At 41.2% G+C, this 144,179-nt stretch overlaps 5 protein-coding genes, 2 long non-coding RNA genes and 1 pseudogene across 10 annotated transcripts; 3 read left to right on the forward strand and 5 right to left on the reverse strand.

Annotated features, from left to right (window-relative positions):
• The first annotated feature begins 2,634 nt into the window (after positions 1 to 2,634).
• Positions 2,635 to 4,085, forward strand: LOC148800718 (vicilin-like antimicrobial peptides 2-2 pseudogene; annotated as a pseudogene).
• A 943-nt stretch (positions 4,086 to 5,028) lies between these two features.
• On the reverse strand, positions 5,029 to 9,627 carry LOC104611247 (uncharacterized). 2 transcript variants are annotated; one of them, XM_010278226.3, is made up of 8 exons: positions 9,238 to 9,626; positions 8,004 to 8,037; positions 7,587 to 7,823; positions 7,343 to 7,432; positions 6,025 to 6,090; positions 5,731 to 5,822; positions 5,379 to 5,426; positions 5,029 to 5,277 (listed from the first exon to the last, which is right to left on the reverse strand). In XM_010278226.3, exons 1-8 carry the CDS (start codon positions 9,510 to 9,512, stop codon positions 5,160 to 5,162), a joined length of 960 nt encoding a protein of 319 aa, XP_010276528.1. In that variant the 5' UTR covers positions 9,513 to 9,626; the 3' UTR covers positions 5,029 to 5,159. The 2 variants fall into 2 exon arrangements, with proteins under 2 accessions (XP_010276528.1, XP_088742685.1); XM_088886559.1 differs by lacking the exon at positions 5,731 to 5,822 and having other exon boundaries at positions 5,058 to 5,277; positions 9,238 to 9,627.
• A 20,928-nt stretch (positions 9,628 to 30,555) lies between these two features.
• Positions 30,556 to 34,672, reverse strand: LOC104611246 (FACT complex subunit SPT16-like). 3 transcript variants are annotated; one of them, XM_088904241.1, is made up of 3 exons: positions 34,531 to 34,650; positions 34,309 to 34,454; positions 30,556 to 34,188 (listed from the first exon to the last, which is right to left on the reverse strand). In XM_088904241.1, exon 3 carries the CDS (start codon positions 33,981 to 33,983, stop codon positions 30,771 to 30,773), a length of 3,213 nt encoding a protein of 1,070 aa, XP_088760367.1. In that variant the 5' UTR covers positions 33,984 to 34,188; positions 34,309 to 34,454; positions 34,531 to 34,650; the 3' UTR covers positions 30,556 to 30,770. The 3 variants fall into 3 exon arrangements, with proteins under 3 accessions (XP_088760367.1, XP_088760368.1, XP_010276527.1); XM_088904242.1 differs by having other exon boundaries at positions 34,309 to 34,428; positions 34,531 to 34,611; XM_010278225.3 differs by lacking the exon at positions 34,309 to 34,454 and having other exon boundaries at positions 34,531 to 34,672.
• Positions 34,673 to 34,771: 99 nt separating this feature from the next.
• On the forward strand, positions 34,772 to 39,637 carry LOC104611245 (uncharacterized). Its single transcript, XR_737599.3, has 3 exons — positions 34,772 to 35,074; positions 36,909 to 37,066; positions 38,852 to 39,637. It is a non-coding gene; the product is annotated as an uncharacterized LOC104611245 (long non-coding RNA).
• A 7,115-nt stretch (positions 39,638 to 46,752) lies between these two features.
• On the reverse strand, positions 46,753 to 49,704 carry LOC104611243 (putative protein phosphatase 2C 47). Its single transcript, XM_010278224.3, has 4 exons — positions 49,188 to 49,704; positions 48,159 to 48,356; positions 47,829 to 48,064; positions 46,753 to 47,514 (listed from the first exon to the last, which is right to left on the reverse strand). The coding sequence occupies exons 1-4, from the start codon at positions 49,374 to 49,376 to the stop codon at positions 46,929 to 46,931; spliced, it is 1,209 nt and encodes a 402-aa protein (XP_010276526.1). The 5' UTR covers positions 49,377 to 49,704; the 3' UTR covers positions 46,753 to 46,928.
• Positions 49,705 to 50,685: 981 nt separating this feature from the next.
• On the forward strand, positions 50,686 to 51,561 carry LOC148800719 (uncharacterized). The gene is made up of 2 exons (XR_016068527.1): positions 50,686 to 50,808; positions 50,944 to 51,561. It is a non-coding gene; the product is annotated as an uncharacterized LOC148800719 (long non-coding RNA).
• A 12,127-nt stretch (positions 51,562 to 63,688) lies between these two features.
• LOC104611242 (uncharacterized) lies at positions 63,689 to 74,890 on the reverse strand. The gene is made up of 7 exons (XM_010278223.3): positions 74,766 to 74,890; positions 74,358 to 74,618; positions 74,035 to 74,247; positions 73,785 to 73,880; positions 65,956 to 66,101; positions 64,386 to 64,611; positions 63,689 to 64,228 (listed from the first exon to the last, which is right to left on the reverse strand). Exons 2-7 carry the CDS (start codon positions 74,502 to 74,504, stop codon positions 63,953 to 63,955), a joined length of 1,104 nt encoding a protein of 367 aa, XP_010276525.1. The 5' UTR covers positions 74,505 to 74,618; positions 74,766 to 74,890; the 3' UTR covers positions 63,689 to 63,952.
• A 36,758-nt stretch (positions 74,891 to 111,648) lies between these two features.
• Positions 111,649 to 125,081, reverse strand: LOC104611241 (Galactosyltransferase family protein). The gene is made up of 7 exons (XM_010278219.3): positions 123,902 to 125,081; positions 115,293 to 115,522; positions 114,890 to 115,168; positions 114,514 to 114,642; positions 113,301 to 113,477; positions 113,113 to 113,220; positions 111,649 to 112,490 (listed from the first exon to the last, which is right to left on the reverse strand). Exons 1-7 carry the CDS (start codon positions 124,677 to 124,679, stop codon positions 112,284 to 112,286), a joined length of 1,908 nt encoding a protein of 635 aa, XP_010276521.1. The 5' UTR covers positions 124,680 to 125,081; the 3' UTR covers positions 111,649 to 112,283.
• Positions 125,082 to 144,179: the final 19,098 nt, after the last annotated feature.

The following is a 144,179-nucleotide window of genomic DNA, read 5'->3' on the forward strand; positions in this document are numbered from 1 at the left end:
TAATTTTTTCTATAATTTTTTATTTTTTTTGCGTGTAAAAGTATTTCTGATATGTTACATTTACTTTTTCTTGAGTATGATAAATATATGATATTATACATGTGCCTGAATGTTTTTTTTTTTGCAAAATTTATGTATTTTTTTCATTTTGTATTTTCATATTTTATTAATTTTTATTATTTATTTATGACATTAAATGTTAACACATTTAACCCAAAAATTGAACTATTTATTATTAATTTTTACTCAGTTCTAAAATTATATTTTCATTTTCATTATCATAAAAATAATTATTGTTTATTACACTTATTTTTTTTTTTAATTTGATTATAAAGGGAGAAATTTGTTAGAAAAAGGAATTATATTGCAAAGAAGAAGATAGGAAGAAATATGAAGGAAAAACTAACGAAAACAAGAAGACATTAAAGTTGCAACAATGTCTATTTTTATATTGGGTTCTTGAATTAACATTCTTAGTTTCTTATACATGATGGTTCATCCAAAATTTCAAGATTAGATCTTGTTATTGGAGCTTCAGGTGTCAATTAATCGGGCATTGATGTCCCTGTAACTAGAGTTCTTCTAGGGGTTTCTTTGCTTGTGTGGATTTATCAGATTTCTCCAAAATGGCGTTGTTTCATAAATTCTTGGGAGAATGACTGATTAGCCCAGCTCAGAATTCTTTAGCCCCACCGTATAGGGGGATGAATCCTAACCATGGATTGATGCTAAATCCACGGGCAGGATGTGGTTTATAGGGGGGGTTGTAATTCAGAATTCTGCAGTGAGCTGCATAGTACATTTCCCTAAATTCTTATATCAAAAACCACCTTAATAGATTTCTTCACTGTAGGAAAACCTAAATTCAATAGAACAAGTAGGTGTTTGGCATCAATGTCATTTCTTCAAAAAATGGTGCCACATCAGTATCACATGAAATCCTTTTATTTTGAAAAATACCTGATGTTTGGTTAGCCGTTTTTTGAAAAACAATCTCAAACCACACCTTGAAAATTGGGAAAGGTGTGATATGAGAAAATGCCTTTTTACCATTTTCCCATTTTTTCTACTATTGCTACTACAGTGTACTGATATGGCATTGAAAAATGCTTATATGACAGCAATAGCATTGAAAAACGCCTATATGCCTCGACATTGGTTCCAAACACTACCAAGTCATCAAAGATCTTTTTGTGTGACAATAAGAATGGAAATTGTGAACTGAGCTCTATTGAAGCCAAAGCCAAACCAATCATTGGCCTCTTCTGTTTACGTTATCTTTAACAACTTGGTCTGCCCCATTTCCTGTTCACCTCCATATCAAAACTCAACTAACCATTAGGGTTGTCAATTGGACAGGATTTGGTCTAATCCAATATTAGTCCATTTACAAATGGACTGGACCAAATCCATACAAAACAAGTCCAATCTAGTTCAAATAAAATGTAAATGAAAATTGAATCAAACATCAAAATAACATTAGAAATCCAAAAAATATATAAAAAACTACAACACCTATTGCAATCCAATCTAATCCAATTAAAATGCAAACGGATCGGATTGGGTCCAATCCAATCCAAAGTGAATGAATAAAAGTATTTTTGCAAAAGTGCTTTTATAAGAGTACTTCTGTAAAAGTGCTTGTATAAATGTGTTTTTATAAAAGTGTTTTTGTAAAAGTACTCTTACAAAAGTACTTTTATAAAAGTGCTTCCGTGTAAAAGTATTTTTATAAAAGTGTTTTCATAAAAGTATTTTTGTAAAAGTTCTTTCATAAAAGTACTCATAAAAGTACTTTTCTAAAGTGTTTTCATTTAAAAGTACTTTATAAAAATTATTTTCCTAAAATTACTTTTATAAAAGTGCATTCATATAAAAGTACTTTTATAAAAATGATTTCGTAAGTATTTTATGTCAACTTCAGTTTTGATCGGTTTCATATTGGACAAGGGTTTGGCCTCATGATTGGATTATTGGGAATTTGGTTTAAGTCCAATTTAGACCGAATGATCGATAAGAATATGGACCAATTTATTTTAGATAGCTCAATCCAATAATTACAACAAACCATCCAAAAAGCTGTCCATTGACACCCAGAGAAAGGAAGGAGAGTGAGAATGGGGAGAAAGGAAAGGGTGGTCGGTGTTCCAATGGTGATTGATTTTGTTGCAGCGGCAGTGGAAGGGAGGTAAAAGAGAGTGGACCTAAGATTAAGATTAAATAAAAATGAAAATCGGTTTTAGAGTCTAGACTGCAATTAAGTTTGTACCCCCATTAATTTTGAAATTGGATGGTTGAACTGGCATGGTGCGTTGCTGTTGGAGGGTCGAGATATGTGCTAGGGTCCAACAGATGCGCTCTCGTTTATTTCCTAGAGCAACCGGCTGTTAGCTATTTGGGTCCGACTATCATATGGAAAACCATATCGTATGGAAAATTCCTTCTAATGCCACGTTTGTAGTACCGAATTTATTATATTAATTGATAATTAATTATTTTATATTATAATTAAAATTTAAAATATTAAAAAAAATATGAATTTTTTTCTGATTCCCCCCGTCAGCGAAACAGTTATACCCTCAGCGCAATTCGAAATAGGAGAATCCGTCCACCAAAGCTTTTTCTCTTTCAGTCATGGCGATCAAAGCCAAGCTTCCTTTGTGTTTCTTCCTCCTCTCTCTCTCTCTTCCTTTTGTTGGCAGCTTTGTCACTGGCTTACCCACTGAAACCACAAAGAGATAACAAGCAAAGAGAAGGCAGCCAAGAGGAGGAGCAGCAGCAGGAGCGACATAAGAGTAACCCCTACTTCTCCGATGAGCAGAGATTCAGCTCCCGATTCAAGCTTCTGAGTGGTCTAGATAACTACCGCTTGGCTAGCTTGGAAGCCGAACCTAGCACTTTCCTGATCCCCCACCACTAGGATGCAGATGTTGCTGTCATCGTTGTTAAGGGGAAGGCAACAATCAACATGGTGCACAATGATAACAGGGAATCCTACAATCTTGAGTGTGGAGATGTAGCTAGGATTCCTACTGGAATGATGATCTACTTGGTAAACAGAGACGACAATGAAAACCTCCAGAGAGTCACACTCTTCATGACCATCTCAACTCCCGGCCACGTCTCGAAATTCTTCAGCGCCAGTAACGAAGATGGGGAATCATTCTACACTGCATTTAGCAATGAAATCCTGGAAGCCGCTCTAAATACTCCAAAAGACAAACTAAAGAGGATGTTGGGAGAGAAAAGGAAGGGAGTGATGAGGGAGGCGTCAAAGGAACAGATTAAGGCCATGAGCGAGCAAGCTTCTTCATCATCAGAGGGCGAGCGTCGGTGGAGCATACACAAAAGTGAGACGAGGGGCCCGTTCAACCTGTCGAAGAAACGCCCCATCTATTCTAACAGCTATGGACAACTCTACGAAGCCCAACCTAACAACTACCAGTAGCTCAAAGACCTTGACGTCTCCGTCATATTTAGCAATATCAGCCAGGGAGCCGGAGCAATGCTATCTGCCTTGTACAACACGAGGTCAAATAGGATAGTTTTTGTCGTGAAAGGGAGTGGATGGTGGGAGATGGCGTGCCCACACATCTCTAGTCAGAACCAGAGAGGAAGAATAGGAGAAGGTGATGGGGTATAGTATGAGAAGGCCAGTTCCCGTGTGTCTTCAAATACAGGTTTCATAATTCCACTAGGGCATGTGTTCACCGTCGTTGCTTCCGAGAAAGAGAATCTACAGATAATTGTATTTGGGATAAACGCCTAGGATAAGAAGAGGAACTTCATTGCTGGGAAAGAACACTACATGAGGAAACAGATGGACAAGGAGGCGAAGGAGCTGTCTTTTGACATGGGAGTAGTCGTTCTTTGTTCCTTGTCCCCTGAAGCAGAAGCAGCGCCACAAACACGATAATAGCGGACGACTGTTCTCCATCTTGGATTCTGCCAGTTTTTAGATAAATTGTAATTTGTAGGATGTAGGAGATAGACCTACTAGTACTGCTGCTGCTACTTAGTACGTACTAGAGTCTGGCTAGAGTGAGTAAACATCAACTGTGATCCTTTTTGTAGAAAGAAAACAAATGAGCGAGAGCTTCTGCTTTCTAGTTTTGCTCACCACCTATGAAATAATAATGAAATGAAGGCTCTTTTTGGTAGTTCAAAAAAAATCAAAATAGCAGAACTCTATTCGAAAATCAATGACTTCTCAGTTCTTCCGTTTGAAAACAACGGCTGTCTTCTACCCCGTGCTTCTCCATTCGCCATCCCGTAGATTATTCCCCACTATCTTCTTCCCCATGCTCAAAAAAAGAACTCTGTTCGAAAATCGATGACTTCTCAGTTCTTCTATTCGAAAACAACGACCATCTTCTTCCCCGTTCTCCTCCATTCGTTGTCCAGTAGATTGTTCCCCACCGTCATAAAATTATTACCGCTATACCCCCTGAACGCAACAACAGGTTCAAAAATCGACACCTTCTCTATTCCTCCATTTAAAAACGACGTTAGTCTTCTTCCCTGTGCTCCTCCATTAGCCATCTGGTAGATTGCTCCCTGCCATCTTCTTCCTTGTGCTCAAAAAAAGGAGAAACGAACTCTGTTTGAAAACGATGACTTCTCTGTTGCTCCCGACTGTCTTCTTCCCCGTGCTCCTTCATTCCCCATCCAGTATATGATTTCTCTTACTCCCGACCGTCTTTGTTTGTCAGAGGCCCCCTGTACTAGCCGTCCGAGGCAGCCGTTTTTCACCTTCAGAATTGAGCTTTTCTGGTCATCATGCACCCCCATCCGCCAGAGTGGCTTCCGGGTGACGTTTAACAGTGAAGACATTAACGTCTTTCTTATACTGAAATGAATTTCTTTTTTAAAATACAATTTAAATGGTTGTTTTTAAAGCCAGTTACGTATGATAACCCGTATTCATCGAATGTTGATTGGTCCATCTCATCCGATACAATATAGAAAAAATGCTTTTTCCATATGATAGATTTTCCCTAGCTACTTGGCTCTGTATAAAGAGATATAGCCGTATAACCACGCCATTGCTTTGATGGTTCACATCCAACAAGAGTAACCGTTACTAGAAAATACTTAAAATTTCAAATACAATTACTCGGTAACACTTGTAATTTCAAAGAGCAATAGTATGTTAGGGGCTAATACAACCTTGTGTATGAATTGGGGAAAAATCTTGAGAACATTGAATTTTTTGCTTTTACGATCAGCGCATATAAACCATAACAAGGGATATGAACCGCAGCCAAGCTCAAATACCTAATAAGACAAATATCCCCTCCCCACCATCAGACATCATTCTGAACATAAAGCTGAAAGAGTTAAAAACTAAGGTGAAGGATGAAGATCTGGTAAATTACCATATAGGTGCCCATGGAGTCGAAAGTTCAAGGAAAGGATAAGGCCACCTGAGAGAAGAAATTTTAAGGAGTCATGATACTTCAAATATTGAACATGAATGAAGGAATCGGGCAACTCCTTATTGTTGATGATGTGGAATTGAAGGGAAAATCTATGATGCGAAAAAGATATAGTATGGGAAGAGTTTTGATCAATCAAAACCCACCCATGAATTTTGATAAATAACACCTGATTGGCTATCATATTTATGATTCTAGTTGACTGGTCAAAATTTTTTCATATCATTTGAACCCGGAATTGAAATATGAAAAATATAATCCTTTTCATGAGAATAGAAGCTTAGTTGCTTACCATGTAAAACCACATGCATGAAGAATCCATTGGAAAATCACATAGGCACAACTCCATAGCACAAAATATGCAAGGTGGAACCAATAGAACGGCTGAAAGCAAGAAGAAAACTTACAATGTGTTTTTTGAGGAAACAGAAGGAAAAAAAAAAAGAAAAGAAAAAAGCGAAAAAATGAAAGAAGGGTTAAGGAAACCTTTGATTACTTTGTCCAATATATTTTTGACTCACAAAAAACAAGGGTAAGAGTAACAAATCAGAAGAAACCATCTAGAATACATTCTTGACATACTTACAAGGCTGTTCAGAACTGTGTCAAGAAGAAGAAACACAAGATTGAGAGAATGCATACACCCCATTAACTGTAAAACAGAAAGAAAGATGAGAACTCTATTAATTGTCATATTCAGGATTAAAAAGGTGATTTGAAGAAAAGAATGCAGAAATTATCCTCCAATTAGAGAAGTTATTTATAAGATGAAAATTGTTTCCTTATCCATAAAAGAAACAAAAACAATTAGGCTTGGAGCTCAAGATGCGAGGACACACACACACACAGCACAGAAATGAATTATCCAGAAGTGTTGCCAGACTCAGACTAGACCAGATAGTTAAAATGATGATCTGGTGGGCTTTCTAGGCCCAGGTTATTTAACAGTTTTCACTTATTAGTCTGAATTTCCTCACCTAACTGGCTAGTTAACTGGTAAAACTGTGACCCAATGAGCTTTCCAAATTTCTGTTTGGTCCAAGTCTGACAACAGTGATCCTAACCATTTCAGGAAAACCCACCCATAAATAGGTGAAACATGGAACCAATAGAAATATTTCCTTTTTTCATATTAGAAGGAAATTATCTACTAGTAATCTTTTATAGAGAATTCTGGACCATATATATGGGCCATGTGGTACTAAGTGGTTGAGTTAAAGGTGGTCATGGTGAAAGATGGAGGTAATTGTATGGAGAAGTGAAATAATGTCAGGGATAGAAACTTAGGTATCTGCAGCAAACTTCCAGTAGTTAGAAGAGAAACTAGAAATTGAAAAAGCATAGGCTTAATCCATTGAGGATGTCAACATCTATTGAGATTCAGAACATTGTCATGTGCATACCCACAAAGATATTAATCAATATGAGATCTTGTGGGAACAGGTATTTGTTGAACCAAACTACTTTACCTCTCTGATTAAAAGCTTTAACCTTTTATGAGATGAAAATTGACTTTGCTAAAAAATAATCTGAAAGCTATAAAAAGTATGGACATTGTGGTTAAATAGTTAAGACTTCTACTCTCTCCCAGATGACATAAATGCCATATGATTTTCAGAATTCTATTTCATGTTTGGAGAAATAATATTTACGGATTACACAGTTGATATTGGTTAACAATGAAAACTAGGATGCTCAAGTTGAATTTTAACAGCATCAAGTTGGGCTTCAGGGTGGGCCCTTAGAACCTTGAGAAATGCTCAACCCAGGCCCATCCAAATTGCACTCCTAATATTGGTTCAGATATGCAAATAAATACCAAGAAAAGAGACACAAAAGAAACTAATTTTTGTTTTGAATAGTAATTGTGTTTCTTAAAATAGTTGAAAGGAGTATAGTCTAACCAGGTTAAGGCGAAAATGTTCATTTGACAAGAATGGTACTAGGATTAGCCAAAACACAATGTCGGTGAGAACAACAGCACCTGCACAAGTCTGTTCAAAAGAAATATCATTTCCAAATGGCAAACTGGGATGACAAACCAGAAGACAACTGAACTAAAATAGTTCTGAATAAGAAAAAGGGAAAAAACAGAAATAAGAAATATCACAGAATACAAACACACAACAGCAAGCTTGAATAAACTACCTGATATACAATATGCATCAGATATACCCAAAATCCAGCTCTCTGCTCAGTCTCCTCTTGCTCATGATTGCTCTGCAACTTGATTGTTTCTCTAATTGTGTTGGTTCTGAAAGCCCTAGTGGTTCTAGATTTACCATCTGCCAAATCCCTCTTCAAAAACTCATCCCTTTCCTCATTTTCAGTTAAAGAATAATTTAAATACATCCAGCATCCATGAGCAGATACAATAGTGCCAAGCTACATATAAAAAAAATGCATGTTATGATGAGAATCTTAAGATTGAGTAATAGTTCCACTTGTTTCCCGTAGAGAATATTGTTATATCTGTGTATATATGTGCAAGCACCACGCAATTCCATTTCTTATGGAGTGTAAGAAGTTATTTTAATCTCTATAGCAAGAATAGGGAGGACATACCGCAAAATATACAATGACCAGTGTAAACGTCCACCTGTAGATATGTTGGATCACAATAGTTACCGAAATGGAAAGTTCACAGGAATGGCTAAAGACAACAATTATTCATGTTGAATAATATTGTTCATATGGGGACTAATTTCTCTAAAAAAATTAGGCACATCCTGTTATTGATAAACCGGATACATCCCTAGTAAAAAGACTACAAACACCCTCTGTTACATAGGGCTACTTTTGCATTTTGGAAAACAGTCCTTGACTAATAATTAGGGTATGCCCTTTTCTCAAAAATGGGGTGCTTCGGTGGTGGTTTTAAAATCCATAAGTTTTGGTAACAAGTAGAGAAAAGGGGTGAATTGTGAAAGAAGTAGAGGAGAATAGAAAGAACGTACACGATATAGATAATAAATAGAAAACAGAGAAGTTGTTCTTTATTCCACTGAAATGTCTAAACTTCAACAGTATTTGGATAGAATTGAAATTTGAATTCAGAAGAGATTGAAACCTATTTGGTACTGAACAGAACAGAAAGGCAGAACAGGATTCATGCAGCTGACCCCATAAAGTTTGGCCTAGGCTCAGGGACCGTTTGATAACAGATGAAATTGCTGAAATTGAAGTTAGGTTAATTACCATATTCTCAAATAGTTTATTACTTCATTATTTTATCCATTCAGTTGAGTCACTTTAGCCATTATCAAACATCCATTTAGATGATGAACCGGTTGAAACCCACTTCAAATCCACAATATAAAACGCCAGAGTAAAGGTAAAAGAAGCAAAATGCACACTAAGAGAAGCTTGATAGAAGGCTCAAACTTCTGTTCGTACTCACATAACATGACTTATGTCTATTTTCAATTTCCCAAGATTGGCACATTAGTTAGAGATGAGTCAAAAGCTAAGTGTTGAGAAGGAAAAATATCAACATATGTGAGATCGGGAAGCTATTTTTTATAAGAATATGTAAATCATGGGTTTTCAGGAGAATGTTAAAAAAGTCAACATAAGCTAAAACAATCAAACCCTAACTTGGGTAAGATACAAACAGAAAATCTCAGAGATTACACATTTTTTCCCAGAAAAAAAATCAAAGCCAGAGAATACTTCCAAAATCCAACAATAAGAGACTTTGGCAAGAATTAAGATGCAAAAAAAAACAACAAAAAGATAGAATCAGGATATTTTTCCAAACAGGAAACTAAGCAAAAGTCTTGTCTAGAACTCATCTTACTGTGTGTAAAAATAGAAGGAAAAAGCACCGTGTAAGGCAACCATCTGATACAGTATAAAGGACATGAAAACAAACACAATAGCTCTATAGCTGAGAAGCCATAGCGGGTTGAGCTTTCTCCAGCAAGGAACCCACAGATCCTTTGGGCTCAAAGGAGATCTCTGTACTTTGTAAATCAGATAAAGAGCCACCACCACCGGAACGACGATGATCAGCGCGCACGCCGGCACTTGCCATCGAAGCCAGTAATCCAGTCTATTGTCTGCGTTCGCCATGTTCGATAAGGGATTGAAATCTCTAGATGAAGAAACTCATGGTGGGAGGAGTAAAGACCAGGAGACCACGGAAAAGGGAGGAAAACAGGAAAACTATCTTGCATTGACTGTAGGCTGAACTTGGTAGGAAACGTTAAGACGATAGGGACAGTTATAGGTATCGTACCTTAAATTTCATAACCAATCACAGTATCATACTTTTCAGGTATCATAGAATTGTCCACCCAAAGTGATAAAAATGGTACAACCCTTTCAGCCATGTGAATATGCTAGAGTAGACCTGGCAATTGGGTTGGGCGGGTCGGGTTCGGTTGGGTCAATCAATACACTTCGGGTTGATTCCAGATCGGGTTGAATTTTGGCTTTTTGGGTTGGGTTGTCAAGTGCTAGACCCTAATTCTAAATGTTCGGGTTAGGATTGGCCCATGGGTCAATTTGGGTCATCTCAAAAAATAATTAAAATCTTAAAAAATAAAGAAAAAATATATGAAAATGCCAAAATTAAAGGAATTAACTTTAAAATTCTAAAAATAAAATAAAAAAACTTGAACATTTAACAATTCATAGAGTAAACAATAAAGATTAAAAACTGAATAGTAAAAATTAAAGAGTAAAAACTTCTAATAATGCATAAATAATCCCAATTAGACCTGGCAATCGGATCAACAGGTTGTTGACCCATGACCCAAGCCAACTCAATTTTCTGGGTCGGGTTGGGTCAGGCCATTCTCAAATCTAGGTAGCTAAATATGATACCCTAATCCTATTTTTTTCAAGTTGGGTTGGGTCGGATTCGTGCGTTGGGTCAACTTTTTGACAGGTCTATGTTAGACTGTTCATTATAATTAGGGGTGAAAACAGATTGGGTTGGTTCGATTGTAAGCTATTTGGCCAATCGAAGTGATTTGGTCAGGTTGAGAAATTGGCCACCGAAAGCCAAACCAAATATGAAGAATCAATTTGGATCAGTTTCTCGGATTAGTTAAGTCGGATCAAAAAAATTTTTTTAAGCAAAACTGAAATATATGTATATATTATGGAAAACCGAAATATATTTATACTTATTGTTTTTTATGCAAAACAAAAACTTATCAGATGGTTGCCTTATGCAAATGAAACAGCTCTCATGGTTTTCAAAACCAGACTGGACAGGATGGACAGACCGGAAAAACCGGTAACCGTTCAGCCCCCATGTCTGGTTATACTATAAACCGTTAAATCCTAAAAATCCATTGAAAAAATCAAAAAAACGTTGACCTGGGTAGTCAAACCGCTAAACAGTTCGACCCGAGCAGCGGTTCGCCGGTTACGAATTTCATTTTCATTGATTTAAAAAAAAATAATAAAAACAAAAAAAGACCCCCATATCCCTGATTCCTAGCTCTTACGAATTAGGCCTTTCGTTCTAACCCTTCCCTCCTCTCAGCCCTAATACCCTGATCGACGACCTACAACAGCCATGACTTACGGCGACCAGTGACGGCGGTGAGCTTCATCTATGGCGGTTTGCATTTTGTAACCAGAAACAAGCTCTATTTATCAAGGACTTGAAGCTGTGGCCAGCGATTTTGTAGCGGCGGTGGGGGGTTTCTAACATACTGCGGTAGTATCAATTGGCACTTGGCACTTTGAACTTGGAAGTGGTAGTTCGCTCCTCAGTCAGAGTTGCAGCGGCAATCACCAGAGACCAAACTAGAATCCACCGGTGGTGATTTTTGTAAGCTTAACACCGTCACACACCATTAGTGGTAGTGAAACCATTAATGTATAAAATGCTTACAAGAGTTTAACACCTATAGTTTAATTGATTCTTTTAATTTTGCTTAATTATTTATTTTTGCTGAATTCTTTGCTTAATTAGTTACAGAGAGTCACATACTCACATTTGCTTAATTTTTTTTTTCAATTCCTTGCTTATTTAGTATGTCAAAGAATGATGATGGTGATGTGAAAGAATGATAAAATCCCTTTTTATTTTCAATTAATTAATGCAATAGATTATTTAACAATATTTATTAATTAATTATAATATTTATTTAATTAATAAAAAATGCTATTACAAAAATACCTCTAATAAATAATTAAATAAATACCATAATCATTAAAAATATTGTTAATTAATGAATTACTAATTAATTATATCAAAATACCATTAATTAATTAATAGTATTTTCATAAATATTGTTTAGTAATTAAATAAATTAAATAATTAAATAAATACCATAGTTAATAACAAAAATATCGTTAAAAATACCGTAATTAACTATGGCATTTATTTATTTATTTATTTTATGTATTTTGGTTAGAGGTGCTCACTGTTTGATTAACCAAATCGGGGTTACCGGTTTTTGGAAAACCAGTAGTTGAAACCGAACCGAAGCTAATTGGTTAATTAGTTGACCAGTTCAGTTAACCATTACTTCAGTTCATCAGTTTTTTTTTGTTTTTTATTATTTACAATATATTATAGAAAAATATATATAATACTATATTTTAAATAATAAATAATATATTATATATTATAAATATATATTTATGTATATAATGCATATTTATTAATTTATAGTTGATGGTGCGTGATCCAGTCACTCCTAGCTGGCACTTACATGGCTCCTGGATGGTACCTGAAATGGAGAAGAAGAAGAATCCCCGGGGGCTTGCCCAACGGGAACACTCCGATGCTTAAGTTAGTATTCTGTAGGAGAAGCAAGGAGAAGAAGAAAGCTAAGAGTGCAGATAGCACGAGGGTAGAAGATGATACCTCCATTCTGAAAGAATGGTAGGATCCATCTAATGGATGCCAAGAAAGTTGCGGAATGGGTGGGCGAATTTCAAAAAATTTTCCTACCTTCTTCCAACTGGGAATCATATTCCCTAAATTTAGAATACTATATTCAAGGATCCTACTTGAACCATAATCGAACCAGATCAAAACCAAAAAGCAAAAGGGAGGAATATACCTGATCCGGAGAAGCAGTATCTCCCAAAGTTGGTGTTCACGCCCAAAGAAGACACCAAGATCCGCTCTTGCTGAAGATGACATAGCTGTGGGTGGAACGGAACCAGTAGAGTGCGTCCTACACACTGAATCCTTCGCAAGAATCCTTTGGAAACTCTAAACACTGAATCTTTGTCAGTCCTTTCTGCAAGACTGATGTCAAGAATTGATTTCTTGACTTCTTTCTTCTTCAAAGATCGAATCTTGTAAGAAGCAATGGCGGCGGCGGCTGGAGGAGAACTCCAAGGACGAAGATAGCTAAATTGCTTCTCTTCTCTCCGGAGTATGAATGAGATCTAATCTCTTTTCGCAGGAACCTTTCTTGCTTTCTCAAAACCCCCTTGTTCAAAATCTAATGTTTTTCTCTTTTCAGGGTTTTTCCTCCTTTCTTCTTGATTAAGAAACCTCCTAATTAGGAGTTATCCCAATCCAAATCAATATTTGGATAGGGGATGATCTTAATCCTATCTGCAGATTAAGTTAGCTTACTCCTGTTCTTATCAGGAGGTTACCAGATTCAAATCTGATTTGAATTTGATCTCCCATAGTGGATAAGGTTAAAAGGCCCTATCCTTTTGCTAACATTAATCTCAGATCCGCCCCATGGGTGGGTGATCATATCAGCCCAGCTCGAAATGGGCTTTTGGCCCATTAAGTGTTCAGTGCTTAACTGGTTTCCAACCTGCTGCCCAGTTGGGCTTCTTTGTATGGTGTGGGACCCAAGCATTGATCTACACACCAGCCACATGGGTTCGGCCCAGCCTTTATTACAAGACCCAGCCGAATTCACTGAAAAGCTCAGTGAACCCCTGAGCCCATCACATGGACCCTATGGGCCTAACACTTACATTAAGTGGTCCCTGGGCCAAGCCATCTTATAAAAACCCAGGGACTGTGGGCAGGTGCAAGATTAGCCCATCAGGTACTATCCTAAATGGTCTTATACTTAACCTCTCAGCCCTTAATGATCAAGCACTGCCCGACAAGAGAGGACCTCTCCCTCGGCTGCAAGGAACAGTGTCGCACTCTCCACTCACATGGATCCCGGGAATTAAAGCCATTTGCAAACATTTCGAAACCGTACATATACATATATATATATATATATATTAATTTTGCAAAACAAAATTCCAACGATTGAAATCAACTGCCAGCTGTTTGGTTTCCATCAGAGAGAGTGCATTCCCGATCATTACCCTTTGTCCGACAAAGGGGTTGATCCTGTCACTATGATCACCCACTCAGATGAATTCTCAGACTGTCCCAACATACCCAGGTTTTGATCCCCATCTAAGGATCTCACTGATTGGCATATCAAAGACAGCCCGATCCGACACCTAGTGAAGTGTCACAATCGAGTCTAGGGATCAGGTGTAACTTTCCAGTTTTGCCCATCTGTCTCCAAGGTCCAGGGCAATACTGGAATACTGGTCCGGTTCAAGGGTTCGAGTAATCCCATACTGCATGTACCTCGGGTCTTACCCTGGTGGTCGAGACAGGCCATCCCAACACTTGATGGCACACCAGTATCAGCCTTGGTAGGATAAATCTCCCCAGACTTATCCAATGGCTGTGAACATTTAAAACTAACACGAGTCTCTATAAGTTTCCAGTTTTAAGGTCTTACACAGAATCATACCAAACAACATGAATAAAAAATGCACTTTATTTGTTTACACTAAATGTCAAAAGTACATCAAATCGGATTGAAGCTAAGGGCATACAAAATTGTCTAATACGTTCCTTGATACTAACTCCTTATAACATAAATTCGTTGTATCAGGCCCACTGGCCTCTAACAGGGCGGGTGTAACCGCCACTGTCAATCTGCCGCAGCCGTTACTGGCGGGGCTGAGGTGGCACGCGCGGGGCCGTCGCCGCAGTGTACGTGCCTGTCAGGTGTAAGGCATCCTCTGAAGGTTGCGGACACAATGCTGTCTTATGAGGGATATGGCTGATGTTCCCAGATTTGTCGGGTACGGTGGTCGGTAGGAGGTCTTCCTGTGATGTGTCGGACTACCCTTACCCGAGCTACCCTGTGTCGGGCTATCTCGTAAGTGGCGAGCTGCCTGTGGCAAGCTAAGCCGAGCTGTCTGGCCCGAGGTGTCTTTACCTCAAGGTATCTATGGGCGGATCGGTGTGTTCCTGTCTGGGAGTGGTCCGAGATCCACTGGGAGGAGCTCGGGTATTAGGAAAGGTCAGGGGGCCCCGAGCTCGGAAGTAGCTTGGGGTACCTTAGCCTCCGGGGTGGCGGTGCATGCCAGGCGGCTCCCGGCGAGTAGTCTATTCTGTCGAGTTACCGGGCTGAACTCGGTGGGATCTTCCCTCCGAGTTACGGTTGCGCCTGCTGTGCTATCGCGCTGAGTCATCATTTGAGCAAGGTCACGCACACGTGTACCCGCGCTGCGAGGTCGGGCCAAATCACCCTCCATCAATTGCCCCCCACTCCCTGTGCTGGCGGTGTTGACCCAGCGCAGGGAGTTCATGTCGTGCCGGGTGGATTTGGCTTCGGTACTCACGCCGCAATGTTGGGCGGTTTAGTGGCTGGACCGGTTGGGTATTCGGTTTGCGTGGAGGAAAAAACCCGTGTCTCGTGCAATTCACACACGGACGTCACGCGCTTTATGCTGTGCGGATGCCAAAAAACGCGCTGAATCAAATTCGCCTTGAGAGTCCCGCAGTTGGTTTCTTTGAGGTCTGTTGGATTGATCCAATCTTGACCGTTGGCTACCGGGCCCCACGGCTTCTAGCCATTTTCCTTCGTTGCTAAGTGTTTTTCGCTTTGAGCTCGCGTCTGAGGTCTCCAGCTCGGGTCTTCTAGCTCGATTTCGTCTCTTTCTCGTAAGTCCCCGAGTCTTCCCTCTTTTCTTTTTTCTCAGTTCGTTCTTCCTTATGTCTAGTGGGGGCAGTTTCTCGGACGAACCTGAGGCAGGCACCTCGGGTCATGGTAACCCTGCTGTTGCCCGGCCTTCCGACGAGGCACGGGCAACTTTAGGTAAACTAGCGTCCACCTCTCATCGAGGTCGGATGTCGGACCAGTTCGGTCCTTCTACTCTGACGCTGGAGAGGCTCCAAGACCTCATTCAGCAGTTTAACCTTCCTTCAGAGTACTCCTACAGCCTTCCCACCGGCAATTTCCCCTGGGAGCACGGTCCAGATGAGGTCGTGATTTTCAGGGAACAACTCATCGGTGGGCTTCGTCTCCCTCTTCACCCCCTTATCCCCGAGGTGTTGGGGCATTTCAACATCACGCTAGATCAGCTTCACCCCAATTCCATTCGGAATTTGGTGGGAACCATTTCCCTCTGTCGCGAACGACAGTTCTCTTTGGACGTGGACATACTCTGCTCCATACTGCTAATAAAAAAGAGCGCTTCTAGCGCTCCCCCCGAGCATGGGCAGGTCTACTACTTGTCTCCTCGTCCAGGCTTCAAGCTGCTGCATAAGTTCCCAAGAAAGGTCCCGGCCTGGAAGCATGACTATTTTGTGGTCCGGGCCAGCACGGGGTGGCCCTTCCTTACTAGCTGGACGGTGGCCACCCAAGCTACCAGCATCGCCCTCAACCAGTAGACGTGGGAGACCTTCCATTCGTGGGCTCAGGCTGAGCTTGATCATCGGGAGTACATCACCAAAGAGAAGCTCGTTCAGGCCGGTTTGAGCCTGGGTAGGTCTATTTCTATCTTTTGGTGCTTTGCTTTTATCTTGGTGTCTTCGGGTTCACTGACGCCAACTTTGTTGCAGGTCCCATGGACGAAGAAGAGAGGATTACGACTCTTAGGCTCCTCAACCAAATGAAAAAGAAAAAGAAGCGGGCTGCTAAGAAGGCTCGTGTGGAGTTGCCGAGGGCTCCCTCTCCCTCTCCCGATCATCCCCGGGCTCCCACTCCTGAGCCCGAGCTCAACAATGCCCCTCCAGTGATAGATCTGGAGGTTGATTTTCCACCCCAAAAGCCTGAGGCTGCGGATCCGGGGCTGCCGCTGAGGCTCTAAGTTCTGCTGGGGCAGCTACCGAGGCCACCGAAGAGTCGGCTCACCGTGATGCAGATGCGGCGACATCCAGTTCAGGGGCTGGAGAGGAGGAGTCCATCTTGGATCCCGAGGTCAGCCTCAACCGAAGTAAGAGGGGCGTCATCAATGCAGAGGTCGTGAGTTGGGCCGAACTCTCTCCAGGTCAGCTCGGGGGCCGCGTTGCAACCCACATCATGGTGGTAAGTTTGTATTCCGTGAGCCAACACTACCGTGCACGCCTTGACTCTCCAATATGTTTAGTACTGACCAGTTTCCTTCTGCTAGGCGAACATTGTCGTGCACGCCTTGACTCTTCAATCTGACAAACACCTGAGGCGCACTTTGGCTGCTGAGGAGTCGTCCCGCATGGCTCATGCCGAGCCGAAGGCAACACAGGACAAAGTCCATCAGTTGGAGAGTGCTGCCGCCGCTCAGAGGAGCCTGAATGACGCCTTGGCGTTAGAGAGGGAGGAGCTGGCCCGTGAACGAGATAGGCTGAAGGCCAAGGTGAACGGGCTCCGAGTTGGTCAGGAAGCCCTGAAGCTCGAGGTGGAAAGCCTCAAAATGGCCCAGAAGGCTTCGCAGCTCGAGATGCAGGCCCTCAAGGAAACTAAGGAGGCCTTGGAGCACGAGGTGGAGTCTCTTAAGGCCGATATCAAGGAGAAGACGAAGATCTTCGACGACGCTCTGGAGTAGACCAAGGTTCAGTCTGTCATCGACTACGTCAAGTCGTCGAGGTTCGATAACGTAATGTCAAAGGCCTACCGTAGAGGGTTCAAGCTCGGCCGGTGGTGGATAAGGCGTGCCTACCCCAACCTAGATATAAGTTCCTTCACTTCTTTCAACATCACAGATGACATGGCACACCAGGCCGTGGATGACCCAGACTCTGAAGACGATGGTGGCAACGGGGAGGTTGACGCTACCGATCTGATTGATTCTTCCGAGGAGACCCCTGAAGAAGCCCCGAGTAAGGCTGATGAGCCTCCCAAATAGTCAGGTGCTCCTTGTATTTTGGGCCTGCGAGCTCGACTTCCTTCTCCTTTGTACTGGGCTTGCGAGCTAAATTTCCTTCTCTTTTGTACTGAATATATTTAGGTAATGAAATTTATGTAGTGGAGCTTATGTAATGAAAAATTCACTTTGCCAAACACTTGTGCAATTTTCTTTTACTTGCCGAAGTAGTCGTCTTATTCTAAACTGTTAGGCTACTAGGCCAATTACCCGAAGTGAGGGTTCCTCAACTGTCGTGGTCCCGAATTGTATTCCAATACTTAGTAGGGGTAGCCTTGTGTACACCAAGGTGAGTGACATAGTAGGGTACATGCCCGACCTGTCTGCACCCGGGTTAAGTTGACATCAGTTGTCCTTTACGGGTTTAACTTGTTGCATGCCAGGGCGGGCTATCCGTCACAAGGTTCTTGCCCGAACTGCCTGTGCCTTAGGCATTGCAAGTACTTAGCCTATGCCGATGAGGCAACTAGGTCTTGTATGGTGTCGAGGTCTTTCGTTAGCTTGGCGTTTTAGCCCTTAGGCTAGAGGAGCGGCTTATAACCCATTCTCCTAGAGTTTTCCCATGCCGTAGAGGCGACTGGGTCTTATTGCGTCAATGTCATATTAGCTCAGTATTTTGGCCCTTAGGCCCGGGGAGTGGCTCGTGGCCTACTCAGTTGTTACAGATAGTATTGTCTTAAGTTGACAATATTCAATGCCCAAGGTACTTGTTTCCCTTCTAGGGTCTCGAGCTCGTACGTTCCTTCCCCGAGCACTCGTTTCACTCAGTAAGGTCCTTCCCAGTTGGACCCGAGCTTGCCAGTGCCGGGCTTAGGTACCATAACTTTACAGAGGACCAGGTCGCCAACGCGGAGGTTCCGCTTCTTGACCCTGGCGTTATAGTACCGAGCTACTCTCTGCTGGTAGGCTGCGGTCCTGATGTACGCGAGGTCCCTTACTTCGTCGAGTAGATCGAGGTCGGTACGCAGCTCATCTTCATTTGTCTGATCACTGTATGCTTCTAGTCGCAGTGTAGGTACTTCAATCTCTGCGGGGATAACTGCTTCGGTGCCGTAGGTGAGGTTGAAGGGGGTTTCCCCCGTGGCGGTCTTCTCCGTGGTCCGGTAGGCCCATAGGACACTAGGTAGCTCATCTGCCCACAACCCTTTAGCTCGATCTAACCGTGCCTTCAGTCCGCGGAGGATGACTCTGTTTGTGACTTTTGCCTGACCGTTTGCTTGAGGGTGTGTGACTGAAGTAAAGTTCTGTCGGATTCCCATGTCTTGGCACCAGTCTTGGAATTTGATGTCTTCGAACTGCTTACCGTTGTCAGAAATTAGTACCTGAGGTAACCCTAAGCGGCACACAATGTTTTTCTAGAAGAAGTTTTGGACGTTCCGGGCTGTGATCGTTACAAGGGGTTCAGCCTCTACCCACTTGGTGAAGTAATCCACTGCTACTACTAAGAACTTCCTCCCACCCGTTGCTAGCTGGAATGACTCGAGTAGATCGATGCCCCATTGTGCGAAGGGCCACGGGCTGGTGAGATACTTGAGATCGGCAGCAGGTTGGTGGTGAATATTGGCATGCTTCTAGCATTTGTCACATTTTCTAACGAGCTCAATAGCATCTGCCTTCATTGTTGGCCAATAATACCCTTGTCGAAATGCCTTTTGGGCGAGGGCCCTGCACCCCAAGTGTCCGCCGCATAGACCCTCATGAGTGTTGCAGAGTAGGAGCTCGGCTTCGATAGGTCGCAAGCAACGCAGGTAGGGGAGCATGTAGGCTCTCCAGTATAGCTGTTCGTCTATCATGACGTATTTGGCTGCTTGGCGCTGCACCCTTCTGGCTGCATTGCGATCTGTAGGGAGGGTCCCGTGTAGCAAAAAGCTCGCGAGCGGGTCAATCCAGCTCGGCTCTGCTTGAACGACGGGAGCGACCTCCTCAGCCCCCCCGAAAATGCTAGGCCGAGGCAGGTCCTCTATGTACACGATTCTCATGGTGATGTCGCTGGTGCTGGCTAACCTAGACAGGGCGTCGGCCTCAGTGTTCTCTGACCTAGGGAGTTGTCTGATGAAGTATGACCGGAAGTTGAGCAGAGATTCTCTGACTTTGGCTAAGTAGGCGACCATGGTTGGCTCGTGAGCTTCGTACTCACCAGTGACCTGGTTGACCACGAGCTGGGAGTCGCTGCAGATAACGATGTGCTTGGCTTTTACTTCTCTGGCTAAGGCTAGTCCAGCTATCAACACCTCGTACTCCGCTTCATTGTTAGATGCCGCGAACTCGAAGCATAGCGCGTACTCCAGTTTCGTGCCACTTGGGCCGTGCAGGACTATTCCGGCTCCGCTGCCCTGTTGGTTCGAGGAGCCATCTACGTGAAGGATCCAAGGCTCCTCATCCCAGCTCGTGTTTGGCCGAACTAGGAGAGATGCCACACTGGCTGCTACCTCACGGGGCTCAGACTCAACTAGCCTGGGAGCTTCGGGGCCACCCAAACTTGGGACCCCGTGCTCAACCGGCCTGTGAATTTCGGAGCTGAATGTGCATTCGGCGATGAAATCTGCTAAGGCTTGAGCCTTAATGGCAGTTCGCGGCTTGTACTGGAGGTCGTACTCGCTGAGCTCGACGGCCTACTTCGTCAACCGATCAGAGACCTCGGGCTTAAGTAAGACTTGCCTCAGAGGTTTGTCGGTGAGGACGATAACAGTGTGAGCCTGGAAGTACGGGCGGAGCTTCCGAGCTGTAATTACCAAGGCATATGCTAGCTTTTCTATCTCCGGATATCTCATCTCTGCTCCATGCAATACTTTACTAACATAATAGATGGGTCGCTGGACCTGATCTACTTCCTTTATTAGTACCGAACTGACCACTTCATCGCTCGCCGAGAGGTACAGTTCTAAAACATCGCCCTCCTCGAGTCGAGTAAAGATCGGCATGCTAGCGAGGTATCTCTTGAGCTCATGAAACGCGAGCTGGCAGTCTTAGGTCCAATCGAACCCTTTGCTCTTTATAGCCTTAAAGAATGGCAGACAGCGGTCCTCCAATTTGGACATGAAGCGGCTCAGGACGGCTATGCGGCCATTTAACCTCTCAACCTCCTTCAACTTCCGGGGTGGTCTCATATCTAAGATGACCTTAATCTTATCCGGGTTGGCCTCAATGTCACGCTGGTTAACGATGTACCCTAGGAATTTACCCGAGGTCACACCGAATATACACTTGTTTGGGTTCAATCTCATATTAAACTTACGCAAAATTTCAAAAACAGAATGCAAGTCTTGTATTAATTCATGTGAAAATTGAGTTTTGACGACCATGTCGTCTACATAGCATTCAACTTTCTACCAATTAATGGCGCAAACAACTTATTTACAAGCCTTTGAACGGTTGCCCCTGCGTTTTTCAACCCGAAGGGCATAACCTTGTAACAGTAGAGATCGAACTCCGTGATGAAGGCAGTATTTTCTTCGTCCTCCGGGTCCATCTTAATTTGTTTATAGCCCGAATAGGCGTCTAAGAAACTTAGCAACTCGTGTCCTGAGGTCGCATCCACCAAACGGTCAATTCTGGGGAGCGGGAAGCAGTCTTTTGGGCAGGCTCAGTTTAGGTCAGTGTAGTCGACGCAGATGCGCCACTTGCCGTTAACCTTCTTTACCAGAACGGGGTTGGCTACCCAGCTCGGGTAATGGACTTCTCTTATGAAGTCAGCTACGAGGAGCTTCTCGACCTCCTCATCGACCGCTTTCCACCGCTCCGGGGCTAGGTTGTGTTTCTTCTATCTAACGGGCCTAACTACAGGATCAATATTCAGCGTGTGAGTTATAAGGTCGGGGTCTATACCGGGCATCTCTACCGTGGACCATTCAAAAATATCTAAATTTTGAAGTAAGAAACTTACCAATTCGGATCGTAGAGGTTCCTGGACGGAAGCACCGATCTGAAGCGTCCGAGCTGGGTCTGCGATTGAGGTCGGAACAATGACTGTTTCTTCCGTGGGTGCAGCTCGTTCTTCGCCTTGCTCTGTAGGCCGCTCCAGTTCGAGGTTGTCGGCCACCTTGGTCTTTCCCTTTAGGGCGGCAACATAGCACTTGCGGGACTCGAGCTGGTCGCCCCGCGCTACCCCCACACCGAAGTCTGTAGGGAACTTCATTGCCAAATGATAAGTGGAGACCACCGCCCGTAGGACATGGGTGATCGGCCGACCTATTATGGCATTGTATGGGGAGGGGGTTGCGACCACCTGGAAGTCGTGGTTGAGTCTGACTACGCAGGGCCATGTGCCAACTTCCATAGGTACTGTCACTTTCCCAAGGGGCCTGACTTCTTCTCCGCTGAAGCCCACCAAAGGAATGTTCGCGGGCTTCAAGTCACTTCCCTACAACTGAAGCTGGTCGAACGTGGCTTTGAAGAGAATATCTGCCGAGCTGCCCGAGTCAATGAGTACGCGCCTGACCTCGAAATCGTTGATCCTCAGCTTTATCACAAGCACATCATCGTGAGGGTAGTGGACCCCTTGCGCATCATCCTCCGTGAAGAAAATTGGCTCTTCTGTCCTCGGCCGCTTTGGAGGATTCTGTTCTTCCCGGGCAGCTTCACGAACTGACGTCCGAGCTGCTGCTGAAGTACAACCCACGACGATCGAGCCTCCCACTATCATGTGGATGGTGCCCCGAACTGGCCTCTCTTCTGGAGGCTGCCTCTGTGACTATTCAGCCGGCCTGTTGTTGGACTCGGGAGCATCCTTACCGTACTCCCCTTGCCGACCTGTTTTATTATTATTATTATTATTATTATTATTATTATTATTATTATTATTATTATTATTTTGTACAAAGTTCTTTAAATATCCACGACGGATTAGCTCCTCAATCTCGTCGTGGAGGTTTTTACAATTCTCGGTACTGTGACCGTGATCTCTATGAAAACTGCAGTACAGATTCTTATTTCTTTAATTGGGATTCCCCCTCAAACGGGGTGGCCACTTCACATACGGGGCGTCCTTGATCGCCATCAGGATTTCGGCCCGCTTCGCGTTCAGTGGGGTGTAATCAGTTCAGTCCGCTACTGGAGCTCGAAACGACTGACTCAGCTTTGCCCCCCGAGCTGCATCTTTTTTCTTTCGGCTGTCCTCTTGGCTGGAAGGCTCTCCTTTCCTTTTCTTCTTCTCGGGCGTGCCCTCGCCCTTCTGGTTGATCTCTTCCTCCGTGAAACCTATCCGCGAGCTTAAGAAATTCGGTTATGGTCGCCGGTTGGTTGACGACCATGTGCCATTTGAACTCTTTATGCGTCACGCCTTTCTTGGCTGCTGCGAGGCGCACGGTGGGGTCCAGGTGCGGTATCTGCATGCACGCATCGTTGAACCGCTTGATATAGCCCCGGATGGACTCTCCCTCTCTCTGCACTACATTGAGGAGACTTTCTTCAGTTCGCAGGCACCGCTTGCTGGTGACGAAGTGGGACGTGAAGGCTTGCGCGAACTGCACCCAACTTCTTATCGATCCAGGTGCCAGGTTTCAGTACCACGTACGGGCTACTCCTCTAAAAGTGGTGGAGAAGGCCATACACATGCACGACTCACTGGCTCTTGCCAGGTGCATCTGCGACTGGAAGGCATCTACGTGATCATTTGGGTCAAACGACCCGTCATACTTGTCAAAAGGGGGGAGCTTGAAGTCTTTACGCATTGGGACTGCCAAAAGTTCGGAAGACAGGGGGGGCAGAACTAAAAGAAGGGGAGCCTTGACTTCGCTCGAGCTTACCTCTTCTTTGCCTTCGAGCTCGGGCAGGTTGTGGGTGGCAGATCCGCGAGCTCGGCGGCGGCGTCTCTGCTTCTTGGCGGGCTCGGCGTTTGTGCTGCTTACCTCCGTGCTGTCAGGAATGGTTTGTGCAGGAAGTAGCTCAGGCCGCTGGTGATGGCTGCAGATGGAGGGATCCTGCTTGGAGTCTGTAGCCAGGATCTCGAACCGGTTCTCAAGGATCAAGGCTTCAAACTTCGACTGCCGAGGTGATGTAGACCTGGCGGGCTGGGGTCCTCCCGACCTGACCGCCGCAGCGAGACCAGGGTGGCTAGTCTTTCTTGCCTGTCATGAGAGGAGGCCTAGCTCTTAGGAGGGTTTTGGGAGGCTTCTCCTTGGCGAGAGGGGCGTTCGTCTTGGCGGCGAGACCTAGCTCGCTGTGAGGCTGGGTGCTAAGGAGGGAGCTGCGACTGCTGAAGCTGGGGTTGAGGCAGCTGGGGGAATTGCTGCTGGTAGTGATACTGGGAGACGTGGTGCAGCACTTGCTACTGGTAAATCTGGTGTTGCTGGAGCTGTTGCACTTGGGCTTGCATGGCCCGCATGCACTGCATCAGATCGTCGAGCTGGCTCTGGCTGGTCGCCAGAGGAACGACAGTTGGTTCAACAAAGGTCATTTCGACCGAGGAAGGCAGGGGAACACCCACAGGCGTCGTTGCTCGCGGCATGTTCAGGCTGGGGACTCCGTCCACCGAGAGGGGAATGATGAACTGCCCAATGCAGACCGTGGGAACTTGGGGCTGCTCCCTGGAGTTACCCATCTCCATGCTTCGTCCAACATTGCTAGAAGAAGCCATGAGTGCCGAGTTTTCAGAGAAGGAAGAACTGTGAAGGTTTAGAGGAAGGCTTTTAGAAGTGTATCCCACAGACGGCGCCAAATGACAGTGCGCGATCCGGTCACTCCTAGCTGGCACTTACGTGGCTCCTGGAAGGTACCTGAGATGGAGAAGAAGAAGAATCCCTGGGGGCTTGCCCAGTGGGAACACTCTGATGCTTAAGTTAGTATTCTGTAGGAGAAGCAAGGAGAAGATGAAAGCTAAGAGTGCAAATAGCGCGAGGGTAGAAGATGATACCTCCGTTCCTTGATACTAGCTCCTTATAATAGAAATCCGTTGTATCAGGCCCACTGGCCTCTGACAGGGTGGGTATAACCGTCACTGTCAGCTTGCCGCAGCCGTTACTGGCGAGGCTGAGGTGGCACCCGCGGGGCCGTCGCCGCAGTACGTGCTTGTCAGGTGTAAGGCACCCTTTGAAGGTGGCAGACACGACGCTGTCTGACGAGGGATATGGCTGCTTTTCCCAGATTTGTCGGGTACGATGGTCGGCAGGAGGTCTTCCTGCGATGTGCCGGACTACCCTGTGTCGGGCTATCTCATAAGCGGCAAGCTGCCTGTGGCAAGCTAATCCGAGTTGTCTGGCCCGAGGTGTCTTTACCTCGGGGTATCTATGGGCGGATCGGTGTGTTCCTGTCTGGGAGTGGTCCGAGATCCACTGGGAGGAGCTCGGGTATTAGGAAAGGTCAGGGGGCCCCGAGCTCGGAAGTAGCTCGGGGTGCCTTAGGCCCCGGGGTGGCGGTGCAGGCCAGGCAGCTCCCGGCAAGTAGTCTATTCTGTCGAGTTGCCGGGCTGAACTCGGTGTGATCTTCCCTCCGAGTTGCGGTTGCGCTTGCTGTGCTGTCGCACTGAGTCATCGTTTGAGCAAGGTCACACACACGTGTACCCGCGCTGCGAGGTCGGGCCAAATCACCCTCCATCAATAGTATATAGAAAATATAGTATATATATATTTATAATACATGAATATACATAAAATATATACAATATATGTATACAAGTCAGTTCGATTTTTCTTATTCACCCCTAATGTTGGTAATTTTGGTAAGCTCGGGGGGTATTTTAGTCAAATCGGGCCTAAGGAGGCCAACACAAAATTCTAATCTAATGGTGAGTATTTTGGGTTAAAAAAATGAAGGGTGGAGATGGATTTGAGTGTATATAACGGTTTTGTGTGTACGAGCCAATGAGATTGGCCAAAATGGAATCTTTTTTATATGGAGGGCAAACAAAGGTGTTTTTGATTGAAATTTTATAGGTAGAGTTTTTAGGCATTTTGAATTGATTGATGAGGTCAGATTGAACTAAATAGGCTTGGATTAGGCAGAGATCTAGAGGGATAGTGATTTAGTTAATTTATTAACTTTATAACAAAATCTTGGTGTGATTGAGGGGAAAATGAAGGAATTTTTTGTTGAAATTTGGCAAGGTTTTGTGTATTATGGGTTGATTAGTAGGGTCATACTGGTTCAATTATGCCGAGATCAGGCAGATTCAAAAAGGACTTGATCCAATTAATGCGAATCTTTGAAACGAAATCTTGGTGTAATGGAGGGAAAAACAAAGGTATTTTGGGCTGAATTTTTGTGGGTAGGATTTTTAGGGTGTCTAGGATCTTATGGAAACATCTGATTGATTTTGGAGGGCCAAAATCACAAAAATTTGGGTCAACGAGAGAATCCAAAATTGAATATTTATTTGATGATGGGGAAAATAGGGGAATTTTAGGTTGAAAATTTATGGGTAGATGTTTGGGTAAATCTCTTAAACTATCCCTAGTGTTCTCGAAATTGACAAACTATATTGATGGTGTGCGATCTAGATGCTCCTAACTAGAGGACAACTCGAATGTTGGTTGCTTAGCTAGCTGGTCGAGCTGCGAGATAGATGGATTAGAGAACCCGGGGTGGCTAGCCCGACGAGGTCGCTCCGATGCTTAAGTCGATACTGTATGTGGGTAGCGAGCTGAATCTTGAGAATTAGAGATCTAGAATGCAGTAAATCACGCGTACCTGGGTCTCAAGGGCTACTGCCCTTATATAGTTGGACTGTCGTGGGTCTCATGAAACGCTCCTGAAATCTTTGAACCGAGTTGTAAGGGTCCATTACGCTTTGGAAGGCGAAAATTGTGCTTGTTGATAAGGCTTATCGTTTCCCTCCGATTCGGGCAGGATGAGGATAATGCCTAATGCAACGCGATCCCAAAAGGTTCGAAGGCAACTGGCAAGCTTATAGAGATCTACTACACATCACTTCGGCAAGTTTAGTCATCCTGAGATTCCCGGGCTTCGGTGCTATCCAAGGTAACCAAGGCATCCGAAGTGACCCGACCTCCTGAGGTGGCCGGGGATGCTGAGTCATACATCTGATCGCTAGGTTGTGTTCACGTGTCCTCTACTTACCAGGTCGAGGAGCCAAATTACCCCTCATCATGTACCCTTACTGTTTACATATTGCCTTAAAGTACTCTTAAGTTTTCTGACAATTGACACACCGGTAAACACTAACAGAAAAAAATGAAATATCAAATTTTCCCTAAATTGTTCATCAAATTTTCAAAATGAAACCCAACTAATGAAAAACCCCTGTTTTCCAATTTTTTCCAAATGCAACTTCCAAAACCCAAAACCAAATTTGAGACGTCTCCCTCATGTGTCTAATTTCAGATTGAAAATCTTGTGGTTTTCTATAACGAATCTCAGTCAAATCTAGAAGTACCCATCCTCTCCCACCGCCACCAGCTTTGATTGGAAATTTAAGGTTCAGGCCTCGGCTCTCAGGCACACTACCAGAATCAGACTACCACCGGTAGTGTTTCGTCGTCGGTGCTGAGGCCAAAGACAGTAAGAGTTTCCATTGTTCAATCATTGTTTGTTCAATCGTAGAACATGACCATGGAAATAGGGTTGCACTTCTGAAGGGATCCCACTTCCTCGCTTTCAGTCCCCAAGTCGAGACTTTTTTTGGAGCCCAGATGTTCATTAATGGTCTGAACTCCACTAAGTTCAATTGTTTTGAGCGAAAATGGTGTGGCAAAATTCAATCTCGGGTGCATAAAATTTTCTGCACCATGGATGCATAAATAAGGTTGCTTTTAACTTCCGTGATCAATTTAACTTAAAATAGTAACACTAGTAGGACTGGTTCCAATAAAAAAGCCAAAACTTCCATTCATGACCGTCAGCACGTTCCAAAGTTGAATGATGAGTTGTTCAATCGTAGAAATGCAACCGCATCAGTTAAGGATGAAAATGTATGTTGTAAAATTGCAAAATTGAGAGGAGGGCCGAGTCGTGCCACTTAGTCACTCTCCTTAAAACCCCATTTGCCCCTATGGTACAATCAGGTGATCACAATTCGGTCGCCAAGATAAAACAACCTACAAGCCACTGGTAGGCGTGCATATGCTTACCAGACCTCTACGAACCACAGAGAATTGATGCTCAGAAAAACCAGAGAAGATAAGACTATCAACTAGAAGGAGTATTCTCAGACCCACACCCACACCGCACCCCTTTCCCACCCCACCCCCACTCGGCTCGGCTCAACTCGGCTCGCGCTTGTAAAATGCACCCCCAACTCCCTTACATGCATGGAATATCTATAGTGCTCTCCTCCTATGGGTCCCTACACATAGAGAGAGCAAAACTATAGATATACTCTACTTCCACTTTTTTCCCAAGCAATGTGGGGTAAAGAGTTTTCCCATGCACTCAAGAGTGGGAAGAGGAAAAGACAAAAACAAGAGGAGGAGAAAGATTCTTGAAATTTTGAATCTCTCTTCAACAATCCCCCATAAGATTCAAAATTACAAAAAGATCAAACAATCTGAACATCGCAGTGAGAAAAGTATTCATGGTGATGTTTTTTGGACTTCAATCAACACTTAAGTATGACAAGCTATATTACAGAGTACGGGTGGAATCAGACTCCTTCAACCTTTCCTCTTTGTCATAACTAGCTAATTGGCCAACCAACTCAACTCACCAGTTCTTTAGTCATTCTTTTGTTTTGGAACATTTTGGCATTGTTCCCCTCTTGGAATCATGAGTGTTTTAGAGAGTCAGCCCTACATCTCTCTTAGAAGCGGCCACACTTCACACCCACTTAGGTTAATTATTAGCGTGCATTGCACACACTATTCTTATCTGGTTAAGAGCCTCATGCTTAAGCTCCTCAAACTGCAGTGAACACTATCTTACCTCAACATCTGAAATGGGACACAAACTAATAGTGCTTTCCTAAGTCACCTAAAAACTCGTTTTTACCCATTCAACCTAATTCCAAGGATCTCCTTTCACATAGGTTGAGTGTCCATCACTAATGACTTTGTAACAGGCTTTAGCCCCATTCCTACCGATGCCTCATACACCACTTTAAAAGTAGTAAGAAAGCATGACTACTAGAAAATTCCAATCAACAAAATTGTATGCATCATCATCATCATCATTTAAGCCTTGTCCCAACTCCAAGGGTCTGCTACATGAATAATGGGCAAATGTTCCACTAACAGATGTACCCCAAGCAAAGGGCTGTTTGGTTAAGAGATATTAGTTTCGGCTAACTTGTTTGCAATGGTTTTTGTGAATAGATCCCTAAATGAAATTATGCACAAAAAACATAATTGTCAATCACGTTTAGTGGCTCACCCTTAGAAATAAAGGTGATAGCTGTAAATTTACTTTCCTTTAGCTTCTAGTTCTAAAGAAATCAAGAACAGATATAGTAATCTCCACCCCAACCACTAGTAAACTGCGACTATCCTTTTATTTCCATCAGTAACCATAACTACCCTATACAACTTATTACTTGTAACAGAACAAACAAGATACCCTGTAACCATTAGTTGAGACTTGAGAGTTGATTACAAACTAGAACGGACTCATCACCTTGATTTCTTAATTACTAAATTACTTTCATGAGCTCTAATAATTTAAGCACTAATAATTTAACAGTGGATACTGGATATGACTTTAAATAGAACGGACTGATGAGACAAGATTCATGTAACCAACCCAATATAGTTGGGGATAAGGCATGGATGATGATGATGATGACTCATGAGCTCTAATGAAAAAAGGACGAATAATAAGGTATCAAAAAGATACATGGATTAGAAATTAAGCGTGAGATTAAATTCATAAGAAAAGCAGAAGGGCTTCAGATTCAAAATATAAAACATGAATCGTGTACTATCACCTTCCTTTATATAATATATAGGGTTCAACAATGATACCAGAAAGACATGATACTGGAAAAACTTATTAACAATCAACTGGTATCACAAAAGTAGTAACCAATCAGGTGGCAAACGACATCATGCCTTTCCAGCATCATAGATTCTCTAATATGTATCACTACTTAACATTGATAATGTAATAAAATAAAATTACCTGCAGAACCTGACCCAAATTCTCTTGTTCTTCTTCTTTGACTTCAAACATAAAACTGAATTTGGGAATTACAAGAGAAGGCCATGGTTCATCTATAATTTTATTAGAACCAAGTGTAATATCACAATTTGTATTTTGGAAAGTAAATCCAACTATAGAAGGTGGTGAAAAAAGGTTGATAGAAAGATCAAATAATAATGGACAGAGTAATTTGTTCAAGAATAGAAATAGATGGCAATAGATGTAAATTAGAGTCAAGGAAAAGATTGAAATTTAAAATGGAAAGGACATCATATGAAAGAAAAGCCTAAAACAGGTGCAGAAAGGTAAAGGAAACAATTACCAAATTTACACTTTTACATAGTATTATAGATATAGATGAAACCTTTTCCTTTCTTTTCTTTTAATGTTTTGGCTTAGCATCCATGGATTTACTTCTTGCAAGAATCTGCAAGAGATGTATTGGCAACAAGTTCTACCAGTAACTCTCGTTTCTGGTCTCAATGATATTAAATCTGTAATACAGCAGCGCATGGTTTTCCGTTCTTAGCTTATCAACATACTCCCAGAAAAAAGAAAATGGTTGATGGCGAACATTAACCGCAAAATTTTCAATCAGGGAAAACAGTTACTTCTCAATAATCAGACCACAATGTTATGAGATTGCTGAGAATATTCAAATTGCTTTCTGCTAACAAATGTAGAATTGAAGGAACTAATTCCAAACTCCTTTTCTAATGTTCCCCATTTCATATACAAGTAAACATGGATGAGAATTGGATTTATATGGTTTCAAATGTAGACAAACTACTCTTTTAGATGGGTCCATATTGATTAAAGAATTTAAATTTGGGATGGGTAAGAATGACACTCAAATTACCTGGCTTCTACATTGGGATCATGGCCAATCTCATCCAACCACCAATGCAAGATGCACCTAATCTAAATAGTACATCATAAAAGGTTAAAGGCATACACAGTTGTAATGTGGCAAAAATAAAAACAAGTTGATAATCATAACTAGGCATAAAAAAGACCAAATAGATCTATTAAAGGGGAAAAGTTAATCTGATTCCAGCAAAAGGAATTATCCCCTGATGCACAAAAGCTAAGAAGTGCATCCACTAATTTCATCCAAAAACCCAAAATAAACAAAGTACTATTACTGCTGCTTCAGGTGCTGCTGGTATAGCTACCACATGATACATAGATTTAAAAAAAAAAAACAATCATCCTTCACCTTATTTTTGCCCGCTTAGGAGGATTACCTCTAGGGTCCCTCTTGTCAGGAACCCGACCTTTCCCAAAGGCCTTTGTCTTCCTTCTCTTCCTCTCCTCCTCACTGTCTGACTCATCACCTTTCTCCCTGTCAGCATTGCTTGCCTCCCTTTCCAACTCTTCCCATGTCTTCCCCTCCTCTTCCTCCGAATCTTCCTCAGAATCATCCTCATCATCCTCTGACTCAACAAGTGACTCACTATCATCATTAGATGATGACTCAGAGTCAGACTGCACATCTGATGGCTCATATCCCTGATCCGACTCCTCTGAGTTCTCCGAGTCTGAGTCACTTACCTCCATATTCAGGAATTCCCATCCCCCATCTTCTATGAACTTCTCTGGATCATCTGTAATTGTCTTTAATATTTGTCGCCAGTTGAGATTCAGCCTGCTCTCATAGTATTTAAGGTCAGTTGTATCAAGCCACTCCTTGACTCCATCAAGTGATGTGGATGGAATGGAGTCAATTCGAAGGACATCGCGCTTGAAGTCCTTGAACACAATTGTCATGTCAAAGCTCTTCTGCCCAAGCCCAACCCTCTCTAGGTTCACAATCTCGATCTCGCTAAGGGTTACCACCAAAAAAGGCGTCTCTACCAACTCAACCAGACAGCTCGAAGTGGGGACAATGAAAGCAGAAGCCTTGTGGGGAACACCATGGAAGCCTAGCTCCCTTAGGGGCTGATCAAACTCAAGGTCAAGATCACGAAACTGGGGCTGTCCCCAGAGGTCATTCACCTTGTTAACAAAGTTCTGGAAGTCCATGTTTATTTTGTTCTTTCGGTCCCTTTCCCTCTGCTCCTCCTCAATCTCATCTGGGTCATAGGCAGATCGCTTTCCACCCCCTAGGGTCTGGACCACATCCATGACCTCAACATAGAATTGGACATCTTTAGTTTTTTTGTTCCCCACCATGATGTGATTGTGCAGGTGGAAGTGCAGAAGGGTGATCATCTCCTTCTCTGCAGGCTGAAAGAATGCATGCTTGATGTTTCCAAACATAATGTCTACACGCTCATCTGGCCTTGAAGTAGAGTAGCGGAACCCGTTTACATGGGCTTCAAGAGTACCAGGGATCTTCCTTCCCCTACCACCAAAGACAGGACGGATCCATAGGTCAGACAACCTTATCGGCTTAAATCTGTTACCTGCAAGCTGCAGCTTCTCCTGAGTAACCAACGTAGCCCTCTCTGCTCGCTCTGACTCCCTTGATGCAACCTGTCGTCTAAGGGTCTTAATCTGCTGTACCACTTCACTAATGTGCCTTGTGTCCTTGGAGCGGAATGAGACCTCCTTCAGATAGATAGACCCTTGGAACTTCAAGGAGCTTGCATCATGAGGACTGAAGGGGGTCCCTGGTACATTGAAGATTATCCGGATATAGCCAGTACGATTATTGTCCTGTTGGCTAACAACAGTCTTCACATTGTTTACATGAAAAGGGACCATGCTTCCATAGATTGGCAAGAGGATGGCCTCATTCTTCTGGTCAACCTGAATAACCAATTCTCTCGCTTGGGGAATATCATTTACGTTCTTATAAGCAATCAACTCACCTGAAGTCCTCACAGACCGACGACCATCCCCTGTACCCGACCCACCACCAGCCAGCCTCCTGGCAGTTTCTTCATTCTTCTGGCGGGCAAGTTCTGCCTGGTGCTGCCTCCTTAGTTCTTCCTTTGTCATCTCATGGTTGTCTGACCGGAGTGTCGCTTTTGACAAGAATGTCTCGGTGCCGTTAGACTCAGCTTTGACTTTTGGCTGTTCTTCCTCCTCCTCCTCATCCTCATTGAATGAGTAAGCCACATCCTTAACTGATTTAGAGCTGATTGAAGTTACAACTTCTGGGAGTTTTTCACCAATGATAACTGTATCTGCAAGCAACAGAGAGAACTTCTCAGTCTTCACATTGTTGGTCTGAGCTTGCAAGTTCTGAAACCCAAGTGACACATTAAAAACCATCCCTGACTTCAACACTCGATCATTTTTAGCATTCAGGCTCAACCCTGATTCACGAAATTCAAGACCAATTCCAGTTCCAGCAGACTTGGTAAGACTTGCAACTAATTCAGGAGCATCCTTCTCAACCACAGACAAGGCAGCTTGGTAAGCAGCACTGACTTTATTGCCAGGCTTCAACGCATTGATGGCTGCCTCATGGGCCTTGAGGAGAACTTCATAAGCTTTACTCTGCATGGCATTGGCATCAATAAGAAATGTCCTTGCAACATTGGAGCAGTAACTATTATAGCGGGAGCCAATTGCACATATGATCACACTTGTCGAGTCATAATACAGATTCTCATCATTGCTTGAAGCACTTGGCCTGAGATCAAAGTCTCCCCCACTCTGAAATATAGGAGGGTAACAGATATCAATATTCTCTGCCTTGAGCTTTACTTTAACCTTTGCAGGCTCAAGAATGACTTTCTCTGTGTCATCCATCAATGAAGAATGGGAGACCTTCTTCTCCTCGTCAATTATCTTCTCAAGCTTTGGGACCACAAAATGTTTCATCACAGATGAAGTCAAGAATGCCGCCTTTTTGACATTCATAAGCTCAGTATTGTCCTTAACAGCAAACAAGTCAGAGAACCCATTTGTTACATCACCAAGCTGGAGCCCTGAATTTCTTAGCTTTTCAGTCCAGATCTCTAAAAGATTCCCTTCGGGAGCTTCTTTCACTATATATCCAACAACAGGAGATTCATGACCATCAGATTTTGACTGAACATGTACAGCATGGAATATCTCATCCATCAATGCAGATCCATCATCACCCCTTGCCTTCACATGAATCACAACCTCAGCACCAACCGACTCCTTGGCTGATTTTTTCAGCGTTTCCAGCAGAGAGGCCTTTTTCTGACTACACAAGAAATGGATCTGTTTGTTCATGAAAACCATGATTGTCTCCGGAAATTCATAACCAAGCAACCAAATGTTTAGAGCCGAGGATTTCAGGTATCGAAGGTCCTCGGAAGCAGGAGGAGTTGCGATTGCAATAGCATCAGAAGAGCCCCATAGATCATCCTTGTGTTGATTCCAGTGTGAATAAAAACCTTTCAACCGTTTGTTGAAGTTCTCCAGATTAATGGTATATGTACTGGATTGTCCAGAAGCTTTGCCATCTGGAGCCTTGACATTCCCATTCCTATTATCTGCCATTGAAGGCAACTAAATCTAGAAAAGTTTAAATCTGCAACAATTCCTCCAAAGGAATTAACAGATAAATCAGATAACGAATAACTTGTAGTTCTCAGCTCCCCTTGTGCCAAATAACACCTCACAAATGACAAAAGCAATCAGAAACCCAAACAAACTGCAAACAAGAATTCACGATTTTCTTGTGCTAAGTATGTCACCCCATTTCCTGTAAAAGAAAAAGAATAAAAGGAGCAATTAGGGTTACTTCAAATCCCTCCGAATCTCCATACGAAAACATAAAATCACAACTTAGAAAAAAAAAATAAAAGAACTGATTAAAGACTACCAGTTATGGGAAAATCTACGATGCTAGGGTTCAACTATGTATCCCCAAACTCAGAAATACGAGACCACCAACAAAACTGAAACTTTATCCTGTTTCACAGTGACAGAAGGTTCCCGTCCTCTGTTCACAAAATTTCAAATCCGAAGCTACAGTTGGAGCTTCGGAAGTTACAGACTGAAAACAACGACGAAACAAAACAGAAAAGAAGAAGAGAAACCTTACCGGCTATGCTTCTTCTGAAGACTCGTTCCGCGATCCACCAATTACAAAAGCGAGTTAAACAACCCTGAATTTTTGTTCCAGGCATTCATATCTTCTTAAAACGATTCAATATTTCCTCGTTAATGCTACTAAAAATACATAAATACCCTTACATAATACTTTACTTAATAGAAAGGGCGCGTCTCAACCATTAAGGTTATCTTGGTCTTTTAAGATTGACTGCCCCAACTCCTCCTTTCCCACTCTCTCCACCATCTTTCTTAATTCTTCCTCTCCAGTCTCCACCCCTGTCCTTTCAAAAGTCGAAACGACGAAGATCACCTTCCTCTCTTTCAATCAATCAGCTGTTACAAAGTAAAACCCTACTTATGGCGATTATTGGTAGATTTATTTGCGAGCATCTAAAAAGGATGAGCATCTCGTCACCTGGACATTCTTTGGCACCGGAGGCAACGAGCGCTGGAACTGGAAGAGGGCAACAACTCTTCCTGCCATTTCCCTACCGATCTCATCTCTAATCTAGATTGGAATGAGACACTCATTGGTATTTCTTTTCTTTTGCTTCTTTTTTTCTATCTCAATCACCCTATTTAAATTAATTTTTCTAGAAGTTTATTAGCGTTTAACATTCCTCAACTGCAGATTTTGTGATTTTTAATAAAAGCAAATTTCTTGATTTTTTTTTTAATGTTGGCTTCTGTTTTTGTTGAACATTTTACTTGGGCATTCGAAATACTTAACGTCGTTAGTTTGGATTTTTTTTTTAGGTTTTGATGTATATAGTTTCTGTAGTTCCTCTTTAGCTTTATTAATTGGTTTCTAGTTTGCCAATTTTTGGTAATGACTGATATGCTGACGGTATTGGGGGTGAATTATACTGTTACTTTGTGCGCCATAACCATTGATAGTCATTTCTTATTACTTGAGTAGTCGGGTTCCAAGGTACTTCAAATTACCAAATTCACTGATTAAAGTGAAGCAGATCTTCTATTTTCCATGGCATAGGTTGGTTTATTTGCCGTCATCAACAAGTCTGTCAGTTCTAGCCTAGTAGCCTGCTTGGGCTGCTCATAGATGTAAAAACAGTCAATTTCGAAGAAGTTAAGACTAATGTCTCTTCATCTCTCAAATTTCACTTTGAGTTTATTGATTTAAGATAAACTAATTCACTATTTTGTACAATTTTCATCTGAGTCATTCTACCTTCATTATTACATTCGTGAATGCAGACCAGTATTTACCCAATCTATTTATCGATGACCATATGTTTCTATTCGATATATGCTAACAATTATATTTAGCGTTATCTTATCTTCCTACATGCATACAGAGACAGACATGTATTCCACTTGTAGAGGCTGGATTTCATTTGTGTCTGGCTGTTTGGCCGAAATAACTGAAAGATACATAGGAACATTCTTTGATAATATGTGGAACTCATTTAATGTACATTTTTTTTTTCACTTTTTTCTTTCTCTCTGTTCCCGAAGGTTGCTAAAACAAATTAAAATATTCACTTTTACCTTTAACTTAGCAGGTAAACAAGCGTATTCTCTGCTATCTCATAACTGCACCACTTACAGTCTCCCTCCCCCCCTGTTATATGTTCTTTATAAAACAAACTTGAAACTAATTGGTTTTTTTAGGAAGGGTAACTTATATTCATTACTTCTTCAAAAACTAGTTGGTCATTACTTGAGGGGAAATAAGACAAGCCAAACTTCATGACTTTTGGTGGTTAAGTAGAAGTGTAGGACATGACAATTGGAAGTAAGTTAGATTATACCATTTCAGAAATATGAAATAGATCTCTAACTTGAACCTCTCTTGCTTGAACTGATGTCAAGTCATATATTTAGGTCCTGTAATTGTAATCACTGATTTAAACAATAATTCTGAAATAAAGGAGTAAAGAACTAATTCTCAAAACCTTATCCTTTTTTTATTGATGTTTTGGTTTTCTCCATGTTTTTCAAACCCCGTTCTCATATACAGTTTTACTTTCCCCTTTTCTTTTTTGGGTATTCCATTAAATGTTTATATGTTAAAAAATTAGCTAATTTTTATTTTTACTCTAATAAATACCTATTTATTGAATTGGTATTTTATGATTCCCATGTTCTTAAGGCTGAGCCAATCTTGGGTTAATGATCATTGCAAGGTCTATTGAAGGGTATGTATTAATTCTAAGATTGTTCTTTTTTTAATTTTCCTCTGAAATTGTTAGATTATTTTCATCACCACTCAATCTATTCTCATTTTATGGCTATGTGTAAAACAAGTGTTGAAATTCCTTTGATTTTATAATTTGTTCCCCGCTAGTTTTCTATTATCATCACATAACATGTTCTTATTGATAGCCATTTCAACAACCTCAGGATATAATATTGATGCCAATACGTCCTTTTCAACCCCTTCTGGTTTGGTGTCCTGAACCATAGCTACAAAGAGCAAGGATTGGATAATCACAAACAGGGGCAATTTGCTTATACCATAAAATGGTTGTCTTGGGCAGTAGTAATTCTGCAGAAATCTGGTGAGAATGCTACCACTCTTCAGTTAAATGGACAGTTAAATAGTATCTTGCTTCTTTTTCTGTTTCAACTTTTTATTTCCCCAAATATTAATTTCTCATTCCTCCCACACTTCAAGGAGAATTGACTTGAGGAAGATTGTTAGTTTTATGGTGTATGTCTAAATATTATGATTTTTTAATTTTTAATTAAAAATTAAAAAATTGAGTGTTGAGCAGAGTGGTGGGCAGTTAAGAAACAAGATGTCCAAAAATGAGTGTGGCAGAAATGCTAATGCTTAGATGGATGAGTTGTAAAACTAGAAAGTATAGAGTTAAAGATGAAGTCATATGAAGGAACTTTTTACAGCACCTTTTAGAAAAGTGATCTATTACAAATTGAAGGGTCAAGAAGAGCTGGGGGCAGACCAAAAACAATTGGGTGGAAGTAATTAGAAATGATTTAATGGATATGGCACTGAACAGAATGGAATGGTGAACCAGGCTTCATGTAGCCGATGTAGCTGACACCCATATAGTTGGGACAAGGCATAGATGATGATGATGATCACAAAATGTTCATCAAGTCTTAAATATTTTGGGGAAGATTGACTTTTTTTAAGAGTTACCAACATTTGGTTTGGCTCGTAGAAGTAACCTTTTGCTTAAACACAAAGGGATGGGGTTCATGTCCAGTTATGCTTCTCCAACAGAACTTAGTTTAAGATATGAACATTTTTGAACTTTGGAAAATTCTTTCTTTTTTTGCATTTTTATTAAACTTGTTATTCATTTTTTATTTTGTACATGGGTCTATGTTAATGTGGCAAAATATGGAGACATCCTTGGTGTAGTTTTTAGAACAATGATGAGAGAAAAATAAGCACCATAGTTTCTTGATCTCAAAAATATATGAGCATAGTTTTCCTAGGGTAGTTCCCTAGGTTCCATAACCATATTTCCTTAATAATTATCCATAATTTTCATAAGAAAAGTATAGACTTCATGTTAAAGTCTAGAAAATCAACATATTCATGAGAAGAAAAAGAAGAACGAAAAGAAAGTTAAAAAATATGTATATAGGGGCTGATCCCTATTTTTGTTAGGAAAAGAAGAAAAGAAAAAGGTGGAAGAAGAAGAAAATTTGTTGATTGGACGGAATTTTAAGTTCTTTCTTACTTGTTGGTTCAGCTTTTAAAGTCTTTGAGGGTTCAATACAGCAGTTAGCAACAATGTCTATGTTTAAACCCTAACAAATAAGAAAATAATAAAAAGAAACTACTCGACGATTAGGCGAGGCGAGTCTCCAAGGGCACCTTATCGCCTAGGCATCACCTAGGCCTCGCCTTGACAACTAGGTATATGAGGTGTTCAATGAACTTGTTTGTAGGGAAAATGCCTTCATTCTTCCTCCAATTCTAACCAGATTTACTACTATTCTATTTCTATAAACAAAGACTGTTCATCTACAAGACTACAACTAAGATCTTCTACTTTAACTAAAACATATAGGATATTGTAGCTAAAAATTAACTTGGTTAAGTAGGATGGTAATTGCAGTGTAGGATAATATCTGTATAGTATACACCACATGGTTTGCTTAGTTATGTATCCATATTTCATCAGGTGCCTACTTTGATTGGATTTGCATCTTCTAAATTATGCCCCAAAAGCTAATCCTTGTGACAACCGTATATGTGGCCTACCAAGATATCATATTAGATCTTCTAACTACAATCACATGACCAATTATTACAATTCATCTCTTTCTTGTTCAATTCCTTACTTCTACTCTCTCTTTCACTCCAGAATGGAAGAAGGTCAGGGGGTCAGTCTTGAAGCCTGCCTACCCCCTGAAATAGGTAAAAGCCCCAAACACCCATAGACTCTGAAGCAACAATGATGAACAATGATAAAATATACAGAGCCTTGCACACCACGAGAGCAAGAGTCCACACTTGGAGATAAAACAAGATTTCATGTATCTTGGAGCACAAGTTCAACCCAGTCTGGTGGAAGTATGGAGCTCCATTTCACTCCTAATTGCAAACCAGGCCTCTGGCAGCTAAAAAAATGTGCTACTTAATTGGCGCTTCTTCTCGGATACGAGAAAGTAACTGCAAGTTTTCAGCTTTCAGAAGGATCTCTCTTAATCTCTACTGCAGCAATCGTCCTCTTGCACTTCAGGGCCCTTATTAGCTGACTATAGTCAGATTCTAAAATGAAGTTGTTTAAACTTAATTTTTGAGCAAGTTTCATTCCTTGGAGTGCTGTGCTTCCAACCTGCAAAGGCTTCGTCTTCCAAAAAGTGTTTCTGCAACTCTTCATCATCATTTGAAGATGACTTCAAGCTCAATGAAATCAAAACCACCTCATTCAGTTCTCTGCATATTCCACCAATGACAGATGAAGCAGATAAGTTATTATAATTAAAAAAATCTATCGTTCTACTATTTCAAATAGACCAAGCTGATCGAATACGGGTGCAACTTCTGCTTTTTTGTTTTTTGTTTTCTTTATACAGACTGTTTTGTTTCTTTTTTTTTTTTTTTCACTTATGGTAGGGTGGCATCTAACTTCTATTGGATTGGACCATATCAAGGCCTCATTCGTTTTCAATGCAGTCTCATTTGCACTGACGCAAAAGTATGAGACTGCAATTTTGGGGTTTATTTTATGCAGTACAAATAAAATTGCACTGCAATTAGAGCACAGTGAGACTACATAACCCAAACGAGGGTAGGTAGCCCATTCTGTAACTAAAGCCTGAAGGGACCGAGTTGTACCAAAGTTGAACAGCGTTTCTCTATCCAAATCCAACTGTTGAAGACGATACTGCCATACTGGTATACATTAATTCCCAATATTTTGGACCTAGTGCTTTCTCTATCCAAACTCAACTGGTCAAGATAATACTGCCATACTGGTATACATTAATTTTCAATTAGTATCTTGTATTTTGGACCTAGTGCTTGGTCCCCAAATTTTAAAATGCAATAATTCATTGCCTGAACTTTTTTTTTGAGTTAAAATATCAGTTTTTTTTTATTAATTTTTTTATTTCTTTTTTTTTATGAATGAATATAATTTATTAAAACAGAAATTCAGTGCCCGAACTTTCAAAACATGTCAACTTATTACCTACATTTAACCAGCTGCTAAGTGACATTTGAAAAGACACAAACGTGGGTGGAGTGTCATCTATCTTTTTTATCAACTATCCAAAGGTGGACAAAAAATATGAGATTTTGACATCAAGTCTGAGACTCCTTCGGCAATAAGCCTATTATTTCGGCATCAAGCCTGAGACTCCTGCAATAAGCCTGTGATTCGGCATCAAGCCTGAGATTCTCTTTTCGTTACATATGTCTTTCGGCAACAAGCCTGTAAGCTCTTTCCCATTGCAAGCTTCATATTTCAGCTTTCAAGCCAAAAGCGATAGGTTTTATGGTAATGGGTTTTCAGCTCTGGGGCCAGACTTTTAGACCTATTATTTGAGATCTCAGATCTGGTTAAAACTCTTTGAAAGAGCTTTCTATAAACCCTAGTCTCGATAAATACTCCTTCAAGAGCTAGGGTTTTGCGCCTTTGTACAATTTAAAGCTGGATGTACTTCCTAGTACCTTGGATTTTCCGGTAACTAGGAGTGAAATTTTATAATCTTGGTGGATTCCCAGCTGTTTTCTGGGAAAATCTTTCTAGTATGCACATCATACTCTGGAATGTTAGGGGTTGTAATAACCCAGATACGATGCGATATCTGAAGAGATTGTGTAATACCAACATTATGTGGAAGTTTGTGCACAAAGCAAATCGATGAGTTTATTCTGTTGTTGGAAGGTTGACTATTTACTTACTATGTTGCATAAGAATAAGAGGCTCATTTTCTGTGAAATCGCAAATGCAACCAGCCAACAGTGTTGGTATATTGCCCTTACTTATGGACACCCTAATAAATCCAAACGGAGCCAGCTGTGATCCTCCGTTCTATCCCTTAATTTTCTTTCTTCAGGAGGCAAGTTGGGTGTTGTGCGGTGACTTGAATGATACCCTTTATAATCAAGATTATGTGGGGCGTAGACCACAACATCACACTCCATCCCAATCTCTCACCCAAGTAGTAGAACATTTTAATCTTTCAGAAGTACATAGTAGACTTGGTCGAACAACCAACATGGCCAAAACAGGGTAAAGAAAAGGTAGGACAGAAGCTTAGCTTCTTCAAAATGGCTCCAGTGTTTCCTAGAGGCTAATGCTCTTACTAAATTTTCCTTGTATTTTGATCATTAAATGATCATTTTAGAGACGTACTCCAAAAAATTAAAGGGACCCACTCAGTTCCATTTCCAACCTATGTGGGCTGAGGAACAAGAATGTGAAAAATAATTTCAGAAGAATGGTTGAAGAGTATTGAAGCTCCCCCCCCCCCCTAGAAGGCTGTTGTGGAAGTTTAAAAATTGTAAAGCCAGGCTGAAGGAATGGAACAAAGCCTCATTTGGTTGCATCAATGATAGACTAAAGTTTTTCGAGGAGAGAATGATAGCTCTCGAAGCAACAAATTTTGATCCTACATCTTCGGAGGAATTCATTATTTTGCAAAGAGATTATGACAAGTGGCTTAGGAGGGAGGAATTATTATGGAAATTAAAATCAAGAGAAGTTTGGTTAAAAGAGGATGATCGCAATACTAAATATTTCCATCACATGACAAATTTCAGGAGAAGAATAAACTACTATGAGGGGATTAGGGATGTTGAAGGGAATATTCTCTCAATTGATGAGGTACCTGGAGCATTCAGAAGATTAGCAGTTAATAGCTGGACAAGAGTCACTGACTTCTTTTGCTGAGTTGGAACAGTTACAGCTCCCCGTCCTAACTCATGAACAGAAGGAAGATTTAAAAAGAGTGCCATCCAGATAAGAAGTTTGGGAAGTGGTTAAGAAAATGAAATCAAATGCAGCTCCTGGGCCTGATGGTTTTCCCCCTATTTTTACCAAAAATGCTGACATATAATAGGGGATGACATATATGACATTGTTGTCCATTTCTTCAATACAGCTAAATTCCCTCGGGAGATGAACTGTACTAATTTGGTGTACATTCCTAAGAAAAAGAAGGCTGAGAACATTTCCCTATTCAGGCCTATTAGTTGTTGTAATGTGGTTTACAAGATACAGGACAAATTACAAGATTTGGTAGTAGAAAATCAAGCTGCATTTATAAAGGGTAAACAAGGCCTAGATAATATTATCTTGGCTTGTGACTTGATTACCAAAATGAAAAGGCATAAGAAAGGAGTTGGATGGGTAGCAATTAAACTGGATATGTCAAATGCCTATGATAGGTTGAATAGACATTTCATATAAAAGTTCTTCAACTCATGGGATTCCCAGAACACTGGTTAAATTGATACAACAGTGCATCTTCTCTCCTTCTTTCTCACTTAAGGTGAATGGAGTTGTCTCAGATTTATTCCAACTCAAGGCAAGCATTAGACAGGGCGACCCTTTGTCTCTTTATCTTGGCTATGCAAGTCCTATCCTCTCTTCTATTTCAAGTAGAAAACCAAGGCACTTGAAAGGGAATTAAGCTTACAAGACATGCCCCCCAAATAACTCAACTACTCTTTGTAGATGACTAACTAATTTTTTGTAGGGCTGAAGTAAAAATGCTACAAAACCTGCAAGAGATTATAACCAAGTTTGAAGAATTCTCAGGAGAGAAAGTGAACTTACAAAACAGTTCAATCTTGTTTAGTAGCAACATACATAGAAGGAAGCGACGATTCATCACTCAAATGTTGGGTATGAAACAAATGTGCATGAGTGATAAATATTTGGGCACAAGACTGTGGATAGGAAGAAGCAAATTTGAGGCATACAAACACTTACTAGACAAAGTTCAACAAATAATGTCTTTATGGAAAGCATCTCTTCTTTCACAAGCAGGCAGGATTACAATGATCAAGTCAGTAACCCAATCTCTCCCAATATACTCGATGTCTTCTATTATCATTCCCAAAAAGATTATTTCTGAAATGGAAAAGCTTCAAAGATTCTTTTGGTGGAAAGGAAACTTTAATAACAAAACTTTATACACACTAAATTGGGAGAAAATGTGCAGACCAAAGAAGGAAGGAGGACTTGGATTTAGAAAGTTAAAGTGAGATGAATGAGGCTTTGTTTGCTAAACAAATTTGGAGGTTTCTAATAGAACCTAAGAGATTGTGGGTAAGGGTTATAAAGGAGAAATATTTGCAAAAATACTCTGTTTTCACCATGCAACCAAAGCAAAATGATTCCTTATGGTGGAAACAGATCTTGGCCACAGCCAAAAAGTTGAAATTTGATTTCATTTGGAAAATAAAGGATGGTAGTAATGTTAGTGTTTTTCATGATCCTTGGATTTCATTTGTTCATGGGGGATATGCAACACCATCCCCCCTTTCTATAAACATAGACAGGAATATCAAAGTCAAGGATCTAATTTTCTTAAGTGGCGAATGGAATAGACAAGCTTTAGACCAAGTGTTCGATGTTGAGGTGGTGAGGGAAGTGTTGAAAATACACATTGCTTCTCATATAACAATAGACCAAGTATCGTGGAAGCACTCTCGATCTCATAAATATTCTGTTAAGTCTGCATATCAGTGTTTCACAAGGAACTATCATTCATCTTCTTCTCATCCAGTCAATTGGAACAACATATGGGCCTTGAGAATCCCTTTCAGGTTCCAAATGTTCATTTGGAAAGTTTTCTGGGAGGCAATACCCACAAAAGACAAGTTGTTTTTTCTCAATGATGAAGATAGGCTTTGTGTGTTATGCCAAAAGGAGCTAGAAACAGAATTGCATCTCTTTTTTAAATGCTCTTTTGCAAGGGCAGTTTGGTGCGGTTTGTTGGAGAAAATGGGGTCACTGTAACTTTGGAGGAGAAGCTCTGAGGCGCGTCTGAAGACACTGTCTTTAGAACGTTATTTGCCCCCACTCAGTTTTACTGAGTTTGTTGTTGGGTTACAGGCAAATTCGTTCCCAGGATACAACAGAGCCTAGGGAGAGAATCTGCAACCAGCAAAGTTGAAGAGTCTCCAAAGAAACCTTCTGTGAGACTATAGCAGACCGGACTGAGAGAGAGAGAGAGTGAATTTCGAAAATTGTGTGTTTTGGAGTCTGATTCATGCTCCTTAGATAATTTGTGAAGAGGTATGAAGAAAAGGTAGGTGCTGGTTTAGAGAAGGCACCTTGAACAGTCACAATTTCAAACATTGTGACTGTTTAAAAAGTGGTTAACTTTTGGTGACTGTTAACTTTGAATTGTACTTCTTGATCACACCCGATCGAATCGTGACCGTTGATCTCATCAACGGTGATCAACGGTCATCAACGCACCAAAACCAGAGCCGCCCATCGCGAGCCACGCGGGTGCGAGCAAAGTATGAGCAAAGTGCGCCTCTAAAGCGCCTCATTGCGCCGCACACATGCACGCACATGCGTGCGCGCGCGCTGCATGGTATCGAATCCCCATACTCTCCTCTACTAATTCTAAGGAGTGTAAATCAACTCCTATTGAAATACTGAAAACAAACTTATAATTTTCCAATGTGGGACAAGTTCAAAACTGGGTTTCTTGTAAAAGAAAAACTGATTTTTAAATCAAATGTGTATGTGCAATTTCTCATGTAATTGATCAATCAAACCCATTGGATTTAATCTCTCATGAGATTAAAATCCAACACGATTTACAGTTAAATTTTTGTCTCCCTACTTATGAAAGCACCTCCATTCATGACCACATCATAAAGTGGTTAAACGGACTCCCATTGCGCTGAAATGTATATAGGATATCAGAAACAAGAAAATACATGAAAGTCTTTGTCCTGATCCAATCTAGGTAGTTAACACTACCCACAACTACATTGTTTCACTAGAGAATTCCCCACTTTCACAAATCCAGGAGGAATGACAACCTACATCCCCTTATACCTTGTATACAGATGGTGCTTTCTCTTATTATTCTCATCGAGCAGCGAGCACTTATGTTCTTCTCTACAATGATAAGAGGGTGATTGCAGCTACAGGTAGTATAGTGCAAGCACAAGATCTAGCTGAAGCTGAATGGAAGGCAGTCTTTCTGCGGCTTCAAGAAGCAAAAAGAAAAAAATATCAATATCATCACTATTTTTTGTGATGCCAAGGGAGTAGTCGACACCTTACATAGCAATACTTTAGATTGTAACTGGGTCAATAAGTTGTATTCACATGAGTTCTACTCTCTTGTACTCTCTTGCGAGGTCTTTTGATGTATGCATAGTTAAGCATGTAAATAGACAACATAATATACTAGCTCATGAAGTAGCTACTAAGGCATGTAGGAGAGGTTCGGAATTGGTCTTTCAATTACCCTCCCAAGGACTTGATGTACACACTTTCAAATCTATAATTGAAGGTTTCTCTTTTCAAAACAAAAAATAAAAAATGAACAGTCCCAAATCTTTGCCTTTTTTATTAAAGAAAGTTTGGGTCATCAGAATGTCCACTGAAATATGACCCCAACTTTCTTGAATACAAGAGAAAAGAATTTGAGAATGTTCTTTTTTGGTTAATTAGATGGTTAATAAAGAAAATTAAATGGCATTCAAAGAATATTTGTGTTTTTTCAAATGCCACTTAACAGATGATTAATGGTTGATTAACAATAGGTATTGGATTGACACATTTTGAAAGTTGAGATACTGAATTGTCATATTTTAAAATTCGAAAATCAAAGTGACACTAGGCCCATGTACTAATTAGGGCTGCAACTTGGGCCGGGTTGGGCTGGGTTGATGATTGGGTTAGGGTTAGGGTTGAAATTCTTGAACCCGACCTTAGTTCGGATTGGGTTAGGGTTGACCCCTCGGGCAACCCGAACCCGACCCCCTATATTACTAGACTATTAGTCTACTAGTCTACAACTCTACTACATGTCATATATATAATTATATATATAACATACATTGATTTGTAGTTGTATAGCCCCCTTTCTTTAAGTTATTCACAGGTACTTGACTACTTGTCTTTTCTTTTGTCTTGTAATTTTTATGTGTGATCTATCTAATATATTCAAATTATTTGCTTGATCCTATGAGTTGTTATTAGTGATTTTATTTCCATAATTTTGTGTTTCATTATTGTTGATTTCATGAATTTATATTTTTGAGAAAAAAACTTTCATAAGTCATAACTCACGATAAACAAATACTTATTTTTCTATTAGATTTTAAGGGATGGGAAGGTTGGGTTAGGCCCAAACCCGAGCCCAACCCAACCTGAAGTTGACATCGGGTTAGGTTAGGATTGAAGGAATTAATTAGGGTTAGGGTTAGGATTGGATAGGTTGGGTTGGGCTAGGGTTGGCCTCAACCCGACCTAACCCGGCCCGACTTGCAGCCCTAGTACTAATCGAGAATTTTTCCTTTTTTTATTTTTCTAGTCACAGTTGAGAGGTCTCCCAATAGCCCAGGCCCCGAACATGAGGACCAATTTTTTTTCTTTTTTCCATCCCTACACAGCCTTGGATTCTCAGAAACAGATATAGATGGCAAAATAACTACCTTACATACACAACAAATAATTATAAACATGAATGAGTAGGGGTTATGATCTGCCTATTCCCCTAACTTGTAATATATGTACATTTACCCCAAATAGGCAAATACAAGCATTGAAAGTTTATGTTTTTTTTTTTTTTGGCAAGCATAGAAAGTTAAACAATGTCTCTTCCCCACTCCTAGTCCTAGCTGGCTGCTTTTTCTAACGCATCTGAAGCAACCAAAAACAGAATGCATCGGCTCCCTCTCCCCAATGGAAGTGTCACGGCCTGTTGCTAAACTAAAAATAATTACACTCAATTTCCGCTGTCATTCCCATCCAGCAATCTCTTCAAACTACAGAGGGCCTCCGCGGAGAGGCTGCAATACCTCAATTTCTGCTGCTGCCGTGGTGGTGTCGACTCCCCCTGGATGTGGTTGTCTAACGAGGAAAAGGCGACAACAATAACAGTTAAGTTATCAAAGGTGTTGAGGCGGAGGGCCTCCATGACAAGATCCCTGGCACACTGCTCCGGGTCACCGTGCCGGCGTAGCCCACGGCGCACTATACTTACAGCATGCTGGCTTGACATCACATCCCATATTCCATCACAACCGATGATGAGGAATTCGTCATCTTCTGTAAGAATTATCTGTCGAAACTCTGGCTCTGCAATCAGCGGCGAGGGAGAGCCTCGGGGAAACTTCATGTCCCAGTCTCCAAGGGCCCTGGTAACTGCAAGTACACCATTAAGATACCCATCATCGATATAACCACCCAACTCCTCCACCCGCCTCCGCTCTGATGCATGTATGGGCCTATGGTCTTGGGACATCTCAATTGCTACGCCTCCACGGCAAAGAACTGCCCTGCAGTCTCCAGCATTGGCAACCAATAGAAGCCTGCAATAAGCAGCAATTAAAGAGTAAGAAAAGTAATTAAAGAATGCAGGGGAAACGTACAATCCTTCATCAAGAATCGGGTATTTCACCTAGAAGGGTAGAACAGAAATATATCAGGGGTTATATTATTGTTTACGAACTAAAGGAGATCATCATTCTTGCAGTGTTCATTCTCTAATTTATATAGACTACAGGGTTGTGAGTTGTTTCACCAATTTTCTTCTGGGGTTCCCAAATCGTTATTCCCCTTCTTAAGCAATTTCTAAACCTGATATGTTTACGGAAAAAGCTGTGGTTTCGGAGGCTCAACTAACCTTCCAAGTATAAGAGCAGTAAGTGCCGTTGTGCCAGAAGAACTGCTAACAGTACGATCGTCAGCCAAAGCAAGATCGGCCAGGAGAAATGCTTTTCGGACTGATTTTTCAACCTCTTCTAGGAAGACATCATCATCCTCAGAAGCCTGTGGGAAGCCGGCATCTTTAAAAAAGAATTTCATGGCATTCTTCTTGACATATGTTGCTGCATCCGAGCCTCCATGGCCATCAAACACCTGCATTGTGTACCCAACACCAATTAGCAATAGGAAATGTCAATAGAAAGAGCAAGTGCCCGCCATACGGCCACAGAGGATGCTAGATGCCTACCCCGTAGAAAGCACTATGCTTGGGACACTGGAAGAGCGAACCCAGGTGTGTGGGTAAATCATCAATCCGTATGTGTTCATCTTCCATGGATCTACGGGGCCCAATGTCGACAAAGCTACCAGAACGTAAGGTTGGGACAAACTGGAGGATGGCTGAGTCAATTTTAACATCTGGGATGGAATCGAGGGATCTCGCATCCTGCAAAGAACAGAAAAAGATAGAGGTCAGCTTCTCCGCATCCACTACAGGTATCCAAACAAGTAGAACTATGGAAGAAAAACAGCTTCGATGAAAACAATAAAAGGGTTTATTTGTTGCCGCTATCTAAAGACTTGGCAGAATTACAGGATATGTAAGAAAAGGAGCTTGGTAAAACAAGTATTTTTAGTTTCATCTTTCATGTTAAAACTCATGAAAAGACCCATAAATATTGTAAATATATGATAATCCTCAAATCAATTTTCCTTAAAAAATAAGCATGATTCGAAAAGACAGAAGAAGAAAGCTAAAGATCATAACTAAAGTTTCAAAATCTGAAGTCAGGAGATATTTGTGTTTATTCCAAAATACCAGCAAAATGTTTAATTAGTCACCCAAAAATAAGAAATCATCAGCTGAAATTTGTAATATTTCGTTAAGTTCTTTTTGCACAAAAGGTTAATGTAAGGAATCTTTCACAAACTTTATAAACAGAACGATTACCTCAAAAGGACAACAATAAATTAAAAATCCAGGCAAAAAGAATCAGAAATTCTGATTATTGGATACTTGCATGAAAAAAAATCCCTTTCAGGTCTAAGAAAAGAAGTGAAGAATTTGCTTCAACTTGCAACTAATTCTCGTTAAAGGAATGGAATATCGAATTTAAGAAACCGAAATAGAAGATGAGGTTAAAATTTTCTAGAAAGCATCGGGTAATCTTACATCATTTTAATTTTTAAGCAAAGAAGACTTAATTTTCTCGATCAAGCGTTAATTCATTAAAGGAAGAACACAAAATCTATTTATCGTTGAAGAAGAATTGCTTACTTCGGAGCGCGCTATATCGGTTGAAACCGAATCTGACGCGCGAATTTGGTGAAAAGCCGGTGAATATGGCGTCGAAACGTCGACAATGTCTTCAATCTTCTGAGGATTGTTTCCTTTCACGATGCATCGGTACTGAACATCCAAAACCGGGATGCTCTGATGACAAATAATTTTTGCCTCTGCTACCATCTCCTCCGATCGACGATCATCACAAAAAAAAAACAACAGATGAATGCTTGAATCTCTTCCGTAGAAGAAACTTTGACGAATTTGCAACCTTTCCTGCAGGAAATTAGGTTACTCTGAAGCAGGTCAAAGTAAAAAAGAAAAAATCCGAGATAAAATGGCGCTTCTTTCTTCTCTCTTTCCGCTGTCTCTCTCTCTCTCTCTCGTTTTGGTGTTGCGAAGCGAGGTGCATTGCATCTGAAACACCTTTGCTGGAGCTGATCTTTATAGGTTTCTTTTTAGAGTTATTTTTTTTTTAATTTATTTTAGGCTACTCCGTCTCCCAGGCCCCATCTCAGGTGCAGGCGAAATTCGATCCCAAGTCTCCGCTACCACCAGCTGGTTGGCACTTTTAAAAACTTTGAAGACCACCTATGACTTTGGGTTTAGATTGAAACGTGGATGTATAATAGACGTCTGATAAAAGGATTACTTCATTATGATAAAGCAATAGCACATTAGCACCAGATCACACCTTGTTGGTATTTTGCGATATCGAGGATCGAGGTCGGCCCTTTGAGTCTTGACCCTGTAAATGAAGGGGGGGACGATCATATATCATTCGTAGACGGAAATACCCTTCGGTCTAGTCACACTTAACATTTTCTTAGTTATATATAAAAAAAAAAGAAATAAAGAAAATATATGTATCATAGGATACGTTGTGATATCTTTGAACCTCGGTGGTCAGTTTTCATTTGGTTAAAAACTAAACAAATAAAATAACGGAAATACCCTTAAAGAAAAGATATGTGTCATAGGATACTTTGTGATATTTTTGAACCGAGTTATCAGTTTTATTTGACTTCTACCTTTCAGATAAATAGATTACAGGCTTACAGCTTCTAAAGTGTATAAGGGCTACCCCGCTCACTCCGTAGTCAACTCTTTCTTGGTTGGTCTGGCGAATGATTCATAAATATCTGTGGATTTGGTTTATTTTATGGTCCTTCCGTCAATAAGCCATGTTTAAAAGAAACCCCTTGTTTTTAACCAGGCAAGAAGAGTACATAGATCTTAAATAATTTGTTAACTAACCAAACGCCAAGTACAAGTGACATGCTTCATACCATGGGTCGTTACCTTGTGCCCCCATAGTTATTGCCTTGTTGGTTTTCCATCGGATCACATATAAACGACAATCAATACTCTGTAGTTTCTAGACAACACTTAACGAGGCGAATGGGATTTTACTTTTTACGCCGGTCAGTCCCAACTCTATTTTGATTTCATCAATGTCTAATCATATATATGATAAAAACCAAGAGGGACTATTCACTGGCCCTACCTCACAAATCAGCGAAACAGATAAAGAGAAAATATAAGATAGAGAAAAACTCGACAACTCTGAACCCGATGAGAGAGCCTCGTGCACTAATCAGTCCGCTGCTTGACGGTAAGTAATTCTTCCCTGCCAGGTGATCATCTGAAGACAGTTGTAAATGATGCTTTAAAGTTTCGATGGGGTTTCCATCTTCTTTTTTAAGACAACAAGTTACTAGCAATGATCGGGAATTCTTTGAAATTCAAGGCGAAATTGTGAAATTCCCAAGGAGCCAACGCTTCTGGTAGATTAATGGAGGAACTTCCTAATTTGTAAGTTTTGTAGTCCTATACTCTCTATTCTCTTGGTATAATCCCTAGCAATGGCGGCTAAGATTCAAAATATTAATACGTATCAGTGTGATGCCTTCTCGATATTAGGGGTTGTATCAAGTCAGCCACTGATTTAGAGGATATAAACTGGACCCTTTCAACTGATTTTAAAAAAATAAAAAAACCAAGTAAAACATAAAAAATAAAACACCGACACCCGCGTCTATATTTAAAACCTCGATAGCAGCGATCGAGCACATTTTATTTGAACTACAGGCATCAAAATTTAGGAGGTTTCCATATGATTTGTTTCCAGGTTTTTGAAGTAGGATCACTCTTTATCCCTTGGAGAGCGCTCTTTCTATTTTTCCAAATTATCCGGTCAAAGATATACAATTTTTTCGTTATGGAGTGGGTCATTTACCCTTCTAATTTTGCAAATTTTTGCCCACCAGTCTAATAACGATTGATCATTGTCGTTTGGGCATTCAATATTTGAATTTACCAAAAGCTATATTTTCTTTGTGAAAGGACAATCTCTGAATATATGAACTATATCTTCATCCTTCCCACAGAAATTACAAGCTCCATCTAGGTTACATCCAGAAGGGATTTTGTTCGAATTTTGTTGTTTAGCAGTAGAAAGAGAAAAGACTTTAAATTTTGGGGGCATTTCAAATTCCGTACTTGAGTTCCTGTTAGGATACACATTATTCCCCTGGTTCGCGGCACTTTTTAACATGTAAACCGATTTGACTAAGAGAGATTCGTCCCCTAAAGACTAAGGGTCCATTTTAATTCCTAGAATAGGTGTTTGGAATTAGAATGGGAATGGCGAATGGGATTTTATTTCCCATTCAAGAGATAAAAGCCCCCTAAACTCTAATATTAATAAAATATTATTAAATTAATAATAAGATGATAATAATAAAAATATATTAATTATTAAGTATAATAATAATAAATAAGTATAAATAAAATATCAAGACAATGTAATTGAAGTAATAATAGAATATCAATAGAAATAATGAAATAATAAAAATTAAATAGTAAAATATAATAATAACAATAACAACAATAATAATTGGAAGTATGTATAGCTCACTCAAACCCTCAAATACCAAGAGTAACACCACAGGAGCACTTATGAGCAGTTTACAATCAATCCCCACGCTGCGATGAACTTATGGTTCATTGCCACTTTCGCGATGAATCCACAACATGTTAAGCAAACCCGCAATAAACCCACAGTCCACCAAGTCCAGTCAACACCTAAACCTAAATAAGTCTTAGAAAGACTCGTCCAAAAGACTCAAGCACACTTGAGTGTGCAATGAAGTCACGCCCGCCATGACATGCGATAAACCTACAGCTTGCGAACCCACTCCGGATAATGGGTCGAGGAAGACTAACCATGTTGCACAAAAAGGTAGTAGCACACGTGAGTAATGAGGAACCTTAAGGATAAGGAAAGCCGACCCCTGAGAAGATCTTCATGAAACACGTGGCGATACCCCAATAGCGTATCCAATGATTGCCAGCGAACAAAGTATTCCCTTCCCCGATACGGAGTGAATATCCTCATATCCTACCTTTTAGAATCTCAGAACCTTCTTCATAAATAGGGGGTCCTCCTCATGTTAAACATCATTGGATCCCAAGCGTTTGTTATTGATATTCTCGAGCTCTCACGACCCTCTCACCTCTTAACCCCTTTTATCAAAAGACCTTTACTCCCCTTGGAGGCTTTTCTTCGTCTTTCAAAGAGACCACTTCTCAACCGAGCCTTATCCCCATCTTACAATAATAATAATAATAATAATAATAATAATAATAATAATAATAATAATAATAATAATAATAATAATAATAATAATAATAATAATAATAATAATAATAATAATAATAATAATAATAATAATAATAATAATAGTAATAATAATAATTAGAAGAAGAAGAAGAATATTAATAAAATAAATAATGCTATAATAAAATATTAATTAATATAATTAAAATAATAATAAAATGTTAATATATTAATTATTAAATACTAATAAATTAATAATAACAAAGTAGTATATTCATAAAATATTAATAGAATAATAAATAAACTAATAAAAAAATAAAAAATTGTTAGTTGATGTCGATTCCAATTCCAAAATAGGAATCCGATTCCAATTCTTACCAAACCAAAACAGACGTAAAAAATAGATGATTTGGATTCCAATTCGTCAGAGATTCAAATTCCGATTCCCATCCTGTCTGCTGAAAAGAGATGAAAGACGAGGAAAATGTTACATCGTTACTTAGCTCTCCATCTCATATCATATATCAAAAATATTCTGTTAGGTACATTTAAAATGAACAATGGAATCCAGATATATTGTATGCTGTAAGTGGTAGAGGAAAATTAAAGGTCATATTTGTATACTCAAGTAATGTTCAAACAGCAATAGTGGCCGGGTCGGGTGCAGTTACGGAATCAGAACCTAACTAGCAATGCAATGGATTAGATTAAGACCCTTGTGACTTAGCCGACACTCGACAGCCAAAAGTGAGTAGATCGGATAACTCATAGAGTCATAGCCTTTTGATCCATGCATCTTCTCTTTGGAGCTTTTCTTGCCACTTGCTATACATCACCATCCAAGGTTATATGCGAAAACATACAGATAATTGGTGCTGGATGTTGGGCCAATTAACTTCCTTAATGGGACCCATTTGATGCTGGGTGGGAATCCTAACAACAGCGGATGTTGCTAGATATATTACAAGTCTCATGACCCAGGCTCATGGTTTGTGGCCCACTGGTATATAATATATTAATTCATCTCCCCTTTCGACATAAAAGGAGAAAAGGGCGGCTCCAATTGTAATTTATCCATTAAGATTAGGGTTCGACTATGAAACCGAAAAGACATGATGGTATCTATTGAAAACATATGTGTTTGTGTAAAAATTATTGGAGAATTTTTAGTATTGATAATTTATATTTGGTAATCATTAATAATTTCTATATTTGTAGGTAATTTATATTGGTTTTTGATATTTTTTGGCAAATTTTAATTTAATGGTTTCGTAAATTAATTTTCATATTCTTGGTAATTTAATTTAGTGAAAGTTAATTTTAAAAAATCAGTAATTAGTTATTCATAAAGTCAGAATTTTTTGAAAATAATTTATTCATATCAATTCAAAAGTTTATTCGTACATTTTTGAAAAATAATTTATTCATGTCAATATTTATAATAAGGATTTTTAAGATGTTCAAGTTTTTTCCCGTTTTTTTTTTATTTTTATTTTTGTATTGTGCAAACAACAATAAATAGAGATTTTTTATTAATTTAGTTTTAAGTTAGGGTGTCAATGGACCAGTTTTGGATTGGATCCCAACCAAACCAAAACCAATTTGGATGGATTGAACAGGCCAACAAGACATTGGATTGGACCAATCCAAGACTTAATGGTCCAAAGTATTTAATGGATTAGATTGGACATGGTCCATCCATGATGAATTTATATTGGATTGGGTTTGATTGAATCAATATCTGGTTCATTGATATAAGATAAGAATATATGTGTCAATGGATCGGGTTCGGATTGAAACCAATATAAATTAAAACAAATTTGAACAGATTGCACAGTCCAAACATTGAATTGGACTGGTCCATAAAAAATTATTAGATTGGCTTGGACTTGGTCCATTTGTAATGAGTCCACATTGGACTGCATCAGATTGGACCAAATCAAGTCCAATTGGCACCTCTAGGTTTAAACATCCATGCCAAAGTGTCAATTGGTTGGTTGGTCAAGTCTCCTACTAGTTGTGGCAAAGACTTAAGATCAAATCTTGTTTACACTAGGGTTGAGGGCTTTATGGGTTTGGGGGGTGATCTACTGGTTGTATAGCCCCATGGAACAACAAAGCCCGTGCACCGCATAGGTCCCCACTAGTATAATAATAATTCATCTCCCCTTTTGACATAAAAGGAGAAAGGCAACTCCCATTGCTATTTTATCTATTAACATCGGGGTTCGACTATGATACCGAAAAGAGATGATGATATCTATTAGAATCATATGTTTTTGTGTAAAGATTCCTTCTACTCTTACTATGTGTTCTTTATAGAAGATATGTGAGGCCATGAGGGTATGGGAGGAGAATCCAATCGGTTCAATGATGTGAAACACCTTGAAAATAAATACATGGAGTAATTGGATAGGAAGAAACTTCCCAAAAATGAATGAAAGGAGGAAAACACATAGTCCCACGGAAACAGTCATAACTTTCTTATTTGTTTCATTTTTTAAGTTTCCTAATCTTAGTAGAGTTCTTATTTGTTTTTTTTACTTTTAGATTAGTTAGGAAAGGTGTGTAGGAGTTGTCTCCTTTCCTATTTGTTTCCTTTTTTCTATTAGAAATTGGTTTCCTAGTTTGAGTAAATTTGTAATTTAGGGCCCATAAGAGGGACCCTAAGCCTTTGTTTACATGTAGTGAATTTCAAATACAAATTCTTTAAAGAGTTTCTCTTATTTTTTGATGTGTTATCAGAGTTTCATCTTAATAGATTCTAGGTCTTTTCTTATCAACGTGTAGCTTGTAAGATATCAAGCTTAACCATGGTTTCCGCCATGACGTCAGTTGGTATAAAAGCAGGTTATCCTGCCTATTTAGAGGTGTGAATCGGGTTATGCCACTCACGGCTTGACACGACAATCTATGAGGCATGTTAGGCTTGGGGTTTTAGGTCCATAGGCCAAGCTGGCACGACATGACCGACTAGGCTGTGCCGCCTGTGGCACACATGCCGGCATGACCCAGCCTACAACACGGCCTAGCATGGCCCGACACAGCCCATATATATTATTTATATATATTTATATAATATTATATAAATTATAATTATATAATAATCTATATTATATAATACATTAACAAAACAAATATTTTTTAATTTTATTATACTAATTTATTTAATTATTGTATATATAAGCAATTGCATACATAAAAAATCATATAAAATTAAAACTTTAAGTTTTTGTCAATTTTTTAAATAAATAGCTTTGGCCCGATGCACAACCCGACCTGGCCCAAGGCTCAGCCCACAGCACGACACGAGCCCACATGAGCTTGGGTCATTGGTCGTGTTGGGCTGACCCCCCAAGTTATCCCAGGGGAGGGCGACACAGCCCGCACTTTGCACGGGTCGCCTAGGGGCAGGGCCCATTTTACACCTCTATGCTTATTTCATCAGAGCTCTTTAGTATCCTGATGGCTAGACACAGAGAAGACACTCACTCTAACGACAAACGTGGAGTAAAAGATCTATGGGATGCATTGGAGGCTCAAGAACATCGAATGAATGAAAAGTTGGATTGCACAACAGAATTGCTAGAGGAGATATGTACTACACTGGTAGGTCTCGGCCTCGGCAACAAAGGACGCGAAGATGGAGGTAATGCTCATGAGAGAAATGAACATGCAAGGAGACGTGCTCCTATTCATAGCAACAACGAATCCAAGAGGATGATTCTAACGATGAAGGAGAGTTTAAAGAGCCCTACGAAGTGATCAAGCCACAAAGAGTCGAGGAATACAAGATCAAAGCCAAGATTCCTACTTTCAATGGGAGTTTAGACATTGAAGGTTTTCTTGATTGGTTGTATGAGGTAGAGAAATTCTTCAATGTCATGGCCATAGAAGACGACTAGAAAGTTCCTCTTGTTGCTTACAAATTAAGAGGAGGGACATGAGCTTGGTGGCAACACCATCAAGAGAATAGGGCATTGCAAAGGAAGTGTCTCATACGAGAGTGGCATGTGATGAAACAGTTGTTGAGAGGAAGATTTCTACTTGCAAATCATGAACAAATTCTATTCCAACAATATCAGAACTGTGTATTGGGCAAGTGAATGGTGGTAGAATACACATAGGAGTTTTTGATGATGCAGACTCATTGCAATCTTAGAGAGACAAAAGATCAATAGATTGTTAGATACATCAATGGCCTGAGGTACGCCATACAAGATAAATTGGGGATGTAGACTATATGGTCTATTGATGAAGCCAACAATTTGGCACTTAGAGTAGAGAGGTTGCTAGCGTGTCAATCAACAAGTAGAACATAGAATTACAAGTGCATGCAAGCAGAGTTCCAAAAGTCTTCTACCCCCAAGGATAAGTAGCTCGAGATTGGTAATTGGACCCGGCCATCTGGAGCAGAACCTAGAAAGACTCAAGCAGGAGATGGCTCGAAACCTAAGCTAGAGCTTCTACTAGCCAAGAACAACCCTTATGCTAAACTAGTGCCTAGTGGTCCTTGCTACAAGTGTGGTGAGTATGGCCACAAATCTAGTGATTGCCCTTTACGGAAGGGTGTTGTTCACCTGATAGATAAGCAGGATCTAGAGGAAGACGACCATGATCATGACACAGACCCAAATGAAGGTTAATTCAATGATATGGTCGATGGAGAGGATGGTAAACCAATTACTTGTGTGATACAATGAATCCTCTACACACCAAAGGAGGAGATCTCACAACGGTAGAAGATCTTCCAGTCCAAGTGCTCGATCAACCAAAAGGTCTGTGACCTGATTATAGACAGTTGTAGTTGTGAGAATTATGTGTCCAAGGCACTAGTTAATCACTTGCAGTTGACAGCAGAACCACATCCGGCCCCTTATCAGATCGGGTGGATCAAGAAGGGCCTTTCCATTAAGGTGACAGAAATTTGTAAGGTTCCTCTTTCCCTGGGTAAATTTTATAAAGGCATCGTCATGTGTGATGTAGTAGATATGGATATATGCTATGTGTTGTTAGGGCGTCCATGGCAATATGATGTTGATTTTACACATAGGAGTAGAAAAAATATGTATATATTTAGATGGGAGAACAAGAGGATTGCTCTTGTACCAAAGGGAGGTTCACCCAAAGCTTCTAAAGTGGAGGGGCAGTCTTTCCTTTCAATATCTTCATCGGAATTTGAGTTTTTTGCAGATACCAAGGAGGCCAAGGAGGCTTTTGCTTTGGTGATCAAGGGTGAGGCAGTACCCGATTGTGAAGTTCCAGAGTAGGTGTTACTTCTGTCGGATGAGTTCAAAGCCTTATCTATGGAACCAGACCATCTACCCCCTATGCGTGACATCTAGCATTAAATTAATTTGATTCCTAGTACCACCTTGCCAAATCTATCACATTACTTGATGAGCCCTAAGGAAAGTGAGATCGTAAGAGGAAAGTAGGGGAGTTGCTACAAAAGGGGCATATTCAAGAGAGCATCAACCTATGTACAGTACCCGCATTGCTGACAACAAAGAAGGATGGAAACTAGGATGTGTTTTGATAATCGTGCCATCAACAAGATCACCATCCGATACAGATTTTCCATCCCTCGGTTGGATGATATGTTGGACCAATTAGGAGGATCCAATATGTTATCCAAAATTGACTTGAAAAACGGATATCATTAGATCTGTATCAAGTTTGGTGATGAATGGTAAATGGCATTCAAAACTAAGGAGGGCTTATACGAGTGGCTGATGATGCCTTCAGACTATCTAATGCTCCTAGTACGTTCATGCAGTTGATGAATCAGGTATTCAGACCCTTCATTGGAAAGTTTGTAATGGTCTATTTTGATGATATTCTGATCCATAGAAAATCTAAGGGAGAGCACATACAACATCTACAAGAAGTACTAACGGTACTACAGGAGAATGATATCTATGTCAATTTGAAAAAGTGCCACTTCATGACCAATAGATTGATGTTCCTTGGTTATATAGTTGGTGCTGATGGGATACATGTTCATGATCAAAAGATCCGGTCTATTCGGGATTAGCCATCTCCAAAGACTATGACAAAGGTGCGCAACTTTCATGGTTTGGCCACCTTTGATAAGAGATTCATCCAAAATTTTAGAAGCATTGTGGTCCCCATCACCAACTGTCTGAAGAAAAGGAAGTTTGAATGAACAAAAGAGGCTAAAAGAAGCTTTGCTAAAATCAAGGAGAGGTTATCTTTTGCACCTATACTAACTTTACTAGACTTTGACAAAGTCTTCGACCTAGAGTGTGATTCCAGTAGGGTTGGAATTGGTGGTGTTCTATCTCAGGAAGGTAAACCAATAGCCTACTTCAGTGAGAAATTAAACGATGCACGACAAAAGTGGTAAACATATGGACAGGAACTGTATGCAATTATTAGAGCTCTTAAAAATTGGGAGCACTATTTAATTTAGTGGGAGTTTGCGATCTATTCAGACCACCAATCACTAAAGTATCTTAGAAGTCAGCGACACCTCAACAAGATGCATGCTAGACAAACAAACGTTTTAAAACGATTTCACTATGTTATCAAGCATAAATCTAGAACTTCAAACTGAATAGCTGATGCGTTGAATAAATGCTCCACTCTACTCATCACTGTAAGTAATGAAGTTGTTGGGTTTGAGTGCTTAAAAGAGCTTTATGAAACTGATGAGGACTTTGGCAACATATGGGAGAAACATACCACCAGACAACCCATGGGTGATTTTCTTGTAGGTGATGGTTTTTTGTTCAAACAAGTTGTGTCTCCCTAAAACATCCTTATGTGACAAAGTGAATTACATGCTAGAGATTTGGGTGGCCATCTTGGAAGAAGCAAAACAATTAGTAGCGTTGAAGAAATGTATTATTGGCCTCAAATGAAGAAGGATGTAAGCAATTATGTGAGAAAATGTCCTGTTTGTCAATATGCAAAGGAGCAATCTCAAAACACAAGTCTTTATATGCCTCTGTCAGTGCCGTCAGAACCTTGGGAGGATTTATCTATGGACTTTGTGTTAGGACTCTCCATAACTTATAGAGGAGTAGACTTTGGATTCGTGGTAATCACTGATTTTCAATGATTGTGTATTTCATTCATTTCCGCAAGACTATTGATGCAATGCATGTGACAAAATTATTCTTCGAAGAGAATGCGTGCCTGCATAGAGTGCCTAAGCCCATCACATCAGATCGGGACAGTAAGTTTCTACCTCACTTTTGATTAACTTTATGGAAGCGGTTCAATACTGAACTTAATTTCAATAGCACGACACATCCTCAGATGGATGGACAGATTGAGGTAGTAAAAAGAACTCTAGGCAATTTGATTAGGAGCATCTGTGGTGACAATCCTAAACAATGGGACAATGCTTTGGCTCAAGCAGAATTTGCATTTAACAGCGTTGTTCATAGTTCAATAGGGAGATCTCCATTCTCCATTGTCTACACAAAGGAGCCCATGTTCTAGATCTAGCAAAATTGCCTAATGTTTTTGGCACAAGTGTTGCAGCTAAATCCATGGCTGAACATCACCAAGCTACTGTAGCAGAGGTGAAACAGAAGTTAGAAGAGTTCAACGCCAAGTATAAGGTAGTTGTTGACAGGCGACGACAAACAGAAGTATTTGATGTAGGAGACGAGGCAATGGTGTTCTTGCATAAGGAGCGGTTTCCTGTTGGTACTTACAACAAATTAAAGTTGAAGAAATATGGTCCCTACCAGATCTCAAGGAAAATCAATGACAATGCTTATGTTGTTGATCTTCCTAAGGACATGAATGTCCCAAAAACCTTCAATGTTGTTGATTTGTATGAATACTTTCCATCTAATGGTCCATCTTATCTGGAGATTAACTTAGGGACAAGTTTCTTTCAAGTGGAGGGGAATGATGTGGAACATCTTTCAAATAAATACATGGAGCAATTGGATAGGAAAAAAACTACCCAAAAAGGAATGAAAGGAGGAAAATACAATCCCACTGAAATGGTCATAACTTTGTTATTTGTTTCCTTTTTTAAGTTTCCTAGTCTTAGTAGAGTTCTTATTTGTTTGTTTCCTTTTAAATTAGTTAGTAATTGGTTTCCTAGTTTGAGTAAGTTTATAACTCAACGCTTATAAAAATTGAGACATTGTAGAATAGGCTAAACTTCTCTTAATGTCTTTTTGAGCAAGAGCCAAAGTAGCTCCTAATAGTACTGTTATTATACCTATCAAAGAAATAAGATTCATTATGTAAGGTATGACTGTGAAAAGAGGAAGAAGCCGGGCTACAAGAAAAATTCCCGCCGCTACCATAGTAGCAGCGTGTATAAGAAGGGACCCTAAGCCTTTGTTTATAGGCAATGAATTTCAACTACAATTTCTTCAAAGAGTTTATCTTATTTTCTGGTGTGTTACTAGAGTTTCAACCTAATAGATTCTAGGTCTTTTCTTATCAACATGTAGCTTGCACAATATCAAGCTCAACCACGATTTCCATCTTGTGTCACTGAATAACATTCATCACTATCAAAGATCTAAAGGTTGTATTGAATAAAATGTGTGGTGTTAGATCAATGTTGGAAGGGTGCTGGAACATTTTTGTTGGTAGGAGATCTGACCCAGGATACACTATATCTATTTAACGCACCTAAGTGAATTATGGATTTGGATTGGATTTGGGCTTGGATAACAAAGATAGTGAGCCAAAATAAAATGTTGCTTGGGGTACTTAATAATACGTACTTCTTTAATTGAGGTGGAAAAATGAATGAAAAAATTATACCAAAACAATTATTTGGGCAGGTAATTAATCATCTTGATTGTATTGATCATCTCCTAGAGGACCGTCTTTGTATCTTCTGAGACTTTTACGGTTGAATAAACTTTGGTTTAGGCCTCCAAAAAACGAAACATACCAAAATAAAAAAATTAAATTAAAATTGTTAGAGATGTGGTTGATACATCCAACTTGGCAACCATGCTTAACGAGAAAAAAAAATGAGGAAAGAACTTCCTTCATATCTTTGATCAAACCAACTGAGGAACTACATTCAAGCATCTACCTATCCTCAAAAGTCCATTGCTAGTTCTAGTTAATGGTTGTTTCTTCTTTTTGTATATTTATTGTACAAAGATTTCTTTTATTCTTGTTGATGTAACTTACACCACTAAACCCATTAGCCTTGGTTTAATTCTTCTCTCATTTTACTATTTTATGGTATTAGAGCCAATTTATCTCTATTTTCAACAAGGCAGTCCAATCCCTTGGCCATGATAGTCACTCTTTTTTCTGGGCAGGCTGTAGGCACCCTAAAACTTATAATAGTTGTCTTGCTTCAATTTGCAATTAGCAAATATTCACAATCTTATAAAAAATGGGTTAGATTATGATGCCATAAAACATTGATACTACAAAAACTTACAATAAATTTGTTGGATTTTAATCTTATTAGAGATTTAACCCCATGGGTATTTGATTGATTAATTACATCATAGATCATACCTATACATGCACTTTGGAAAATGGTTTTAAAGTTTTCATCAAAACTCTTTGTTTTGACTTGTTTTCTCTCATTTTAAGTCTTGCCCAAAATTATAAAAAAAAAAATAGGGCTTTTAAATAAAAGCTTGCTTAAAAGTCATGCCATCATTTTGTTTGTGCGTGTGTATGTACGGCATAATGCATGCGTGCACTCGCAAATAATGACTCGAAAAACTGCATCTGATTTAACCACATGGAAGGACACGTTAAAACTTTTAAGAGGCTAAACCATGACCGTTGATGTTCATCCAACGGTCACAATTTGATCAAGTGTGATCAAAAGACACCACTCAAATATTAACCATGATTGTTGATGTTCATCCAACGGCCACAACTTGACCAAGTGTGATCAAAAGACACCATTCAAATATTAACAATCAATTGTTAACAAACTATGAACAGTCATAGAGTTTGAATTTGTGACTGTACAAAAGCCTCTTCAAATGAACACACCCCGTGTACCAAAAATAAAAAAAACGGACAAGACCCTTCTTCACAATGACTCTAAAATCTATAAAAGGGTGTAAATCAAGCTCAAATTTGCTGCATAAATACTCATATCTCTCTCTATCTAATTTATTGTTGTCATTGCAATCTCTCACCCAAAATTCTATTGTATCTTGAGAATGAATTTACTAACAATTCATCAACAAACTTAGTGAAAATAAATAACATTCTAAAGACAATATCTTTAAATACACCTCAAAGCTTCTCTTCCCGTTTCTATAACTATTCTACCAACAAAATCAATCAACGTCATGAAAGTAGTAAGCAATCAAGTGAGTTTTCATCGAATTTCAGGGGGAGGGGTTGTGATTAGTGAAGGCCTTTTTTGTGTCATGTCTTTCGGGCATCATAGATTTTCACATAAAAAAAACCATGCCTTGTTTCGGCTACTACAAAGCAAATTTTAGTATATGGAAACCAGTTTAATAAAAGTTGCTTAGACTTAGTTTAGAAAGAGTACAAATACAAATTTGTAGAGTGCAAAACCTTATATTTTGCATTATTTTGTATGTATTTGTACCGTACATATTTGTATTACTCTTTCCAAACTAAGCCTTAATTTCTTTAAAATATAGTTGAACTCCTTCTCATTATTGTCCTACAAAAAAAATATTTTCCGCATCTTTTAAATTAACAACATAGAATGTTAATTAAGAGTTTTACCTCAAACTCATATGATATACTTCTCATTTCTCCATTCATGTATGAATGTTAATTAGGCCCCATTTGCTTTTTCGTAAGTTATTTACCTAGGTAAGTTTTTTTTGGAAAACACTTACCCAAGTAAGTGCATTTACCTATGTTCTTTTATTTACTCATGTAAATAAGACAATGACCATTTCAACCATAAAATTTCATTATTAAAAAGGGCAGTTTTGTCTCATTCAAGTGTTGGCAACTTTCCCATATTTACCCACTTAGGAGATGGGTATCACTTATTCAGCTGGTCTCCACATAAATTTGAAAAAAGAACATGGGATTCTTGGTCAATAGGAACCAAAATCCCATTGACCAACTTTCTCCCCTCTCAAAATCCTAAAAAAGAACACCCCCTTAAGTGTACTACCTCAAGCCCTACTATAATCTTATACAGGATCAATAATTAGAGGCACAACTTTCTTATCCATGTCCAGCCCTCTTCTTTTTCATCATCTTCTTCTTTTTCATCTTCTTTTTTCCTGGAATTTATAAGATATGTTTCACCCAGCTCCTTGATTATGGTTTTTGCACCTTCGACATATCTCTTAACGACTTCACCTGCAGGAATTATATCATTCACCAGTCCAACTCCTTGTCCAGCTAACATCACCATGTTCTCAAGCTCACCACATGTCGTCCGGTTCGCAACTTGTCCGGCAAATCGGCGTAAAACAACCTCCTGATTATCAACATTGAAGATAAACAAATAAGCTCAAACTTATCTACTAATTAATGCACAGTTCTCCTTCAAATTCTTGGTCCTGATTGATAAACCAGCCCACGATGAACAGACAACATTATGTTCTGTCTAAACTCATCTGCAGAAAGAAACTAACCTTTGAATATATGATGGAGTATCCGATGATGGGTTGATTCTCGTCATTCTGGACATCATCTGGCGCGTTCCTCCATTGCTGATGGAAGGGTGTGTTGAGGCAACGGACGTTAGCCCTCCATGTAAGCCGTCCGTATAAATCTGTAAGATCAGTTTCTTGTTCTGTGTAGTGGAGGAGCTGCTGCTTGTAGTACTTGTTTGCATAGGCTTCCTTTGTAGCTATGAACCTGCAGATCGATCGGTTCATTTTCAGTTTAAGATAGAAGACTATATGGTATCCCCGTGTATTGTATTGTAGCCTTGTAGGAGAAATGCAGCATTTTGCCTCAATTACAAATTTTTGGTCTACCAGAGTCCAGGCCCACTATACCCATCTGACGATTCTCCTCCAACTCCAACATATTTGCATGGTGGTATTTGCACGGGAGCGTTTCACAGGTGTTGTTTGACAAGTGGGCCTCCATTTGCAAGTGTTTCATTTCATTTGTTTTTATAAAAAACACAAAAAAAAAGAAAACCGGTGGGCATTTAATATTATGATATATTTACAATGATAATTATGTAGCATCTTAAAAAAGTTAGCTGCTTCAAATTTCAATGTCCCATGTCATCAAGGTGATTCAAGATCACGAGTTCGGTTTCAGTCACGGCAAATCCGGTTCGAGCACCCTTTACTGTCTTGCATTGAGAATATCTCCATACTTGTATGCTTTATTTTATGAGGAGATATTCCCAATGCAAGGGTGGAAATGGCTGTTAGAACGGTGTGGGCACAGCTTTGCCCTGATAGAAGCCGATCTCTAATCCAATGGCTTAAAATACTGTAAGCTAATTATAAGCCTTCTTTCATGTCTCAGTAAGTCATTTACCTGGATAAATACACTTATTCCGGCAAGTATTTCATAATGCTTAGCTTGAAAGTAATACAAATACAATATATAGAGTGCAAAACTTTACATTTTATATTATTTTATATGTATTTGTAATGTACATATTTGTATTTGTACTCTTTCCAAACTGAGTATAAGAAACATTTATCCGAATAAGTGCATTTACAGTATTTTTTTTATTCTACAAGTAAAATTGTACAATAATCATTTTATCTAAAAAGTGACATTATTGAAGAGATAATATTACCCATTATGTACTAGCAATTTTTTGTGTGATACCCCAGGAAAATATTATTTATCCAAATAAATAAGTCGCTTGGAAATTGTTTTTTTTCTTAGGATCCACTAATACTAGAATATGAATGCGGATTTATTTATTTTCCTTAAAACCTATCAACCCCTACTTTCCGAAAAACAAATAAAGCCTAAATAATATATATGGATGATCATGAGCTGACTGGGCTGGGCTGAATTTTCAGAGATATAAGAGAATTTTGATCTTCTCGGGTTCAGGCCCATCAGACTCAGGCTAGGAGTCTAGGACTTGAAGATGGAAGTATCCCGAGTCTGGGCTGCGCTGCCCTCGTAAGTCCATGAGCTGACTGTTGGACTACTCGTAAATCGTAACACCTTACCAAGGCAAAAAGCCCAAGGAATTTATGCTATAATGAAAAAGGATACCTTGTCCCAACACAGATGCCCTTGGCACCTAAAGCAAGGGCAGCAACATAACCACGAGCCTCACTGATGGATCCGGCTGCAACTACTGGAATACCTCGATCTCCAACAACATCCACAATCCTGGGTAGTAATGCCATCAAAGCAACCTGTACAGAAACATAGATAGTTTCAACTTGTTTGTTTGTGACTTTGTGGGAAACCTATCCTGACCGGTTTTCAGTCTGGTCCAGGTACGGGCTGGTCCTGGTCAAGGTACATCAAGGTCTCATTCGCTTTTTCATAAGTTATTTATTTGGGTAAATGTTTTTAAGGGTTTTTATTGGGGGGAGAGGGGGCTACTAGTAGATTAAGAGTGGGCTGCAATTTAGATTTCTGAGGGGGATTGCAGTCCAAAAATCCTATGCTTTTATTTGGATAAGGATATTTATTCATGTTATTATTTTTTAGATAAATAAAATAATGACTATTTTAGCCATAAAAATTTTATGATCAAAAGGGGCAATTTTGTTTCATCCAAGTATTGGTAACTTTTCCAAAATAAAAAAGTTAATTTACCCAGTGGGTAAGTAATATCCAAGAAAATAAACTTTCCCTGGTCCCCATATAAATCAGAAAAAAGAATATAGATTTCTTAGTCAATAGGATTCACATTGACCAACTTTCTCCCCATTCAAATCCCAAAAATGAATGCCCCAAATATAATATTCTAAGGGTATTTAGGTTTTATTGTGATGTAGAAAAAAAGTACATTCACAAAGTCCAGATTAATTGCACTTGATGGTCATGTTAGGACTTAGGAGGACAATGAGAAATGCCCCATGTCAACCCACATCACTCCAATTTCTCACTTTGCATTTATGACTGATGTATGGCATTATTATTGGCTGAACGGCCTCTAAATTGGGAACATCTCCCCATGAATAACAACACAAAAATAGGAGATTTTCCCAATGTGCCATTGGGACCTTTCGTGAGATTGGTGTGAGGGGGCACCCTATGAGGAACAGATCCAGACTCCCTTAACACATCTAAGTACAGATAATCTAGTTTCAAATCTATCCACCAAACACCTCCAATCAACACTAACACCATCTTTATAATTAACTGAACCAAGGCCAACTTGTGGTGGCCCCGATCTCCCCCAAGAAAATACTCTATATGCACAAAAGTTACATGTATGCTAAATTCATAAAGAAATGTTCCCAATATGCAGCTGGATGGCCATCCTTTCAGGAGTCTGGATTTGTTCCTCACAGAACACCACTCTTCACACCAATTCTCCTTTCAGAGTGTGTACAAAGCTTGATTAGTGTTTATTGGCAAGGTCGCAAATTAGTGACTTTCAGCTAAAGTTATTGTCTCATCCTCTTTTTAGATTATCCTGTTCAGCTAAGAAAACCCGGACCCAAAATGGGTAGTTTCTTGCCACCCACCTATTTTGGAGGGGAAGGCTCTATGTGGTATGACTGGTGGGTCTGATGTGCACTCTTCTGTGTCACGGGTTCATTCTTGCGGGTTCGGATGAGTTGAAGACAACATTTTACAACACGGGCCGGTAACAGGCACCCACCCATTTAGTGTTACAATCCGGTTTGTCAACACTAAACTCATTTTTTGGTCACAAATCTTTTTGAAGCGATCTGAAAAACGAAGAGTTGATGCCGGCATCGGCAGCCGATGATTGATTTCCACAAACTGACGACCAACATCTGACATCCAATATCAAACAAAAAGCAACACAGACGTATAAATCCAACTCGAGTTGTCAAATCTAACTGTTGTTTTAGAGAACAAAATCTGATTCAGCGAGCAAGCCATTACAGAGAACTAAAAATGAAAAATGATTGGAGAATAAAATGGGCAAGTCATTACAGAGAGACCTGAAAATTTAGGTCACTTGGCACCAGCTTCAATTCTTCATTTATTAGTGATGAGGGCGAATTTGACCCACCAATGATATTGTGATACTTGGTACATCCTGCCAAATAAATACAGCCTCTTGATAGCTAGACAGCTCGAGCTGATTCAGGCAGTTCGCCACTAGGTAGGTTGCCATCAGGCATCTCGCCACAGGCAGTTCACCACAGGCAACTCACCACAAGCAGCTCGCCACAGGTAATTTGCCACGGGCAGCTCACCACAGGCAGCTCACCCTCTTATAGCTTGGCAATTTAGACAACTCGACACTTCACAAGCAGCTCGCCATCATGCAGCACTCCACAGGCAGCTCGCCATCATGCAACCCTCACAGGCAGGTCACCACTAGGCAGCTCGCCATCTTGTAGCTTGGCACATCAGAACAACTAGGTGACACCTGGGACCACTTTGGCAACAACTTGCCTTTGCTAAGTTGGTGTCCCACAGACGCGACCGGGTGGCCTGGCCCTGGCGCGACCTAGCGGCCAGATCCAGGCACCAACCTGGCGACCTGACACAGGCGCCAACCTGACAACCTTGAGGAACACACCTCTGTAACCTACATTTTACAGGACTGTGACTTGTAACGACTATATTAGCTCACCCACTCCCCGGTTCTGACGAGAAGGTACAATTTTACTGTTTGATGGCATTTCATCCACCTAACACACAAGCCAGTCCCATCACAGCTGGGATCCAGGAACTACTCCACCTAACCCACGAGGACTCCAGTATATAAAAACCTCACCCCCCAGGGGCAAAGGTATGAAAGAAAAGAGGCGAAAAAAGGGATGGTAACCCGAACTCTCTAGCTCTCTCATTCTCTAAATATCATTCTCAACTCTCTACTGTGTGCTAACTTAGCCATCGGAGTGACCTCGCCGGGTAAATACCCCTGGGTTCTTTGACTCAACTCTCGCAGGTCCCTCAGCTCCCGCTACTTACAAAGACAAGCAGATCATCACTAGCCGGGAGTAGTCACTTCAGTTCCCGTCATTGCTGGTAGCCAGATCATCTCCTGCAGGGAGCGGCTGGGTTGCGCTATGCCAGGGAGCTCCACTTCAGCCCCTGAGTCATCGACCACATGGGAGCAGACGAGATGACGAGGTACTTAGCCAAAAAATGATGCGTGACCGGAATCCGTCACATCATTTGGCGCCGTCTATGGGAACACGCTACAAAAAGTTATAATCTCACAAAAAGCTAAGTCCGCACCATTTTACAAACTAAAGCTCCCGCTTTATAGTTTCCTTTTTTTTTATGAACTCAAAGACTGTGTAGGGAGCTAACAGACTAAGTAGCTCTAAGGCACCCCCTCGGCGGCCTAGTGCGGCCTGCACGCGACCAGGCACGGGCGCCGACATGGTGGCCTGACCCAGATGCAAACTTACAAACTGAAAATGCACCAGCCTCAGAAACAAGTAAGCAAGCTCTAGCTCTCAGACTGTGTAGGGAGCTAACAGACTAAGTAGCTCTAAGGCGCCCCCTCGGCGGCCTAGTGCGGCCTGGCGCGGCCTGCACGCGACCAGGCACGGGCGCCGACATGGTGGCCTGACCCAGATGCAAACTTACAAACTGAAAATGCACCAGCCTCAGAAACAAGTAAGCAAGCTCTAGCTCTCAGATTGTGATTTCTAGCTCGTAGTCTACTATGAGAGTACTAACTTAGCCATCGGAGTGACCACACTGGGTTAGCCACCCCGGGTCCTCTGACATTTAGTTCCTTGCAGGTCTCTAAGGAACAACGAAGTTCAAGAGCGGACTATGGGTCCCTTCCAAAGCCTAAGGGCCACAAGAAGACCCAGTTGCCACTTCGGTGTGGGCGAACTTCAAGAGCGGACTATGGATCCCTCCCAAAGCCTAAGGGCCAATACTGCTGAAAGACCCAGTTGCCACTTCGGCGTGGGCAAACTTCAGGAGCGGAATACGGGTCTCTCCCAAAGCCTAAGGGTCAATACTACTGAAAGACCCAGTTGCCACTTCTGCGTGGGCGAACTTCAGGAGCGGACTACAGGTCCCTCCCAAAGCCTAAGGGTAACACTACTGCTGAAAGACTCAGTCACCTTTACAGCATGGGCAACACTACTGCTGAAAGACCCAGTCACCTCTGCGGCATGGGCAACACTACTGCTGAAAGACCCAGTCCCCTCTATGGCATGAGCAACACTACTGCTGAAAGACCCAGTCGCATCTACGGCATGGGCAACACTATTGCTGAAAGACCCAGTCACCTATAAAAATGGGCAACACTACTGCTGAAAGACCCAATCGCCTCTTTGGCATGGACAAAAGTTCAAGAGTGGACTACAAGTCACTCCCAAAGCCTAAAGGCCACAATGCTACACAAGACCCAGCCGCCTCATCAGCATGGGCAAAGTCAAAGAGAGTGGAATACAAGTCGCTCCCAGAATCTAAGGGCTAAAGTACTGAACTGGCAGAAACCTCGGCGCCTCACGGGCAGCTCACTTCCAAACAACTCCCAAAGCCTAAGAAACTGAATCAGCACCTACGAGCTCGTCGAATTACGGGCCAAAAGGACAAATCTACTCCCTTCACTGAGTTACTTTCAGCTCGAGAGTGGGGGGCAAATAATGAGGGCGGATTTGGCCCTCCAATGACATTGTGATACCTAGAACATCCTGCCAACTAAGTGTAGCCTCTTGACAACTAGACAGCTCAAGCTCGCCTCAGGCAGTTTGCCACTAGGCAGCTCGCCATCAGGCAGTTCGAGACAGATAGCTCGCAACAAGTAGCTCGCCACAAGCAGCTCTTCACAAGCAGCTCACCACAAGCAACTCACCCTCTTATAGCCTCGCAACTTAGACAACTCGGCACTTCACAGGCAGCTCGCCATCATGCAGCACTCCATAGGCAGCTCGCCATCATGCTGCCATCACAGGCAGCTCGACACCATGAAGCACTCACATGCAGCTCGCCACCATGCAACACGGGCAGCTCGCCACTAGGCAACTCGCCATCTTGTAGCCTGGCACCTCAGAACAACTACGTGACACCTAGGACCACTTTGGAAACAACTTGCCTTTGCTAAGTTGGTGTCCCACAGGCGCGCCTTGGCACAGGCGCGACCTGGTGGCCTGGCCCAGGCGCGACCTGGCCCTGGCACGAGCTGGCGGCTTGCCCCAGGAGCGACCTAGCAGCCTGATCCGGGCACCAACCTAGCTGCTTGACACAAGCGCCAACCTGACAACCTCGAGGAACACACCTCCGTACACCACATTTTACAGGACTGTGACTTGTAACGGCTATATTACACCCACTCCTCGATTCTGACGAGAAGGTACAGTTTTACCGTTTCATGGCATTTCATCCACCAAACACACAAGCTAGTCCCATCACAGCTGGAATCCAGGAACTGCTCCACCTAATCCACAAGGACTCCAGTATATAAAGACCTCACCCCCTAGGGGCAAAGGTATGAAAGAAAAGAGGTGAAAAAGGGATGGTAACCCCAACTCTCTATCTCTCTCATTCTCTAAATATCATTCTCAGCTCTCTACTGTGTGCTAACTTAGCCATCGGAATGACCTCATCGAGTAAACACCCCCGGGTTCTCTGACTCAACTCTCGCAGGTCCCTCAGCTCCCGCTGCCTACAAAGACGAGCAGATCATCACTAGCCGGGAGTAGCCAGTTCAGTTCCTATCGTTGCTGGTAGTCAGATCATCACTAGCCGGGAGTAGCCAGTTCAGTTCCCGTCGTTGCTGGTAGTCAGATCATCTCATGCAAGGAGCGGCTGGGTTGCGCTACGCCAGGGAGCTCCACTTTAGCCCCTGAGTCACCGACCACATGGGAGTAGACGAGATGACGAGGTACTTAGCCAACAAATGATACGTGACCGGAATCCGTCACTAGGCAGCTTGCCATCTTGTAGCTTGGCACCACAGAACAACTAGGTGACACCCGAGACCACTTTGGCAACAACTTGCCTTTGCTAAGTTGGTGTCCCACAGGCGTGCCCTAGCACAGGCGCGACCTGGTGGCCTGGCCCTAGTGCAACTTGGCCCTGGCTCGAGTTGGCAACTTGGCCCTGGCACGAGCTGGCGGCCTGGCCCAGGCGCGACCTGGGGGCCTGATCCAGGCACCGACCTGGCGGCCTGACACAGGCGCCAACCTGAAAACCTCGAGGAACACACCTCCGTACCCCGCATTTTACGGGACTGTGACTTGTAACGGCTATATTAGCTCACCCACTCCCCGGTTCTGACAAGAAGGGACAATTTTATCGCTTGATGGCATTTCATCCACCTTACACACAAGCCAGTCCCATCACAGCTGCGATCCAGGAACTGCTCCACCTAACCCACGAGGACTCCAGTATATAAAGACCTCACCCCCCAGGGGCAAAGTTATGAAAAAAAAGAGGCGAAAAAAGGGATGGTAACCCCAGCTCTCTACCTCTCTCATTCTCTAAATATCATGTTCAGTTCTCTACTGTGTGCTAACTTAGCCATTAGAGTGACCTCGTCGGGTAAACACCCCCGGGTTCTCTAACTCAGCTCTCGCAGGTCCCTCAGCTCCCGCTGCCTACAAAGATGAACAGATCCTCACTACCAGCCGGGAGTAGCCAGTTCAGTTCCCATCGTTGCTAGTAGTCAGATCATCTTTTGCAGGGAGCGGCTGGGTTGCGCTACACTAGGGAGCTCCACTTCAGCCCCTAAGTCACCGACCACATGGGAGCAAACGAGATGACGAGGTACTTAGCCAAAAAATTATACGTGACCGGAACCTGTCACATCAATTACATTTGGCTTCGTCAGTTGTTGGAAATCGATTATCGGTCACCGGCACCAATTTCAACTCTTCATTTTTCAAACATTAGCTGGATGCATACATGTGACACCTTACAACGTAGTTGAGTGACCAGCGTGGTAAAATGTTGTCTTCAGCTCATCGGGACCCATTTTTTCTAGCATTGATCACAACCATTCGACTATATTGCATTTCGGCTCTTCAAGGGTTAAATACTTAAAAATATACTCATTGGCATGATTCACATATATGAGGATAAAAAATGATGGATTTTAATCTCATTACAGATTAAATTTAATGGGTTTGATTGATCAATTACATGAGAAATTTTATCTGCACATTTATTTTAGGAAACATTTTTTCTCTTACTAAAACCAGTTTTGAACTTGTCCCTATTGGATATTTACAAATTTTGTTTTGGGTTTTTAATAGGAGCGGATTTATACTCCTTAGAAATAGAAGATGAGAGTATGGAGACTTGATACCACACAACATGTGTGCACGCACACATGTGCGGCGCAATGAGGCGCACTTGCTTGCACCCACGTGGCTCTCAAAGGGCGGCTTTGGTTTTGATGTGATGCTGACCGTTGATGTGATCAACGATCACAATTCGATCGGGTGTGATCAATAGACACAATTCAAAGTTAATTGTTAACTACCTTTTAAACAGTCACAATGTTTGAAATTGTGGCTGTTCAAGGTGTCTTGTCTGAACCAACACCTACATTTTCTTCATAACTCTTCAGAAACTATTTAAGGGGCAAGAATCAAACATCTCACACACAACATTTTCGAAAATCACTTTCTCTCTCTCCCTCTCAATCCGGTCTCCTACAATCTCACAGAAGGTTTATTTGGAGACTCTTCAACTTTGCTGGTTACAGATTCTCGCCCAAGGCTCTGTTGTATCATGGGAACGGATTTACTTATAATCCAACAGCAAAATCAGTGAAAATTAAATAGGGACAAATAACGTTCTAAAGGTAGTATCTTCAGACGCGTTTCAAAACTTCTCCTCCAAAATTTCAGTGACCCCATTTCCCAACAAAAAATGGGATGAAGCCATCTTCTGCAAACTAGGGGCTAAAGTGAAGGAATGAAGAGATGGAGCAAAAATTTGAAGGCAGAAAGATGACTTACCGATCCAACGACGTGGCCTCCGGCCTCTACCCCTTGGGCAACGATGCAGTCCACCCCTGCTGCAATCGCCCTCTCTGCTGCTTTCACCGATCCAACCTGACAGGTAATTAGCCACACCCAGCACCCAAAACATTAAATTATATTAATATTTCAAAACTCTCCTTCTCCTTCTTCTCCGACATTTAATTAATTAAAACCAATATCACCTTAAATTTAAGAAATTGGGAAAGAAATCTAAAGAAACACTTGCCTGGTGTATGACCTTGATACCGTGTTTATGAGCTTCATCAACCATCTCCTTGGGGAAGTCGCCCCAGTAAACTTCCAAACACGCCAACTTCTCATCGATAATTGCTCTGATGCTCTTGGCGTTATCGAATTCCAACAGAACTCCCGCTCCGAAGGGCTTATCGGTAAGCTTCTTCGTTTCTTGAATTGCTTTTACCGTCATCTCGTAATCGTTCTGTTTCAACAAACCCACAACAATTAGACACGTTCAGTACTTTTTTTATGGGAGATTCGGATTCCAAACACACTTACAGAAGAAGGAAAGCCAGAGAGAGAAATACATACAACAGGGCTGGCAAGAAGTCCGATGCCACCGGCATTGGCAACAGCAGCGACGAGCTCTGGCCCGGAGATGTCAGCGCCCATTGGTGCCAACATGACGCCATTGTCGAATCCAAGGATCCCTCCAAATTTCATCTTCTTTTCAAGCATTCACCGCTGGTGACCAGCTAGCACACCCAAATTCCCTAACCAACCTTCTTGTTTCTTTAATTTCTTCTGGTATTATGTATAAATAAATCACCATTACCCGTGTTCTGACTTAACCTGCAAAATTTGTGAGCAAGTGGTGATGCAATTGGCTCGGCCTCTTTGTCTCTTTGAGCATGGGTTGGTGAGAATAGTAACCACAAAAAAAAGCTGATAAACAAGTCCAGGCAGTGAGGGTCCACTCACTGAGTAGTGAGTACATACGCGGGACGTGGTCGTTTGCAAGAATTTCGTTGTCCAAAAGAATCATGAGCAGCACTACTCCTCTCTGGTCTTCAGTATTCACTTCATCTGGGTCTGGGTGGTGGGAGTGGTACTATCATATCATATGGTCATGGTCATGGTCTATAGTCTAACTTGTAGGAGTGGAGCTCCAGCCTCCAGAGACCAGAGTTGGCCATTCACGTCACGTGGGATGCAGAGAGATAGACCACGTGAGAATGGTTACGCTTTTGTGGCTTTGCCCACACGAATTTCGCCTTCTGAAATCATCCTAACAAAATTCCACTCTCCGATGATGACCAACGACGCACGCAATGCCTACCTCAACGAAATGGATAACATGAAATCAAAACCTCTGCACATACATTGGATTTCTCCACCTCGTACGAGAGGGTAATATTTATTCATAGAAAAGCAATAAAAATTTATGAGAGGTCAAATCATAAATTTATCTTTAACCAGGAAGGATATTCTTAACGTGCGGCTAGATGCCATGTGGGTAAGGTTTTTGATTTAAGAAAATCCGGGTTAAATGGTACACCAAGTTTGACCCTATCCGGGTTAGGGTCAATATATTTGATTTTAGGGTTAGGTTAGAGTTTTGATTTTTTAATCTAAGTCGGTTTGGATTGGGTTTGGATTGTGGCTGACCCGCCCCACCAGGTCATAGTACCCTATATATATTTAGTATTTTTACAACTTTTTGACTTTTAACTCTATATTATTAAAGTTCAAGATTTATTTATATGTTGATTTTAATTTTTTTTTCTTTTTTTAAATGGTAGATTCTATAAAACAATTTTCTAATTTAAGTTAATGGATTTTAACTCTTCAAATGTATTAAAAAAATACAATTGAAATGCTAAGTGTTATGTCAGGTCGGTAGCGGCCTAGTAGGTTATGCCCTATAGGGTTGGATCGAATTCAAAAGTTGTGTTTTTTAAGGCGGATAGGGGTTGGGTTTGGGTTGGGGCACTGTAGGATAAGTTAGGGTTGAGGCAAACCCGACCCGTTGACATCTCTAATGGTGGTGGATAAGAAAACCTATGGTAAAAGAATTTATGGTTAGACTATGATAGTAGAAAGATATGAAACAGTAAAAATTAGTAAGTTGTAAGTTGTAACCAATCAATTGGTTTCATAAAAGTGGTAACTAATCCGGTAGTTGTTTATCAAATTCACAAAGGTGTGTTTTATTGGAAATAGGGTGTCAATTGGAGTGGATTTGGTTCAATCCGATCCAGTCCAATGTGAGTCCATTATAAATGGATCATGACCAATCCAATCCAATGAATGTTTTAGACCAATTTGGATCGGTCCATTTCAATGTCTGGTGTTCAAATTCATTTTGATTTAGATTGGTTTTAACCCAAACCCGGTCCTTTGGCACATAAATTCTTATCTTATATTAATGGACCATATATTGGCTTAATCCAACCCAATCCAATATAAATTTGTTATGGACGGACCAGGTCCAATCCAATATAATAAATATTTTGGACCAAATTGGTTCAATCCAATATGTTTTGTTGGTCCATCCAAATTGATTTTGGACTGGATAGGGTCCAATCCAAAACCGGTCCATTGACACCATTAATTGGACAAAGCTCTCATGATACACTTGGAAGAAATCGACTTCAGTACTCACAACCCAAAAGTCCAAAATCGTACTTCCTTTCAACCTCATCGCAATCCAGAAGTCCAAAATCGCACTTTCTTAGAGCCTCATCGCAACCCATAGGTTCATCGCAACCCAAAGGTTCACCGCAACTCAACCCAACCTCATCACAACCCAAAAGTTCAACGCAACTCAACCCGACCTCATCGCAACCCATAGGTTCATCGCAATTCAACCCAACCTCATCGCAACCCATAGGTTCGTCGCAACTCAACCAAACCTCATCGCAACTTAGAGATTCATCGTAGCTCAATCCAACCTCATCGTAACCCAGGAACCCAAAATCATAACTTAGAACTTGTTCACCGCACCTCCTTCCGGCTCATCGCACCTAAATCGCACCCATATTACCCTTTCCACACCCTATTATCGCATCGCACCCCTATCGTAACGCACTAAGTATCTACGCAACCAGCCTTCGGTAGAGCAAAAAAATTGTATAGTTCCCGTCTGCCAGGTCCTGCTTATTTTTTTCCTTTGTTTTATTTTGGGTTTTTTTCCTTCCCTTCTTTTCCTTTGGTAGTCTCTCAAAATTTGTAGTTTTTTTATTCCTCTATAATTGAATATGATTAGCTTAGTTTTGGGTAGCAATAAACTGCATTTGCTCATTGTTCTACTCTTTTCTCCTCCTTGCTTTAGTTAAAGAATCATCAAGAGAACTTAGCTTCTATTAGATCTCAAATGTGGCCACCTAGAAACTTGTAGGATTGTTTTCAAACTTAAACAGGTGGTAGGTGGTTGCATTCTCCCTTTGTTTCTTTTATTTGCTTTACTATTCATTTTTCTTGCATGCTTAAATATTCACAGTTCACAGACTCTCATGAAAATAGAATTACAATCCCATTTTACCTATTAGGGGAAGGATAATAGGTATGTGCCTCTACACTTTGGTCCTCAAAGGCTCCACCAAAACCTCCAAACTATCCACCAACCAAAGAAGCCCATTTATCCATGGGTGGATGTTTGAAGGCTAGCAACATTGTTGGAACCTCAGAGTCTAAAACCCACATAACAACTTCGTGCATTGCACCTAGACTCCCCATATATAGAAGCCTCAGATGAAAATAGGATAGAAGGACCTTAGCATAATTAGGACTATGACGCTAAGAGTGTTGCACTATGTGGTTGTCATCCTTTGAAGTATGATCAAAATAAACCTTAAATCCCTTAAAGAAGAAAAAAAACTTAAACTAGAAAAAAAATCAAAGTACCATTTAAGGTATCAATGTTACGTCCAAAAACTCAATCAAATCTGAAGTCAAAATGAAAATCCATTAAGTTCTCCAAATCTAAAGTTCGCCTTTGAAATACTTAAAGAAGCCTATCTTGCCACTCAAGGCTAAGTAGATGCATGATTCAATGAGTACAACTCTTGAGAAGTAGCATCAAAAGGCCATTTTTATCACTTCTGTTATTCTTCATCCTATGTCCATTTCTTGGCTGAGTAGATGCACGGCTCTCTGAACTAAGCTCTTAAAAAGTAGCATTAAAAGACAATTTTTAACCCCTTTTATTATTTCCATCTCTTGGCTAAGTAGATGCATGACTTCATGAGCTTAACTCTAGAGAAGTAGCATCAAAAGGCGATTATGACATCTTTCATCATTTGTCTAGTGTCCACCCCTTTGGTAAATAAGATGCATTGAATCCAACTTTTGGGAAGTACATCAAAACACCACATTGACCAACTCTAAGAGTTTCAACTAGATATACATAGAAAGGATCTAACCCTCCCTTGACCAGTATCAAAGGATACTCCATTCCCTCAACTGAACATTAGGCCAAGTAGATGCTTATCCCTATGAGTAGCTCTTAAGAAATAACATCAAAAAGCCACTTCAACCTTTATTCCTTTAAAACTCCAAGATGTCAAGTAGGTACACATATGGTATAGGAATGGATATTCCCTTAGCCAGTATCGAAAAAAATTCTCATGATCCTTCAAATATTTGTCTTGCTCTTCTCCAAACTAAGTAAATGTTTGACCCAATGAGTTTGCTCTTAAGAAGCAACATTAAAAATATTATTGTTTCATAGGCACAGTGTAGGGACTTAATACCCTCGATGTTTCCTTAACATTTTCCAAAACCTAAAAATCTTTTCTAAAACCAACTATATTTTCTAAATTAGAAATCGATCCTAATTACAGCACTACTTGTCCAAGTCCCAAAATTAATAATAAAACGAAGAAAAGAATAAATGTACCAAATAGCGTCAAATCCCAATCTATATATCGGGTCAACAAAATCACGGTAAAGGAAAGGCCCATAAATTGAGGTGAAATAAAATTATCAAACCACAAGATTTTATTGTAAGGATTATCAAATAAAGTCTCTTTATCAAATCCTAACTCACATAATTTCAACTCAATTGCAAAAAATGAATACTTCACAAACTTGAGCAAATACCAAAGTTCATCAATGCTCTTTCCTCAAGCCCGAAAAGTTTTTTCAAAGTTTCTTTAAAACATTGCATTTGTTTTCCAACTTCAAGCTTAGTCTTAGTCTTTTACTTTCTAAATGCTTTTTAATTTTCAACAAAGGTCCACTAATTTAAGACATTCCCCTTGCACGACCTAGTCTAGTTAACCATAGATTCTTTCATTCTTTCACATCCTTGCTAGGTTCCCTTGACCCACTCCAAGGAAGCCTTCCTATCTAACCACCTATACTTCTAACCTTCTTAGGACTCAATAGCCACACCCACTATTGAATCAACACCTCTGGAATCCCATCAACCCTAGCACTTCACACAAGTTTATTAACTCAACCTCACCCATAGCATCATACACCCTCACAAGTCCGGTTTAGCCTTGACCCAATCATGCGTAGGATCCAATATCTAGTTAGCTAAGTCATAGTAGCATCAATAGCTCTAGGTGCATACTAGGGGTAGGTCAGTTTTGTCATTATTTTTTGTTGTTTTTGCCCACACTTCAAAATTTGCATGAGCATACCACATGTTATTGCATGTTGCATCCCTAGAACTAGTCCTTAACCCACACCAGTTTATTCCCATTCATTAGATGCCTACAACCTAGATTGGTACCTTTATAGAACCAACAACATAGGCCCTTTAGACAACCAACTTTAATACATCAAGACAAATCAAATCAAAAGTCCAAATCCCTCATAAACTAAAAAGAACCCTTTTAGGATCATATGGAACAAGCCTCTCATCAACCTTCCACCGAGTAAAATTTGTCAATTGTTCTCTACCAAGAAGAATTGGCTAGGATGAAGGAGGACATCAAGGACATACAAGCATCCTAGCCAGAAAAAATAATCAAGTCCTAACCTGAACCTTCTTAGGTTAAAATCCCAAAATTCCACAAGAACGATGGATCTAGTTAGCCTAGCTAAGGAACTAAAAGGATCCACTTTGGATTGGTATACTTAGACACTCAGAGAACATTGAGCAAATTGGTGAACATTTTATCAAGAGTTTCGATGATCTAGAACACCTTAGGACGACATAGGACAAGCTTTCCTTAATTGCAAAAGGCTGGTGCACGCATTGAATGGAGAGCTAGAGAAGAGAAAATCCACTTAGAATCCACAAATCCCCTATTTGAGATCAAAGAACCTACTATAGTTGCCACTATACATCAACCTTCTTTTTCAACACAGAAATATCAAACTTTAACTAGAAAAGTCAAAAGACGATTCGCTCCCCTCCTTTTGTAGTCTCAATTGCCTCCTCGACTGATTGAGAGTGGATATCTAGCACCTTTGTCACCTAAACCAATTCCCAATCCCCTACCGAAGAGCTTCAAGTTGGGCAAGTACTACTCTTATCACCAAGTACTAGGGTACTCAACTAACAATTGCACAGTTATCAAGGTCAGCATCCAAGAACTAATCAACATCGAATAATATCCCTTAAAACATAACTAAAATATGTATCAAATTTGTAACCTTTTCAAGAACTATGACTGGTCTGATCCCTCACAAGGGGTACGTAGGCAGCCTAGGCATTGGTGCTTGGGTGCGATTCAAATACCAAATAAAAGTAATAAAAGCTTAGAACCCTCAAATACGCCTAAAACCCTAGGTTATCCACCCACACACCCTCTACGTACCAACCCAAATGGTTTAGGCATGTTTGCATTCATTTCATGCATATTTGCATGTTTGCATTCCATCTAAAGTCTAACGCTCTTAGCAAAAAAGATTACCACACCTACTAGATATCAATTCAAAATCCAACAAGAAATCGAGGAACTTCAAAAAACAATGAACCTTCAATGTTGATTGGCTAATCTCCCGCACAAGAGCAACACCGCCAGTTTTGTTTTGAATCCTACACCACCGCCTCAACCATACAAGAAAGAAGTGAAGAAGTTCAGCTCGTTACCTTGCAACATTTCCAACTTTTTCCCATCCTGGTCAAGAAAGGATACCTTCATTTATTGCCTTGGAAACCGCCTGCGAATCCAATAAATTTCAACCAAAAGGCTTACTATGCCTACCATCAAGGACCAAGACATGAGACCAATGAATGTTGGCAATTGAAGTATTCTATCCAGTGCCTCATCGATGATGGTCAATACAATCCTACGGCTCAAGCTTATGAACATATTGCCACCTAAAGAACATTCGCATTGAACTTTGTTTTTCTTTGTGCCTTAAAAGCTTAGTGTACTCAGTTTTTGCTTAATAAAATCTTGCTTTGTGTCTTTTATCAATCTATGTTTGTATCTCATTGCTTACTCCTAACAAAGCAACGAATTCAAATGGGCCCAATTTACCCTTCCACTGCATCTAGATTTGATGATGGAAAACTCATAACAAGTCTCATCGATGTGCCCTTGAGAAAAGTTAGTCGCTAAGTGAAAATTCAAAAAAGGAAATGTTTGGCGAAGGGGACAACATTGGGTAGCACAAGTGCTGAAGGCATAAGGGCAATGGAGTCAACACACAAAGTCAACATAAAGGCATCAAAACCACCGTCAACTACTCATTGATCAAAGAAAGGACTGGAGTCCATTTTCGGTTGATCATTTCCCTCGGTCCCTTATCATTCATTCAGATGATAGTCAGCCTAATTGAGCCTTTCTAAACCTTTCTTTGACAAAACCCACAACTTTCCAAAGATGATTGAATCAAAAGAACAATCAAGGGGCAAAAAAAAAAGAAGAGGAAAAAGCATGGAAAGAGCATGAAGAAAAAGCAAAAAAAAAACTAGGGGCAAGTTCACTAAAGGGCCCCACATTGTCAAAGAGTAATACTTCTCCCTTGAAGGATCAATTGGGGACAAGCTTAACATGTATTTCATTTCATAAGTCATACATCAATCAAGAGATGAAGGGAGGCCATCTATCAATCATTTCACCATGTCTTTGATCCACTAACCAATCCGTTGAACCTCTTCTTCGACTAAACCCCATGTTTCAAGAGACAGATGTCAAATGTTTGAATGCCCTTACAACAAGTCAAAAAAATGGGGAATAAAGTCTAAAGGAAAAACTAAGTCAGGAAAGTGCAATTTTGAAAAAAAAAGGAAAAAAAATTGGGGCAGCTAAACTAAGCATCTGTTTTCGAGTCCATCCTAACCCCACATCATTCTTTACCCCAACAAAAAGTCCTCCTGAACCAAGAAAGATGTGTAGCTCACGGCATTAAAAGACATGAAAAGCATTTCACATCTATATGCAATAAAAAAATAGAGAAAAAAGAGGAAAAGAAGAAGAACCAAAAAAGAAAGTGTTAAAGGCCCCATTTGTCAATTCAAGCATCTGAAACCTATGTCCAAAGAATATTTGAGCCATCTATCTTTTTGATTCTAAACCACGTCCTAAGCCATGATTCGTCCCATCTAATAAGACCTCCTCGATCTTTGAGAGATTTGCAAACTGACCTCGGGCACACTTTTTTTCGCTAACAATGGCAGGATCAAGTGTAGACCCCCAAGTAAACAGAAAAAAAAAAGAAGAAGAAGGAAAAAGAAGTCGGACCTGGAAACACTAAACTAGGGGAAAAAGGGCCAAAAAAGAGAAAAAAAAAAGAAAAAGAGAAAGATACATTCCAAACTTGGGGTAAGCATATCAAGCCACAAGAAGTTCGGTTTAGCAAAATTGTGAAGAGTCAACCTCTACTCGAAGGGGTAATTACCTCTTGCTCGAACATTTTCCTAAAGTAAAATTCCAATTGGCATCTGACATTTCTAAGACACATATCTTTGAAACCAACAATGTTGCTGTCATCAAATCTCACACAACATTAAGGGTAAACAAGCTCTTTTGAGTGTCATTGTTTTATCAGAAGTAATCTATCACCTTTCATCTAATCCTTATCAACCTCTTGTCATCATCTTCCCATCCAACATCATACGCATTATCCTTTTCTCCAGCCCAAATGTTTCAAAATGGCCAATCATCACAAGAAAAGAAGAAAAGGTTCCTCACCCGTTTACCTTGCTTCCAGATAGGCATATCATTTCCTGCACTATGGCATAAAAATCATTGTTTGATCATCGAATCTGTTTTAAAGTCACTCGTGGCACCAAAGTCCCTCGTGGCATCAAAGTCCCTCGTGGCACTGAAGTCCCTCGCAGCATTAAAGTCCCTCGTAGCATCAAAGTCTCTCATGGCATTAAAGTCCCTCATCGCATAACATTCTATTTTTTTTCTTATATAAAGCATCCAAAAATTTGTTTTCAAATCATCCAAAAGATTTTCAAGAAATCCAAAATCTTTCATCCCAACCATCCAAAAATCTTTCATCAAATCCAAAATTTTGGCATGCACCATCTATCCAAATCCAAAGCCACCTTTTTTTTTCATACTCCTATGCAAGTTGCTTTCATTTATGTTGTCCAAATCCAAAAGTCATTAATTATCCAACTTTCTCCCATCGAAAATCATCAAAATCGAAATCAAATATCATCAAAATCTTTTGTTTTGTGTAATCTACCTTCAGGCATAATCAAATACCCATCAAATATAATCGAAATCTATAATTTTGTGCGATCCGCCTTCGGGCATAATCGAAATCAAAAATCATCATAATCGAAAACCCATCAAATATCATCGAAATCTCTCACTTTGTGGGATCCGCCTTCAAGCATAATCGGATACCCATAAAAAATCATTGAAATCGAATATTCATCAAATATCATCGAAATCTCTCATTTTGTGTGATCTGCCTTCGGGCATAATCAAGTACCCATCGAAAATCATCGAAATCGAATACCCATCAAATATCATCGAAATCTCTTTCTTTGTGTGATCCGCCTTCGGGTATAATCGAATACCCATCAAAAATCATCAAAATCGAATACCCATCAAATATCATCAAAATTTCTCGCTTTATGCAATCTGCCTTCAAGCACAATCGAATACCTATCAAATATCATCGAAATTTCTTGCTTTCTGCGATCGACTTTCGGGCATAATCGAATACCCATCAAATGTCATCGAAATCTCTCACTTTGTATGATCCACCTTCGGGCAAAATCGAATATCATCAAAATTTCTCACTTTGTGCGATCTGCCTTTGGGCATAATCAAATACCCATAAAAAATCATCAAAATCGAATGCCCATCAAATATCATCAAAATTTCTCGCTTTGTGCGATCTGCCTTCAAGCATAATTGAATACCCATCAAATATCAACGAAATTTATCGCTTTATGTGATCTGCCTTCGGTCATAATCGAATACCCATAAAAAATCATCAAAATTTCTCGCTTTATGCACTTTCTTCTTCTGGCATAATCAAATACCCATCTAAATTCATCAAAATCTCTCTGGCATAATCTCTTACCATCAAAATTTATTACCTTGTTTAGCTTGCCTTCGTGCAAAATCTTGGAGTCAATCAAATGCAGTCGCTTGGCCTAATCCAAAAAAAAAAATCCCATGTAAGACCTTCGGGCAAATCACCCAATGAAGAGAAAGAACTATCATTTTGATCATTCTTAAGATCACTTTTAGAATTCAAAGATCCTTTTCCCTGGTGCATGGCAGTATGTCTAGAAGCACAAAAAGCTTGATAAGTTATGATCAAACCACCTTTTATGAAATCCAGACCGCTACTAGAAGCATTAAACTTACTTTAACATCGTACACATTGCACCACACAGTTTTCATTGCCCAAATTATCAAATTTTTAATGCGCCAGTAACTCCTATCTGAAGGGATCCTATTACCTCTCAGAATGACAACACACACTATAGCAATCACAGGACCTTTGTCAAGTTTTCAAAATGATTTCATGATTTCAACATCAAACATCAAAAATCAAAACCTGTAAAATAAAATCAAAATCCACATTAAACTTGCGTCAAATATTTTCAAAAATCAAAACTTGTAAAAACTGAAAATCAAATAACTATTTTCAAAAATTGAAACCTATAGAAAGCCCAAAACAAAAAACAAAATCCATCAAATATTTTCAAAATCAAAACCAGTAAAAAAACCCAAAATAGAAATCAAAATCCATCCCAAAACAAAAATCAAAATCCTTTGAAAAATCAAAACCGTAAAAACTCCAAAGAAATCAAAATCCATAAACTTCCATAAAATATTTTCAAAAATCAAAACCCATAAAAATTCAAAAACCATAAAATATTCAAATCAAATAACCAATTTCTAAAATCAAACACTTAAATCAAAAGCCAAGGTCCATCAAATGTTTAAATAAAATAACTAAAACCCATACAAATTCAAATATTTAATCAAATAACCAATTTCAAAAATCAAAACTTGTAAAAAAAAAACAAAACAAAAATCAAAATCCATTAAAATCAAACCCATAAAAACCCAAAACAGAAATCAAAATCCATCAAATATCTTCAAAAATCAAAACCCGTAAAACCCCAAAACAAGAATCAAAATCCATTAAATATTTTCAAAAATTAATGGACAAAATTCAAACTTAAATCAAAAGACAAAATCCATCAAATATCCAATAACCAATTTCAAATAAAAAACCACTAATAATCAAATCAAATAACCAATTTCAAAAATCAAAACCCGTAAAAATTCAAATCAATAGTCAAAATCAAACAAATATTCAAATCAAATAACCAAATTCAAAAATCAAAACCCATAAAAATTCAAATCAGAAGTCAAAATCCATCAAATATTCAAATCAAATCAAACCCATAAAATTTTAAATCAAAAGCAAAAGTCCATCAGATACTTAAATCACATTTTCAAAAAAATCAAAACCCATAAAAATTCAAATAAGGAGTCAAAAACTATTAAATATTCAAATCAACTATGTAATCAAAAGCCAAAGCCCATCAAATATTTAAATCAAATAAAACCCGTAAAAATTAAGTATTCAAATATTCAAATCAAATAGCCAATTTCAAAAATCAAACCCATAAAAACTCGAATCAAAATCCAAAGTCCAAATTAACTTAAACCGTAAAAAAAATCAAATCAAATCAAAATTTATAGACTTTCATGAAATCATCAATTCAAATGCCACAAAGAAAAAGATGAAACCCACACAAACTCAAACTATAGGCATCTAACAAATAACAAATTTGTAATCCATAAAAATAATAATAAAAGAAACTTAAATCCCATACTAAAAAAATATCAAATCCTTCAAAACATATGCACGAATTAATCAAAAATTAAACATCAACTAAGGCTACTTATTTTTGGGATGGCACCACTATGTTTTTCTAGCGTTTGTTTGACAGTTGCAATTGCCTTCCATAGCTTGGGATGGTATAACACCTTCCAAGTAAGGGTTCTGCACTACATAAACTTCAACCTTGACTAAAATTCCAGCATCAAAATCTCCTCCTCCAAACTTTTGGCCCTCACAAAAATCTTCATATTCATTTTTTTCTTTGTTGTCCAGCATCTTGCAACCTTCAACAAAGAGGGGCAGCTGTTAGCACCCAATTTTTGCTCAGTCCCTTTACCCTACCTCTTTGTACTCTCCTTTTGCATTCCAAAAACTTGAAACACAATCAGACCAACTTAAAACTTTTCAAACCAAAAAAACCCTCCTTTGACACAATCCATAGGACAAACAAGAACCTTGATCAGACATCATCCCCAAACTTAAAAAATTACAACTTAGTTACACATTAATTTTCATGATTAAACTATACAGGTCTACTGATCATCATGCCAAGTTCCCTTTTAAAGGCCCTGATGTACACAAATTCCAACTACTCAAAATCAAATCCAACATATCCATCACCTCAAGATCATGAGGAAACAATCAACTAGAAAATCCCACTTCGAATCTTCAACAACCAACCGCAAAAATATCAAGATCCCATTTGGATGACCATGAATGATTACCAAGATCAAACATATATTTCTCATATCAGAACCATCCACTTGACTCCTCACCCTAATCCATGCCTGCCTACCAAATTGTAGCTTAAAATTCCCTCATTTAACCCTCCATCAAGCCTAGATCCTATTTCAACAAATCTCATTAATTAGAGCCTACCATCCATCATCAGAAACTTACATGACAAATCAAACCTCATCACTGTATTCGGAGACCTAGAAAACCCTAGAATGTCAAATCTCATGACTAAACACCTTCGTTTGACCATTGAAAAAGTAAGATTCCATTTCGAACCCTCTCGATTGATTGGAAAACCATAAGCTAAGACCATGATCTGAACTAAATCAATCAATCTACACTTCTGATCAAAGATCCATTACTTCCATTAATTTAGGATGATCAAAAGTGCCAACCCACCAAATTTCATCCCAAAATTCCCTAGTTTGACCCTTTATCAAACAAATATTTTGTTTTAGCAAATCCCATTGATCCGAAATTGTCCGCCATAGATCTCAATCATCCCAACCCCATTTTCCCAATCAGATCTCACCATTGTGTTAAGAGACCCAAAAAACCCCAAGAGCCAAATTTCATGACTAGACTCATTCATTTGACCGTTAAACTACAAATATACCATTTCGACGCACCAGATTGAATTGCCACATCATCTGGCCCAACTTGAAGCCTTAAAAGGGTGATGGCTGACATCAAACCCATTTTTAACCCTTAAAACACTTGGACCAAAGAATTCGAGCCTAATAGGCTTAAAAATGCCAAATAGCCCCTACTTAAGACCAAGAAAAGACAAAATAGCTTTAAAAAGTTCATCAAATTTATATTTTTTGCCATTGTCAGCCCCAAATACGGGACTACAACGTCTAGCACGCCCTAAGCTCCCATTGGACATACAAAACCCGTGAAAACCACCCCCAAATCGAAGAAAATGTTTCACCAAACCTCTATTGAATCCTAAACACTGTATTTGGGCGAATTTTATACCCATCTCCCTCCATTTTCCCTATAAATAGAGGCCTAGTTCGAGCTTTAAGGAGGGAGGAGACTGAGAAGAAGAAACCCAAGGGGAACTAAAGGAAGGAAACCCAAGGAGGTCCCTAGAGAAAGAGAGAGAGAAAAGGAAGAGAAGAGTTTCCCAACTCCTATAACACACTTAGTTTGCCTGAGACCTCAAAATCCTTGAAGCCAAGCTCAAGCCTCATCCCCTGTTTTCCAGACTCAACACCAGAGATGCCCAACCTAGTTCCTGCCTTGCTCAATTTTCATTTGAAATCCTTTCAGCTGTTGGAAAGATTGTTTCAAGGTCGTACACGAGAGGTAAGTCACTCATTCCACTGTATCTTTGCTTTTAGTTTAGTTTCAAGTTGCTTCAAGCCCTAAAATCATGGGAAACTTGCCTTCCCAGCTTCCTCTAGATTTGAGAAAAAGAGGTAGAGAGGCGAGGGTCTTAGGGAAACTAGTACCTAAGACCCGATAACATCACCTCAAATCGATTTTGGGCAAAGTTGGAAACATTTTTTTCCAGATTTCAAGAGCTTTAAACAATCTTGTTAGTCCGTGTTTTGCCTAAATCTGAGTCTGAATAACTCCCGTTTTGGGCTGATAAAGCAGCTTGGAGAGAGGGGTGCCTAATACCTTCCCTCTCCCAATTCTTACAACCCAAAATCTCTTGGTTGTGTGCCTCTCCCATAGAAAACGGAGTCACTATCAAGGACTTAAATCAATCTTTTCAAACCTGAGAATAAGGGCCCATTTCCTCTAAAAAATGGGTGGCGACTCCAAATCTTTTGAGGCAGCCATGATTTTCCTGGAGCTCACAACTAGTGAACCACATTTTTAGAAAACAGCTTGGTTATATCGTATAGTCATACGTGGATGACATGCTGATAAAATGCAAGAAGGTAGAGTAGCACTTGGCCAACCTGGAAGAAGTCTTTAGCCTCCTCAGGCAATACCACATAAAGATGAACCCAACGAAGTGTATTTTCGGGGTCGATTCTAGCAAATCCCTAAGTTTCATGGTCACACAAAGAGGAATAGAAGCAAAACTAGAAAAATCGAGGCCATCATGGATGTAGTCACTGCTGACACACAAGGAGGTGCAATGTTTCACAGGCCGGATAGCTGCGTTGAGCATATTAATGTCAAAGTCTGTGAACCGTTGTTTTCCCTTCTTCAAAGCATTGAAAAAGGTGAAGGATTTCCAAATTATTGATGAGTGTGAACAGTCCTTTCAGAAGCTGAAATGATATCTAAGCTCACCGCCCTTGCTAACAAAGCTGAACCCTAGTGACCAACTCCTACTCTACCTTTCTGTCGAGGACATGGTGGTTAGCTTAGTTCTAGTCAAGGAGTAAGGCTAGGCCCATAAGTCGATTTACTACACTAGCAAGGTCCTAGAAAACACAGGGACATGGTATTCAAATGTCGAAAAGGTCACCCTCGCCCTTGTCACCTTGGCAAGGAAGCTAAATCCCAACTTTCAAGCAGACAATATCTGAGCCATGACTGACCAACCACTAAGTAAGTACTACAGAGGCCAAAGACGTCAAGTTGGATGGTTAAGTGGAGCATGGAGCTAAGAAAATTTGATATTGATTACGCACCTCAACTTGCCATCAAAGCCCAAGTCCTAACCAACTTCTTGGTCGAATGCACGTTCTCAGTCTAGGATCCAGCCGAAGGCCCTCCAACTTGGACACTCCACATTAAAAGATCGTCCAACCAACAACTAGTTTCATCCTCCTCAAACTAGATGACACCATTCTCAAGCATGCAATGTGGTTCGAGTTCAAAGCATCAAAAAACGAGGAAAAGTACGAAGCCCTAATAGCCAGACTCCAGCTTGCATGGGACATTGGAGCAAAGCGAATCAAAGCCTTTAGCGACTCCCATCTGGTGGTGAACTATATCACTAGACAATTCGAAGCACGGTAGCCCACCATGGCAAGCTATCTGTAGAAGGTACAGGAGCTCACCGACTAGTTCGATCATTTCACCATACAACAAATATCCAAGGCTAAGAATGTCTGAGCTAATGCTTTATCCAAGCTTGCAAGCTCACCATGGATGGACCTTGAGACCACATTTCGAATGGACACCTTAGTACACCCCAACATCTCTGAAACAGCTTTGGTAGTTCTCCTAGTACTACAAGAGTTATTGTGGATGGACCTGATCATATAGTACCTACGAGATGGCACCCTACCCAACAATTGGATGAAAGCGAAGAGACTCACTCGCAGGTCGGATCGGTATTACCTCATCTAAGGTTAGCTCTAATGCATATCACACACTCCCCTTACCTGCGATGTCTCCCTCTGAACAAAGCCAATTACATCCTCAAGGAGATACATGAGGGCATTTACGGAGACCAGTGTGCGGATCCTGGCATACAAAGCACTTCGGAAAGGGTACTTCTACCCCACAATAAAGCAGGATGTCGCCCAGATTGTGTGAAAATGTGACCACTACAAAAGGCATTCTAATCTACACCATCAGCTAGCAACCCCACTCATGCTGATCCTTAGCCCATGGCCTTTCGCTCAATGGGGTATGGACATCCTTGGAGCTTTCCCTATCACAGCCAATAAGAAGAATTTCCTCCTTGTCATCATAGACTACTTCACCAAGTGGGCTGAAACCAAGCCCCTAGCACGCATCACCACACAAAATGCCTAGGGCTTCTAGTGGAGTAGACATGTTCATGGTTCGTGCTTTGGGCCGGGCCCATTCAAATTTTGGCAAAAGCTAGGCCTGAGCCCGGCCCATGAATAGGTCAACTGTAGAGGAACATCATTTGTTGTTTCAGTATCTCCTAGGTACTCATTATGAACAATAACTCTCAATTCAATAATAGAAAGTTCAAAGCCTTATGTGCCAAGCTCAGGATAGACCATTGCAATACGAAAGTTCACTAACCCCAGAGCAATGGACAAACCAAAGTAACTAACCGGACCTTGTTGCACGGCCTAAAGATAAGGCTCAACAAGTTCAAGGGAAGGTGGGTAGAAGAGTTGTCGAGTATCCTTTGGGTTTACAAAACGACACCGAGAACAGTTATCGGAGAAATCTCGTTCAATCTAGTGTTCAGAGCCGAGGCAGTGATCTCCGTAGAGATTGGATCCCCGATACTTCGAACCTAGCTCTATAACAATGAGATGAACAACAGGGACCTACAAGCTGAGCACATGTCAGGATGGCAACATAGCAACAGAAGATGGCCAAGTATTACGACGCCAAGGTTCACCGCAAAGAGTTCAAGACTGGTGACCTCGTCCTTCGCAAAGTCATTGTGCCCAAGTTTGGAGAGGGAAAACTTGGTCCCAAGTCCCAACTGGGAAGGCCCATACAGAGTAACCAGGGTGCTCGGACGATTTCCTACAAGTTAGAAGACCTCGATGGAAGACTGATACCGAGGAATTGGAACACTAGAAATTTAAGGATGAAATACCAATGATTAATGTCGAGCTTCAACGATGGCCGGATAGCTTCTGTACTACGACCTAAAAGAAATAAAGTTCTTTCTTCTCAACCAACTGAGTAAGCACCGTACACACATCGGCCCGATCGAACTCTAACAGTCAAAGACCTAGAATCACTGCACACACTAGCATGGCCGGACTTCAACGGTTGAGGTCCTAGAATCGCACCAAGCGCTAAGGGCCAGTCAGCTCCTGATGACTAAGGTCTGAAGACCACCACACATAGGCAAACCCAACCCCAGCTAGGCATGGAGGGAACAACACCCCCACCATACATGGACGGAGAGCGGCTACCAAACTCCACACTTGGAGTCAGCCCCATTGAAGACCCTAGAGCACCTATCCATCCTAAAGTCGATACAGAGCTAGCCAAAGACCATGGTTAGCCTGATCGTAGTACAAGCCATGAGACCAAGCTCCTCATTGCAATAATTGAGAGTTCATAAGCACTTCGGCTAGTGCAACCCAAAGTGGGGTGAGACCAAGTGTCATTGAATTCCCCAATACGAAGAGTGAGAGCTCACTTCGGCTAGGACAACCTGAAGTGGTTTGGTAAGGACCTTCGCCAAATAATTGCAAGTTATGAACCGCGGATAATGCACAGAATTAGAAGCACATAACTAAAAAGAAAAAGCATTTCATTCACTTTAGTTTTTGTACAAAATAAGCCTCGCATTCTGAGTCGTACAAAAAGAAACAGAAGAAGGCTGCTACTATCAACTCTCCTTAGCCACATTGTCAGCACAGGTCTGCTCCTCGTAGACAATTGCGGGGTCAGGTTGTGTTGCCAACTATCCAGTGGCTTCCTCAGTGTCGAAAGGGCCCAACTTCTCCACAACGGCTGCTACCTTGGGGCACAAGCACAGGACCCTCCTTTTACAATGAGCAAAACCAATCTGCCAAGAGTCAATAGCGTAATCATCAAGCCCGATCTAGAACGCCTCAGATGCCATGTACTCAGTGACCACCTCCTCCTTTGCTCAGACCAACTTTGCCTCAATTGACTTCTAAGCTTTGGCCCGACCCTCCTTTAGGTCATGCACCGGCTCTTCAAGTTTTGTTAGTTGTCATCCCTATCGGCCAGGACCTTTAGCTCAAGCACCTTTGCCTTCATACGAGTGTTCTCCACTTCCCAAGCCTCGACAATCTGTCAAAGACTGTGCATCCGGTCAACCAGCGTGACAACACATATAGCCTGCAATACACCCAAGTCAATAAGTGCAATGAACAAGTAAGGGAAAGGAAAAGCAAGGTCGAAGAGGGTTACCACCACAGTCTCACAGATAGTCACACTCTCTAGGACCCCACTCGTGTAACCGAACACCTCCTTGCGAACCTCAAGCAACAAGATATCCTAGGCCAACCGCTCAAGGATGCCCACAGTCTCCAAAGTATCACCAAGATAGACACTCCAATTCAGCCGATAGACATCAACCTCCTCATCCACCTGGGCCAGAGGGGCCAAGTTCTCGAGACTTCGCAAGGAGTCAACAGTTGTCAAACGCGTAGAGGAGGCTACCCTCCTTAGAGTCGATCTTGACCAAATCACCCTCGTTGGATCTTGGCCTCTTTAATTGCCAAGGAGTAGTCTCGCCAGAGTGCTACTATTGAAGACTGTGCAACCGCCTTCCTAAACGTGGTAGCCTACATGCATTGTACCCTTTCCTCTTTGTTGTCGGCCAAAAGTAGTTCTATAAAGGAAAAGACATCAATCACATAAGGCCAAAGAAGAAATACAATGAAACTTACAAGTAAGGACAGACCAGTTGGGGGCTCCATCAGCCCGGCACAGACTAGCATCACAAACAAGGTGTACTCCTAGACGTGCAGTCTCACTAACCGTCGAATGGCCACCAACTCCTCTCAAGACAACTCGGCCTCAATCATGGAGGAGGGGGCCCCAACAAACACCTTGGTATTCGACCAAGCCGAGAAGTAGTAGTAGCCCTACTAGTACTTCTTCAGGTGCAAAAAATAAGTGAACATCGGCAAGGTGATATCTACGTTGTGAGCAGTGCAATAGCAAAGAAGCCCGATGAGGTACCTAAAGGAGTTCGGCATGAGTTGAACCGGCTGGATGTGGTGTCATCTCAGCACGGTCATGAGCCCAACATCAAGGGGGGATCTCAACCCGACTATCAAGCTAGACGCAGAGCTAATCGGGGTGAGCTGAGGTATCCCATTCACCTATTTCGGGACACCTCAACTCGTACTCCTCGAGAATGCAATACAACTCCTTAAAATGGGCCAAATCCTAGGGTGTTAAGCTACAAGGAGAGGACGCGAAGCAGTCGCCAAACCGCAGAGGGGTACTAGGCTCCCCCTTGGACATAATCTCTACATCGACTTCGTTGGTCTCCCCATCATCGACCTCCCGAGAAACCTCAGCCCCCTCGGCCTCGACCTCCTCACCTTCTGGGCCCTTAACCTCGGTTGTATTGGTGTTGGTCTCAGGAACCGTGAGTGCAAGAACCTCTTGACAAGGCCTTGACTCGAACTCACTACCCAAAGAGATACTAGAGCAGGAAGAAAAAGAAGACAAGGAAGAGGAGGAAGAAGAGGAAGACATCTTACCAAAGTAGGTAGTGAAGAACACCTGAAGCACCAATCAAGGACTGAGCACTTGTTGAACTCCTAAGCTCACTCTTACTTGAAAAGGACAAAGTGAAATAGCTCTCCCCTTTTCCTTATATAGAGGCATCCAATGGACGAGATCAAGTCAAATCAATGGCGCAGACCTAGTGCTGCACTCTATATGCACGCAACCATTAGAAGACGAAACGGTGCAACCCATATGGTCGATGGTGGAGAATTTGAACCGATCGGGCAACCTGCCAGTCCAGTTTGACCAAACCTCGACCAACTAAATAAGTTAAAGTTCCTTAGCTGGGGACTTAGGAGATCTTTCACTCCATCACGATCGAGCACTACACTCCTTGACATCAGAACTAGGGGAGTGGTATTTGAGTGGTGTCTGAACTGGTATAGAACGCCATGTGTCAGCCCCTGTGGCTAAGCACCTCAGACCACATCGCTACATCAGCACCACCCAACACACCCGCATCGTGAATGGATAAACTGGGGATGAGTTTCATGCAGACAAGGAAACATACTCCACTGAGGAAAGGGGAGCCGTCTGAGCACCTCAACGGATAACCTAATCCCAACAACCCCGCAGACCTAATCCGACTACAACATCGATGTTTGGCTATATATAGGCACCTCCCCCTCAAGATAAGGGACTTTGAACTCTCGATTCACTTCAGCACCCTTGCATTCACCTCAGTCTGGACTAACTTGATTTCTTCAGCTCATCCCCACCAATCTCCCTCTCTACTACTGACTTAAGCATCAGAATGCCTAACCGGGGAACAACTCCTCGGGAGTTTCCAAATCTATCAGTTTCCTATTGAAAGAAGACTGTCTATACTCTATTTTCATGGTCATCAGCCAACTAGCTAGAATTTCTTCCTTACGGTTGTTTGCCTTATTATGCTTGCAAGTATTAGCGCCATGGCCGATCTTGTAGCAATGAGTGCAATATTCTAGAATCTGCTCATAGACTACCTCTTGCCAAAAACCGTTACGGCTTGTTCCAATCCAAATGCGAGATGGATGTTTTTTTCAATAGATCCAACTTAATACAAACCCAAGCTGCATTTGTTCTAGAAAGACTTGTAGTTGCAAGATCAAGCTTTAGCATTGGGCCAATGGCTTGGGAAATAAAATGCAATATACCTTCCAAGAAAAAGTTAACTAGAAGAAAGGGGAGATTGATCCAAACGGAAACCACAAAATGCTCCCAACCGAACACAAAATCCGCCATCCACTTGAATAATCTAAATAAAAATGATTTGATTTTAAAGACATCATGCAACCACACTTTGAAAAAATCCTCCTCTATAGCGAAATGGATCAAAACATGTTTTGAATCCAAAGAAGTAACCCAAACCTCACATTCCAAAAGAAAAGAGCAAATAATGAAGTCTTGAATCACCAATAGTGTTGGGCAGCCATACATATACTTCCGATCAGGGTCCATTTGAAAATTTCATAGATCTGCTACAGAGAAGAAAACAACTGGTTCTCCCTGCTTAAGCCTTGCTTCAGTGATGAAAAAAGATAGTGTTGGCACCGAGATAGGAGAGAAAGAGCTTACTAATGCAATAAAATATTTCGCCAATGGAGCACCTGCCGGAACAGTCATGTCTTTGCCGTAGGAGTTACAGGGAAATAGGAAGTCACACCCCCGACGTCGACTCTTCTATAGAGAAACCCAAATGTTGTACACGAAATATTTGAACAATAATTACTCCTAAAATGTCAAGAAAAAGGAAATAGATTTTTTCACGTTGAGGTGTATGTTGGAATCGAGGAATGATCTTCAAAGAGGAACAAGAATTTTAATCTCTAATGGTTGGGATACCATTATCTTGGAGGACCTGTGGCTAAGGGTGTCAATGGATTGGTTTTGGATTGGACCCCATCCAAACTAAAATCAATTTGGATGGATTGGACAGATCAAATTGGACTAGTCCAGACTTAATGGTCCGAAGCATTTATTGGATTGGATTGGACCTGGTCCATCGGTAATGAATTTATATTGGATTGAGTTGGATTGAACTAATATCTAGTCCATTGATATAAGACAAGAATATATGTGTCAGTGGACTGGGTTTGGGTTGAAACCAATCTAAATTAAAACAAATATGAACAAATTGGATGATCCAGACATTGAATTGAACCAGTCCAAAATGTTCTAAAATATTCATTGGATTATATTGGGCCTAGTCCATTTGTAATGGATTCACATTGGAGTAGATCGAATTGGACCAAATCCAGTCCAATTGACACCCCTACCCATAGCTGCTAGGAAGGTGCTTTTCAAAATGACAAAAAAGCAGAGCTTATTGACTCTAATAAAGGTGGATGGAATGCTGATTTAGTAAGAGATTGTTTTAATCCTGATGTTGCTAATAAAATTCTAGCCAGGGATCTTCCTGTAAATCCTCATGCTTCTAAGGACAGGCTGGTATGGATGCTTACGCCGCATGGTAAATTCACATGTGCCTCCATCCAACTGGTGTTCTCTATGGATCAGGCAGACTCTTCCCATAGCCACCATTCCCTTGAAAAACATGTCATGGAGGGCTTTCTAGAAGATTTTTTTGGAGATGTACTCAAAATATATTGCTTGTGAATGGTATCCTCGCTCACTACACTAATAAATGTAATGGTTTGTGTCCTCTATGTAATAAGGAATTTGAGGATATAAACCATTTATTTGTGAACTGTGAATTCATGAGAAGAAACTGACACACTTTATTTATTATAAATGCAGTATCAGGACACGTGATAGTGATATATTGAAGTGCACGAGATCGATCTGAGAGTGGTGTACCATTCATTTTAGAAATATTTGTTGATGCTGCCATGGGTGTGTTGAGAGGCTTGACTCTTTTTAGATCAACACGATAAAGAATATCAGAAATATAACATTGTTGAGAGAGGCACAATCCAAAAGAGTTGTGATGTGCCTCAATGCTTAAAAAATAATGCAAGGGCCCACGGTCCTTCATTTTGAAGGTTTGAGAGAGCTTGAATAGGAGAAGAGACCACCATTAAGTCAGAGCTAGTGGTGCATCAAGTACAAGGGTGTTATCAAGCAACTCTTGTACGAGGGAGTGCACATAGGGGCAGAATGGGAAGAAGAAGTATGTCCAGTAATTGGTGGCAAGCTTGTACTATCCAGAGATTGTGAGAAGACGCATTTTAGATGTGACGGGCTAGAAGTGGTGGTGGATGGAGCAAGATGAACTTGCAACAGTAGTGGCAGTGGAACAACTGGTTATAAGAATACTCCATCAGATTGAGAAGAAACAGCCAACAGAGAAGAGGGAACTGTTAGACAGTTTTGTAAGCCCTTACCTGCAATCCAATTTGATGTACTTTTGATTCATGTTATTTGGTATAATTCTGTGTAAGACCCTAAAACTGGACACTTATTGAGGCTCGTGTTAGTTTTAAATGTTCACAGCCATTGGATAAGTCTGGGGAGATTTATCCTGCCAAGGCTGATACTGGTGTGCCACCAAGTGTTGGGATGGTCTGTCTCGGCTACCAGGGTAAGATCCAAGGCACATGCAATATGGGATTACTCGAATCCTTGAACCGGACCAGATTTTCAGTATTGCCCTGGACCTTGGAGATAGATGGGCAAAACCGGAAAGTTACACCTGACCCCTAGACTCGATTATGACACTTCACTAGGTGTCGAATCGGTCTATCTTTGATATGCCAATCAGTGAGTTCCTTAGCGGGGATCAAAACCTGGGTATGTTGGGATAGTCTGAGAATTCATCTGAGTGGGTGATCAAAGTGACAGGATCAGCCCCTTTGTCGGGCAAAGGTAATGATCGGGAATGCACTCTCTCTGATGGAAACCAAACTGCCGGCAATTGATTTCAATCATTGGAATTTTGTTTTGCGAAATTAATACATAATATAAATATATATATATATATATTTGTACAGTTTCAAAATGTTTGCAAATGGTTTTAATTCCCGGGATCCATGTGAGTAGAGAGTGCGGCACTGTTCCTTGCAGCCGAGGGAGAGGTCCTCTCTTGTCGGGCAGTGCTTGATCATTAAGGGCTGAGAGGTTAAGTGTAAGACCAATTAGGATAGTACCTGATGGGCTAATCTTGCCCCTGCCCACAGTCCCTGGGTTTTTATAAGATGGCTTGGCCTAGGGACCACTTAATGTAAGTGTTGGGCCCATAGGGTCCATGTGATGGGCTCAAGGGTTTACTGAGCTTTTTAGTGAATTCGGCTGGGCCTTGTAATAAAGGCTAGGCCGAACCCATGTGACTGGTGTGTAGATCAATGCTTGGGTCCCACGCCATACAAAGAAGCCCAATTGGGCAGCAGATTGGAAACTAGTTAAGCACTAAACATTTAATGGGCCAAAAGCCCATTTCGAGCTGGGCTGATATGATCACCCATTTACGGGGCGAATCTGGGATTGAAGTTAGCAAAAGGATTGGGCCTTTAACCTTATCCACTCTGCGAGACCAAATTCAAATTAGATTTGAATCTGGTAACCTTCTGATAAGATCAGGAGTAAGCTAACATAATCTGCAGATAGGATTAAGATCATCCCCTATCCAAATACTGATTTGGATTGGGATAACTCCTAATTAAGGGGTTTCTTAATCAAGAAGAAAAGAGGAGAAACTCTAAGAGAGAAAACAATCAGATTTTGAACCTGGGGATTGTGAAGAAATCATCCTGCATATTGAGATTAGATCTCATACACATTCCAGAGAAAAGAGAAGCAATTCAGCCATCTTCGTCCTAGGAGTTCTCCTCCAGCCGCCGCCATTCTTTCTTACAAGATTCGATCTTTGAAGAAGAAAGAAATCAAGAAATTGTTTCTTGACATCAGTTTTGCAGAAAAGACTGAAAAAATTTGGTGCTTAGAGTTTTCAGTGGATTCTTGCGAAGGATTCAGTGTGTAGGACGCACCCTGCTGGTTCCGTTCCACATACAGCTGTGTCATCTTCAGCAGGAGCGGATCTTGGTATCCTCTTTGGGCGTGAACACCAACTTTGGGAGATACTGCATCTCTGGATCAGTTATAATTCCTCCCATCCCTTTTGGTTCAGATCTAGTTCGATTATGGTTCAAGTAGGATCCTTGAATATTGTATTCTTAAATTAGGGATATGATTCCCAGTTGGAAGAAGGTAGGAAAATTTTTGAAATTCGCCCACCCATTCCGCAACCTTCATGGCGTTCATTAGATGGATCCTACCATTCTTTCAGGAACACCTGGAAATAATTTCTCATCAAACACAACATGGAGAGAGATATATGTATTTCCAGATTTATGATCATAACACCAATAGCCTTTATGAGAGGCACTACAACCAAGAAATATGCACTAGTTAGAACCAAACTCCATCTTGTGCTTGATGTATGGTCAAAGAAATGGGTAGCAACCACACCCAAATGTCTTTAGCAAAGAGTAATTTGGAGCCCTGCGGAATAGCTTCTACTGATCAAGAATGTAGCAGTTTCAGCAGCATTATCCCAAAAGGACTAAGGAGAGAGGAGGTAGTCAATAGAGATAACTAGGCTTGTTCACGAGTCAGGCTTCGGGCCAGGTCCATTCAAATTTTGACAAAAGCCAAGCCCGAGACCGACCTATGAATAGGTTTAGAGATAACATGGACTCTACCACGTGGCGATGCTTCCTTTCAATTCTTCCATTTTGCTCGTGGCTATGAGGGCAGGTGAATCTATGTGCAATGCCTTCGACATTTAAGAACTAAGCAAGACGCCTATATTCTCCTCCCCAATCAGATTGAAACATCTTAATCTTAGTATTAAAGAGATTTTCAACATGCCTTTTAAACTTGACAAATACATCAAACACATCTAATTTCCATGAAATAGGAAAAAGCCAAAAAAGGAATGAGCATCATCCATAAATAAAACATGATATTTGTAACCATTATTTGAAATAACAGGGGTTGGTCCCCATACATCTGAATAAACTAATTGCAATGGACCTAAAAAAGTAGTACCAATGTTTTAAAAATCGGCCCAGAGGCCAAACCATTTTTGCCTCCGAGTTGTGAGTCACCAGTTCGACCATCCAGGTCAAACGGGTTTGATCATCCCATATGGCTGGCCTTTGAATGGCTGCTGACATTGGCTTATCTCACAACTGTATTGAAGGAGATGCTTAGGAGATTGTTTGTCTTGTTGGATGTTGATGAAGGGTGATTTGGCTCGACCTAGCAAAAAGGAGACACGTGGGCGCGATCTGATCAAGGGATGACAGCTCAGTCTGGCAAGCCTAGTTCGCAACATTTGGAGCTCAGGTATTCATCCACCTCGGCCCAAAACCCACCTCGGTGTAGAGGCATCTCGACATTCAATCCAGTTCGAGACTAAAGAATCGAAGTACCAGATAGGAGCTAATGACCCGAATTGCCACGTAACCGACTCCAGAGGTCTCTCCAACAGATCCCAAGTTGCTCGAGATCATGATAAGCTAACAAATCCTAACTTTTTCGAGATCACGATGTGAACTCGTCTCGGCTCCGCCAGAGTCGGAGATGAAACGATAAGCCTTATCTACATACCGCTCCTCCAAAAGCGGAATGAACCTTATCTCCACACCCCGGAGATCCCGGAGCTCTTTTGTGAGACTCACGACTACTCCAGTATATAAAGACAGAAACCTCAAGGCAAAGGTACACATGATTACTCTACTCTCTAGCACTCAAGCTCTCAAGCATTCAGCTCGCATTTACAGCATACTTACTGACTTAAGCATCGGAGCGACCTCACCGGGTTAGCTACCCCGGGTTCTCTGATAGATTATTTTGCAGACTGATCCAGCTTGCTATCTACCTGGAGTCCGAATCGCCCCCCAGCTAGGAGTAGTCAGATCGTGCACCATCAATTAGCGTCATCAGTGGGAATTTCGATCAAAAGGTCATTCCTACCTCTTTGCAGCTTCAGCTCAACTTCAACTTCAATGGCATCCTCCAGCCACACCGGGAAAAGCGTCGAGATGAACACCACTAGGGGGCAAGCCCAGCAGCCAACCTTTCCCCAAGCTCCTACGGTGTGCATCGAACAGTTCACCATTCCCCTCATAGTGTCTGGAGTCCCATCGCTAACTGCATCATCGAGCACCGCACAGGTGAGCGCCCCGCTTCCCACAGTGGTAGACGCAACTTTCTCCGAGCCCTTCGTGGTTCCTCCCGGAGTGGGGAGTTCCCAGTTCCACGACCTCGTTCAGTGCGTCCGGGCCATTCAGATCCAGATGTAGCAGGTCCAACAATTTCAGCAGTACTAGCATTATTACTTCTACCAGCAATATCAACACCAGTTCCCCCCACTACAGACAAACCAGCAGTCGGTCCCACTTTGGCACCTAGGGCCCCATCACGGTCAGAACCCGAATCGCCTTAGGATTAACCAGAACATCAATTGATCCCCCCCATCGGGGCGAAGAGACCTCACAAGCACCGATTCCTCTCAGGAGTCAAGTCTCACCTCGAGGGAGGAGAGAAGGTCAACACACTCCACTGACCTCACAAGGAAATCTCAAAAATAGGTTCAAGGATAGTCAACTGAATCCGCCTCGGAACTCACAACAAGAGAATGATGGCTCACGAGCAGATAACCAGTTCGGGGTTTGAGGTGCGAACTCGAGACATGACATCTCCGTCCCCCGTGATAGTTAGCCCCAGAATCCCTCGAGAAACCAAGATCAGCCTCACGATAGGGCTGCAGTACTAGATCAAACTGAAGTCAGTAGCACTAATGCCGAGCCAAGAAAGAAGCAGCAGCAGAGACGTCGCAAGACATGCCGTACCTCGGTCGAGAACAGCCCGCCAGTAAAGCCAAGCCAACGAGAAGAGCAAACCGAAGGGAAGGAAGAAGCGAGCTCGGTGGCTACAAAGACCGCTCCTCCACTACTTTGCAAGTCATCTCCTCTGTCTCCCGAGCTCTTGGCGGGCTCTATGCCAAAAGACTTCAAGATGCCCCCATTAGACAAGTACGATGGGTCCTTCGATCCTTACGACCACGTGGACTCTTTCCAGTCCCAGATGCACCTAGCTGGAGCTGATGAGTCTTGCATGTGTGTAGCCTTCTCTACTACCTTTAAAGGGGTAGCTCGAACTTGGTACCGGAACCTCACGTTGGGCTCAATCAAAAGTTGGTTGCAATTCACTGACTTGTTCACTGCACATTTCATCACCAACAAAAAGTGTCTTAAGTCCCAGGAAAGCCTTCTCAATGTGGTTCAGAGGGAAGGAGAATCGATCAAGAGATATATCAAACACTTCACACTTGCCTGCAGATACCGGACCTCGACCCGGCAGTGAGACTCACTGCAACCAAGAAAGGATTTACCCACAAGGAGTTTAAATGGCATGTTGTAGCAAACAAACCAAAGGACATTACCGAGTTCCTTAAGCTCGCAAATCTGTTCATTGGTACCGAGAAGGAGATCAATCAGAAGGTCAACAACCCACCACCAAACAAGAGGAAGAGAGAAGTGAAGGAACGAGTAGTGGCGGACAGAAGAGGAAGAAAAGCAAGTCCTCGAACAGGGGAAGAAACAACTCAAGAAGTCGGTTCCCCTCGCGATCTCGTAAATCAGGTCGGCGCTCCAGGACCCCTCCTGTGGAGAGAACGAACTACACACCCTTGAATGCTAAAAGAGGAGAGATCCTAATGGCCATTAAGGATTCCTCCTTCGTCAAATGGCCTCCCAGGTTAAGGAAAGACCTACCAGCAAGAAACCTGAACATTTATTGTCACTTTCATCTAAATCATGGGCACAGTACAGAGAACTGCAGGAACCTTCGCAATGAAATCGAGAAACTCATCCGACGCGGATACCTGAAGAATTTCATCTTACGCGAAGAAAGGAAACAGACAGATCGGCATGCAGACCGACAGGGAGATCAGAGGAATGCCCAAGAAGCCAGCAAGAAGAACAAGCAACCGCCACGACAATGGCCAGAAGAAAGACCGATCTGCGGGGTAATTAACATGATTACCGGCGGGTCCATCATCGCGGGGTGTACATCGGCAGCCGGGAGGACCTCGGTGCGTGAGCTAGAAAACAAAGAGGAAAACCCGTCAAAACGACCTCGGCTTCAAGAACCGATATACTTCACTGAGGACGATGCATGCGGGATCCAGTATCCTCACCACGATGCCCTGGTAGTAAAGTTGCGGATCAATGACTTCGAAGTAAGCGGATATTGGTAGACTCAGGCAGCTCGGCCGACATACTCTTCAAGGAGACGTTCGATAAATTACAACTACAGCAGAGTGACCTGAAACCGGCAGACACCCCTTTAGTAGGGTTCAACGGTGAAGAGGTCAGACCTCTTGGACGAGTCACAGTACCTGTAGAAGTCGGCACGTGGCCAAACATCGTACGGTTTGAGCACACCTTCCTGGTAGTCGTGACTCCCTCCCCCTACAACGCCATAGTAGGTCAGCCCATCACACAGGTTCTACGTGTGGTAGTATCCACTTACTATCTAGTGATGAAGTTCCCAACTGATTACAGGGTGGGAGTCATGCAAGGTGACCAACTCGAATCGCGCAAATGCTACTTAGCTGCTCTTAAAGGGAAGGCGAAACTAGCAGAAAATGTCAAGCTCGAAAGACCTGTGGAGTACACCAACGAGCGAGCTGCCCCAACAGAGGAGACGGTCCACATACCAGTCTCTGTTGATGAACCGGCCAAGACTCTCCAGATTGGTGTCTCGATCAATAAACCACTCCACTCCTACCTAGTAAGTTTCTTACTCAAAAACTTGGATATTTTTGCTTGGTCCGCAGCAGAAATGCCCGGAATTGATTCAAAAGTTATAACTCACAAATTGAACACCGACCCTTTAGTCAAGCTAGTAAGGCAGATGAAGCGCAACCTCGCCCCGAAATGTTGGAGGGTAGTCGATGAAGAGGTTTGGAAGCTCCTAGCAGCAGACTTCATCAGGAAAGTCCATTACCTGAGCTGGGTGGCTAACCCAGTTCTGGTGAAAAAGGCCAACGGCAAGTGGCGCATGTGCGTCGATTACACCGACCTGAATATAGCCTGCCCGAAAAATTGTTTCCCGCTACCCAAGATCGACCGCCTAGTGGACGTGACCTCAGGGCATGAGTTGTTGAGCTTCCTGGGTGCTTATTCCAGTTACAACCAGATTAGGATGGACCCTGCTGACGAAGAGAAGACCGCCTTCATAACCGAGCTCGGATTATACTGTTACAAGGTCATGCCCTTCGGATTAAAAAATGCTGGGGCAACCTTTCAGCGCCTTGTAAATAAGATTTTTGAGTCGTTAATCGGCAATAAAATAGTGTTATGTTGATGACATGGTCGTGAAGACTCAGTTTTTGAATTTTTTATTGAATGATTTAAAAAGTGTTTTCCAAATTTTGTGAAAATATAACATGAAGTTAAATCCGAACAAGTGTGTCTTCGAAGTCACCTCAGGAAAATTCCTAGGCTATATAGTCAACCGTCGTGGCATCGAGGCCAACCCGGATAAAATAAAAGCCTTCCTAGATATGAGACCACCCCGCAAAATAAAAGAGGTCCAGAAGCTAACTGGCCGGATAGCTGCCCTGAGTCGTTTCATGTCCAAGTCAGCAGATCGCTGCCTACCCTTTTATAAAGCTATAAAAAAGAGTAACGACTTCGAATGGACTGAAGAATGTCAGCTCACCTTCGACGAGCTAAAAATATACTTAGGTACCGCCCCAGTTTTAACTCGGCCCGAGGAAGGGAACGTATTAAAGCTACACCTCTCTGCGAAGACGATGTGGTTAGCTCGGTACTAATCAAAGAAGTAGATCGGGTCCAACGACCCATCTACTATGTTAGTAAAATTTTGCAGAATGCAGAAACTAGGTACCCGGAGATCAAGAAATTAGCATACGCGCTAATCATAGCAACTCACAAGCTTCGTCCGTACTTCCAAGCTCACACTATCATCGTTCTCACCAACAAACCTCTGAGGTAGATTCTGCTCAAACCCAAGTTGTCTGGCAGATTGATGAAATGGTCCATCGAACTAAGCGAGTACGATATCCGGTATGAGCCTCAGACGGAAAACAAAGCCCAAGCATTGGCCGATTTTGTAGCAGAATGCACGTTCAGCACCGCAACCCCCGAGCTGGCCGAGCTCGAACACACGACTAGAGCTTCAACCAGTGCGGCGCCAGTCCCGGTCAGAGCAGAACCAACCTGGGACGAGGAGCCCTGGATCCTCCACGTCGACAGCTCGTCCAACCAGCAGGGAAACGGTGCAGGACTAATTTTGTACGGCCCAAGCGAGGTGAAGCTAGAATATGCACTCCAATTCGGATTCACGGCATCAAACAACGAGGCAGAATATGAAGCATTGGTCACCGGGTTAACCCTAGCAAGGGAAATGAAGGCAAAACACCTCGTCATATGCAGAAACTCGCAACTAGTGGTCAACCAAGTTATTGGTGAGTACGAAGCCCATGACTCTACTATGGCAGCTTATTTGGCCAAAGTCAGACAGATCCTACGCGGCTTCATCTCCTACTTTATCAGATAAATCCCGAGGTTCGAGAATGCTGAGGCCGATACCTTGTCTCGACTAGCCAGTACGAGCAGTAACACCATACGGACCGTGTGCATAGAGGATTTACCTCGGCCTAGCATTCTCGAGGGGGGGGGAGGGGGAGAGGGCAGAAGAGGTCGCTCCTGTATCGCAAATAGAACCAAGCTGGATCGACCCACTCGTAAGTTATCTGCTTCACGGGACCCTACCTGCAAAACGCAATGCAGTCCGAAGGGTAGAGCGCCAATCAGCTAAGTGCGTCCTTATAGATAGACAACAGTACAGAAGATCTTTCACGCTCCCCTACCTACGCTGCCTGCGACCCTCAAAAGCCAAGCATGTACTCCATGACATCCATGAAGGCTTGTGCGGCAGACACTTGGGGGCAGAGCTCTCGCACAGAAAGCGTTACAGCAAGGCTATTACTGGCCCACGATGAAGGCAGATGCATTCGAGCTCGTCAAGAAGTGTAACAGATGTCAGAGACACGCCAATATTCACCATCGACATGCTGCCGATCTGAAATACCTCACTAGCCCATGGTCCTTCGCACAGTGGGGAATCGACATCCTTGGCCCTTTCCCACCAGCAACATGACAGAGGAGGTTCCTAGTTGTAGCAGTAGACTACTTTACGAAGTGGGTGGAAGTCGAACCTTTGGTAACGATCACAGCCCGCAACATACAGAATTTTTTCTGGAAAAACATAGTATGTCATTTCGGGCTGCCTCAGTTGCTAATATCCGACAATGGGAAGCAGTTCGAGGATATCAAGTTTCAAAACTAGTGTGCCGAAATGGGAATTCAACAAAATTTCACCTCGGTGGCACACCCCCAGGAGAACGGGCAAGCAGAAATGACTAATAGGGCGATACTTCGCAGATTAAAGGCTCGCTCAGCCCGAGCCAAGGGATTGTGGGTGGATGAACTGCCCAGTGTCCTTTGGGCCTACCAAACCACTATCAAAACTGCTATAGGTGAAACCCCCTTCAACCTTACGTATGGCACAGAGGCGGTGATCCCGGCAGAAATCGAGGTACCCATGTTACGATTGGGGGCCTACAATGAGGAGGCGAATGATGACGAGCTTCGTACCAACCTAGACTTGGTAGAAGAGGTATGAGATTTGGCTTACATTCGAACCACAGCTTACCAACAAAGAATAGCTAGGTACTATAACGTCCGGGTCAAAAAATGACACTTTCGCGTCGGCAACCTAGTTCTTCGGAAGGTTATGGTACCTGAGTCCGGCGTTGGTAAGCTCAGACCGAATTGGGAAGGTTCGTACCAAATAAGACGGGTGTTCAGGGAAGGCACGTATGATCTCAAGACTTTGGAAGGGAAACAGGTACCTCGAGCATGGAATATCGACAACTTGAGAAAGTACTACTTGTAACCACCGAACTGGTCAAAAAGGACAACCGAACTAGAGAGAGGACTGTGACTCACTCCCAGAAGCCTAAGGGCCCTGGTGTCGAGCTGACATAAGACCTCGGCACTGCGATAACTCCTAGTCGCCTCTTCGGCATAAGCAGACAAGTCCTAGTCGCCTCTTCGGCATAGGCAAGCAAGTCCTAGTCACCTCTTCGGCATAGGCAAGCAAGTCCTAGTCACCTCTTCGGCATAGGCAGACAAGTCCTAGTCGCCTCTTCGGCATAGGCAGACCAGTTTTAGATGCCTGTGAGGCATAGACACCTCGGGTGCAAACCCTACGATGTCTAATTCACCTCGGCGTACAACAACAGGTCAATCCCACTTGGGGTCAGGCCCGTTAACTCGGCACTAAGGGATAACCAACACCTAAGCGAGTAGCCCGTGTGTAGACAGGTCGGGTGTATACCCTACAGTGCCCGCCCACCTCGGCGTACAATGATACGAGGTTATTCCTACTCGGAGTCTAGCTCGTTAGCTCGAAAATTCGGGGGTAATCTACACCTTGAAAAAATTTTGCACAAAAAGATTGCAAAAACACATGTATTTCATTAATATGGAATTTCGAATACAAAAAAAAAAAAGAAAAAAATTTACAATGGGTCGAGCTCAGAGGCTCAGAGTATTGAGTATTACAAAGGGGGTCCAAGAAAAGAGGCATTTAGTCATTTCAGGGCTCCTCATCCTTACTGGAGGCTTCAGCATGAGGATCTATCTCCATGCAGTCCTTGCCAACACCGGTCTCCTCATCCTCGTCAAGCAGGTCGTCATCACTTTCTGCTTCGGAGTCCGAATCTTGGGCAGCTTCAACGGCCATCTCCTCTGTGATCTTCAATGTGGTTATGGCACTAAGGTTGAGCTGGGGAAGTTCACGTCGGGTCAGCCACCTACTGAGTTTGAATCCTTTGCAGTAACCCGTTGTCCCTACCTCGATCAACCTTTCCCAAAGCTCCGCTGAGGACTTGTACTCCTTGGCAGCCTTAGCCTTAAGCCTCCTCCATCGCCTGAAGAAGTAGCTCGGTTCGTTCCTTCACATGGGCCTCGAGGTTCTCCACCTCCCTCTTCAATGCCACCTCATGCTCCTCGAGCTCCTTCTTCTCCGACATCAACAGAGTGAGCAGCTCCTTCTTAGCTCACGCATCGTTCTTCAGTTGGTTATTTTTGTTGCGAGCTAAGTTCAGTTCGGCGTGGGCTTTCCAGGAAGACTCCTCGGCTCTGAGGGCCCGCTTCAAGTTCACCTCGGACTGATAAGCCAAGGCATGGATGGAGGAATTCACCTGCCAAGCGAAGGAAACAAGCATCAGTATACAAAAAATCCAAGAACAAGATAGTTTGAAAAGACAAGTCCGAGAACTTACCACCATACAATGAGTAGCCGCTCGGGCCCCAAGCTAAGAAACTGGCAATTCGGCCCAACAAGCGACCTCCTCAACGAATACCGCATCCTTGCTCTTGAGAAGGCCGAATTTTGGGGTCAAAATACTCTGAACTGCGTCTCCGTTGCCCGAAGAAGTGGTGGTTGCGGGGATGGGCTCCGAAGACGTAGCCTCCTCGGTCACGCAGGGTGGGGAGGGCTTGCCCGATTCCTCCTCGACCAGGTCTATCACGGGAAGCTGATCGGTAGTTGATGGCTGCCGGGCTCAGGAACGGCAACTGGTGGGTGCTCAACACAAGCCTTCTTGGAGGCTCTCTTCTTCTTCTTCCCCCTCTTCATGCTCCCGAAGAGCTCGTTGGTGGGGATGTCATCCATGACAGCTACGACAAAAAACAAGTTGTCAGATACAGTACCGGAGTAAAACTAATAGAAAAAGTGCAGCAAACAGCGACCTACCAGGAGGACTCAGACCAGTCTGCACGAGCTTCTTCTCAGTCACGAAGTCTTCGAACTTCAGGCCGAGCTCCGCCCAAGATCAGAGTGCCTCCCTTGTCTTCAGGTCCAACCTAACACCGGGGTCCTGGATGGCTACCCTCCAATGAGTCGGGAAAGGTCACCCCTCGGTGTTGCGGACCATGAAATAGCGCCTCTTCCCGGTCAGGACCTTGTTAGGGAGCTCGTGCAAAAGTTTGAAACCAGGGCGAGGTGACAGATAGTAAGTTCGCTTGTGCTCGGGCAGAACACAAGACGAATTCTTCTTAATGGAATGAATAGAAGAAAAAACGTTGAGGTCAAGGGGAAGGTTGTAATCGTGGAAAAGTGAAATGGTCCCTACAATGTTGCGGATAGAGTTCAGGTGTAACTTATCTATGGTGATGTTGAAAAATTTTACGATCTTGACTATAAGGGGGTGAAGTGGAAGGCGAAGACCAACTGCAAGCTGCTCCTCGAGATCGTGATCCCAAGGGAAATTGCCTAAGGGGATGCTATACACAAAGTCATTGGAAAGTCTGTATCGGGCTACTAAGGTTAGGAGCCTGTCCGTTGTCATTGTCGATGGGCCAAAGTTGTCTGGCAGCCGACCTCGGTGTGAGGTGGAAGCCAGGTTACCTAAAGCCTCTCGCTTCCGCCAAGGTGAATTCGCCTCGGGGGGACCGCAGACCACATTCTAACCCAAAGTAACCACCTCAGTAGGACGAGAATCCATAGTCTAAGCCGAGGTACCCACTTCGGCTCCAGCGGACTCACCACTCCCATCTAAGAGACTATCAAAGCCAAAGCTAGACATACTAAAAAGACACAGAATCAAAAAGAAAAAGCAAAGGGGGACTCACCAAAGGGAAGACCGAAGAAAGGAAGGCAACCTCGGAAAGACACCGAATTGAAAGACTTGAATGCGACCTCAAAGATTGCGGATTTGCGGACTTGCGGCAAGGAAAATGAGTCCCTTGGCCCCTATTTATAGCCAATATATCCGGGGATCAACGGTTGAGATCCACACAATCTGACGGCTCCTAGGGAAACCGGTTGCACAACCCCCGAGGCTGAAATCGATTTAGCGCAAGTTTTGACATCCGCGGAGTTTATAAAACGGCGTGACGTCCGCACGTGACTCAGACGCAACCTGGGTTATTCCTGAGTTGAGTTGAGCGGTCGAACAGGTCCGACCAACGATTCACCCGTCAAGTCGCCTAGACCTCGTGTCAAATCCACTTGGACTCGTCACGAACTCCCCGCACCGGGTTGAGAACCCTAGCTCGAGGAGTGGGGGGCAATTGATGAAGGGAGATTTGGCTGAACCTAGCAAGAAGGGGACACGTGGGAACGATCTAATCATGGGATGACAGCTCAGTCTAGCAAGCCTACTTCGCAACATTTGGAGCTCGGGTATTCAGCCACCTCGGCCCAAAACCCACCTCAGTGTAGAAGCATCTCGGCATCCAATCAAGTTTGAGACTAAAGAATCGAAGTACCAGATCGGAGCTAATGACCCAAATCGCCACGTAACCGACTCCAGAGGTCTCTCCAACATATCCCAAGTTACTCGAGATCGTGATGAACTAACAGATCCTGACTTTTCCGAGATCACGATAAGAACTCGTCCTGGCTTTGCCAGAGTCAGAGATGAAACAATAAGCCTTATCTACATACCGCTCCTCCAAAAGCATAACAAACCTTATCTCCACACCCCGGAGATCCCAGAGCTCTTTCGTGAGACTCACGACTACTCTAGTATATAAAGACAAAAACCTCAAGGCAAAGGTACGCGTGATTACTCTACTCTTTAGCACTCAAGCTCTCAAGCATTCAACTTGCATTTAGAACATACTTACTGACTTAAGCATCAGAGAGACCTTACCGGGTTAGCTACCCTGGGTTCTTTTGCAGACCAATCCAACTCACCGTCTACCTGAAGTCTGGATCGCCCCCCAACTAAGAGTAGTCAGATCGCGCACCATCAGATGTCAACAATGATATCCCGTAGTGACTCTTTACAACAATAGTCAATTGCAAGACCCTTCTTCAGAGGTTTTAGGATTTTACCATCTCCTTTGTACCACGTACAAGTAACAAGGTTGCTCATGCATTAGCTAAATATGGTTGTGTTTTGAACAGGCCGGACCACTACGTGGTCTACGACCCCTGATTTTCTAATACCTGTACAGCTGTACTGGCAGATGATGCAATGAATTGAACTGGAGCGCAGCATTGAATTATACTTTAGGCTTCAAAACAGAAATCGCACATCAGAACCCTGTTGTAAATCTTGATGAATGATGAATAATAGTTGATTTATTTATTGATTGGTTTTCAAACTTTTAGGTTATGTTTGCTTTTAAAAGAAAAGATAGGGAAAGGAAAGGAAAGTTAAGAAAATTTATACAAGATTTGTAAAGGTTTCCCTACTTTTTCCTTCAAACCAAACATAGCATTAAGGTATCATGTCTAATCTATGCTTCATGCGGCTACCATCAGTTATATATGTGCACAAAAAAAAAACAAATATATATATATATGCACAAAAAAAAAAGCATCTATGTTTTGTCCTTTTCTGAATCAAAACTGAATCTGAATGTATTAAATTCGAAAGATTGACGTAGCAGAAACCGGAATCCCGTTACCACCAGGGTTGGGCCGTTGGGGGGTTATGGGTATATGGGTGATGAAAGAAAAATCGTAGATGATTCTTACAACAACAATGGTAGGTGACCTATTTTGTTTGACTAAACACTTCATGGTCTACCTCATAGACAGCCTCTGTTATCAAAAGGAGTACTCTTGGGGAAAGAAGAAGAACAACAACAACAAAAGCCCCAGCAAACCGATATATGTCCTCTTCATTAGAAAGATTGACATTCTTAAATAGAGACTCCCATAAACACTTTGATGCAAGGAACAAAAAGACTAATCCACAAGCTGCAAAGGGAATATTTTAAATATGTAACAATATAATGCTCTGCAACGGATGTGACTAATAGATCTCTCTATAACACTTGTCAGTTTGTTACAAACAAAACCAATGTGAGGATTAGCCTTCAATCAATCAAAGAATCCATATCATACAACTAAAACAACATGCCAACTGGATACACCTTTCCCATTAGGTGCTGACAAAAGAATGGAAAGATAATTAAACACAAATTCACAACAAACAGGCAGTCTTTAAAACGTATGAAATTGGAATTGCTACCAATCTTCTTCATAACTGAGATTGGAATAGATCTGTCAGTGTCACTGATGGTTGCAGAACGTCGGTAGAACAATGGCAGATTGATTTATGAAATTGAGCTGACTGATACTATAACTTCCATGCCCAAAAATCTAGAACAAATTCCCAAAGCTCTTTGTTACCTTTGTATTGGGCTATTGGCTTAAAGGAATTAATTTCAAAATATCAATAGAGCAAGTTACTCGCAGCACGTCAGTGTCACTGATGGTTGCAGAACGTCAGTAGAACAATGGCAGATTGATTTATGAAATTGAGCTGACTGATACTATAACTTGCATGCCCAAAAATCTAGAACAAATTCCCAAAGCTCTTTGTTACCTTTGTATTGGGCTATTGGCTTGAAGGAATTAATTTCAAAAGATCAATAGAGCAAGTTACTCGCAGCACGTAGGCTCATGCTCAAGTTGCAACTTTTCCCAGAGGCATAACACCATCCTTGGACCTTGATAATGGGCAAGAATATAATTTGATTCACACCCGGCATTGTAAAACCGATCATCACTGACATAGTGCACTTCTTTACCACTCTTCTTAAATTGTTCAATCCATATCCCCATTGCAACATCTTCTAGCTTGAAAAGCTGGAAAACCAAAAGCAAACACACACACACACACAAAATAAAGATAGAGAAAAAAGGGAAGGTTCAATACAAGCTAACGAAATAAAATTTTTGCATTTTTATGACAGAAAGACGGTGTATTTTTTTTATTGGTATAACATTTCCATGCAGCACTAAAATATTTGAACAAAATTACAAAAATAAAAGTTGTAGATACAAAGTACTATAAACCAAAGGCTGTACAGGGCTCTTTCACAGCTATCCCCAAAGTACCTCTGTCTTGCCAAAGAACAGCATAATTCCTAGATAATATCTCTAGTGTCAGTTCACCCCACTACCTACAGGCAATAGTCAATTACACAATCTAGAAATCAAATGGCATGATGATTTGCACTCTGATTATCAAAAATTTTGCACTCTTTAGTGTCAGTTCACCCCACTACCAACAGGCAATGGTCAATTACACAACCTAGAAATCAAATGGCATGATGATTGCACTCTGATCAAATGGCAGAATCTCTAAAGGGAAATAATATAAATTAGTGTGCACCCAAACATGTCATAAAACCAATGAAATTGCAATAGTAGTGGGGTGCTTTCTTCCATTCATGGTACATTTGTATAAGATGTAACTAAGTCCTACCTTGAGGTCTCTTTCTTGGTGGCCCTGAACAATGAATTTTGCAATGTCCCTTGAAATAATATATCCTGGACCATGAGCCCATGGTGGATATGAAGCATGTGGCCATTCCTGCACAGCAAAACCCACATCAAAATGAAAATTCTACTTCACAAATTTTTCTGAAGATAAAAGTTGCCTGAGATTAATACCTCAGTACTGATATACCATTTGCTGTCTCGATCTCTATGGGGTTTTGAATCAAAGGAAATTAGACCATAGAGGAGTCCATTGGAGACCTTTCCCTTGAGACTAGAAAGAACTTCATCAATTCTGACAAAAGCATCATCATCCATTTTCATTATGTATTTAGCAGGGAGAATTTTAATCTGCAAAACAAAAAATGAGAATATTATACTTAACTAGGAGAAAAAAAGAAAAATTAGTATACAAGAAACTTTATCTAACATCAAAATTCCTGACCCCCTTGCAATTTGTTAGACTATAAGAACTATATACAGATTGGAAATGCATGGGACCAAGTAGAGATATTTCTTAGAATCTTAGACCAAATGAATTGATAACAATAACCACCATAACCACATGTATCTTTTTGGATGGATAAAATAAGTGAATGATCCAAAAAGAAATCTAGGGAATAGATGGTTTTGACAGATTTTTTAAAAACAAAATGAAAGTCACACAATCATCTTTCTTCTTATGCACCACTGTGCAATTTGTAGAGATTGCTTTACAATATATTGCATTCCAATTCTAGTAAATTATAGAATAGAAAAATAATATGAAAGATCAACTCAAACGAACATCATTTTTCATCAGTAACGGGATCAATGAGATCTAAGGACTGGAGTGAGCTGTAAGTGGTAAGAAATGATCTAAGGACTTCCAGTTTAACAGAAAATGGCTCTTGATAGAAGGTGATAGCAGGTCAAGCTTCTTGTAGTGGACCCTAATTAGTTACACAAATAAGGCTGAGATGAATTCGGTCACATATCAAGATCAACAAGATTTTAACAAAAAATCATCAAAAAGAAGATTGGAAGAAGAAATAAAAGTACAAGAAGCCCCTATGCCATATCATGTATGTCTCCCCATGCAGCCCAAGTATACAAGGGTGCCCTGGCCTGGAAGAAAATGACAACCATACAACTCACTTTTGCCTATACCAATTGTGGCTATGGAGTCAGATAAATCATCAGTGGATGTCCTTGTCAAACAGAAAAAGATATTCCAGTTGGCCACCAAGCATCTAACCTATCTAATATAATGAGCATAAACCTTTGTACAGAGAACTTAAGAGTTAAGAGCATCAATCTGTATGAGCTCTAAAATAATTAACAATAACAGATGAAAAAAACTGAAGTGAATTTACTTATTTCTTTATGAAATTTTATATCTACATACCCCCATGATGCAAATAGCAACTGTTTTCAATGTGATCAAGTTGTAATAATCAACAAAAGGCATCAGTTGGATATCGCCATACATCTGAGATTCTTTCCATAGCTCAATGTTAACTTGCTTGTTCTTTTGCTGCAGATTTGAAAATAAAAAATAATTAGAGCACATTTTCTTTCTGAAAAAAAAAAAAGATTTTTTTCTTCAAAAAAGTTTCATCTCTTTTTAGCTGAACTGGGGGAAACTGTAGCATATGAATGAAAAAAAAAAAAGAACTAAATAAGTCATAAAATCCCAGCACACCGCTGATGCACATCCTCGTCTAGTACCTAAAATAATCAGATGAACATGAAACTCCTAGCAAACTTAAGACATCACTTACAAGACCAATAAAAAAGCGGACAGCCACATCCCCAGAGCGTACAGCTTTATACTGCATCCAAGACCTCCTCAATGCCATACGACGCTCAAAATTGTTTCCAGTTGAGAAAACCCCAATTAGCATTGTAAGCCTTTTCCTAGAAACTGGAGGTGCTTTGAGTTGCTTAGCATCAATAATCAAATCCATATCTTCAGAGACAGGCAAGCCATTTGCCAAGGCAGACAAGATATGTAAGCCACCTCCCACTTTTACTCCACTAACCAACCATGGTTCAAGTTTCTGCAATGATAGAAATAGTTTCAAGGGTGGGGATCACTACTACTAGAATTGAAAATTACTAATGTATATAACTGCCTTGTCTCATTCAATATTTGTTACGACTTATGAGTAAAATGATCCATACCTCCCTATATGCAAAAGATGTTTCATGCCTCCCATTCACAGTCATATGGAATCCCTCTGGTCCAACCCACAGTGTGGCAGTAAATGGATTTCCTTCAACAAACGGGAAGTTAAAAGTTATGTGTGTACTTCCCCCAGAAGTATTAGTCTTACTACTGGGTTGACTGCCATTGAGGTTCTCTTTCAATACAGTTCCCATAACTTGTTCATTGCAAGAAATGAGTCCATCAACTGTAATACATCTGTGGAAATACATTAGAAAACTAAACCCAAAGAAGCTTTTGTTCTGATAATTAAGAAAAAAATATGTACCAAGTATTTCCAAACAAAGATAGACACGGCTGCTTCATTATAGAAATTTAATATACATGTTTTACACAGTACACTGAAACCAAACCAATAACAGGAACTGATATAATGGACAGATGGAGAATTGGAGATGCCATGTCACAATGCCCAATGGATATAAGTATATATAACTTGGCTGAGTACTTTTGACAAGTATATGAGTCAGTAATAACTGAAACATGTGAAAGTCTGCAAACGAAAAATAAAAAATAGCATAGATGGACAATTTTTTTTGGGACTTGGGAGAACCAAGTGCAAGTATTCTTGCCATAATGTAGGGCCAAGTGTTGATCTATGACTTTCACGTCATGCTCAGCATCAAGTGTCTATGGTGGGCCATTTGGGGACTCATAAGGCAAACGGAGCTCCATGCTCTGAAATATCTGACAGTGTATTGAGCTAGTTTAGGCATGTAAAGTTTTCTTTATTTATCATTAACTAGAGAATTTCATTACAATTATAAATGAGATAAGAATACAAGCACAAGTGATAGTAATCAAATCTTCAGGTTCCCCAATTCAAAAAGAATAAGAGCTAACCACACAAATTATCTGCCCCACTGACAAACAAACTGTTGGGACCCAAACACTCCCCCCGAACCCAACTATAGGAGTAGAGCAGACCACCACCCATCAGCAGTTCACAAGGAGACAGAAAGGACACGCGACAGAGCCCCAGAGTTGGTTACTCTGTAGCCAGAGGATATTCCCTCCATGATATCTTCCAGAGTTAGTTACCCTGCAATCAGAGGATGTTCCCTCTATGATTACACCTGTAGGCCAGCTATACAAGGCCATAATCATATAATAAAAGGAGTGAATGAATATCCCTTCGTTTTCTCTCTCTCAGTCCATCCTCTTCCTACCTTCCCTTCTCTTCTTTCCCTTCATCTTCTGTTTCAGGAGGTTAAGCCACCCTTGAAGGGGCTTCCGAGGTGAGCGGTATCTCATCAAGTTGGTATCAGAGCCAGGCTATCCAAGTCGCAGGTCAGCTATGCCGCAGACACGTTCCTCTACCATGGATGATAGAGTCGACCAGCTTGAGATTGGGTTCCACCAGGTGCTGAACGAACTCAGGGAACTCAAAGTGGTTGTCTCCAGCATCGCCTCTCAGCAACAATCCGGCGAGACTAGTCACCCAGCAGGGGCGGAAGCCTCTGCTTCAAGCAGCCAAAGAACTAGGTGTTACCCCACCAGAAAAGTCACTAAGATCAACTTTCCCAACTATTCCGGTGGAGATCCCATTCCTTGGATCTTCAGAGCAGAAAGATTTTTCAAGTACCACGAAACCCCTGCACACCAGCGCGTCTCCATCTCTTCCATTCACCTAGAAGGAGACGCAATTCTATGGCTCCAGTGGTATCGTCAAAACCATCCTCAGGTAACTTGGGCGGAGTTCACTGAAGCTCTGTGCATCCGTTTTGGGCCGACGGCATTCGTGGATTACGACGAACTCCTCACTCAGTTAAAGCAGACTGGGACGGTAGCAGACTACCAGCTCGAGTTCGAGAGAATGGCGACCAGGGTACATGGATGGCCGAAGAAGGCCTTAGTGGGGTGTTTTGTGGGAGGCCTCAGAGAGGATATCCGCCTGGAGGTGAGGGCTCTCCGTCCGGTGACAGTCATGGCTGCGGTGGATTTGGCTCGCCTGCAAGAAGAGAAAATCGACAACCTGCGCAAAGCCAGCAAGCTGTCCTACCCAAATGTGAGGGTTACCCAACGGGCCGATCAGCAACCCATGAAACAAGTTGGGGATTCTCAGAAGCCCATTTTGCCCAGGCCCACTATGCCCTTCAAACGCCTCTCATGGGCCGAGATGCAGGCCTGATGCGAGAAAGGCCTCTGTTACAACTGTGATGACAAGTTTGGGTCGGGCCATAAGTGTCGGGTCCAGCGAGTGTTTCTCCTTCAGACAGAGGAAGAGCCGGAAGGGACAGAACCAGAGCACATAGAAGACTGTGAACTGATATCAGACAAACCAGAACCTGTCGGAGCCGAGATCTCCTTACACGCTCTCATGGGCCTCAACCCTCTTTAGTCCATGCGAGTAGAAGGAAGATTGGTTGGCCGGTCTGTGACAATCTTGATTGACAGTGGCTCTACCCTGAATTTCATCACTTGCCGCTTGGCAAAGCAACTAGGTATGACTATACAACCCACTCCTCTTTTTTCGATCCATGTGGCTAATGGGAGTCAGATGTTATGTGATGGTGTATGTAAGAAGGAAAAGATCCTCATACAGGGACATAATTTCGTGGTGGATCTCCACCCATTGGATTTCTCGAAGGCTGATATTATTTTGGGAATTCATTGGTTACGTGGCCTAGGTCCTGCACTTTGTGATTGGGCCAAAATGACAATGGATTTTTACCAGGATGGTCAGACTTGTCATTTACAAGGGGTGTGGCCTCCTAGTCCCCAAGGTGATACTTTAGCTTCCATGATACGGGCCTCCAAGGATGCTGGATTGCCCTTATTTATGCACTTAGGCATTCGGCCCACAGTCCCAATTTTAAACAATCAGGGCTGTGACCAACCCACGGAAGCCCAACATGAGGCCTTGCGATCGATACTCGATCAATTTGGTGACATATTCAAGGAACCGAACCAATTACCTCCACCCCGGGCCCATGACCATCAGATACCCCTCTTACCAGATTCCAAACCAGCCAATGCAAGGCCATATAGATACCCTTATTTCTAGAAGCTGGAAATTGAAAGGCAGTAAGAGAGCTATTGGACAAAGGGCATATACAGACCAGCACCAGCCCTTTCTCATCCCCTATACTCCTAGTGAAGAAGAAGGATGGTAGTTGGCATTTTTGAGTAGATTACCGGGCCCTGAATCAGATTACAGTGAAGAACAAGTTTCCGATACCCCTCATTGATGAACTGCTGGACGAGTTAGGGGAAGCACAAGTGTTCTCCAAACTAGACCTGCGGTCCGGGTATCATCAGATCCAGGTTCACCAGGTTGACATCCACAAGACAGCCTTTAGAACCCACGATGGCCATTATGAGTTTCTGGTTATGCCGTTTGGACTCACCAACACTCCCTCCACCTTTCAGGCCCTCATGAATGACATCTTCAGGCCATTCCTAAGGCGATTTATTATGGTGTTTTTCGATGACATTCAGGTTTACAACAGGGATTGGGACACCCATATGGAACATCTTAAACTTACCCTCACAACCCTAAGGGAGTACCAGTTACATGCCAAAATGACAAAGTGTTCCTTTGGACAAAAACAGATTCAGTACTTAGGCCATGTGGTTGCAACAGGGCGGGTCATGGCAGACCCAGAAAAGATAGATGCCATCCAAAAGTGGCCCAAGCCCACTACTGTAAAGGCTCTCAGGGGTTTTCTTGGGCTTACCAGTTATTATAGGCGCTTCATTAAGGGGTATGGGCTTATGGCCACCCCTCTAACACGTCTGTTAAAGAAGGATTCTTTCGATTGGGCTGATGATGCCCAACGGGCCTTTGAAGACTTGAAGATAGCAGTTTCTAGTCCTCCAGTCCTCACTCTTCCAGACTTCTCTCAGCCCTTTGAAATAGAGTGTGATGCATCGAGTGTAGGGGTAGGGGCCGTCCTGATGCGAAAAGGGCAGCCCATTGCTTATTTCAGCAAGACTCTCTCAGCAACTCACCAAAATCAGTCCACTTATGTCAAGGAAATGATGGTTGTGGTAATGGCAGTACAGAAATGGCGTACATACCTATTGGGACGCCAATTTATTATAAGGACAGACCAACGAAGTTTGAAGTATATAGCAGAACAAAGGGTGCACACCCCGGAGCAGCAAAAATGGCTTAGTAAACTTATGGGATTTGACTACCACATAGAGTATAAGCTTGGGCCCGCAAACAGAGTAGCTGATGCCTTATCACGAGTAGAAGAGCTAGCCCAACTGACCTGCTCTCAACCCAGTTTTCCCTTGTTTGAAGCTATACGGCAAGAAGCCAGGTCTGATCCGCAGCTACAGGACATTAAGGATAAGTGGAGACGTGACCCTTCCCAGGTTGCAGGTTACCAAATTGTAGGACCTGATCTTTTCTTTAGGGGCAGGTTTGTGGTTGCTCCAAATTCCATCCACAAAACTGAACTGCTAAGGTTGCTTCATGATTCCGCGTTGGGGGGACATTCAGGGGTGCTACGGACCCTAAAGAGGCTCAGCAACCACTACCATTGGGTAGGAATGCACAAGGATGTGTTGCACTATGTATCCATCCAAATGCCAAACCTGCCGACAGCAGAAATACTCCTCATTCTCCCGCGGGCCTTCTACAACCCCTCAAGATTCCAGAGCAAGTGTGGGAAGACCTCTCCATGGACTTCATCACAGGACTTCCCCGTTCTGCAGGGAAGGAGGTTATCATGGTAGTGGTTGACCGTCTCACCAAATACAGCCATTTCTCTGCATTGCCTCACCCTTACACCGCAGCAATGGTGGTTGACATCTTCATACGGGACGTCGCAAAACTGCATGGAACACCAAGATCCATAGTCTCGGACCGTGACCCTACCTTCCTGAGTTCATTCTAGAAGGAATACTTCCGATTGCAAGGAACCCAACTGCACCCATCCACAAGTTATCACCCGCAGACTGATGGACAGACTGAAGTTCTTAATCGATGCTTAGAAGCCTACCTTAGATGCTTCATAGGGGAGAAGCCTAGACAGTGGGCCCACCGGCTCCCGTGGGCAAAATACTGGTACAACTCGACTTATCAGTCGGCTGCAGGAATGACACCCTTCAAGGCTCAATATGGCAGAGAACCCCCTCCCATATTACCTTATGAATATGGGTCGTCCAAGGTGGCAGAAGTAGAGACCCGCCTACTGGCAAGAAACGAGATCCTTAGACTGCTTAAGACCAACTTGACAAAAGCCCAACAACGAATGAAGGTCCGCTATGACTCTCACCACCGCCCATTAGAGTTTCAAGTGGGTGATTTTGTCTACCTTAAGCTCCAACCTTACCGCCAGGTCTCAGTGGTAAGACGGGCTTGGCACAAGCTAGCTCCTAGGTATTATGGGCCCTATAAGGTGCTGGAGAGAGTGGGCCTTGTTGCTTACAGATTGGACCTCCCTACTACCACAAAGCTTCATCCGGTGTTTCACATCTCACTTCTCAAGAAAGCTGTGGGAAATCATACTCCTATCTCATCCAACTTACCCCAATTCACTAAGGAATGAGACATTTACACGGAGCCTATCAGAATTGTGGATTTCCGTTGGGTTCGACGAGGTGGGCAGGTTGTGCCAGAAGCCAAGGTAGAATGGGCCGGGCTGCCTCCAGAAGACGCCACTTGGGAACCTTATCTAAGGCTGAACGAGAGGTTCCCAAACCTAGACCTTGAGGGCAAGGTCAATGCTAAGGAGGGAGGAATTGTTGGGACCCAAACACTCCCCCCGAACCCAACTATGGGAGTAGAGCAAACCACCACCCATCAGCAGTTCACAAGGAGACAGAAAGGACACGCGACAGAGCCCCAGAGTTAGTTACACTTAGAGTTGGTTACTCTGTAGCCAGAGGATATTCCCTCCATGATATCTTCCAGAGTTAGTTACCCTGCAATCAGAGGATATTCCCTCTATGATTACACCTATAGACCAGCTATATAAGGCCATAATCATATAATAAAAGGTGTGAAGGAATATCCCTTCGTTTTCTCTCTCTGAGTCCATCCTCTTCCTACCTTCCCTTCTCTTCTTTCCCTTCATCTTCTGTTTCAGGAGGTTAAGCCACCCTCGAAGGGGCTTCCGAGGTGAGCGGTAACTCATCACAAACCCAGATGAAAACATAAACCATCCACTAACTCTAGACATGTGATGTTACATGTTTGTCAATATTCAATATGATTCCTCAGTACACCAATGTTTTTCTTCCAGAAGAAGGACAAAGCTTAACATCCACCTCGAGGGAAATATACATCCAACCATCCTTGTGGGTAGCTAGTTGCCTAGCTACCACTCGTGGACATTCCACAAATGGCTTGGGGGCAGACCTTGGGAGTTGGGACATCTAGAGGGATTTCTAAGGATTCCTTAAAGAACTGGGAGGAGCCTATGTATGTGGTTAACCGCTGACATGCTCTATGCAACAGTGGCATCTCATAGGCAATAGATAGAAAAAGCTATCCTGGAGCCATGTTATGCATGTTGGCTTATCTTGGAAATCTGTAAAATTCATGGCATGGATATGGATATAGGCTTACACTCTGGCATCATTAGCACTATAAAATAAGCTGGACCAATGGACCTAGACCATAAAACGTCATTTATCAAGTATTGATAATCTCCATATATCTAGAAACTGACAAAAAAATATATCGGAATCCATGAATGAACATACACACATACACCGCAACCTAGACAGGCTAGACTATGTGGTAAATATGTTTAGGGCCTTAGGGGACCATAGGTCATAAATCAGAAATAAGTTCATAAAGAAATTAATTACCAAAAAAATGCTGATTGAACTAGACAAAAATTTCTTTTATTCTTTTTCTTTATATTTTTAACAAAGTTTTTATTCTTTTTCTTTATATTACAAAGTTTTATTAAGAGAAATAGAGATAAGGTTATAAAAGGGAAAAAAAAGTTATATATGGCACTGAACAGAATGAAATGGCAAAACAGGATTCATGTAGCCAATCTCATGTAGTTGGGACAAGGTTTAGATGATGATGATTAGCCATGTCATCAGCTAAACTTATCACATAATACCAAGGTCCAAAATTCCAGGTGTATCGTATTGTATCTTTTGGTGGTCGATACGTTAAATAAAGGGTGTATTTAGGTTTTGATGTTTTAAATGGCTAAACATAAAATATAAAACTTTGATTAATCAAAACTCTTGATACGCAAAATTTTGTGTATCATCGATATTTTGAACTTGCATAATACAAACCATCAAATTGTCTGAGCTGAAAACTAAGAAAGTTAAAGGGGCCATTTGATAACAGGCTTAACAGCTGCTGTTGCTGAACTGAACGACTTATTGCTTTCTCTTTTAGTGGAGAAAATAATTAAACAATAAAGACTCAAGGTATAGTAACCTACCAAGCTTCAGGTTCATCCATTAAGGAGCACACAACCTTCTTAAAAACGTATTCATCAAAAGACAAGACAAAAAGCTTTTCAGTTCAGCCACTTCAGTTGATAAATTTATAAGCACATAAAACATAACTTATACTAGAAGTGTATCATACATACTTAATAGGTGGCTTTTTAGTGAGAAACAAAAAAGGAAACTTTTATTGGAACGAATAACATATAAAGATTGCATAAAGAGCTAATTCCAGGAATTAAAAAAAAAATGTCTCTACTAGTCAAAACAACAGAATGTTTAAGAAATGTCTGGGTCTATATACCTTTTTAATAGATATTCCAAAATTATGCACAACCTGGATTTGGTAATTTGGAATAAGAATATCAGAGAATGGCCTTAGTCCAAAATTACCAAACCCAGCCTCTTCCAAACCATTTTTACTGCAAGGTGGGGATTAAACAGTTCCACCATCCAGCTGGACCAGGTCTTGCAACATTTCCATTAACAAAGGAATGGAACACTTTAGGTTGGGATTTATGGTTTCTCATTAGCACTTATTTGCGTACCCCTCCCCCCAACTATAATCTATAGAAATATTTCAAATTTGCATATTTTGTCTAGGTTAATTAGCCCTTAAAACAAATCGAACAATATTAACATAAAATAAGTTGATGAGATAGTGAAGTTCTATTTGATGGTGGGCAGTGCATAACGCATAGAATTTCTACAGCAATAATTAACTCAACTAGACAATTAAAATGAAAGCACTATCTGATCAAAGACTCTTCCTACCCATTTTTGGAATGTATTTGACCCTTCAGAAATCACAAAAAAAAGTGGACTGGATGGTTGCAGTTATCACTAAAGGGTTGATTTTTACCAAGAAATCATCCTATGGTTCACCCATTGTACGCAATATTCAGATTCCAGAATGTGCTTGTTTCCACTTATGTCATTGATAGACGGGAGCTACGGTTTACAAAATTCAAAGCCCTAAAGTCTTCTCCAGAATTAAAATTGGTTCAAGTGAAATTCCAGAAGCTCATAAAGATAAGATGAAACAACCGTCGCTATGATTGAATATGCAATAAAAGTATGTTGACTTCGCATCAGATGGAATCGGGTCAACGGTTGAGCATAGGTCACACGAAGAAGAGCTTTGGAAAGTGACAATTAGAGGAGAAGGAAATGTCTAAAAGTATACCTTTGATGTTGCTGCTGGAACCACGAGCAGGACACCTTTCATCTTTGCCCCAACCAAGTTCTTTCGTCCATGTATTCTGAATTATGACCGGGTCCTCTGTCATTTTATCCCCTGGCAAACTTACATTGTAGTGCAACACAATAGGAGGCTTAGACTCCCCCGGGAGTAGTGAGCCTATAAGTTCAATTTGGAAGCTTCCATGGCGTCCATCAGGAATGCCAACCAATGTGATGGAAGAACTATCGGCAAGCCCGCAAGGAAACTCAAGGATGGTTCCATAAATAGACATTGTACTGTTCAACATACCAACAGAGAAAGGGCAATTCTTATCCTTCTCATCATTTCCCTGGATGTTACTGTTTCTAATCCTAGATGCCTTCTCATCTTCAATAGCAGCCAACAAATCTTTCCACGCAACAGACGCTTCTTTAATCCCTTGAGCTGTTTCAGACAAAGAGTCTGACCTAGACAATAGGGAACGCATTTGAGCCCAAACAAGTACGACTTTGGAGTCTTCTTCTGAAATGTTTTTCAGAGAATACAGATCATTGAGTCCATCGACATTGATAAGATAGGGCTTTCTCGCACGATTGCGTTCCTGTGGCAGTTGAGAAGTCCTAGTTACACCATTATGCCCTAAACGAGAATTATTGCTTGGATGATTCCAGAAGAAATCATATGCTGATTGCTTCTTTGGCTGGTCTTGCATAAGGCTGTACCGGAGAATTAAAATCATAGCAAGAGAAATAATCAGAGTGCCTCCGGTCCACTTCTTCATCCCGAAATTGTCACTGCATCACTTAATAACTGACTGCAAGAAACATAAAGGTGAAAAGGCAATACAAAACTAATGATCTCTACTCTCTAGGTTTTCCTCAGTCCTCACCAAGCAATGTAACCACTTGAGTACTACAAGCCCTCTTCTTCTTCTAGTTCGAATTCAAGTAATGGCGGATCTCTGCAACTGTTGTAGATCTCAGAGCCTCGAAGAACCGCCATATCCCGCATTTTCCTCTCCGCCACTCCTGGCGTATAATTCGTAAGTCGCAAGCCGCTAAACAGTAGCAGTTCCACTTCTCTCTGTTTTCTTCGCTAAGGTGCCCCGCGCGTTCGACACGCTAGTTTCTTTGTCGGAAGGAAGCGTGAAGCCCTTCGCAGTTCACACACCAAGTGCGGGGCAGAATTTGCCGCTGTGCTGACTATAACAGGGGTGTTCATTATGGAAAGGGATATGCTCCTCACACGGGGGCGCCTCACATGAATATCCATCGTGAATTGGTACGCCTCACATGAACATTCGCGGAAGATGTTCCCAATGCATGGTACGCTGTGCGTGTGAGGCGCGACTGAGGCGCCCTTTGTGAGGAGCAGATCCGGTTTCGTTCATTATACGACTCAAGCCGCAAAGCCGCGGTTTGATTCGATTCATACCCATAAACGGTTTAGTTCGATTTGAGAATTTTCTAAGTTGCAGTTTATTAAATTTTATAAATCGAAATATATATGAATATATGATATGTAAATATTATATATAATATATTTAAATGTAATGTATAAAATTATAAATATTTAATAAATTCTTTATTTTATAATGAAATAATAAATAAAAAATTTAAGTTTTAATTTTTAGGGGAGCTATTTGGGCTTTCTAATTGGGTTAAACACAAAAGAATCATAGAATGATCTAAAGTCCCTAAACCGTATTAAAAACCATACCAATGCTATCAAACTGTAATAAAACGGTTTGGTTTGTTTTGGTTTTCATACCAAAACGGTTTAGTTCAGTTTAGAAATTTCTCAAACCGTAATTTATCGATTTGATCTAAAATCTTCTCCAAACCACACTGAACCAGACCATGAACACCACTTAGTACTTTCAAGATTTTTTTTTTTTAAATCACTAGATTTGCTAGAAACAAAGTGTGGAAATCAAGCTAGTAAAGTAAAGGTCGGTTTAACCGGACACGTGTGGGGTGCCTAACACCTTCCCACACCGTACCTTAGTCCCCGTACCCTAAGAATCTAATCCCCTTTGGGAAACAAGTCATCGAGAAAAAATGTGTTCTTGAAAAATCCCAAGTTTTCCTAAATTCCCATTTCCCAAAAATTTAGGTGGCGACTCCAAACTCCATATTCAATCCATCCCCCATCCAGGTTGGGTAGCCACAAGACTTATCCTACCAAGATCTAATGAAATGAAGTTGGAATATGCCCTCAGATTTGGGTTCCAAGCATCCAATAATGAAGCTAAGTATGAGACCCTTATCGCTAGTCTATCCCTCGCAAATAAGACTGGCGCAAAGAACATAAAGGCATGTAATGATTCTCATCTAGTAGTTAACCAAGTTAATGGGCACTACAAAGCTTGGGAACCGGTTATGATCAAGTATCTAGCAATGGTATGTGAGTTCATCAAGCAATTCAACTCGTTCTCCACCCACCAAATACCGAGGTCCAAGAATGCCTAGACCGATGCACTTTCAAAGCTAGCCGACTCTATGGGCAACACAAGAGGACAATCTATGTAGAAGACCTATCACGCCCTAGCATAAAGAAGACGGTAGAAGAGGATGTCACTCCCATATAGGTTGTAGAACCGAGCTGGATGGACCAGCTCTTTAAGTATCTGTGCCACGAGGATTACCCTCAGATTAAAATGCAACTTAGAAGATCGAATGCAAGTCAACTCTCTATGTCATAATTGGTAAACAATTGTACAAGAAGTTGTTTACCCTTTCATATTTGCATTATCTCCAACCTAGTGAAGCTAAGTACGTGCTTAAGGAGATCCATGAAGGACTCTGCGACGAATACTTAGGGTGCAAGGCACTTGCTCGGAAGGCCCTTCAACAAGGCTACTACTAGTTGACAATGAAAACTAATGCAATCTAGTTTGTATGGCGATGTGATTAATGCCAATGCCACGCCAACAAACCCTGGCATCTTGCCATCGACCAACAGTACCTCACTAGCCCGTGGCCTTTTGCTTAGTGAGGAATAGATATCTTCGGTCACTTTCCACCAGCAACTAGGCAGAGGAGGTTCTTGGTTGTGGATGTGGACTACTTCACTAGGTAGGTTGAGGTTGAGCCACTAGTGACCATCACAACTCGGAATGTGCAAAACTTCTTTTGGAAGTGTATCATCAATCGAAATGGATTGCCTTGCGCGTTGATCTCAGACAATGGAAAGCAATTCGAGGACATTAAGTTCCAAGACTGGTGTGCTGAATTGGGAATTAAACAACACTTCATGTCGATCGCTCATCCCCAAGCAAATGGTCAAGCCGAGGTGACGAACAAGGCCATCTTGTGGGGTCTGAAAGATTGGCTCACCCAAGTTAGGGGTTATGGGTCGACGAGCTCCCTAATATTCTCTGGGCATATCGAACGAAGAGCATAACGGAAATCGATGATATGTCATTCAACCTAATGTTTAGAATTGAAGTTGTCTTCCTAACTGAGATCGAGGCAATGGTTGTACAGTCAGAAACCTACGATGAGGAAGAAAATGACTACAAGTTGCGCACTAAGATAGACCTTGTGGAGGAGGTATGCAACTTGGCGCAGATCTAAACTACTTCCTACCAGCAAAAAGTAGCTCAATACCACAATGCCATAGTCAAAACGCGTTGCTTCCGTGTTAGACAGTGTATGCCCTTAGCTCCAATCAGAATGATGTACATTATGACATTTAATGTAAATGAATAAAGTACATATTCGATTCATGTTATTATGGTGTGTTTCTGTGTAATACCCTTAAATTGGACACTTATGAGACTCGTGTTAGTTAAAATCTTCACAACCGTTGGATAGATCTGGGGAGATTTATCCTACCAAGGATGACACTGATGTGCCGCCAAGTTGGTTGGGGTGGCTTGTCTCAACTGCTAGGGCCTGAGGTACATGCAGTGTGGGTTTTCTTGAAACCTTGAATCGGACCAAAATTCTAGTATTGCCCGGGACGTTGAAGATAGATGGTCAAAACTGAAATGTTACACCTGAACCCTAGACTCGATTATGATACTGCACTAGGTGTCGGATTGGGCTATCTTTGATATGCCAATCAGTGAGATCCTTAAAGGGGGTCAAAACCTGGGTATGTTGGGACAGTCCGAGAATTCATTTGAGTGGGTGATCATAGTGATAGGATCAGCCCCTTTGTCGAACAAAGTGAATGATCAGGGATGCACTCTCTCTGATGGAAACCAAAGTTGCCAATGGTAGGGTTGACACCTTCAAAGCTCATCTGGTGGCGAAAGGGTACACTTAGAAAAAGGACATCGACTATGAGGAAACCTTTTCGCCTGTGGCCATGCTTAAATCCATTAGGATCCTACTAGCTGTAGCAGCATACCATGATTATGAGATTTGGCAGATGGATGTCAAAACTGCATTCTTGAATGGAGATCTTACTGAAGATATCTATATGCAACACCTGCAAGGCTTCATTGTTGTAGGTCAGGAAAACATGGTATGTAAACTTAATAGATCCATTTATGGACTTAAGCAAGCTTCTAGAAGTTGGAACATCCGTTTTGACTCTACTGTCAAATCGTTTGACTTCAAACAAAATCCGGATGAACCCTGTGTTTACAGGAAGTATAGTGGAGATAAGGTTACCTTCTTGGTTCTGTATATAGATGACATTCTACTCATAGAGAATGGTGTAGGAATGTTAACTACGGTGAAAGTATGCCTTTCACAGCAATTCTCCAAGAAAGATCTTGGAGAAGCCTCCTATATACTGGGTCTTCAACTCTATAGAGATAGATCGAAGCAGATAATAGGATTACCCAATCTGCTTACATTGACAAAATAGTCAAAATATACAACATGAAACACTCCAAAAAGGAAATGTTCCTTTCAGGCACGGAGTCACTCTCTCCAAGAAGATGTCTCCCAAGACTTCTGAGGAGATTGATGGCATGAAAGACGTTCCCTATGCCTCTGCCGTAGGGAGCATCATGTATGTCATGCTGTGCACTCGTCCTGACATTGCTCAGGCAGCGAGTGTAGTAAGCAGATTTCAGGCCAACCCAGGGCAGGAGCACTGGACTGCTGTGAAAAACATACTTAAGTACCTTCGAAAGACAAAAGAGTTTTGTCTAGTATTCGACGGTAGCTCACTACAAATCCAAAGGTATACAGATGCCGATTTCCAGTCGGATCCAGATGATAGAAAGTCTACATCTGGATATGTTTTCACGATAGGATCGTGTGTTGTTTGCTGGAAAAACAGCAAACAGGGGTCCACTACAGACTCCACGACCGAGGCCGAGTACATTGCCGCAAGTGAGGCTGCCAAAGAAGTCGTGTGGATAAAGAAGTTCATTCACGAGTTGGGAGTAGTTCCGTCCAGCACATCACCCATCGCGTTGTTGTGTGACAACAATGGAGCCATTACTCAGGCTAACGAGCCACGAGCCCACTCGAAGTCGAAGCACATCAAGAGGAAGTACCACGTACTGCGGGAGATTGTTGGTAGAGGGGACGTTTTGATTCAGAAGGTAGCGTCAGTAGAAAATGTAGCAGACCCATTGACGAAGCCACTATCACAGAAAGTGTTTGAGAAACACGTGGAAAGCATGGGACTCCGGCTTGTACCTGATTGGACCTAAGTGCAGGTCGGAGCTGTTGGACAGTCTTGTATGCCCTTAGCTTCAATCAGAATGATGTACTTTATGAGTTTATTGTAAATGAATAAAAAGTGCATATTTGATTCATGTTCCCTTGGTATGTTTCTGTGTAATACTCTTAAACTGGAAACTTAATGAGACTCGCGTTAGTTTAGAATGTTCATAGCCAGTGGGTCGGTCTGGGGAGACCTATCCTGATAAGGCTGACACTGTTGTACCACCAAGTCAGTTGGGGTGGCCTGTCTCACCTGTCAGGGTGAGACCCTAGGCACATACAGTGTAGGATTAATTGAATCTTTGAACTGTACCAGATTTCCAGTATTGCCCTGGACCTTGGAGATTGATGGGCAAAACTGGAAAGTTACACCCAACCCCTAGACTCGATTATAATACTGCACTAGGTGTCGGATTGGACTGTCTTTGATGTACCAATCAGTGAGATCCTTAGCGAGGGTCAAAACCTGGGTATGTTGGGACAGCCTGAGAATTCATTTGAGTGGGTGATCATAGTGACAGGATCAGCTCCTTTGTCGAATAAAGGTAATGATCGGGGATGCACTCTCACTGATGGAAACCAAGACTGCCAGTTGCCGATTTCAATCGTTGAGATTTGTTTTGCAAAGTATATTTTATATGAGATGTAAAAATATATATATTATGGTTTCTAAAATGTTTGCAAAAAGGTTTTAATTCCCGGGATCCATATGAGTAGAAGGTGCAACACTGTTCCTTGCAGCCGAGGGAGAGGTCCTCTCTTATCGGGTAGTGTATGATCATTATGGGCTGAGAGGTTAAGTGTAAGACCATTGAGGATAATACCTGATGGGCTAATCTTGCATCTGCCCGCAGTCCCTGGGTGTTACAAGGTGTCTTGGCCCAGGGACCACTTAGAGTAAGTGTTGGGCCCATAGAGCCCATTTGATGGGTTTCAGGGGGTGCACTGTCCATAACAATGTATTCGGCCAGGCCTTGTAACAAAGGCGGGGCCGAACCCATGTGGCTGATGTGTAGATCAATGCTTAGGTCCCACGCCATACAAGGAAGCCCAACTGGGCAACGGTTAGGAATGTTAAGTGAGCACATAAGCTTAATGGGCCTAAAGCCCATTTCGAACTGGACTTATTTAATAAGTTAAATATGGGCGAATTCTAAGATGGATCAACGGATTGGATAGGGTCTTAACCCTATCCATTCAGAGAGTCCAAATCTGAATATGATTTAGATCTAGAAACCTCGTAATGAGATTAGGAGAAGGCTGATCTAATCTACAGATAAGATAAGGGTTTATCCTTATCACCTAAAGAGAGGTCTGATATTTGGATCAGCAGTTCCTAATTGGATTAGGAGTTGATCTTTTAGGGTTACAAAAGAAGGAGGGGGCGGCAGCCTTTAGAAGAATCACATAATCAGATCCTCTTTAGAGCTGAAATCAGAAAAAAAAGATTTCTGCAATCCCTGCAAAGATCTTTCTTGTCGCCTCCTTCCTGCAGCCGCCAGACATCCAATTCGATTTCCAGTTGTGGGAAAAGTCAAGATTCGATCTTGACATCAGTTCTTTGAGAAAGAATTGATAGGAAGTTGTGCTCACGTGACATCCTGTTGTTTCTTGCGAAGGACATAATTCTTGGAGAAGAATACTGTTGATTCTGCTCCATCCTGCACTGTGCCATTTTCAGTGGGAGTAGTCTTTGGATCCTTCCTTGGGCGTGAACACCTTCGTTGGGAGATATTTTTTCTCCGTATCAGGTATAATCCTCTCCTACTCCTTTTGGTTTAGATCTGGTTCAGTTCATGGTTCAAGATTGATCCTTGAAAATATGATTTTCTAAATAGGAAATGCGATTCTCAGTTGAAAGGAAGAGAAAAATTTTTGAAATTCGCCCCTTTATTCCGCAAGATTTGGGCGTCCATACGATGGATCTCTCATCCCTTCAGTTCGTTCATCCATATGATAAATCTATCATCCCTTCTTTCCGAGCTGGTGACCTCGTGCTGAGGAAAGTCATGATATCTAAGTTAAATTCTAGAAATCTCAACCCAAATTAGGAAGGTCCCTACAAGGGATTAAAGTTTTGGGACCAGAAACATACGAGCTCAAAACTCTCAAGAGGAGGCAAGTCCCCCCATACATGGAATGCCAACAACCTTAAGAGGTACTATATCTAATGTTCTGAACTCTTAAGTTAAAATTTCAAAATTTTCACTAAGTGTTGCAAGAAACAACTCGGCAATCCTGAACTCAACTTATGCGACCACTCGCTTATGTGGTTTGGTCCAACCAACCTACTCTTAGGATGTCAGTTCACTGTAAACGAAGCTGACCCACTCTACGCACTTCAGCTCATAAACAACAATGCTGACCTGCTATGCACACCTCAGTATATTTAAGCACCTCAACACCGTTTTATCACTTGGCCAATTTTTGTATCGTTTCATGACTTAGAAAAATAAAGGTCCAACAATTTTTGTATCGTCTCATTACTTGGCAAGAGGAGTACATCACTAAAAAAATATAGTGGAAAACCGAGCTTAGAGTTGGGCGCCTCGTCGACCCGCATCATCATCTCAGTAGTGCAGGTCGAACTCCTCATCTTCCCTAGGTTGCACTTCGGGTACGAAGAGGCCATGAGCAGGCAACACAGTTTGAAGCCCTAGCAGAAGGAGGCAACGTCAAAGTCCTCTCTCTCCTGAGAGGCACGGTACTCTTTGATGCCTTTGGCCTTGGCAATGTGGATGTCTTTAGAGAATTTTGACCTTCGTCCACAAGCTCAACCTCTTTCTACTTCAGCTCGCTGGCCTATTCGTCAACCTTCTTCACCAACTCGGCCTTCTTAGCTCTTTCTTGTGCCAGCTTGGTCTTTAGGTCTAAGACGAGTGTAGAGGCCCACTCCAAATGACCTCAGGAGTCCTCTACGTCCTTCGTCATGGCTTCGCATTGTTGATAGCCGGATTCAACCTGAAGGAATCGGGAGTCCTCAACACCCATACATCCAAGTTGTCTTCCAGTTAGGAAGTTGGATGATTTTGAGCTACATCATGTGTGGCAATATTGGATGTTCACAAATCAAACAGAATCTTTATTACCCTTCATGCTTTCTAACAAACCTATAACTTAGAAAAGTTTGCTTCTCGCAAGAATTATTATGGTAATAGTTCTAACAAATATGGGTTAAGTAAGAAATTGTGAGTGGTTGGTGGAGATTGAAATGGAAGTAATCTTCTAAGTTGTAATGTGAAGATATTTATAGTCCTATTCCTTATCCTAATATACTCTCTTTGGCATAAATTGTTGTAAGAAAGGCTTTTAATGTGTTTTTATAGAACAAAGAGATGCTACACAAGACGTGTGTGTGTGTGGTGTGGTGGGGGGTAGTACGTCTAGGCAATCCAGTCAGTAGTCTAATTCGCCTCCTAGAAGACATGGTGGTACTTCAAACCATTCTCGAACTAGGTCTTCAAGGCAACTCAATCTTCAATGATGTTCTTTATGCTCCATGTCGGTTGAACTTCATTTTGCAGACAAGAGATAACAAGCTTGGAGTCCCCTTCTATAGTTATGGGATAATCTTTAAAATTTAGCACGAGATTATGGGCTTCCTAAGCTGCCTAGGATTCACCCATATTGATTGTGGCCTTGCCCAAAAAATAAGCCTTTATATCCAAGACTTTATTAGTACAATTTCTAACAATGATAGCTACAACACATTTGTCTCCGTCAATGCAATACAAGATGCATCAAAGTTAATTTTGATTGTATTAGTTTTTTGGACATTTCCCAATCATCAATCTCCATTCTTTATAATTTTCCTCAACAAACTCATTTTGATGAGCTTCCACGTTCTCAGAAAAAGAAATTCTTGCTTTCTCAATAATTTGACGCGGGGGAGCCTCAATATTTTCAGTACTTTTTGGTTTCTACTTTTCCACATGAACTACAAGATAAAAGCATTTTTTTTCTAAATTATTTTCTTGCTTATGAGTTGAAATTCTCTCCCACCACCTCTTCATACTAACTTCACCTTCTTTTGGACTTTATACTAGGATTAACTGCCATCCAAATTTGTTTTGCATAGGTGCACAAATTGAAAATATGATTGTTTTCTTCACATCTAGCACAAGTATCATCTATATTAAATCCCTTTTTTTTTCTCAAAAGTTCCCCGGAGGGAAGTCTATCCATTAGCAGAAGAAAAAGAAAAACTCTCAGTTTTGGGGGGCATTTGAGATTCCAAACTTTGGAATACCAATTAAAATCACCTCCCGTACATTTGGTTTCCATTGCATGGTTTTTAAAAACGAACCGGTGACCGAACTGGTCGGGGGTTTGGTTATTGGTTCGAACGGTCCGACCATTCGATCCGAACAGCCAGCTTGTTCTGACAAAAAAAATAAAAATTTTAAAAAAATTAAAAAATTGGAAAACGGTCAAAACCGTTCGAACGGTTAACTGTCCGGTTCGGTGGTTTGTTTACCAAAATCAATGGTTTTGAGGAAAAAAGTGATTTTGGAGGAAAATAGAACCAGTTAGATGATCGGTTTCCCATTTTTCCGGTCCAACCGTCCGGTCCGGTCCGATTTTGTGGAGAACTTACCATTTGGCTCAAGCCTCTATATAATCCCATCATCTTTATTCACCGAAAGAATAAAAATAAATTTAATTTTTCTGCCAAGAAGTTGTCATTATAATTTCTCTAACTTTCTCTTCCCTCCGAACTCTTCCATCCTCATCAATAAAATCACTAACTAGAAGATTTGGATTTTCAATGCCTTCACCATTCCTTTCCTCTATAGGGGATGAACTCCCTACCTACTTATCATACCAGAAATGTTTTTCAAATATTTGTGTTCTACCACTCACCCATAAGTTATCCTCATTTTTCAAAACTTTCCACCCCCAATTTTGCAATATTTGCTTCGTTAACCCAATGGAGCTTTTTCAAACCAAGCCCTCCCCATTTTTTTTGGGATGCAGACACCATCTCACTTCATTATGTGGATCAGCTTCTTACCATTTGAATTATTCCATAATTTTTTTTATTGTATTAATATCTTCTAGAACATTTGTTGGGATCTTAATTTGAAAGTTCTCATTATGAATTGGGGCATCATGGAAATCGTTGAATCAATTAGGACTAATCTACTTGCAAGAGAGAATGTTTCTTTTCTATCCCGACAATTTGGAATTAATTTTCTCCCTTAAGTAGTTGAAAGTACTTTTTGTGACTCTCCCGTAAATAATAGGAGTTCCCAAATAATATTTTGATTCCTTATCAATGGGAACTTTTAAAACCTTTGCTAAAACCTTTAATGCTTTGTAAAACAGATAGAATGGATAGTCCATAGTAAATCAAGATAGTATACATGGCACAACATAAGTGCTATTGCAGCTATTGAACTGTAATTTTGGAGCTGTAATGGATAGTCCATAGTACAGGGTTGGCATTGGACCCAACTCAAGCTGCCTCCGGTGTCGATGTTCACCCAGAAATCTTGTTTTGGTGTGCCCAGTTCGATTTCTCTCCATCTGCAAAGAATGGAAAACAGAGGATATTGGAAAGAAGAAAGGGGAGGAGAGAAAGGGAAAGAGGAAGAAGAGAAATATAGGGAGAGAGAGGGAGGACTTCAACAGAAGTCCACGGCCGCTTCTGTTCATATACCTGAGGTTGAGGAAGATGAACAGTGTTTTTCTTTCAAATGTTTGAATAATTATTATAAGGGTAATGTGGGGATTAAAAAATATTGTAACGACAGACTTCGACGAAAGGCTAATAGAAGGGGTCTTTGTCTCACGGTCATAGTACAGGGGGGTCTTTGTCACAAAACAAAGTACAAAGGAGTCTTGGTCACAGACTCCATAGTACAGGGGGTCTTTGTAATTTACCCTAACTTTTTTCTTATAATAAATAGTAAGTATTAAAATTACTAATTTCTGTTTTTATTTTACCCATTGATTCTACTTCATATTATGATTGTCATATAAATTATTTGACTTTTGACCAAAAATTATTTTGGCACACTACACCTCAAGGGTGATTTAATTTGATATGGCCGCACCACATTTTTGCATCTCATTATGTGATTTTTTATTTTTTTCTGTCTCATGGATCTACACAACATGGGGTAGCCTATCCCCCTCCCTAAATTCCCCAACCCTAGTGGCATCAAAATTTGATCCCAAGTCTATACTCCAACAAGTCAGAGATCCTACCAACTAAGCCAACATTAGTTCTAGTATGTAGATAGGGTGTTAATCAAACACGAAGAAGACTTTATTGTTTGGGGCGAGGGCTCTACTCGGAGAGCTCATGGTTCTGTGTGAGCCTATTTTTGAAACTGAACTGATATTACCGGTTTTAGGAAAACTAGTAACTGAATCCAAACCAAAGCAAATGGATTAATCGATTGACCGGTTTGATTAATTATTGGTTCAGTTTGTTGGTTTTTCAATTCTTTTATATTTACAATATATTATAAAAAATATATAAATATATAACAAAAAACTAGAAATGTATATAATGTTGTATTTTAAATAATAAATAATATATATTATATATAATGCATATTTATTGATATATAATATAAAAATATATAAAAATATATGTATACTGGTCGGTTCGGTTAACAACTGGTTTTCTATATTGGTTAACCAAAACCGAACTTGTACATTCGGTTTTTTAAAAATACTGAAATGACCAATTTGGTTAACCGGATTTTTTGTTTAGTTTCGATTGGTTTTTCGGTTCGGTTCGGTTTGGAACTGATCGATTTAATTAACCGAATTTTTGGTTAGTTTTTTATCGGTCTTTCGATTCAATTGGATTTTTCTGTTTTTCTTGCTCACCCCTAGGCTCTACTTGTTCTCCACTAAATTGATTCACGGGCATCAATTTCCAATTAGACTCTCTCCTACGGCATAGGGTGGAGCAAACCACATTTGCTACCATATGTTTTTTTTTTTTTTTCAGAAGCCACATTTGCTACCATATGTTTGGTTGCAGTGAAATTTTATTTGCACTAGTATAAATACATAGGAGTGCAAATGAGAAAAATGCAAATTCTGGTTTAACTTTGTTTTGGGTTTTACTTTATTTTGATTCATGTCTTTATTTACTTTATTTGTATTGCAATCAAACAAAATAAGCTAAAATTTGAAACAAAAATAGGTCAGAATTTGTACTCAAATCATTTGCACTGCCATAATTTTGCATTAATACAAATTTATTTGCATTACAACCAAACACAGCCTTAATGTATTGTCATAACCCACTGTGAATCATATGAAGTGATTCTTCTTGGCGAGGCCACTGCAATAAAACTAAGACCATGATTTTTGGTTTTAACCCCGACAGTATTGTAACAAATTAAACCGTTTGGATACCGAGTCTTAATGCTCTGCACTTTGAATGACATATATAATATATGGGTTCAACTATGATATGAAAAAGATACTATATCTGAAAAATAACTGACCAATAAACTAGAATCATAAACGTGGTAAGGAATCAGGTGTTATTTATCAAAATTCATGGGTGGGTTTTGATTGATCAAAACTCTTTCCATATCATATCTTTTCCGTATCATAGATTTTCCCATAATATATTACTTAACAAAACTGGCTTCACATAGTAGCGAATCAAGTATTATTCATCAAAATTCATGAATGAATTTTGATTGGTCAAAACTCTTTTCATACCATATCTCTTTCGCATCATAGATTTTCCTTGATTGTTGGATAAAGATCAGTTCATTTCCACAGGCCTTGTCTGGCCCAGATTACCTCCCAACTCCAAAGGATTATCATTATCACCCCTCCATGGGAAATATTCTAATCTAATGGTTGATTTTGACGTAAGACATATCAATCCACGTTGTCAAATTGCTAAAGTCGCATGAGAAAATAGATTTCAAAGTTCCAACATTTTTGCAGTGGTAGGGCACGTAGCACGAAAAACTCGTGCGTAACGTTAGGTAGGAAATGGAGGCCTCCGCCTCACCGAGTCACCGGCTCACCGTCGTTGTTTGGTGGCTGGCTGAGTCCGGATCTCCTGTTCACGAGAACCCTGCCCATGTCTGCCCATAAGACACTGCCCCCATGAATTGATAACATCTCTGTCTGTATAATATTATACAGAAGATGATCTCCATGTGTGACTGCAATAAACGTGGACAGAGTTCTCTTGGACAGGAGATCCGAATTGTTGTTGGTGCGGTGGTGTCTACTCTATCTCTCCAGTCAAAAATCAATCCAAGCAGATGATCTCAACCGTCAAATAGCACCTACTACCCTATTAGATTATATGATTCCCAAACTGATGGAAACGCAGATTATTGTATTTTTATATATTCGGTGGTTTTATTTTTCAATGGCTTCAATTCATTTTGTTGACTTCTTTTCTTATGCACTTAACTATTTTTTTGACTTTTTGTTTTATGTTTTCTTGAATTTCCAAAACAAAAAATAAATAAATAAATTGATGAAACTTATTCCCTCAAAGTTTTTCACAGTTTCTGAAACCTTCCTTCAAGTTTAGTAATCTCCCTTTAGACTCCCATTATTAGAATCATCTAACAAGCATGAAATTATTCAAACTATTCGTGCAATTACTTTTGATTAAAGCCTTTTTCTTCATATCAATCTCAAGCTCTTTCAATTTCTTTTTCTCAAAATTGATTTATTTTTAAATGGACAAATTTCTTAAACTATCCCTAAGTTTTAAGAAATCGACTTACCAACCCCTACTGTTTATAAATTGACTTAAAATATCCCTAAGTTTTCTAACAATTGAATAAGTACTCTCTTCCTATTAAGATCTACTAGTGTTCCATTACAATCCACTCACATGTGATACCACACGACATATAATTTTTTTTAAAACCCAATATTACCCTTTTGTGTTGATTTTACCCTCCATTATTCTTCAAAATTTCAATTCTAAATAGTGGTTGTGGAAAGTCTCTAACCATTTATAGGTTTCAATAGTGGTTATGGAAACTCTCTAACCATTTACAAGGTTGTCTGTACAAGTTCAAATAGATTCGGGTCCCAAAACGAGGGGCATACCATGCCTTATGGAGGCCATAACTTTGCACTCCGATGTCTAATTGGGATGTTTTTATTATCTTGGGTAACTTTTCGGGATCTATGCATCCTATGGCACCGTCCCGCTATTTTTGCGAAAACCCCCTTTTCTTTTCCTCAAATTGCAATTTTCAATATTTTTATAAATAAAAAATTAAAACTAAATTAAAAAACATAAATTAAATATAAAATAATATATATAATATATCTAAAATATATTTATACATTATTTATTGCTAATATATATAATATATCTAAAACATACTAGGACGCGCTTTACCTCGAAATCATTCAATCTCATCTTTATTACCAGGGCATCATTATGGGAATATTGAACCCCGCGCGCATCATCCTCTGTAAAAAATATAGGGTCTTCGAGCCTAGGTCGCTTTGGTGGATTCTGCTCCTCACATTCCAGTTCGTGAACCGAGGCTTTCCCTGCTGCTGAGGTGCAGCCTACGACGATGGACCTGCCAGTAATCATGTTGATTACTCCACGGATCGATCTCTCTTCTGGCAACTGTCTCTGCGGCTGCTCACTCTGCCTACTGCTGGACTCGGGAGCATTTCTTCTTTGCTCCCCCAGCCGATCTGTTTGGTTTTTATTTTCCTTTTGTACAAAATTTTTTAAATATCCGCAACGGATGAGCTCTTCGATCTCGTCGCTGAGATTTCTACAGTTTTCGGTACTGTGTCCGTGACCTTTGTGGAAATGGCAATATACATTCTTATTTCTAGTGGTGGGATCTCCCCTCAACCGAGGTGGCCACTTCACATAGGAGGCATCCTTGATCGCCATAAGAATCTCTCCCCGCTTCGCGTTGAGGGGCGTGTAGCTCGTCCTTTCTACCGGAGGAGTTCGGGAACGCCGATCTGACTTGTTTCCTCCCCTAGTTGGGGACTTGCTTTTTCTTCGTTTGCTGCTACCGTTGTTCGGGTTGTCATCTTCTCTTTTTCTCTTCTCCGCTGGGGCTTCATTCTTCTAGTTCATCTCCTCTTCGGTCCCAATGAATTGGTCGGCGAGCATGAGGAATTCAGTGATGTCCTTGGGCTTGTTTGCCACTACGTGCCATTTAAATTCCCTATGGGTAATACCCTTCTTTGCTGCTGTGAGCCTTACAACGGGATCCAAGTCAGGAGTCTGTAAACAGGTGTCATAGAAGCGTTTGATGTAGCTTCGGATCGACTCCCCTTCTCTCTGGACTATGCTGAGGAGGCTTTCTTGTGACCTCGGACACTTCTTGCTGGTGATGAAGTGCGAGGTGAACATCTGCACCCAACTTTTGATCGTCCCAGGCACGAGGTTCCTGTACCATGTGCGAGCTACTCCTTTGACTGTCATAGAGAAGGCAACGCATATGCAGGACTCGTCAGCCCCAGCTAAATGCATCTGGGACTAGAATGAGTCTACATGATCATTTGGGTTGAACGACCCATCGTACTTATCCAGCGGAGGCACTTTGAAGTCCTTCCGCATCGGGGTCGCCAGGAGCTCGGAGGACAAAGGAGATGATCCAGAGAGGAGGGGAGCAGTCTTTGTTGCTTCCGAGCTTGCGTCCTCTTTACCTTTAGGCTACTCAGGCTATAAGTCCAGCGAGCTGGCTTGGAACTACAGTTTGACGTGCCTTAGGACGCCGCCTTTGCTGCTTCTTGACTGGCTCTGCATTGGTGCTGCTGACCTCAGTGTGGCTGGGTAATGTCCTAGCACAGAGTGGTTCGGACTGCTGACGCTAGCTGCTGTGAACGAAGGGGCCTCGCCTGGAGTCCGCGGCCAGAACCCCGAACCGATTCCCAGCAAGCGATCCTTCATGATGTGAGGGCCAAGGTGAAGTAGCTATGGCGGGCTGAGTGTCTCCCGATCTGTTCACGTTCTGCGAAGCGGGAGGAGTAACTTGCCTGTCTCTCTTGCCGCAGGACGAGACTGGCTCCCAAGGGGATGCTGAATCTGGGAAGTCTCTCCCCGGCGAGGAGAGACTGGGACTTATTCTGTTGCGCTGCCGGATGCCGAGGTGGAATCGGCTGTTGATCCTGCTGCAGTGGTGGGAACTGCTACTGGTAAATATGGTGTAAAACCTATTGGTGGTAGTGCTGAAATTGTTGGACCTGTTGCATTTGGGCTTGAATAGCCCGTACGCAGTGTACCAGGTCGTCAAGTTGATGTTGTCCGATTCCAGGGGAACCATAGATGGTTCAACAAAAGTTGCACCCACTACAGAAGGGAGTGGGGCATTCACTAGCACAGTTGCTTGAGGCACGGTCAGCGTCGGGACCCCAGTCGCAGAGAGCGGTATGGTGAACTGACCGATGCACACAGTCAGGATCCGAGGTTGCCCCCCGAAGACATTTATCTCATTATTTTGTCTAGCATTGCTGGAGGATGCCATGGTCTGGGTTTGTGATTCTTGGTGGGAAGAGGCTTCTCGTAGTGCTTCCCACAAACAACGCCAGTTGATGTAGCGCGATCTAGTTGCTCCCTACTGGAGATGATCTGGCTTTCAAACGGACGGCGAACTGAACCTGCAAGGATATCAGAGAACCCGGGGATGCTAACCTGGCGAGGTCGCTCCGATGCTTAAGTCAGTAGGCTAGTAGCGAGCTAAAATTGCTTTTGAAAGTAGTGAGCTTGAGTGCAAGAAAATCACGCATACCTGGAACCACCGGGGGTGGAGCCTTTATATAATGGAGTCCTTGCGGGTTTTACGGATCGGTTCCGGGATCAGCATCACAATAGGATCCGTTTCCGAGTAAGTTGGAAGATAATGCTGCCAACTGATAAGGTTCAGTAGTTCCGCCCTAATCGGGCAGGGAGATAATGTTAGCTGTTACACGGTGTGACCTAGTGAGACCCGGGATCCGTTGGAGGGGTTTTCGGGATCACCACGTGGTGACGTGTCGGTATCCTCAGACTGATGTCTTTAAGTCCCGAACTGGGCTGAATGCCGAAGTGCCTTGGCATCGGGCTGCTCTTGTTACAAGGTCGGGCCAAATCACCCTTCATCAAAATGTATTTTCAATGATTATGTATAAATTTATTTTGTTTTGTTATTTAATAGAAACTTTCAATAGTTATTGGAGATTAAACTACTATTGTTGAAATTTTTAAATTTAATATATTGTACTTATTATATTTATTATATTTTTGTTATAACTTATTGATTAATATTTATTAAAGATTATACTATTTATTGACTAAGTTAATATATTTGTAGTACTTATTGTATTGTTTTCATTGTCATTATGTTTTCAATAATTGTGTATTTTCGCTATAAATTTTCTACCATAATTGGATATTAAACTATTGTTATTTATCAAAAATGAGATTATTAATTTAACTGAAATTATGAGTGTTCATTAGTTGGTTTGGTTCGGTCGTATGCTATTTGGCCAACCAAATTGAACTGGTCAGGTTGGAGAGTTGGTCAACTGAAACCGATTGACCTTTTGTGAAAATCGACCCACTCAAGTTGTACCGGATTGGGTCGATTTTTTCATTTGGTCAATCGGTTCAAAAGATTTAAACTTAAAAATTTAATTTAATTTTAAAAATTATAGTGCAATTATTAAAAAATAAATTTAAAAATTAGATTTATGATATAAAACATTTTAGACTAAGAAATATGGGAAATTTCCCACTTTTCCATATTTAAAATATAAAATATTAATATATATCCATTGTTAGGTCATTTGATTTTGGTCGGTTTACAAATGGCCAAAGTGAAACTGATCTAACTTGGTCGAATTAGGAAATTTTTGAACCAAAGCCAACCTAAAATACTAGAAAACCGACCAACTCAAGTTGACTTGATTGGTTTGGTTGGTTTCATCAATTTGATGAACAAACCTAACTGAAATTAATTATTGTTATTTTTGTATTATAAAAAAATTATTAAAAGTAGTTTATAAAATATGAATAATTATTAATTATTTAAGAAGTTGAAAATATAAAACAACTGTATACTCTTATGAGTTCACACCTGTGCCCCACAACGTCCCATAGCATATACCCGTCGTTTATTGGGAACATCTCCCGATGATGAGATCATTGGTTCTGATACTATCATTGGGAGATGTTCCCAATACACGGTGGAGATGTGTTGTGGGACGTTTTGGGGTGCCCCCTTGTGGGGCGCAAATGTGAACTCTACTCTTCTGTGTTTCTATTAGGGTCATTTACTAGAACACACCTTATAGTTTTACATATTTACTTAAAGCTACCTTATAATTTTCATTTTACTAAAACATCCCAAATATAGCCAATAGAGTGGTTGTCCGTGTCTTATTAAGGATTGTTTGTTTTGCCATTAGGCGCCCCATGATTTTTTATTCCAAAAATATCCTTAACACTTTTTTTGTACATAAAACAAAATTGATCAAATATAGCCAATAGAGTGGTTGCCCGTGTCTTATTAAGGGCAAAAATGGTATTTTAATTTTTATTTTCTTTTGAATAAATTTATTTAAATGAGCATTAGGATCAACATTGTCATTTTCCATAGTTATCTAATAGAAAATTGATTAAATCCATTGCAAATTATAGGTGGTGTTTTAGTAAAATGCTAACTATATGGTAGATTTTAGTAAATCCATGAAACTATAAGGGTATTTTGGTAAACGACCCTTTCTATTATTTAGTTTTCGCTTAATAAATCCCGTGCATCGCACGGGTCTCTGCTAGTAACCTATATAATCTAATATCCTAAAATTTCTCCTAAACAACCTCCCCCACTATCCCCAACTTTCTCTTAAGTTATCTCCAATTTAGTAGAGAATTTCCCTCCTAAATTATCTCTAATTCTTATTAATTTCTCCCCCACTTTTTGTCTACATCTATCTAAAGAAAGTTTGAATTAAAAAATTTAAGAATTATTTAAATATTCTAACAAAATTATATAATAACTTTAAAATATTTATTAAAAAGAAAAAAAAATAATTATAATCAATTTAACAATATTCATATTATTATTAATTATATATTTTTACAAAACTCATTACGAAATTATGTACAAAAAATATAAGTTATGATTTTCTAAATTATTCAATCTAAATGTTATTCAAATAATAAAAATCTAACATTAAAAAATGAAATATTATTTAAATATTTCAATAATTAAATATCTTAAATAACAAAATATTAAAATTAATATTTTAAATCAATTAATAATATATTTTAAATAGTTATTGAATAGCTTTCGATTATAATAAATAGATTAAGATTTTAAATATTTAGTTAAATAACTAAATATTTTAAACAATGAAATTTTTAACATAACTAGATTTTAAATAGTTAAAATAACAAAATTATGTATTAATAGTACTATAACTAGCGGGGACTTGTGCGATGCACGGGAAAATCCAAACGCAATGTCCAATTTGATGATAAAAAGAATCAAAAGGATATATGGAGTGTTAATAACATGGCAAATTCATGTAAATTGTGTGAATAATGAGCTATGTTTGGACCTAGCTCAAGTGGATTAGGTAGTGGCCTATTCATGGGCTGGACCAGGACGAAGTGGTTTGTGGCCCATGTTGGGGCTTGGGTTAAGGCAGACTAGGTTGTG

This window comes from Nelumbo nucifera, chromosome 4 (assembly GCF_055504915.1).
Source record: "Nelumbo nucifera cultivar China Antique chromosome 4, China Antique-T2T, whole genome shotgun sequence".
Classification (NCBI taxonomy): domain Eukaryota; kingdom Viridiplantae; phylum Streptophyta; class Magnoliopsida; order Proteales; family Nelumbonaceae; genus Nelumbo; species Nelumbo nucifera.

What these genes read in the sequence shown, in the direction of transcription:
- LOC104611247 (XM_010278226.3), bottom strand. Translation starts at nt 9,512, where the DNA reads ATGGCGAACGCAGACAATAGACTGGATTACTGGCTTCGATGGCAAGTG. An exon ending in AACATTTTCGCCTTAACCTG is followed by an intron (nt 6,091 to 7,342) that starts GTTAGACTATAC and finishes TCTGTTTTACAG; the next exon opens with TTAATGGGGTGTATGCATTC. An exon ending in ACTCCATGGGCACCTATATG is followed by an intron (nt 5,278 to 5,378) that starts GTAATTTACCAG and finishes TTGTCTTATTAG; the next exon opens with GTATTTGAGCTTGGCTGCGG.
- LOC104611246 (XM_010278225.3), bottom strand. Translation starts at nt 33,983, where the DNA reads ATGGCAGATAATAGGAATGGGAATGTCAAGGCTCCAGATGGCAAAGCT.
- LOC104611243 (XM_010278224.3), bottom strand. Translation starts at nt 49,376, where the DNA reads ATGGTAGCAGAGGCAAAAATTATTTGTCATCAGAGCATCCCGGTTTTG. An exon ending in AGCATAGTGCTTTCTACGGG is followed by an intron (nt 48,065 to 48,158) that starts GTAGGCATCTAG and finishes TACACAATGCAG; the next exon opens with GTGTTTGATGGCCATGGAGG. An exon ending in ACTGCTCTTATACTTGGAAG is followed by an intron (nt 47,515 to 47,828) that starts GTTAGTTGAGCC and finishes TGCTTATTGCAG; the next exon opens with GCTTCTATTGGTTGCCAATG.
- LOC104611242 (XM_010278223.3), bottom strand. Translation starts at nt 74,504, where the DNA reads ATGCTTGAAAAGAAGATGAAATTTGGAGGGATCCTTGGATTCGACAAT. An exon ending in GACTTCTTGCCAGCCCTGTT is followed by an intron (nt 74,248 to 74,357) that starts GTATGTATTTCT and finishes TTGTTGAAACAG; the next exon opens with AACGATTACGAGATGACGGT. An exon ending in GGCATCTGTGTTGGGACAAG is followed by an intron (nt 64,612 to 65,955) that starts GTATCCTTTTTC and finishes ATCGATCTGCAG; the next exon opens with GTTCATAGCTACAAAGGAAG.
- LOC104611241 (XM_010278219.3), bottom strand. Translation starts at nt 124,679, where the DNA reads ATGAAGAAGTGGACCGGAGGCACTCTGATTATTTCTCTTGCTATGATT. An exon ending in TTCCAGCAGCAACATCAAAG is followed by an intron (nt 115,523 to 123,901) that starts GTATACTTTTAG and finishes GATGTATTACAG; the next exon opens with TTGATGGACTCATTTCTTGC. An exon ending in TCCGCTTTTTTATTGGTCTT is followed by an intron (nt 114,643 to 114,889) that starts GTAAGTGATGTC and finishes TCAAATCTGCAG; the next exon opens with CAAAAGAACAAGCAAGTTAA.